The 144179-nt window shown below is 36.9% G+C and overlaps 1 protein-coding gene and 1 non-coding gene across 2 annotated transcripts; both read right to left on the bottom strand.

Annotated features, from left to right (window-relative positions):
- Nucleotides 1–56098: 56098 nt before the first annotated feature.
- On the bottom strand, nucleotides 56099–56205 carry LOC118253528 (U6 spliceosomal RNA). The gene has a single exon (XR_004780460.1). It is a non-coding gene; the product is annotated as a U6 spliceosomal RNA (small nuclear RNA).
- A 37611-nt stretch (nucleotides 56206–93816) lies between these two features.
- MTNR1A (melatonin receptor 1A) lies at nucleotides 93817–139431 on the bottom strand. Its single transcript, XM_035557900.2, is given in 3 exon segments — nucleotides 93817–93915; nucleotides 93917–94686; nucleotides 139131–139431. Coding segments are annotated over 3 exon segments (1062 nt in total). The 5' UTR covers nucleotides 139324–139431.
- Nucleotides 139432–144179: the final 4748 nt, after the last annotated feature.

Here is a 144179-nt window from a genome sequence, read left to right as displayed (position 1 = left end):
GGAAGTCAGGCGAAAATGCCATGACGCCTGTCCAGGCAACCTGTTGATTAAAATGTCACATTATGGACAAAATATTTTTCTATAGCGTTTGTTTTTGAATTTATCATGTGGGTATAGATGACAATGTGGCAAAAGTTTACTGCAGAAACTGTTGAAAAAGAAGTAGAAATGCCACCTAATTACCACCTCTTTACTCACAAGACACATTAATTCTGTAAGTGGTGCTAAAATATCAGATAAATTACATTAAGCTTTTAAGTTATATAAGCTATAAGTTTGGGGCGGGGAAGGGGGGTTAGTTTGGCTGTCTTTAGCAATGACTGCACTGCATTGCTCATATTTTCCATGACCTACTCATTCACTGATTTATAACATATTATTTGAGTTATCACATACTGAAAGGCACTGAAAATGGGAGTGATCAGAATGTATAAAAGCTTTTGTTGAAGCAGCTCTATTTATATGCTTCACATAAAGCTTAGCACTTCTAGCTATAGTAACAATTTCCCTCATTTTAAGCAATTTTCTTGTCTCGTTAGTTTTTGTACCTTTATCTACAGATAAAGATAATTATAGTTTCAGTAGCATCAGTATCTCCCATAAGTTAAACTACGCATATAGCTTAGATGCCATTTAAAGTTTAAGACCTTCATTGTGTTTCCCTCTCTCACTCCTTTCTTTTCTTCTAACTGACACAAATAATGGCTTCTGAAAGGAGGGGGAAAATAGGTTAACAATAACCTCCCAGGCAGGAATTCTAATGAGATTCAAACTTGTCCCTGTCTCATCCTCATTTCCTTTCCTGGCAGGTCTGATTGCTTATATGTTTGATGTCTTTCATGAAATGTTTCTTTGGAAATTATTTTTAAAGGGCATGACATACACAAGAGAGAAGATGGAGGGAAATCTTGATTAAAAAAATCCAGAGTTGTGTTGCATTTGTTCTTTACACATCTCAGAACTGATCTCTTCATGTAAATATCCTGCATAATTTTTCATCTTTCTGTGTTGTTTCAAGACTACTAGTTTTTAATTCAGAAAACACAACTAGTCTTTCTCAGCTTTGAATAAATTAATTCCCTTCTTATTGTCTCAATTTCCTGTTATAGTTTTGCTACTGTTCAAATACTAGCTTGTAGCTTGTACAGATTTTTTTCCCTCTTGTTTTCACTGTGTTGAGTATACAATATTCCATTATCTCTCTATATGTCACATAGTGGGAACTTTGTCAGCCAACATCATGCTTGTAATCTGTAAAAACACTGTTCAAGTCCTTGTTTTTAGCTATTGTAACAATCTGAAGTAAATGATACTAAGAAAAAATATTTATATTCCAAAAACAGTCATTACTTTATTGTTTTCATTTTTTTCATTTTTTTATTTTTTAGTGAAGATGTTCTCACAAGTCATTTTAATGTTTGATGATAATCTTCACCCCCCTTAGCCAACAGTTGCCTTCCCAGAAGCAGCCTTGTTGATCCTTACCAGTATAGGCTAGTTGAGACAATATTATGTCTCAACTAAAGGTGAGTAAGGTGATCTTTAAAAAAAGTGTTCATTGAAGAAGTAGGGTTCTTGAGGCATATGTACAGCTTCAGCTCACTGTATACAGCAAGACATCTCACGGTGGTATTGAGATCTTATCCTATCAATTGATGTGTGAGCCTTTAGGCAAGTACTTAGCCCTCAGCCTCCCAACTCCAAGTTATGTGTCATATGATGTTTGATGGCATTAATTTTAGCAGGCCAGGTCAGGTGTCCTATTTTCTTGTACAACATTGTTCTTGCTCAATTTTTTCTTATACGTTTTGTTTGTTGTGCCTAAGAAATTTTTACCCATTGCATTTCTTCAATGACTGGTAATTGACTATTAGTGGGTTACTTCTAGCCCTTGGCCCTTCAGTTTCAAGCTTGTGCTCTTTTATTTATTTATTTATATATATTTTGTATTTTTTCAGATATGATGAGTTTGAAATATAAAACCTTAGATCAGTCCTATTTATGAATATTTGCAGAGCTTTTCTAATGCTTAGTAATTTCCTTCCAGATTTTGAACAAAAAAAGGAAGAGTTCAATAAATATGTATGTTTTAGGTGAGGCAGGAAGGATTGGAGACATTGACTATTCTAATGAAGCAATGTGCCTGATCTGGGAACAGCTGGACCAAGCCAGTGCACCAATCTGCATAATAGTGGAGGGAGTTTCTTCAGGAAAAAAAATAACAGAAGTAACATTCCTACTCATTCTTTTTTTTTTTCTCCTGGATCTTCACTAGCAAGTTGTTTCGTACCTGAGGAAATTGTTTTCCTCTCACATAAATTTCAAGCACTGATTCTAATGGTTATATTAATATATTTTTTTTCAGTCTGAAGAATCTCAAAATGTTTTTGACTGAGAGGCACAGTCTTTATAATTTTATTATGTATAAGATGTGGATAAGGTAGAGACACCCACAAAATTCATTGGCTCATAGCACAGGTACAGGTAATAGAGATACTTGGCATGGGATTTAAATGGTCCCTTAACAGGTGAAGGGATAAAAAAGAATCATCAGGAGTGTCTCTGTGTATACATCCTCTCTCCTCTCTTCCTCTCACCTGTTTTCCCTATGGCAACTACATATTGTGGGTCTGGAGCCAGTGACTCACTTGGGAAGATTTGCTATTCAGTCACTCAGTAGTAGCATTAGGGAGATTAGTTAGTTTGGCTAAGCAAAGCTTGGTTAATCATGTACTGCTTCTGCGTGTAAATCCACAGAGACCCCTCGAAGCAAACTGATTTTAGGATTCATGATAAAACAGCTGTCAAAAGTAGAGAGAGATTTTTGTCAAAGAAATTGAAACATGCTCTTGCTTTTATAAAAAGGCATGAAGACAATTTTTAGTTGCTCTGTAAGTTAAGGTATTATCTTTCCAGTGTTTCTGCCTCATGGGGTTGAGCACACATAAATTGAATTCATAGCTCTGGAGCATGCCACATAACATGTCATACAGAGCTCAAGGACAGAGAGACACCCTCATGATATAACAGTACTTCAGTGTCCCAACACGGTCATGTGTGATAGCACCAGACCCCTGGATCTGTTCTTGTAATGAAAAGAGGTTCTAGTAGTTGGGCTTTGGGGTGAAAAAGAAGCCCCAATCTTCTTCAGTTATTCTTGGGATTAATTAAAGTCCTCATAGCCCTAGACTGTAAATCCATGCCATGAGCAATTTCTCAAGTAGTCCAACTGCTTTTGGAGAAAGTACAGCTCCTACTAATATGTCTTACATAGCTCATGAACCTGCAAAAATCCTATACACAATTTTTTAACTTTCATACAGTTTGACTGAGACTGATAGGAATACAGACTTTTTTTTATTTGTTTCTTCTTCCTTGACAGGTATTTGCACAGATGAGCACACATCTGTCTTATGCAAGTTCTTTGCAGTTTTATCCATTCTTATTATGACCATGACAAGTAAAGGAGGATTTCCTTAGCCTGTTGGCAGAAAACACTGATAATTCCATTCATGGGACCTACTTCCATGTCTCTTCTCCATTTGAACATTACTAACTTCAATTTCTAGCCTTTCATTTTTCATAGTACCTCAAATCTTTCAGGATCAGTTCCTTCTAGTAATAGCATTTTTTACTGCAGTGCTGTAAAAAATGGGGGATATAATACTTCCAGTCTCTTAACTGTGACAAGACAACTAACGACTCACTCAGAAAATGACTGTCTGTTGATTCAGTAACATTTTCCCTCATACATACTTTGAATATTTTGAAAAGAATATTTTTCTAGAAGAGAATCTTGGAGTGATGTATATGAAATATTTTCAGGAATCTTTCATGCTGATTCACAAAGTTATTTGCTTCCTATACAACAATTAGAAATCTTCCCCAGTTACAGCAAACAAAAAGAGGAAAGTGATACTGATTTGAGTGTATTACAAACTCTATCACTTTGAGGGACATACACAGAATACCAGGTAAAATATAGAAGTGAATCTTGCAAAATATTTTGTCTTTCACCATCATGTGCTAAAATCTATACTGCAGTTTGCAGTCAGGTCCTGTCCATATAGTCAGGACATACCATGATTTTGTATCACAACTGGAACAAGTGGCATGTCATATTCTCGTATGCTTGGATTTTTCTTGGAAGGATCCCTGAATACACAGGTGGAGAGGAAGCCACTGCACATCACACACATTCGAGGAAGTAGAACTGTGGGCTGCAACAAGAAAAAATTGGCTACTCTATAAGTAGACACATCCATTTCCTTCCATCCCAATTTGCAGATTATCAGCTAGACATCCGACTTACTCCACTAGAACTGTATTTGTATTATTTTCCCCTGTTACTCATTTCCTTATTTATACCCTTGTACTGCTAATCTTGGATTAATATTTTTTTTTTCGGGCTTTTACCTTGATAAAGATATTTTGTGATGTTTCCAGAATCTGGTGGAGTCTTAGGAGTTCTTTCTGTATAGTTGTTAGATCAAAAGATCTCCCAAATGTATCTTTGTGGATTGCTGTTACTTTTTCACAATTGGTCTTTTTAGCTGATAATATTTTAAAGTAACTTGCTCAAATTTTCCAGTTCTTGGTAATTCTTTAGACTGTATTTGAAGATGTTTGTGGCAGCTTCTAATGCACATGATATTTTAGCAGATTTTTACACCCAGAAAAATCCTCTGACACTAAGGGTTGCCTTTATATTTTGACATATTTTGTACTTAGATTGCACATCTCTTCACTTAGAGAAAATATTATTGGAAAATTACTGTTCCTTCTCTTCCTCTAGTCAATAATGAGAAATGTTGAACAAATACCTCAGTCCAGTCTTTCCATTCTGTTTAGATTTAGAAGAGGTAGACTTTCAGCTGTGCAAAACACTGAAAAACTGTTTGGAGTAATAGCCAAACATAACTCAAGAAAGGGGATTGAGCACTCTGTGATATGAAAAGCTTAAGTCAGAGTGGAGAGATTACAGAAAATATGGGACAAGTCTTACGCAAACGGCTTCAGAATAGATCTGAGATTTTTTTTTTTTTTTCAGAATGGAGACAGAAGAATATAAATGCAACTGAAATACTATACTGCTCATACTGCTGGATTTCCAACGGACTGTTCACATATTAAAAAAGATTAATATACCATGTGAAAAGATTTACAGGCTCAGATCCCAGATGCATAGCCTTTGGCTTCATATAGCAATTGCTTAACAAAACCTCTTAACTGTGCTTTCTAATGGAAGACAAAAGGAAATAATGTCAATGATGAAACAGATGACAGTGAGTGCAATGGGAAAATTAAATGTTATGCATTTAATATACATTATATTATATTCATTTCTCTAATGTATAACAGATATGTCTTGTTATATCTTGGCAATTCTGTCTTCAGTTTTTAATTTCACTGTCCACGTGTTACACACCAGTCTGTGAAGCACAGCTATGGCTACAAATTAATCAGATGAATTTTTGTTGTCCAGAAATTAGTCTTTGATTTTTTTTGAGAAATCATCACATTCCTTTCCCTTTTCTGTTCTCTTTATTGTAGTATATTTGTACATATTTATTTTATCTGTGTTTGCATGCACTTCTCCCAGCTATATAACTTTGCATCTTGCCATTTCTGTTCTGAGATTTTATTTTTCTTTTCCTACTCATCCATTAACAATAAAAATTGTCAGCAATCATCCCTTGCTCTTTTGCCTACAAAAACATGAAGACGAGAAGGTCAAAGGAAGAAGCAATCTGTTCTAGCTGAACAAAACATGAGCCAAATATGTGATCACACCATTTACTCATAACACACACACACAAAAAAAATCCACACAAGTTATGAGTTCTGAGTTCTTTTTGCTGTAGCACAAGAGGGCAGTGTTTCATTAATTCTAACTTGTTTTCTGCTCAGCATTACAATGAAGCCAGGATTGACATTAATCTAGGATCAGATTAACACCAAACGATCAGTGTTATAAGCAAATAGGTAGCTGGCAGAGAATACAATTTATATGAAGAAGAAAGGCTCTAGTAAATTAATCTATTATTCCAAAATTTGTAGAAATTTCTTAAAGACTGATAATATCACAGAAGGAAAAAAAATAACAGCAAGAATGAAAATTTCAATAAAAATAAATAAATTCAAAGCCCAAAGTATATATTTTTAATTTTCTAGTAATTAGAGAATATGGAAGGCTAAACTAGGAAAGACGACAGAGCCAGCCAAAGAAAATGGGTAATAATGTGAATCTTAAAAAAGACGTAACAAAAGGAGTTATTCATGCTGGCTTAATTTGGGCAGCCAATCTGTTTCTTTCCTTTTTGTATTTCTCTCAGCTAATTAATACAATTCCTCACTCAAATGTATTTTGGAGATTCCTGTCATGAGTGTCAGATGTTCTCCCTGCATTGTAATCATTTAAGGCTGTTCGTTGACATTGACTTTTTCAAGGACTGATGTCAGCCAATTTTGGGGCTCCAGTTCTAATCAGATGACCAATTATTCAAACTAGGAAAAAAAAAAAAAGATAATTATTGTAAGTCATGATGAATCCAACTCTGGATATTTGTGAGCCAAATCTGGAGCCAAAATTTTAATATGGATTCTTGAGATCTTGATGACTTTATAGTAGCACCTACCATGCAGACCTCCAGCTCCTGTTTAGAGGAGAACTGATGCCCCTGCTCTACACTTATTCTAATAAATGATTTCCTAAGTCACATCTTGACCTTGCAAAATGCAGCAGCTCTCTCAGTTTGTCCTAAAAGCACCTACTTGGCTTGAAACCATGCATTTGTTCTACACCAAAATAGATATTGGTCAACCTGTTTCATCATCCTATTTTACTCTTAACTCCAGGAGAGTAGCCTATGTACTGTTCTTGAAGTATTATTTTTTTTAAATGGAAGTATACATGTCTTTTTTACTAATCCATTAGTCTCTGTTTTGGCATAGATTTGCCACTTAGGATGCCATATATTTCCTAAAACAGGAATCAGCATCTTCAAGCTATATCTTAACAATCACTTATTCTGGACTAAAATTAGTCCAGTATTGTTTATTATAGCTTAAAATGTAATAATTCTTATGACTCAATAAAGCTGGCAATGTATTCTTCCTTTGCTGACCAGTTGTCTTTTCTTCAGCATTAGCTAGAGGCTAAAGTAATGTTTGTCTATAAATGACGTGAATTGTTTCCCAGGAAACCGTGGACCATTGCATGTGACAAGTTCCTAGATTTTCACACCATGCAAAAACATAGTCTTAAGGCTATTTATAACACTTGAGATAGGAAGGTCAGATATGTGTTCAATTTCTAAGTATTTGGAAAAGTTGCAAAGTGCATCCAAGTGCTTCTGTCTCTGCAGCTCACTTCTTTCCAGTGCCCAACTGAAAAATAAGAAGAGAATTCCTCTGGACAAGCAAGCAAATTTCTTGGCTAAACTCTGAATCTGTTATAAACATTTCGGTATCTTTCATTTTCTCAGACTACTAGGTAGGCATTCTTTTCAATGCTGAATTATTTTTACTGTACAAGTTTATGAGTAGTCTCCCTCTGCACACTGGCAGCTTCTGCAAAGTAGTGTACTCATGGATTCAGCAAGCCTACCTGTATGGAGAAAGGAAAAGTACTCTTCATAAATAAAGTAAGCTAAGTAATTTCCTGCTGAAGTTGTCAACTGTAAGCTAAGGAAGCATCTATATTTCCATACATGCCAGTAATTCTATAGATAATTTTACCCAAATGGAAACGAGGATGATTGACTAAAGCTGTCTACACATATTTAGAAATCCTTGGTTTCAAAGAACTGAGTTATAAAGGGAACCCCAAAACTAATACATATTGTTCATATGCTTTCATATTGTTTCATATTGTCTTTAATTAGTTCAAATAACTGCAGTGAAAAATGAGTGGGATTCCTCTCACCCAGCTCAACAATCTGTAAGTTAAAATTTGGCCCAAACTTGGGCAACCTCAACACTGAGGACAATACTACTTTTTCTAGAGTCAAAACTTAAAGACGAGGTGTATTGCTCATCCCTAACCTTGATGACAAAAGGAACCTAAGAGCTCCATTTCCTCTCTGCACCCAACTTTCAGAGATTTTATAAGCAGAAATAAATCCTACCTTAAAATTCATTGCAGTTAACTAAACAATTAAAGAGTTGATTCAGTAAGTTTGTATGATCTGCAATCCAAGTTAATTCGAGATTATAGACTAAAATAAATTCCATCCTAAAGCAGCAAAAAGTGCTGATTACCAGCCCAGTGATTTATTACTTTTTTTTTTTTTCCCCCCCAACTTACTCCAGGCTCTCTGGTTAACATGGTTACAAGTTAGTGTAAAGGTAAAGGGGCCTTATCCACTGCCCTGGGCTGAAGCAGCAGGACTGCTTATCACATTCAGCATGTGTCCCAAAGCTCTTCTATTTTGCTATTCTACAGTATTTTATTTTTCCACTGCTTCTGTCTTTGTCCAGTTTATCTGACAATCATGAAATCTAGGCTGAAGTTTTTAAACCAGTATTTTTAGGAGTTTTGTACTTGGGTATTCTTTGCCAAGAATATACCAGACAACTGTTCTCATCATTAGCTGCTTTTGTTTTGCCTTTTTTTTTTTTAATATGTAAAATAATTATAAACTAATGTTCCATGCAAGCTTGCTGGGAGATGTATATTGCTTTGAGAAGGAGTACCTTACCAGAGATGAGAAGATTCTGAAGAAACACAGTGTCTCAACAATTTTCAACTAAAATCTGAGAATTATTGGCACAAACTCAAGTGCAAAACTTTTCAAATATATATAGGTGATGGGTATGAATGCTGCCCATTTAATAAACACACACTGTCCTCCAAGGTAAGGTGATTCCCTTCTTTTAACAGTCTCTTACTAAGAGAAAGGTGAAGCGCTTTTTTTAGGCAAGTTGTTTTGGGGAGAACAGAATGTTTTCACTTAGTCCATACTTCCTTTTTTTATGTGTAACACAAACATCTATCATAAGGCTCACCACACAGAAGTGATGTTGTGGTTTCACCTTGGCAGGCAGCTCAGTGCCACCCAGGCAGTCTCTTACTCACTCTCCCCAGGTGGGATGGGGGAAAGAATCAGAAAGATACAAGTGCAAGAACTCATGGGTTAAGATAAGGACAGTTTACTAGGCAAAGCAAAAGCTGCATGCACAAGCAAAGCAGAACAACACTTTCTCTTGCTAGGACTTTCTCTTGCTAGGACTTATCAACAAGCAGGCATTCAGCCACTTCCAGGAAAGCAGGGCTTGCTCGTCACACATAATGGTTTCTTGGGAAGACAAACGCCATCACTCAGAATGTCCCACTCTTCCACTTCTTTACCCCAACTTTTATTGCTAAGCATGATACCATATGGTATGGAATATCTCTTTGGAAAGCCTGGGTCAGCTGTCCTGGTTCTGTCCCCTCCCAGCTTCTTGTGCATGCTGGCAGGGCAGCATAAGCTGAAAAGTGACATAGCTCACTTTCTTGCTGAAGACAAAAGTATCTTAAACATATATTTAAAAAATAATTTACATTGATTTCTGATATATGAGTATATAAGTTGCCAACTCTTGCTGCCATGTCTAAATAGGTAAACTGAAAGTAGAATGAGTTTTTGATGTACACAAGAAGAAGGAGGGAGAATAGAAGGAAGGAAGAAAGAAAGGAAGGATGGAAGGAAAGAAGGGAGGGAGAGAGGGAGAAAGAGGCAAAAGAGGGGGGAAAAAGAAAACAGAAGAGGAAGGGCTGGAAAGGGACAGAAAGAGAGTTAAAATTATGAGTACCTAATCAATGCTACAGTATCCCAGCCTAAGGCATTATCTATGGTTATTTCAGTGTTTCACTATGAACACTGTCATATTGGCCTTAATTAAATCAAAGTCAATCATTTTCATCATGGAAAAAAACAATATGTGAGAGACCTTCATGGTGGCTGAGAAAAGAATGTCTTTCAGTCCTGTTGCCTTTCAGTAATGATACAGTGTAGTAGAAAGGCAGTGATAAGTTCCAAGTTACAGACCAAATGTTTTTACATTATGATGAAAAGGTAACAAATAGATATGCTACATGCTGCTGGCAGATGCAACTAAGGGCTTGTGGGATAAGTGTATTCTTCTGAAGACCATGTCTGTAGGCCATGTGAGATACCCTGGGATATCTCAAATGCTACTACATACCTGTGTTTTGGCAGCTGAACCAAGTGCTTAAACATAAATAAAATCAAGCATATACAAAATCTTTAGCAGCCATATATATGAAAATGATGTTACAGTTTGTTTCCTTCAGCACCCCAGGAGTTAACTATTCATTTTCATTGTGTGTAACAATAAATCTCAGTTTAACACCTTTTTTTTTTTTTTTTTTTGCAGTGTTCCAATTTTTCCAGCTAGTCTGTCACGCAACACTACATCCCAGATGATTTTGAACTGTAAACTCTTTCTGATTGTGCATCTCTCTTTCATCTGTCCAGTGGAAATTGGACACATTGTTTTCCCAGCTGAGTACCCTTTACAGTTTTCTTTCCTCTTCAAACACAAACCAAATTTTCAAACTCATATAAGCTAATGGGTACCATCGGAAAAACAATTGAATTGACTTTTTGTTTCTTTGTTTTATAATATACAGCCTATTGTGAATGAAGTGAGGACCTCTGGAAAACTGATGTCAGTACTGAACAAAAGCTGAAGACTGCATATGCAACTTTAATATTTAAAAACCATGAAAAGAAACAGCTAGAGAGTTAGAGATCAATTCTCTATTTGGCCCTATTTAGTTTCTTTGTTAGCTGTTGAGAGAGTGATATCAAAAACTTCCGGGAGAAGCATCTGCAGATGGCATACAGACTATGAGTTATGGTACATAGTAGCTATATTACAGAGCCATGGAGTAATCTGAATTATTTGGTTAAATGATCATCAATGTGTTCACATACTAGCCAAAGACAAGGAAGCAAAGAAGACAGATTAAACCTACTGAAATTCCAGAATCTCTTCGAAGAGGGAGACATACAGAGTGCTGTAAATATAAATAATTGTCTAAGGCTAGGTTCTCAGCAGTTTTGTGGCAAAAAGGCTACAGTATTAATAAAAAGGAAAATATCACATAGCAGATGGACATTGAGTTTTACATCTGCACATTACACTGATGAACCAGCTGTTAAAATACTATGGCCCCTTCTGGTATCCATACTTGGAGAAGTGTTGAAATCATAAAGACATTTCAAATCAGTGCTCCAAAAATGATGCGACACTGAAAACCAAGCCTTTAAGGAGCTCATCTTACCAAGTTGAGTGAAGTGTTTCTTAATGCCCATGGAAACTTGCCTATGCACAGGAAAAAATAAATAAATCTGATAATGAAATACTTTCCAATTTTGCTGACCAAAGTGTAACAGGACCTAATAGTTGGAAGTTGATGTTAGACAAATTCAGCCTTGAAATTAGAAGCAATTTCCTGTCTGTAAGGGCAATTAAACAAGTTCCAGGGAAAATGGTAGACTAACCACTCCTTAATATCTTTTGGATGAGACCAGTTTTTCTTTTTCCCTAAATAGTATGGTAACATAGTTTCTGGGAGAAATTCAAGGCCCATAGGCATGTTTGAGTTAGTTAGCTAGGATCATTCTTTTAAAGCTTTAATTTGTGAATATATGAGTTGGCTTATTCGTCTACTTCTTTGCTGAACCTTGAATAAAAGAATATTGCCGCAACATTTCTACTACTCACCAGGGCGTTTTGGAAGAACATTATTCCTAGAGGCACAACTGATCAGATGTGTTCTTGATTGCAGTTGTTTTTCTCCTTCCTCTGAAATATCATTCAGTAGTATAGTCATGATTAAATGTAAGAGTAGGATTTTTCTTTTCTCAAAAAAAAAATGAGGAGAGAGGGAAGGAGAGTAGAAGGGAGGAACAGAGGGAAAGTTGACATTCTCTGAATCTTGGATGGGAAATTGACAATTTCATCTGCTTGGGCCACATATACGATTATACTAGCCAGTCATTTTCCTGCCATTGTAGATCCCTCCAGGCATTGTCAGTATTTTTATCTCTGCTATTCCTTTTCTATAGAATGGGTTTCATTTTATTCTGTAACTAGAGACTGCATACTTAACATGTGCATATCTGTATGCACATGGCTGTGTTACACCAGATGTCTGCATGGATGATATAATGAGCCTTTTGGCATTACTTATTTTTATTTTGTTCATTTTCGCACTTGTAGTTCATTATCAGTCCACCAAAAATACAGTCATGATAGTCATGTTATCTATGCCACTCCTTGAACCTAAGGACTCCTTACTGATTTATACTGGCTTTACTGGCACAATTTTGCATTAGCACTGAGATAATGTCAGAAGATGGCCCCTGTGTCCTTCTCATAGAAACTGAGTTAGTGCTTTGCCTAAAAATATAGGCACAGTGTTTTTGAAGTTCACTTATCAGTAAAGGCCTAAGATCTCAGAACAAAATGTGAGAAGCAGGTATCTTTATAACAATAAGCTGGCAGCAATTTTTGATAGAAAAGAAACCAGAGGAAACAGGGAAGGGAAGAAAAGAAAAAAAAAGAAAAAAAAAAGACTTTCTGTCTATGTTTCTTTCAAAAAGCTTTAATGTAAACACAATAGCAGAAGAATTTGAAAAGAGGCTCCAAGGAATGTCTGCCCTTACAGAAGTAGAAAGGGAAGGACAACTACAGTTTACCTATATTTAGGCATATGCAACCTGCACAGTTTTTCAGTTATTATGTCCTATCCTATTTCTATGGCAAATAACATCAAAGTTGCCTAAATGACTGTAAAGAAGCCAAATGTCATACACTGTCTGTGATTTGCACTTTGAGCATTCTGCTCCTCAAGGCCCTTATCAAAAGTAAAAGCTTTTCATCTTATGACCTAGCAGTCATCCCAATTCACTGGAATGGCTTCTGACAACAATGTTTATTTTTTATTTTTTCCTTTAAAAATATGAATCTTTGGCAGAAGTCAGATTTTTCACTTTTAAGCTGGAGAAATGTTCATTATAATAAGACTATGGTTTAAAAATAGAATAAAATATGTTGAATAGACCAAGAAAAAACACTTCAGAGAAGCTGTGGAAAATATACTAAAGGCGTTTACACAAATGATTGGCTGTAAATAAATCTCAGAAGTCTAAAAATAGACCAGTGGAATATAAATACCATTAGGAATACCTTGTCATTTTTGACTTCATATGAAGGACATTGGTAACAGTCAAAAAACTGTAACAGAAGCTAACAAATGATTCAGGTCACTGCAAGGAAATGTAAGAGAAGGCAAGTCACCAGCATACATAAGATATATAAGAACTTTTATATATATATATATATATATATCAGATACAAAAGGATCTCCTAGACGGGGGTTCCATTTTCTGCCTTTTCAACCGTTGGCTTTCTATTGTAGCTTTTGATTTCATAGTTTCAAAAATAGCCAGTACCGTCCCTCAGAACTGTTTATTAGTGTTGTTTCAAGGTCTCTTCCACTTTGAGGTATGGCAGAAGGGAGCTAGAATGGAAAAACAAACAGCTCTGTGAGACAGGAACTAATTGTTAAGCAAATATAATGGATTGAAACTGAGATTGTGTACCAGTAAAGAGGTAATTTGGGTAAATTGTTTCATAAGTGATGGACAGCATGTACCAAAGCATGCACCTGAACTACTATACTGCACAATACCTTCAGGATTAAGCTGAGGGTACATGAAAGAAAAAAAGAGAAAAAACACAGGAGAGCCACTTAGTAGGTCTTTCAGCATGAATGTAACATAGGCTGAGCAGGCTTGCAAAACCTAATTAAAGCAGAAGTAGAATGTTAATTTCTTCCTTCCTTCCTTACTGAGTTTCTGCCTTCCCACCCTCTCTCTTTTCATATCAAATGCTGTTAAAGTGAAAGTCTTGGAAAAAATTAAGGTGTTAGAAAATTTGGAATTGTTTTTCATGGGGAAAAGTGTTCACTCCTTTCTGCCACTCCCACTCAATTGCCTTTTGTGTAAAATTTAAATGTAGAGCTCCTTTGACACGGGAACCAGATATACCTGGTGTTCACAGGGGACTTCTCTTGCTCTTTTCCTGTTTCTCATTCATCTTGTAATTGTTGTTGTAACAAAACTAGGCTTTAGTATCAGACTTTAAAGGAGAACTGCACACACAAAGGGAATGCAAAACATAAGATTCCTAAGATAAGACCCTAATTCTAACAGATAATAAAAATAATTTACTACTCAAATTAAAGAAAGATGACATGAAGATGCTGTTAGACTAAGGATTGTTCTATTCTCTCATGTAATCAAAACTTCTGATTAATGGATGAGAAAAAATGGATGAGAAAGATTTCCTATTTTTGGCCAATCCAAATTCAGAAAAAGAAAAAAAAAAAGTTTCCCGTATTTCAATTCACTTTTTTTTTTAAAAAGCATTTGTTTGCTAGAGGCTATTTTTCTAGACCGTTTTCATTTCTTTTAAATGCTTGCTTCCCTGAAATGCTGAGCAATGATAAAACCCATTGATCTATCTGCCTTGTGTCTGGATCCTCCTAAGCATCTTAAGATGGGAGACTAAAACAGTGGGTACAATCACAGATAAATTTGATAGTAAAACTCTCTTTGACTATAATGGAATGAACTTTATTAGCATGAATGTTTATTTCAAACTGTCATATACAATGCTTTTTTTTCACTTAAGTTATTTTACCAGGCCTAAATGCATAGCTATATTAATGTAGCAGTTACCAGAGTAAGATCTTGCAGGGACTCATTGGCGCTAAGCTTTCACAGGCTGGCCTGGACATATGCTGTTACTGAACACTCATTGTTAGTTACTGGTTTGAAGAGTTTTTGTGAGTTCGTTTTGTTTTTTCTCCCCAAGGGAAATGGCATTTTTATGAAAGTTCTCTCTCTTCTGGAGACTACTAATCAAAGATTAACTCATGCATGCTCCAAATGCTTTTTTTTCCTTTTTTCTTTTTTTTTCTTTTTTTCTTCTCCAAATAGAAATGCTAAAGGAAGCTTTCTAAACAAGCATTTATAACTGATTTAAATAACTGCCAGACAATAAAATCTGCTCTTCCCTTCAGGCACAATAAAAACTGCAGCATGACACGGTTTAGAAGCCACTAATACCCATGTTTGTGAAATGAAAAGACATTATATATATGGACACTTCTATTGTAATAAATGAAAAAGCATTGTTTTAAACTTCAAGAAAGCATTGCGACCACCTTTGTTTTGCCACTCCTTTAAGTGAATTGAAGTTCGACAATTTTTTTAATCTTGTGGGGGCAAGAGGGAATGCTAAATGTTCTGCTAAATGCAGAAAGTTAAAGGCATTTTTTTGTACCTGTGCTTGCTTTACTTCGGCATTATCTGGGACACATGTTGTGCAGCTAACATAAAGAGTCCGTGGACATGTTTTATTCCATGACTGAAAGAATTTGCTAGATGATCTGCACTCTTCCTAATTCATTTTCTTGAATGCCCCTATAATTTTTTAGTTGTCTTCTACATCTGGTATTCATAAACAAAGTGGGTAATTATCATCTGACCCTATTTCATCATACCATGCTAAATGCTATGCTGTCAGGCTTGCTTTGAAATTCTGTAGGCTGTCTGAGAGAAGAGTTCTCAAGCTCTACATACAGCTTTTTTCCTGTTGTACCAACCTGCACACTAGTAAAGAATGTATGTAGAGCTTGGCCAGTTTAAGACAGTGCAACAAACAACAGCCCCTTGGATTATCAGGGCCTTGGGCACTGGGAGTTTATCTGTCACACTTTGGACAGGAAGCAACAGAAAGGAAGCAGACTGTTTATAGAAACAAGTAGTGCAAGCACACCCCAAGACTAAAGAAGAAGAAACCCCCAACAGGAGCACTGAACTCCCAGTGGAGAAGTAGGTATGCTGACCACCGGCTGTGATGCTCCACAACCTCTGTGTTGAAGGCTGACACAATCAACTGCATGACACAGAGGACTTTGAAAGGGTAAACAAAACTCTGGAGAAAAGGCACAGATATTAGTAATCTTACACAACAATTTTGAAGTTATTTTTATTAATGAGTCTTCTTGGTAATAATTTGAGGAAAACCTTTTAAATGGTATTGTAACTGGATGAATAACAACAGTTGCATTTTACATATGTTGTTAGGACTTTAACCTCAATAGGTTAATTGCTTTCCTATATACGGATCCAAAAATTTATCAATTCTTAGTTCCATCAATAGCATGTGTTGCCTTTTGCTCATGATAGTTTCAAAACGGAGGGAAGAGCAGGCAATGGCAAAACCACAAAGCATATTGCATGCTTCACTTTCTGGTGTTAAAGGAGAAGAAAGAGAATTTTAACTTTGCCTTCCTGCCCTTTGAAACCTGTGTCTAGAGAACATGGCAATTTTTCTTTTAAAGGGGTGGTATTTTCAATTTATCAAGCAGCTACATTTTATTAAGATTGCATAATGATGACAGCAATTTGTTTATGGCAATGTGCTATTAATAATGTAGTGTTAAAACTACCATCCCATTTTCTTGTTGGTGATATGAGTGGAAATACAGCCTCACATCATATTTCTGCAGCATTGAAATTAAGATTTAGGAGATTTAAAACTGACTACTGACTTCAGTGCTCCCAGGGTCAAACTTCTTGTCCAAATTAACCCACGTTTTCAAAGAAGCAGTGGCCATCTTCCAAGTTGTTTTTTTTTTTTTTTTCCACAGAGGATACTCAGTTTTGCAGTTTAACTATTGACACTATCTTCTCTTACAATGTAAGGGCCTGATTGTTACTTTACTTAATTGTAATTAACCCTTCTCCACCCAAACTCTTGACATTTTAATAAAAAAGATATAATAACAATTTTTGTTTAGAAGTGTTTATTTGACATTATTAAAATTATTCCAGATCTGGGGCACGTTAAGCAATTTAAAATTTCACTGAATTTAGCTATTAGATTTCATTTAGTGAACTGCTGTTAGGAAGGAGACTTTTCTGTCATCGTAACACTTGCAATGCTTCTCATACTTCTTTATCTGCAAATATGCATCACCCAATACCATGTACACAAGTAAGGTATTTAAAATTATGAAGCTGGGGTCACTCATGGCTTAGTAAATCCAAACCCTTGAAACTGCAGGAAAATATAATCAATCACCTTATAAATGCCCAAGCTGTGCCTTTCATAGCCTGGTAAGCATGACTTTTGCCATTACCAGGAGAAGGTGCCAGGCTCTGCACTGACCTGGAAATGCACAGTCTCTTCACTTGTCTCCATTCATATTGGCCTGAGTTGCTTTTAGCTTGGTTTAGCAGCTGTGCAGGAGTCAGTTCTAGCCTAAGCGCTGGGAATACCCTGTGTGGTGAAGACCCAGGGAACCACTGTGCAACAAACCAAAGCCCTTTGGGGTAACAGGAACTGGGGAAGGCTGTGGATGACTTTCAATCTTGGGACAGTAAGCAAAGGAAAGAAGCAAACTTTGCTAAGAAATCATAAAAAAAAACAAACACGGGTAGAAAAAGACGGAGAAGGAAGAAAAAATCTTCTGCTGAAGATCTCAGGATGCTGACAAAAAATCATAACTTTTCCTTGCTCTTCTGGGATAGACTAAAATTTTGAGTCTTAGGACCCAGGGGAATATTAATAGAGTGAGTACAACACCAGAGAAGAGGGGGAGATGCACAAAAGGTTACTTCATGTAATAATTTTAACTGTAATATCAATGAGCTTTTTCTGTATTAATTAGATAATTAATCCATTAATATATTCATTGGACTAAGTGTAAATTCTTAGCATATATGATATATTTATCTCAGGACATAAGGATATTTTGACTGTAGCTCTTGGAGGCCTTGTCCTCCTTTATACTTAGCTTGGAAAGTTATTCTGCAACTTCCTTATTCTCATGATTAGAAGGCTTTCCAAGGTTTCAAAGTACCATCATTGTTACTTTATATCCACATATTCTGATCTTCTGAGAGGTCAATAACAAAGCCATTCCAAGGCTTCACTTCAACTTTGTGACTTTCGGTGATTCCTTTTTCACATTGGGGCTGAAAGGATGGAAGAAGCTATTTGCTGTGGAGATAAGGAATTTACATTGTCACTGGTTGTGTCTTTGGTCCTTTCCCGTCCGAATACAAAATTACACTGGTCCTGCTTCAGCCTCTACGGCATTTTCTCATAAGGCTTGTGACAGCTGGCCAAAGGGGCTGTGGTTACCTCAGTAGAGTGGGATAGATATGTACGTGCATGTAGGTTCAGATCTGGTTCTGTCAATAAGTGTGCATCTGTAGGACAATATATTATCCTTGATATTCAAGTATTGCCAGTCCTCACTGATTAGAAAAGAGCAGGAAGGCACATATCAGTATGCACAACACTCTTAAGAAATAGGAGTAATTTACCAGAAGAAAAAACTTCATAGAGCCAAACTTTATCTATGACTTTAGACATTCTGAGAGGCTGCAACAAAAATTTGAGGTAGGACCATTCAAAACTTTTCCTGCCTTGCGTATATATTACCAATAGTCTCAACATTTCTCTGCACACTGTTGTCTAAATGGGGTTTTCTTTTTTAGGATTCAAACAAGCATTCAAACAAGCATTTCATGAACATATGGTCAATTAAAGAGCTACACAGAAGGCTCCTGTCTGACACTTTTTCAAGCAAGACACCTTTTTGTATTTGCAAGAGCTTTAGACTGAAATGGAATTTTTCATTTTCTTTGCTCTAATCACTGATATCTTTGTTCTATAAAGATTTACGTTTTGTTTTGTTTTCTTATTGGTTTCTCTGTAGGTCTAACATAAACACGGAATCTGACCTACTCACCCTGAAATCCCTCACTACGTCTCTCTCCTTCTCCTGAAGATTTTCAATGTGGTGTTCCCTGTGAAAATATCCAGTAAGAGAACTTAAGTCCTGTAGAGAATAAGAATAGGTACAAAAAATTCTTTATGAATATTTTCATCATGGTGACCTTGAAGTTTGGATTTGATCCACCAGTTCTAAAACTTAGACAGTCTGTCAGGCTGAAATTCACTGAAGATTACAGTAAAGCAAGGTGAATGACCACGTTTCATAAAATGAAAACTGATCATGCTAAACCAAAACACAGTCATGCTACATCAATGGGCCAAAGCATCATTCTGCAGTTATGCAAGAAAAAGTATCAAAACTCTTCTTAACAGATTCTCTCTGAAAGACTTCTGATTCACCAATAAATTACATTAAAAAATCTGCAAGCTTTTTTTTTTTTTTTGCACAACACAATCATAAGAAAAAAGCATCTTTTTTTATTCATAGAAAAAGAGATTAAGAAATATCAGCATGTGGATGACTTAGAGCTATAGAATAATCTTGTGTGAAAAAGAAAAAAAAATGAAGCAGAAGGATACAAGTATTGCCTCAGTCTAAAAAGCTGCTAGGAAGGAAAAATATGAAACTTATTAGAAGTGCAAACACAGTAATAAGGGTATGGCTACATGTCACATTGCAACACCCCCAGGCATCTGAAAGGGCAGAACTATGTCCTACAATTTTCATTGCAGTACCACAGAACTGAGTGCTACTTATTTTACCCATGGGATAAATTATTACAGGAAGGTGCTACTCAATTTACGATTAGCTCAAGAAGCTCTGCATCGTCCTGTAATGTAAAGTGCAAGCATGGAAGCAGAGGCTCTGGTTCAAAGCTGATAACCAAACTATGCTGTAGTGTCCTGCATGCACTCATTGTACTTGATTATCAGTGGGCCAAGATTTCAAATGAATTTTGGTGACTATCAGTTCACAGAGGGGTTGTTTATTCCCTTTAGAAATCAGAAAGTTAGCCTAGAAATTTCACAACATTCCATAAAAGCAAGACAAATTGAAATGTAGTTTAGACCCAGTGAAAATCAATCAGAAAAATAAAGTCTTGGTTCCTGGTGGACTTTCAAAATCCTTTCCTTGATATTGGTCAGGCACAGGTCCTATGTTTCCTTCCATATTGCATTATCATACAGTTCAATAGAACAATAACTGACATTCCAGATCTTCCCTGGTGTCAGTGACTGGGGAGTGAAGACAAATATTTAGAAATACGAGCAACAGTGTGGGAATTCACACATTAGTGTTCTCTTCAAAATTCCAGCTTACTATTTGTGCCCTTCCTGACCACACACATGGATGTCAGTATGAGGCCTGTCATGCTTAATGGGTTGAGCCAGGTACTTTGCTTCTCTACCCTGAAATATTCATTTATCAAAATTAACAGTGTTTATAGATGAGTTGTGTGTCTACTTGTCCATTTTTGGGGAAAGGAAAAAACACTTTTATTACAGTCAAAACTACTTTTTGCATAGGAATCCTTTAAAATCTGAGCCAAAAGAGGTGCAAAAAATAACATGAAGGTCAAAATAGGAGTGAAAGTAGCAAAATAAACCATGCTTTTGAAAACAAACATTTATGTGAAACTGAAGTAGTTCTAAGAACAAACTGAAGGGTTTGATTGAGGATGAATTTCATCCCCCTCAAAGGCTTATGATTCTCTTAAGATAGAATATTGAAGCATTCAATAAATAAGGAATAAAATGATTACCAATCACACGATTTGCACTTAGCAATTTCTTAGAAATAAAACTCAGTCATCCCAAATCAAGCAAAAATGAAAACCTTGGTTTCAGGAAAAAATAACAATGCTTTAAGTTAACCCAGTTCTCTAAGCAGTGTTTTTACTATGTCTTAAGAATCCAGGAGTTCTTATACATCTTTTACAAGCACATTTATCTTCTGTGAGTGTGCAGAGTATTCAATACCCCATGCATTATAAGGGTTCTGTGGGTTCATGCTTATGAAATCACAGTGCCAATCAGGCACTAATCCTGTAAAGTAAAGTAACATCCCACACAGTCTATCACTAAATTCACTCTAGCACTTTGAGTAATCAGACTGGCAAAACCGATGATACAAGGCTGAAAATAATAAAAACTAGTGCTGAACTGCTCATCAGCCTAGAAATTTTAGAGCAAATGCATTGACTGTAACAGCCAGAAACATTTTCATTACATCTCACATATTCTGTTTTGTAACTTTAGAAGGCTTTAAAAAATGTACATTGAACAAAAAGCCAAAGGTTTCTGAAAGTAGATGAACAATCTTACACTATAGGAGATATCACTGAAAGGAAGACTTTGGATAATAGTAGAATAATAACTTCAACTGGAAGAAAAAAAAAAAAAGTTTCATGGGATTTGAAATAACTAAGATAATAAATGGCTCTTTAGTTTACTGAAAGATAATGATGGCTGGCTGCCAGTGTAGTAAGAATTTAATTTCATGAAACATTTTGACCACTCTAGTATTGTAAAGCTTTTCAGAACTTCACTGCTCTAGTGCTTAGGACATTATTGATTGCTGTCAAACTGACATACCAGTTTGTATTTATATCTTTCTTAGGGTTTTTAGGTTTTCTAATCTTCAACATGGCTGAGGTTACTGATATCCACAGCTGCCCATTCACATTTTTTATTTCCGCTTTTGAATATATACTCTTTCTGTGGCATGTATACTTAAAGGATATGATTTAGTGCATGGTGACATTAAACTCTAAGGCTTTTGATTTTAAAGAAGTGATTTAAAGTATTTTACAAGCTACACATCTAAACCAGCTACTTCTTGACACGTCTGTCCTCAAGCAATGGTCCAACCTGGTGAACGTGTTCTGTCATCCTAAGAGATGGCCATTGGTCTAGACAGCTGAGGGACATGAATTCACATTCAAATGATGTGAATTCATTCATCTGGGTGTTAAGTGCATGATACACAGCCAAAAAATTCAAAACAGTTGTCTTGAGGCTTTGTGCCTTTAGTTAAGGAACTGAGAAGTTTTAATCTGTATCATTAGCAAAGCATTCATATATATGCATCTGTTGGTCTACAAGACTGTGCTCATACACTGACATATATAATGAAAGTAGCTTCATTAATGCTTATGCTATAACATCAGAGTGCATAAATTAAATCTCTTGGAATTCATTCATTTATGCCCACAGCAAAACTGACAAAATGTAGAACTCTTTGAAGTGATTCTGGTAGTTTCAGTCCAACACCAAACAGGTTTAGTTGCATATGATTTAGGATTTCCTTGTGCATAAAGTCTATCTATTTTCTGCTCTGACTGTAGCAAAAAAAAAATGAATGGGCTTTTCAAACTTACATACTGACAGTCTCCAATCATGACTATGGACTTGGATTCAAAAACATCTGTTCTACGTCCTAAAAAAACTTGTTGTAATATTCCTCTTGAGAATGATAGAAATTTCTTTTTGTAATAAGTAAAAGTATGTAACTGCACATCTGTTTACTGAAAGAAAATCTACTACTTTCAGAATGTTGAAACATGACAAATTCATTTTGTTTCAATCCAGAAGGACCATTGTGTCTTCCCTTCCGGCAGTCTACAGAACACAGGAATGAAGTTTTATGACAGTGTTTCTATATCAACGCAAAGAGCTATACTTGAAAGTCATACATAGAACCTGAAGGAAAAGTTATAAAAGTATCTGGCTTTCCTTCTTTCTGCATAAAAACATCAGCATTGTCTATGCTACCATACCAGGACGCATAAAATACATTGCAATTTCCATTACAGCTGGAGGTATAACTTCAAAAGGTAAAATGCAAGCTTACCAGAAACTGAATGTTCCAGGACATGGACACTGAAATGTTCTTTAAGTACATTTAACCCTCCAAATAGAATGTTTCAAAACAAAATAGTATTATAACAACATTTTTTGTAACAGATTAACTGAAATAATAGTTAAAAACAATAATAAAAAATGATGCAAAGAATTAAAAGCTTAGTTTTAAAAAATAAAATATTAAGTACAAAAGATTAGGCTTGGCTCAACCTCAAATTATTTACTCATTCTTTTCAGATTAAATATTTTTTTTCAGTTTGTCTCAGAATATTTCTTTCTTGGTTTTCCAGTTCAGTCATAGAACCAAAATGTCTAATTTTAAATATCACAGTTTACTATATTGCTACATTATAATTTGTCAGAAAAGTCTAATACTTCTAGCCAATTTCTGTAAAATAAAGACTGTATTTAAGGGTAGAATGCTGTTTTCTTAAATATTATGATATTTTTTCTTACACTGTTCATGTAATTTTTGATATATCCATTTCAGAAATGCATAAGAAAAAGTAGTTTTGAAGTAGAGTCTAAATGACTGAAATTTCATATTTTATTTAAATATGAAAATTATTTGATTTTCAATACAAAATATTGACCGGAATGATCAGTCTCGTTAATTTTAACTTGACTAGGAAGTAAAATTGGAAAAAAATAGACAACCTTTGGGCTAACAAGCCATCTTCATATTCCAGGTTTAGCTTATGTGGTGCTAATACTGTGTAGACAAACATGAGGTGTGGTCCCTTGCGTGCAAGGTTTGTAACTCAGAGCTCTGTCCGTGCAAACTGCTCTCTGTGGGCAGATTCCTCTCAGCCTCTGCAGTTTCACTGACTAAAGATGTCTGACTCTATGACAGTTTGTGGGCTAACAGGAGAAATATTTTCAGAATTATACTGCCCACAAAGAAAAACTACTTTAAATAGTTGTTTTATGCACTTAGCAGAAAATGAAGTTTTCTATTTTGAATACATCAGTGTTTTCCTGGATCAGTTCAGTGTTAGCAACTGTTCAGTTATGCCAAATAACAAAAAAGGAAGTGCATGTTGGTGTTTGTCTGCCACTGATTATAAATATTTTTCCCTTGGAAAATTCCCTTGACCAGAGAAGATTTATTTAAATTTATTGTATAAATAGACAAGAAACAATGTGTCAGCATAAACAATCCAAATGTTACATGATATTTAGAACTAGTGGAAGAAATATGATGTTGCTTGTATTTATTTTTTAATTTTGTTTTAATTTATGTTTTAATTCTACTTGTTTTTGTTGCATGTTAAGTTAAATATCAAATGAATCTTAAGTCTTCTGTAAGCACATTCATTCTTCCACTTTGTAAAAGACTTGAGTTAGTTCCTGTTGTACATCATGACACTGATGAGATTTCTAGCAATTCATATTAGATAAAAATTATCATTCAAGTCATGTATGCAATGCTTGTTTTTTTAAAATAAAAGACGTACTGAAGGCGATTCCCAGTCTGTATAAATTCTCATTAAGCAATTTGGCATTTGGTTTGCCAACAGAAAATCTGTACTAAAATACTGCAGATGAGGTCTTAATTAAATGTAAAATTCACACTGAAAGACAGTTATTCTGATGCTTTATCCATTGTGAATCTTTAATCCAAAAGTCACTTAGACTTTGCCATGTAATTTCAGACCAACTCTTAATTATAAATGATTGCACTGTGTTGTTATAGGAAAGCTATTCCCAACAACCGTCAGTGAAAGAAAACATCACATTTCTGTATAGTGTCACTAATACCAACCAAAAATGTAGTCAGAAAGAAATGCTGATGGCAGTGAGTTTACACAGTTGTGCTGGGCACGTATTTCAGGACTATTATCTCAGTTATCACCCTATTGCTACTGATCTGATTTGCAATCATTATCATTATAAATCAGTTCCAGAAATGACAGCAAGATAAAATAGTTTCTGATCTTCAGTAAAACCTGTGAGGAAATCTTGTAAATCCTGACACTCGAATCATGCTTTTTTTTTTTAAATTATTTTTTGGTCTTTTTTAACCTATATATAGCACCCCGATAGGTGTGCTAGCAGTAGAAAAGGTTTCAACAACTACTACTACTAAAGTCTAAAAATTGCAAAGATTTTATTTCTTTTTTCCCTTCAGTTTCCAAAAGTATTTCCAAAAGTATTCTGCTGGACTGCCACTGATCATTTAATGAATTTACACTGAACTAAAGTTTTAGAAATTCCTTGGGTCCAATTGAATGTAATGCATAATAATTTGGAAAACTATCAGCATATACTGCCACACTGTAGGCTGTCAGAACTCCCTCAGAGTGTATCTAAATCTTGATCAGTAACAATGATGTTTTCCCTTTTTCACTTTATCCAGGATGTGAAATAAATATTAATTGTCACAACATTTTTGTGAGATACAAATAAAGTTAAGAAAGGATTTTTTTTTGTTGTTGTTAAAGCACCTCCACTGATTTTCTTTCACTGGAAGATTAAGTCTGCACACAGCGCACTGTTATCTGCCTCAGATTTTTTACATTGATTATCTCACCATCCTCTTTCAGAAAAAGAACAAAAGAGGCAAAGGATAAGAATTGAAAAGTAGAATTGAGGAGTAAGGAAAGGATGTCTTGAAGTGGGTGATTTTGGTGACTTCATTTTTTCTTTTCTTTTCTTTTCTTTTCTTTTCTTTTCTTTTCTTTTCTTTTCTTTTCTTTTCTTTTCTTTTCTTTTCTTTTCTTTTCTTTTCTTTTTTTTGTGGTCTTAATAGAGAAATAAGCAGTCAATGGATTCAGTTCTGTGCAAGAGGAAATATCTTTTAATGACCTAATGGAAATCCACAATACTATATGAGGACTGGTTTCATCTTTAAATATCTAGGCAAGATCTCAAAAGACAAGGATTCAATTCATGGCTGTTCCACAGATTTATCTCTACTTTCCATTGTTAAACAGAACAATAATTCCTCTTTGATAATGCATTACTGATGGTTTTTCAATGCAAGTACTCTCTGCATACTTCTAAGCACCACAGCATTTCTAAACATCTAGTTCTGAGTTTCAAGATTTTTACTTCAGTGTATCTTAGCTATTCTTTTATGTTTCAGTATTCTTTCCTGACACTAATATTTGGTTGGCTGTTTCACTGAAGTGTTTTAATACTCCAAGTTATCTTTGCATTATAGTTCAAATAAGAACAGCCAAGTAAAATATAAAGGTCTATTTGCTACATCCAACTGATTACCTCAAACCTAAGAACAACTGTAGGCCATTTAGGTCAGAAAGTAGTTTCTAAAACATTTATAATGTAACATGTTCATTCTGACCTAGATAAAAGAAAATGCACAGACTACAGAGGAATGTGAGCTTTGTTATTGGTCACGTCAAGGCTAAACTGAAAATGAAATTCAGAGTACAAGTATAGTGTAGAAACTTGACCTTAGACAGCCCTTTTAAGAAAAGAAACAAGGAAATTAAAGCTTTAGAGTGAAATCTAGGATGAGAGGTTTTACTCATCCTAAAATTTGCAAAATCTTAGACCTTTATGTAAATCATTTTGTAAAACAGCAGATAAATCTGCTTTTTCATATTTCCCTATGTAAACACTTTATCACGTCTTTAGATTTTTCTCTGTGATATAAATTAAAGCTTTAGAAGTAAGTTAATTAGAGTGAATATAGCAGCCTGATGAATATACAGTTGTTATCTGCCTTCTAGGACTGTATCCTAACTTAAGCAAACTTTATCTTTGAATGTTCAGAAATAATGGTTAAGCATTTGCATAATCAGAACATGAAGTTCTGTTCTCTTGTGTAATATTAACTTTCCATCTGTCTGTTTCTCAAAAAGTCTCAGAACTTGGACTGTCCTAAACAATCATTTACACCTTTCAGATTTTTGTGAAGTTTGAAAATAGAGTCAGTGTACCAATCCCAAAGCAACAATATAACTGCTGTCTTGAGTATGAAATGGTTCTGTAAAGTACATATTCTTTAACTAATTCGTAGTCATCACTGGGTAGACCAGAAAATTAGGACATTATTTTCAAGGTGCATTATGAAGTTACTTACACTGCATTATAAAATGCAATTATTTTAGAGATAATTCAAAAGAAAAAAGGTTGCTCTCATAAAATAGGATTTTTTCCAGAGAAGATAAATATCAATAAAGTCTTAATATTTCATTTTAAAGCTGGAGGCATTGATTCTGTTACAATGCTTTCTTATAATTACTTTATTCTGATACAAGTGATAGATGGAAACATAGTTTTCTTGTCCCATAGACAATAATGGAGTAGCACAATGGGTCATTATTATAAAAACACAATTTAATTGCTCTACAGGGTGAATGGTAGTGAAATGCAAGTGTTTGAAAGACTCTCCATGCAAATTGATGGATATTTCTCTAAAATAAATGTCATACTATGTTGTGATGATGCTCTTAAAGAATTGACTCCTCAGCAATCTTATCCATCACCATCCCTCATAACCTTCATAGTCACTCTGAATAGTTAGAACACATTCCAGCTTTTTATCTAAATGTTCTTTGTAACTTTTTTAACAAGATGACCCCAAAGTGACAATATTAAAAAGTTACAGCTAGCAGTGCAAAGTTGCAATTCTCAGGGAACATCTTCATTTGTTATGGCTTGATTATTTGAGGGGAGAAAAGATTTCATTTAATGCTACATTCAAATAGCATTTGCTAGTTGCAAAAACCTGTTACATGATTCAACTATCTGCCTGTGCTGGTTCAGTGTTTGGGAAGGATACTTAGCCACATGCTGAGCAGATTGTGGTGTCATGATAATTACGTGACATGTAATTACATTACATGACATTTCATGCCTTTTTTTTTTTTTTTTTTTCATCCCTCAGGCAGTCAGACTAGGCAGTCTGTGACTTTTTCTCATGCACTTATGAGAAAAACCAGATGGGGTGACACAAACTTGAAAGTTATCAGAATTACATTACCTCAGAATTTTAAGTTAAAGGGGCTAATTTTTCAGCAAAGTGATGAGGACCACTCATACAATTTGTTCTCCTGGCCTTACTGAAAAAGTAATAGAACCATCCGGAGTGGGCATCATATCAATTCTTGTCTTTCCTGCGGAGATGCTGTTACATGGTGCTACATGCAACACATCTGGGGTGCTGAGTCAACACAGCTGTATAAGCCCTAATGTGAGCATTTGTTAACCCTGAATTAGAAGATGAATCAATTACTTTTTTTTTTTTTTAATGCTGTGAGGCAACAAAGTGGAAAACGCAGATAAAAAAGCTATCTGACCTTTTTTGTTACATATGCTTAATAATTTTTGATAGAAAATTGTAAGAATTTTGGATTATTACAGAAATATCAAACTACATTACATCAGACATGCTGTAGTGTGACATCATATAACTTGAAATAATGTAATGAAAATGAGTTCATTTATTACATCTCTTCAATTAAATCAATACTTATTAAAATACTGAGTTTTAATTACTGACAGACCATGAGAGATTAGAAGCTATGTAGATGGAAGATGGTTATTTTATTATGTCTAAGACAAACAATACTGAGCATGAGCACTCTTTTCAAACATTGCTTCTAGAACCGTACCTGATAAGGCAACCCTTGAATTAACTAAGAATAGTCATTTTCTGCACATTAAAAATGTTCAGCTAATTCAAATGTGAGCTGCTCCTCTTGACTGCGCTCTGACAAAAGTAACAGTACAAGGGACTTCAGGCTAGGTTTGCACAATGTGCCTTTGTGATTCAGTAAGCCTGGAATTTCTTATTTACTCCCTTTGTTGTTATCTTATCTCCACTGTTAGCCAGCCAGTAATTGCACAAATACAGATTCACTGGTGGTTAAACTGGTTAAATTTGATTTTCAGAGGTTATCAAGAATTAAAATTCCTTTGCTGTGGGTGTACTGTCTATATTCTTAATTATTTAACAGTGTGGTCTACTGTACAGAGATTAAATTCATCTGTTTGCCTCAGGAGTGCACAGATAATTCTAATTTTGGTTGTAAACAACTAATCTTCATGTTTAATTTTATATTCATGAAGAAGGAATTCTCTATCTGACTGGAATGTTCCTGATTATGGAAAACTTTAATAAGCACTCAAGATGTCCAGATATTTTGCTTGTTGCAGTTGTTCGAAAAGAAAATACAACTATTCTTTCCTGATTTAACTTCTCCCTTGTTTCCTTCATGTCTTTAATCCACGACTATAATATTATACATTAGGATACAAAAAAATAATAATAATAAAAATAAAAAAAGAAAAAAAATTGAACAGAATAAAAGTTTCAATGGAATAAAAGACCTCTTCTGTGAAGATGTTAAATAAATATTACTATGAGATTATTTTTTATAATCCCGCTAAACCCATTCCTGAGCTCTGGTACCATTAAATTCACTTTTACTTTATTCCACGAGTCATGTTACTGTGAAATAAGCTTCCTCAGTTATCTCATTAAATGTTCCATTAGACTGAAATTCAGATCTATAAAATTCTTTCATTTACAGAGCAATCACCTCTTTTCCTGCCATCAGTTCTAATTGATTTCTGTTGTATTGAATACCCTCCCTTTTCCCTTTGATTCTCTTTTCTGAACTAGACTGAAATTTCCAAAGTGGCTTACTCTTTGTTTTGTAATTTCATAGTAATAATAAATTCCTTGCATACTCCCCACCATGTTTGAATATTTCCTTGGTGTCTTGGTGTTTTCTCCAAAACCATCTTTTTGTGGATACTGGAATGAAAAAACTATTCTCCCATTATGAAGCATATAGGTAAACTATATGAATTTATGTTGAGTTTAAGCAAATATTTGTGGCTTTGTGTTGTTGGCTGCTTTACGAGACAAATGGTTTTATTGAATTCCTTGCCTATTGCCCTAATACCAGAAAAATAAATAAAGCACTACAATTTCTGTTAAAAAGTGACATTTACTTTAACATTATGGTGTTAGGTTCCATGTCTGATGCCAGCCAAGCTAAACCTATCTTGCTGCCAGAAACACAGTCTAGCCTTTTCACCCACCTTTTGGATGTCTTTGTCACCTACTTGTCCTGTCATGACTGTTTCTGTCGTTGCAGTGTCAGCTGCAGGGGGGAAGAAATCCCCATTAAAACCAGGAGTAAAAAAAAAAAAATTATTTTCAGACAGGAATGGTTCTAATCCTGCTGACTGTCACAAAGTGTTGCTAAACAAGCATCAAGAACTGACGAGGATGGTGACAAGTGAGAAACCGCCTCTTTGACAATAGCTTGCACTAAAATTGTCTTCTCTGATTATGAAATCATATTCTTGGGCCTACTTTGCAAGATTTTCATCCCCTGAGAGCTAGCTATATCTTGATAGGTAAACTTGGTAGAGGTCAAGGTGATGCACAGTCAGGTAAAAAACAATTTACACTGAAGACTACATAGCAGGCCCTAAAGTTAGTAAAGCACTGGAATATGTATGTAAGTCCATCTCTGGTTTGTATTTGGTATTTATTCGTATCTCCTCAAAATAACAGGAATTAAATGTGTTTTTCAGAACTGGGGCAGTATCCTGAATAATGGTTATATTATGCTTGTGTGTGCACTATTTTCTTCGTGTCTACCATGATTACTTTTACAACAGTGAATTGCATTTGTCCCCTGCAGAAGACCCCTAAAACAATTCAGCATAATACAAACTCCTCAGTTGGGTTTAAATAGATCTGTTTCATTCAGTATCTCCTGAACAACTCCAAAAAGCTTAATCAATAGCTAAAATTTCTGTTCCACTAAGATTTTTGCTACTAATTTCAATGGAATGAAGATGCTATTATTTGGGCTTCAAGCATTGTAATTTATATCAATGTTGTCTTATTGTTGTGTAATACTGTTATCTTGTTTTGTCTTACTATTGGTAAATAAGAATATTAGCATTTTTTTTCATTTTCAATCAAGGTTTAATATAACCTGTATTACTTTTGCTCGTTTAATCACCAAAAGTTGAATAATTGTCAATGCTCTCGTCCCCTCAGTAGATGACATCAGCTATATAATAGAGCAGACAACCACACTGTTAGGAGGCAAGTACCTCAGTCTTTTCTCAACCAAGATTACAAATAATCACAACCTTTTCATCCTTAAAACAGAGTGAACAAGTTAAGAAAAATAATTCTATTAAGAGAAGAGCCCAAAGAGTCATAGACTGTGCTCTGACAGATCTGAAAAGATTTCTTACAACAGTTGTGAACTGTTATAACTGAAATATTACAAGATTATGTTTTAAAATTTTTCCAGTTAAACTACTGGACAGAACTTAGTACACATGAAAACATCTTTCTTTTTTATTGTAAAAGAGGAACTGTTTAAAGCCTTCCCAAATTTACATTGAATCTCTACTTTATTTCCCACTAAAGTAACAGCAAAAAGATGTCTGTCTTTCTCTGGAGAGAGGGCCTTTTTTCCTAGTGAAGTCCATCATGAACAAAAGGAAGCAAAAGAAAATACCTTAAATTCCCCGATTAGGGAATGCATCTATTTATCCATAATTACTGGATAAAAATGCATGAACATAAACCTTGCTCGATCATAGTGTAAATAACATAGCTTACAATACAGGATGGAGAAAAGACTCCAGTAACAGGGCCTAGAGACATTCCAGCTGTTTATACACACCATTCTCTTTACAGGCTTAGTCAGGCGTTTCTGGAGAATGGAGATGCAGAGGAGAGCTGATCAAAGGTAATCAAGAGTGAGCTGAAGCAGAAAAGTATGCTTTCAGAAATAGAGAATGGGGGTGTGAACGTGAGCATACATACACAATCACAGACTAGCTTGAAGTGTGGGCTTTGCAGAAGGCAGGTTAAGCAAAAAGTCTATTAATATAAAGCTATAGATTGGGGAAAAAAATCACGATTTGTAGTAAGTGTCTGTTAAATTTTCCTCCTGTGCTTTTCCCTACTCTTCTACTAGTTTTGCTAGCTATTCTCTGGTGAAGCATCAAATTTTATGTCTCCATCTATCAGTCAATTGTCACTTACAAAAACATTGCCTTGAGTCAAAACCTGCAATTCTGTTCAGACAATGCTCCCAAAACAACTCAAAGGGAATAGTTTTGACAAAGAAGATAGAAGACTTGGTCCTTGGTTTACTGTCTTCATTCTCAATCGTTTTGTTGCCTTGACATCAGCATTGTTCTTATCACTACTTGTGATTAACATTATTTGGTTGAAAACAAGTTATATTTACAATTCAACAACACAAAATCCTTTGTAGTGCAGTGCTGTTCTTAACAATTAAGACCATTACAAAAGACTGACTGAAGCACTATTTCCATTTTGGTATATCTGGTTTTATTTTCGTCTTTCTTTGAAGTGTTTAAATTATGTTTTTCCTCTTCATTAATAATTAAAAAAAACTTCCTTAATTTGCTGTAGGCAAACTGAACTATATGAAAGAGTAATAACATGACCTAAGATTGAAAGTCTAATAAGATTTCTCTAGATAAGAGTGACATATGTCTCAAGTAAAACAAGAACATGAATGTAGTAATAAGATCTCAATGGAAACTTGATTTCCTTTAAGGCTTCTCTATGTTCAACCTTGACTAATAATTATTTTTTAAATTATTTTTTTACCATTTGCACACAGTTTACAGCTGTTGATCTGGCTATTACACAAAACAATTAACTGCTTTATTAATGGGTATCAAACATCCTGTCGCTTAATTTTATTGAGAAAAGCCTGCTGACAATTGCTCAGTCTGACTGTACAACTGCAATGTTCTGCATGATAATACAGAGGACTTGAATGAGGATCCTGATCTTCAGCTGGTAGGGACAGGGGAGTAAAAAAAAAAAGGCAAATCCAGAAAAGGAGGGTCTAAAATCCAATGATATTGCCAACCAAACATACGAACTACTAAGCCAGTAATCTGAGAATGACTGTCAAGTTACAGAGAAAAAGATACAGAGATGTAGAAATTCAAAAGATAATAAGGATGATAAAAATTGGAGAAGCATTTTCTGCTCCTTCACTTTAGACTAAGAAGGAAAAAAAATAACCAAAGTACTGGGCAACAGAACATTTACATACTTTTGGAACAGACACAACATCGTGTCATTGCTTATTATTTAGAAAGGCTGTCTGCACAAATTTGCCATAAAAAATGTTAATTGGTGTTTCTCTAAAATTTTTCAGGCAAGCTTCAGCCTTTGTTAGCAGAGGCAGAAGTAGATTACAGAAGAGCAAATATAAAAGTATTTCATATCAAAGCAGATATTTCCACTTCGTTTGGTGCTGGAGAAAGTTAAGATGTATAAGATCATCCAAATTGGAAATGTCCAGTCAGCTGGGAGTCAGTGTCTAGTTGGTAGCTGGTGCATTAACTGGTATTTACAGACCTTCCAAAGCTTTTAGTCAATGAAGAAAGTCTCTCTGCTACTGAAGCTGTTGCCAGTGGATGCCCTATCTGCACAAGAATGAGCTGATAGTGTCAGGAGAATGGTACAAAAGGTGTTGTTCTACCAAAAGGGAGGAAGAAAGGGAAATTTAATAAGTACCTTATGCAAAATATAAGGCATTATAGTGGGAATGAAATCTGAACATCCCGATCAGGACACCTATGGGATCTCATACACATTTACTTTGAAAACTGGAGAGAAAAGACTCCGAAACAGCACATTTTGTGTTGCGCTAGGAAATATGAAGCTAAATCCTAATGGTAACAGGAGTTAATGCCTCTTCAAAAGGAGCATGTTATAGCCCTGCAGGCTACAAACCCAAATGAGACTGTCATTGAGCTTGTGCTCAGTCTTTACAAGGCAAAATTAGCATTGGTGTTTCCAGACTGCAGCTACTCTGTCACTGATATATCTGGAGTTAAAACTCTAATACACATGTTATCAGAAGGCAATGGCTACAACTGCAAGTAACAGTCAACCGAAAAGTTTTTTTAAAAGTCACTTTTCTTGCAGAGAAAGCCTTGGCTTGGAAAATTTCTCATTTCAGGAAAAAACGTAAAAGATCTGGTTCAATACTTTGTATCTATCTTGGAGTAAAATAATTCTCAAAGTTTTAATTGTAGTAACTTCCATAAAGACAAAAAGATTCAAACTGTATCTTTTTTCTAATTTTTTTACGTTCTGACTGGGCAAGGGTAATATTAGCCATTGAAAATGCTGTGACTATGTCTCTATCCCACTTCAGAATAATGTACTTCAAAATCTCAATTGTTTTCCAACACAGGAAAATGATATATATCCTCCTTAAATACAAAAAGGTACAGTAAATTTGACAGATTATCTACACAAGTTGTTTCAATAACAGTAGCCACTGAAACTGATCATCACTGAATTAGGCTCGTTTGAACTAATTCCATCATTAGCAATTAAAGAATCAGACTGTCTCTATCCCCTGTTGCAGAGCAGAACAAGATTTTTTAATTTTGCATGGCATTCAATACAAGTTTAATATTGAAATAATAATATCAGTGATGGTATAAGATATATCAGGTATTTAGACTGTACTGAAGCTTATCAAGCTTCAGATAATGCCTTCAGTGACCAAAGTTAAAAACTATTTAGAAAACTGAGAAAAGGGATGAAAAGTGTCCAGTTATGTTTGGAGTTATTTTGATTAGCCAAGTCCAGAAGAGCTTTTGAGAAACTTCAGAGGGAACCCTTGGGACAGGTGAATACGGATGAAGACAGAGTATGCTGATAAATGTATACTGAAAAGTGAGAAAATGGCTTCACTTTATAGGGTTCTAAATTATTTGTATTAATTCAAGTGAAGGTCCTGAATATCTCTGTAGGCAGCTCAGTGAAAACTACAGCTCACTGTGTACTTTCAGACAAACAAATCATCAGGTTACGTGAATGCAGGATGTAGAATGCTTTCTGCCTTTTGAATAGCAGAGCCAAGAGGGGTCCATTCTCCTTGGAGTAGAGTGCTAGTGAGAAAATACAAGAGCATGCAGCAATCTCCTGTGAGACTGAAACTACTGGAATTGTTTACCTCAAAAAAAGGATAATAAAAGGGTATCTGTTGGAAGTTGTTAACATTTCACACACATTCTCTAGCAAAAGACTGTTAAGATGACAAAATAAACCACTTGGACGTTGGACTATGCCAAATCTAATACTTTAACAAATGTGTCCCAAAACAGAGAAAATAGTACCAAGAAAAACAGTTTACACAAAGTTGTTCTTTCAGAGAAAATGATTTCATAAGACAGATTTTTTTTTGGTCATTCTCTGTCATTTTAAATCTACTTTACAATGTTTAGATTAGAAGAACTCTTTCTAATGATGTTTATTTTTACACTTAAGATGAAGACTTACTTATGTTGTGTAATTGACAAATGGAATATAAACTGTCATGATAAGCCTCATTTTCTTTTAGAATACCATCAGATGGGAACATTTAATATCAGATGTAACACTAGAGTATTGCAAATGGAAATGCTTATTCTCAAAAAAGATCTGTAATAAAACAGTTTTCTTAGACTCTTTCTTAAACACTTCCATTTTTTTTTCTATTCTGAATGCAAATCAACAATTTTATTGATTCAGAATATTGTTATACATATATGGTTTGTGGCAGTGGGAGTTTTGTTTTGGAGTTTTATCGGCTTTTACCAGCTTCATTGGATTTAAAGCAAAAAACTGCAGAAATTCTTGGCAACAGTCAGTGGAAAGTGTATGACTAATATTAACTAGAAGAGAGCATGTCTCACCTCTCCGATGTGTTCAGAAGATTAAGTTTCAAAGAATCAGCCCAGAAGAAGAAATGTATCATTATTTCCAGAATACATCAGTATTTACAGAAAAAAAAAATCATCAACTTCAGAAAAACAATCACACAATACTAATGAAATCATCAAACAATGGAGGAGCATTGTCAGGATGGACAAGGACCTATGAAGTCCTACACTTCCTTAAATTTTGAAATCAAGTATGTCATAAAATCAAATACTTCATAAAATCCTATTTGTAACATTACAAGACAAGATACTCTCACTCAGGGACACTCTTCCACTATCCCAAGGCTCAGAAACAAATATTTGCATTATATTATATTCTCACGCTGAGAAATAGAAAGATTTCATTGAAACTATCCTCAGAAGTTAGTCTTCCCCAAGTCACAGGGGCATTATTCCAGAGACTACAAAATATAACAGCACTCATTCTTACTGCTAAGATTCTCACCAACCTGTAAATCAACATCATTTTTCTAGATACTGTGGTTGACACCAAAGTGACACAAAACATACAAAGTTTACATAAACCCCACCAATCAGTACTCATTTACCCAAACATGCCAAAAATGTTATTGCTGCAAACTTTTGGGGGAGAGCTGTCAGTCAGACCCTTCTTTTCTTCAATGCTTCCATTATTACAAGGACTTTTATTTGGAATTTTTTTTCCAAAAAGAAGAGAATTTTCCAACCATTTTTGTCACCACCTAATAAATCGGCAATGAGCTTTAATAAAAGTATCCTGATGCTTCCTGGGTGCCCTGCAAAGAATCTGCTTCAGTCATAGTTACTGACAGTCAAATGAAATTTCTGCCTCTAATTTCACAGATGTTCTGAAAAGACCAAATCTGTATGTTCTACCTTAAAAAGTACTTATTCAAGAGATTCCTGTGTTGGCTGCATACTCAATACTGACTTGTTTCATATGAATATTAAAGATAAGAAATGAAATCCTCATTCCTATTTGGCCTGAATTTTTCATACTGTTTGATGTGAAAGCATATAGACTCCTAAAAGAACTCATTTCAACTGCAGCAAGTAAATACCAAAATTAATCATAGGAAGATAAGAATTTCTTTCATTCCCTGAACAAAGATGATCTTAATTTGTTTCAGCTGATAAGCATAATTCCAGAAAGTTACTACTTTTCATGTACTGTAAAGCTAGCAAAAATAAGACACAAGCTCTAAGACTGCATATACCAAAATCCAGAATGGAGCAGAGCAACTTGATATCTATTTAGGTCTAGAGTTCTCCTCAAAATATAGCCTTTTGCATTTAAAATGAATATCACTGTCACCATTACAGAGGAATATCTACAATAAAAATATGAACTATTTGCTTTTTAACCACAAACAAATCAGAGCATCATTTCAGTTCAGTAAAGAAACAATATTCACTTGAAAAACCTTGAGGAAAGACTATGGACAAATGTGTGTTTCCAGTTTCAAACTAGATTCATAAATTTGGAAAACAGTTTCCTAAGAATCCTTCTTTAGTCAGTGAAGGAGTTTCAGAGCTTTAGCTTATCTAAATCAGTAAACAAGCTGGAATCAGTATCCAAAGGAACCTGTCATTCTCCACTTATTACAGACATGCGAGGTAGGTCCCTATAGTCTATGTTACACCTAAGGAAAAGTGGTATGGGGAATGGAAGAGGACAGACATTCTCACCTTGACTATGTGACAGATCACATTCCTAATGATGCAATTGGATCAGCTGAGGTTGGTTCAGGTTCAATACCACAACTATTAGTAGCTACCACTTCTGAGTCCATTTGTGGATACCAACTGGTTTCACCTGAGTATGACAGTCCTCTCTGTCCTACATTTCTTTGTCTTTTGTTTGTTTCACTGAATGACGCCATGTTTCCCAGAGCCACCTCATCCTGTCACATCTTGCTGGAAGCCTATTACCAACAACATTCTGCCATCTTGTACCCTTTCAACATCATCTTTTCTTCATCCCTTGCTGCAGCAATAAAATTCCCCATTCCCATTTCCAAATAAACTCAAGATTCTTCCATGCTCCTCCTTCATTTTTGCTGAGACATCTCTCCTTCTTCCATCAAATGCCCTTACCATTCTTGCACTTTGCATGTCACAACATTTACTCCTTTCTCTTCCACTCAAGCTGGGTCTTCTCCAAATTAAAGCAACGTAGAATTTTTCATTAAGGTACGTCTTCTTAAAATACAGTTTGAAATGAACAACAGCCGACAATTTTCTGTAGCTCCCCCAAGTTCTTTTGCCAACCTTTTCACCTATGAATGTTCAGGTATCTAAGTTTCATGTCAATGAAACCTATATATCATGGAAAGAAGGACTGTCATGATCTTCCATGAGAAAGCACACACAAGTGAAAATAGCAGAAGAAGGACAAATTTATTTTTGTGGTTCAGCAGCACAGGGTAGAACTCTGTGGTGGTATGTTAAAAAGTATACCTTCAATATTTGGTGTCTGTACAACAGATTAGATCTTCTACGGAAAATATAAACCACACAGATCACCCACAATACCTCATGCATATCCAGCTGATGTTCTGAAGCAAGTTTAGAAAAGTGGAAGAGTGGCATGGATTCCAGCAATGTAAGAAAATTAAAATAAATTCATTATTATTGAAGAAAGTACAGTACCAAAAACCTGCACCAAGCTAAGCAGTATTTCTGATTGTTTGAAAAACTTGAAAGACATCTATTCTGCTATTCATCTATATCATCTATAGTAGAACAGAACATAATAGAAGCTTTTTAAATGGTTTCAATATTCTTTATATATATATTTTTTTTCAAATACCCATGTCATGTTAAGCATAAATGCAATTCAGAAAATATATTCCTATTACAAAATCAGCAGTATGCCAGTTTCTATTATCTCAGTTATGGTCATGTACAAAGGCTTTAATCACAGATAAATGTCCCATTCCTTGAAGCGCTATAGACCCATCATAGTAAAAAGTCAGCTACTTATTGAATGAAGTATCTGTAGGCATAACTACTGGTAAAGTTGAAGTAAATTAATATGTGATGTTGTAATCATAATTAAATTTAGTTGTGCAAACACACAAATCATCGTTATTTTTCCAAAATGCACAGAGATTCAGCTCCCAGTCACTATTGATGCAAGCTGATATATCTAATATCTTTGTATCTGTATGTCTGTTTTTATGTGTCTGTGAAAAATAGCATCAAGTAAGAGCCATAGGTAATCCCCTATCAAACAGTCAAATCTACAAAGATGCTAATAGATTTATGAACGCTTGCATACAAAAGATACAACAGACAGTGACAACCACTAGGCAAGATTTAGAAAATATACATTAGACGGAACAGAGGTTACATTTAGCCTGGTGGGGAAAAGTATATGGGAAAAAAGACTGGAAAACAAGTCCAATAAGGAAAGACCACTGAATATAGTTAGGGTAGAGGAAGTAAAACAGATTCTAGAGCAATGACCAGGGATGGCTAAAACTTCTGAAAAAGAAATACATGAAACTCAATAAGAGTTTAAAAAGCCATTTCAAGTTGTTAAATTGATTTTAGATAGACAATGGGGCGATATTGGAAGCCCAATGCCTTCTGTGGGGTTTCCATCCACCTGACTGATGAGCAAAGCTGAGCTTATACAGAGCTTTTGTTTGTGTGTGTGGTTTATATGGAGATCGTGCCACCTCTGCCTGTCAGATGGAAAAATGTGAATCTATAAATATATACCACATATGATTTCTTTTGTCTGAATATTCTGAATATGAACACAATACTATGAATATGAGTTTGGCACATACAATAGTTATGGAACAAAATCTGACACAGAGCATTGTAACCCTTCTACATCAAGCGAGTTAACAAGCATAAAATCTAATCAATTTAATGAAATCAAATGAATCTTTCTGCAACCTGAATCATGACATGTGGAGTACTCTTATTGCATTATTGTATTTTAAAGATGTCAGGAATTAAGCATAATTGCTACCTAAATTAAATTTAAACATATGTATCAAAAAGCAGTGACACACATGCTTAACAAAAACCTTCACGTATGAGAAAAATAAAGTGGACAAAATGTACTGAATAAACAGGAATCAGACTTAATTCATTTAGTATATTGACTTGTTGATAGAGATGTTCTGACTCATCTGTAAAAGATATTGTATATGGTGACAGCATATGTAGGCTGGATTTCTATTTTAAGGAAGCAGATAGTCATTATTAGTTGTTTTCTGCAATTCAGATAAAAACTGAAGAATGTTCATTACACAGAATGATAACCATGATTTTTCTTATCTCTTGGAAACACCGAAGACTTGGGTGCTCATACGTGCTCAAATGCACAAGCTCTATATATCTGCCTTTTGAATATTTGGGGTTACACCATGGGAATATGAAAGGAATGGCAAAGAGGGATACCTGAAAGGCTCTGCACACGTCAGCTTAGTACCCCCATTTTTCACTCATGAAGTAAATGATTTGGTGAATTCAGAAGCAGTAAAATTTACTGATGACAGAAAATAGGAAAAGAAAGAAACTTCTGCAAATGCACAGGAAAAAGCAGACAAACTAATTTGCATAGATTGGTCTCAAGTGGCTCATCCATCTCAGCAGAGAGAAGTGCAAAGTAATTAGACTAGGGATTCATATAATCAGGCACCACCAGGCAGGAGTCACAATATTGAGTAACTGTGTGCTTTGAACACAGGCAATAGTAGGTCTGAGAGCAAATTAATTTATGAAGCTCCAGAGTACTTTTCATCATTGAGTGATGGGAGATATATGGATTGAACTTTTGCACAACTGCAAACTTACTTGATTTTATTTTTGCAGCTTATGTGAATTCATAAATTCTCGTGACTATAAAATCCCTTATCTGCTGTGTATTGAAAATACTCTGTAAAATCATATAAACAATCTGAAGATCCCAACAGGGAGAGAAAATCAGCAGTTTAGATTCTGAAATCTCGATACTGACATCTCGGGATAATATGACTAGAAATTTTGAGATTGTACTTAGTTTATCAGCATGGCTAGAAAAAAAAAAAAAGGCATTGAATGCTTCCATCCGACACATATGGCTACAGTGGCCATGCATCAGGACAAACTGCATAACAGAATAGTGGTTGATTTGGTTAAAAAAGGGAAAAGGGAAGAAAGGTTCCTAGATGTGATTTCTCCTATTTTTTGTAATGGGAAAATTATATTGTTAAGAGCCAGATTATTGTTTGGTCTGCAGTCTTTGGGTGGTTCTGTGGAATTTATGATTACAAGAATACAAATTTGACCATAGTTCTGGCAGTTCCTGCTATATTTAAGACGTGGTATGTTATTACATTTACAAATTAATGCAGCTATAAACTCCTGAAGGGACCATGATTTTAATGCTAACTATTATAAAATAAGCACCATAGATTTCACAGGAAATAACTAACCTGAGGAACGGCTTTGCATATATGTAATCTTATAGCTCGTGAAATTATTCTTTGCTCTTTCCAAAAAAAACAAGTCAGTAAACAACTACTATAACAATGGTGCCTACTAAACAGACATGGTTCATGCTGTTGTGAATGTAATTAAACACACAGCAAAGCAGCTGTACATCTGTGACATGATGAATAACACAATATTTGAACAGATTTGTCTGAATAGTACAAAAAGTAATTTGCATAGATTTTCAAGGTTTTTCTTTCTCAATTATATTTTATTGTTATTTGTTAATATTAATATAGTCATTGTCTTGTACCTGAAAGTGTTCACATAGAACAGAACAGAACAGAATAGAATAGAATAGAATAGTTCAGTCAGAAGGGACCTACAAAGATCGAGTCCAATTGCTAAGATGCCTCTAATATGCCTAATTCTAGCATAAATGGAAGCTTGTCAGAGCACTCTTAATTAAGTGCATCTTTTCTAAAACTATTTTTTTGTCCTTCATTCATTAATCAGGGAGCAGAAACAATACAACGTTGGATGATAAATTAGAAATCAGAGAATGAGAAATGCATGAGAGATAACAAGTAGGTTATGATCAATTCATTATTTTACATTTACACACATTGTGCATTTAACTCCAATTTGCAGAAAATGCTTGAAAAAAAGCAGGATTCGTTCATGAACAAAGAGTTAAGTATGAATTATTTGATGGCTGAATTACGAATTACTTGATGGCTGAAAAAACATACAAATATATTAAGTGATGGAATACTATGCCACTACAACCAAATGTGTCCTATGACTCTAGTACAGCATTAACCTTAGCTAATTGATCTGACAGTAGGAAGTAAAAAAGCTCAGCATGTTGCTCAAATTGTCAGTGTATGTAGTGTGGGATAGGTCTGTGAGATCTAAGGAGAAACAGCATAGCTGCATCATCAGTTCAGAAGTGCTTTTCAAGCTTCTGATAGTAAAATGAGAGCCAAAGCCAAAGCTTAAATAAAATTTGACTTTGTGCCACATTTTCTATATGACAAATACTCACAGTCCTTGGAAGCAATGTGATATTGCAGGAATATAAGGCAATGTCACAAGTCATGTAGAAAAACACGAACTGTAATCTTAGGAGACCTGTGTCTGTAAAGAAAAGGAACTCTACTAAATCCATGAAAATAATATTATGGTTTTCTTACTTTAAAGATTTATGAGAAATTCAGCAGAGTTTCCTTACAACTCTGTCACAAAATACCATATACTTCTTTATCAGATTCCATTTCAATTTTTTGTCTGAAAGTTTTGCAATATTCCTGATGTTCATAATTTGCAAAGTAACTTCTATTTTTTTCTAATGAAGCTGAAATATGCAAGTTGTTATTCTAACTCTTATGTACATGTTCTAAAATAAGGCTGATTTTTTTAGTTGCTAACATATTTCTTAGCCTTTGCAAAGCTTAAATAATAAAAAACTCTTAAAGCTACTAAACCATTCTGATTCTAGTTCATGTTTTGAATTGGAAAAAGAAAAATAAGAAAAAAATAAGAAAGAAAATTAGAAATAAAATAAGAAATAAGGAAATAAGGAGTATAAATCTATTTTGATTCAGAGCTCTCAAAATGTTTAATTCTGCATAATTTCAATATGCCACTTTAAAATCTTTAGGATATGATATATTATATATCATTAAGATGAAGTTGGCAAAAGCTAGTTGAAATAAAATGAAGATAAATACATCTAATCAAAATAGCAGTGACTATGGCTATTATTTAAACTTTACTTTTTTATATACTTTATAATTTAAATTGCATGTTTTAACTATATTTATAATATTTCATTTAAAATGTGTTAGGTTATGTGATAAAAAACTAATCACAGGTAACCCAGCAATGATCATGGGAACAAGACAGGCAGGGGAGCTCTGGTGACCTGAGCACTGAAAATGAAGCTCACAGAACTGACTTCTCTAAAGCCCATCAGAGGAGATACTGTTTGGGATGTTTATAAAGGACATTAAATAAGATTTAGCCTATATGATCATGAGGCATATACAGTTTATTTCTTCTTCTCTTGTTATGAAACATTTAAAAAACAATGGAGTCAAAAAAAACCTGAATCTTAACTATCTATTGGCTTCAACAGTTTGAGTCTGAATAAATATAGAGGGGAGAAGGGGAAGTTAAATGACATATTTAAAGACAGGAAGATGTCCATTTATATATTGAAAATGCTTTGGACAGAAGAAAATAAATTATGTTAATATAAACTATTAAATATAATAAAAGATGCTGCAAAACAACTTACATTTTAAAGGAGAAATAGATATGAATATTCATGTCTTTACTCCTCTACAACTCCCTTGAAGTCATTCATCTACCAGTGGGCACCTCCCTTTGGTACTCCAGAGCACCACTGCAGACTTAGGCAGCAACAAAGATTCCCACTAGATGGTAGTGCCACCACTAATTGTTGACCCTTCTCCTTCACATTTCTTTTTACTTACTTTGACATGTATGCCTTCCAGGATATGACTAAACACATTATTTTTTAACCAATTATAACCTTACAAAACTTACTACTAAAATTTAACAAATACTGAAATTTCCATCCTGTGGGAAAGTATTTTACTAGCACCTCATTTAGGGCTAAATAGATCCTAAAATAAAATCTGGGAACATTTGCATGACTGAAAAACACTAGGTACTTTAGAAATCATGACAGTAAATAAATATATGCAAATATAATCTTTCACTTTCAGTCAAATCAAAACTACACTTTCCTGCAATGGCCTGAGAGTTGTCACGTAGGAATTTGGCATTCTGTTCTTTGGAAATGTCTTCACTCCTTGGCTAAATTTTACTGTTCGAGACTCACCATGCTGCCTTATCAAGAAAAAATGATTCACTGTAATTTAGAAAAAAAGTAATCCAAAAAGCTCATAAGAAAAAATGGTTCAAGCCATAATTTTCAAGAGACACTTTGCCATAAGAAGGTGGCATTGTTTATTATGGTTTGAAACAGAATATTATTCTCAGTTCTGTAAATGGAAGTATCTCAGTTCACATCCAGCTGGTTCCAGACACAATGAATTAGTTTTACTTTCCAAGCAATCAGAGTATCAGCTCTTTTAAGTACACAAAACAATGTTTTCTGTTATGGAATCATTTCAAGATACAGTCTCCGCATGCTCTAGTGGCTATCAGTTATAAGTTAGGTACTTTGGCTTGTTTTAATTTTTGTTTGTTTGTTTGTTTGTTTTCCATTTCCATTATACTACCATATATATATAATAATATATAATATATATAATATGCAATACCATATTTTTATTTTTTTTTCAAACAATCCATATTATTCTGTAATGTCATACGATCATATTAATCTCCACATACTACAGAAGCTTTCAATAACTCTAGGTTACTGCTTCTAGATTTTCTGATGCTTGATAACGTGGAAGCTGAGGAAGTCAGAAGTAACAGCAACAAGCTAGGAGATAATACCAAGAATGAAACCAAATCAAATTAAATGTATTGTGTCCAAGCCTTGGGCACAGTGGAAAGACCCTAAGCCAAATAAAATTCCATTCACAAGTAACCATACACTAATTATTTCTTTTGGGAGGAAAATTATGTACATGCAAGCTGTTATGTCTATGAGCAGATGTCTTCTTCCATGGGAGAGACTTCAAGGATAGAATTCTCTTTTTTGTGGCTGTAGCTATTGTAGATCCCCAAAATGTAATTATGGGAAACTATCCTGCCAATTTCTGCTTTAAATAATGCAGTCTGACTCATGCATGTTTTCTGACTGGCATGAGTCTGACTCGTGCATTTATTATTTCTCAGGGGTCAGTACTGGGACTGGCACTGTTTAACATCTTCGTCAGTGACATGGAGAGTGAAACTGAGTGTACCCTCAGCAAGTTTGCCAATGACACCAAGCTGTGTGGTGCGGTCGACATGACACGCTGGAGGGAATAAAACGAGTCCTGAGGAAGGCCACAAAGATGATCAGGGGGCTGGAGCACCTCTCCTATGAAGACAGGCTGAGGGAGTTGAGGTTGTTCAGCCTGGAGAAGAGAAGGCTCTAGGGACACCTTATAGCAGCCTCCCAGTACCTAAAAGGGGCCTACAGGAAAGCTGTGGAGGGACTCTTTGTCAGGAAGTGTAGTGAGAGGACAAGGGGGCTTTATACTAAAAGGGGGTAGGCTTATATTAGATATAAGGAAGAAATTCTTTACTCTGAGGATGGTGAGGCACTGGCACAGGTTGCCCAGAGAAACTGCGGATGCCCCATCCCTAGAAGTGTTTAAGGCCAGGCTGGATGGGGTTTGAGACCCCTGATCTAGTGGGAGGTGTCCCTGTCTATGTCAGGGGGGTTGGAATTAGGTGATCCTTAAGATCTCTTCCAACCCAAGCCATACTATAATTCTGTGATATTTCCAGGTTACAACACAGGTGGTAAAACCATGCACAAGGTGAATTCTCAGCTGTTCATTTAAGACAGCTTCATAGGGCTTTTGGCGTATGAAGGAACATAAGCATGGCCAGGAGGAGATGCACTACTTGTAGATCTTTGCTAAAATACCTGCAGTCTGTAGCTTGTGAAACATTTTGGCTCCCCTGAAACACTGAGAAATGTGGAGAGTTCTCTGCAGCTGAGCAGTGCACTCTGCTCAGTTTCTTTTTCTGAGAATAGAAAAAACTAGCATTAATGAAGCTTTCAATTTATTTATTTTTTTTTCTGATTCCTCTTGTCTTGCTGTGATTTATATTGTCAGAGGATGCCACATATGGTGGACTTCAGGACCCGGGTGGACCCCTCTCGTCCCAGCTTCAGAGATGAGGCTGTTGTGCCTCCATGTCCCCAGGTCCAGGCAGTAGCAAGGCTGAGGATGTATCCCTGATAGCATGCACACACGCACAAACACACACATACTGCTAGCACAGCTGGCCACATGTTATAGACTCATTAACTGATTAGAAGCCACACCGTGAGGAGAATAATCAGCTGGATCTTTGGGCCTTTCATTTTGACCATAGGTTATGACAACTGTACTAAAGGAATGAAGGAGAACACCACACCAAAATTAGACTATTGCCAGAAGGTTTATGTGCAAATGAAACAGATCACATCTGTCATTAGAACACTGAATATTCTTCTCTTTTATATACTATTTGTGATACTTTTATGGATAGGTCCAAAGAAATGTATGGCCATTTTCTACTGTACTCAAAATACACAGCTAAGAGAATGATCCATTAGGGCTACTCATATGGGCCTACAGATTAATCTGTCATCTCACTTATTTGAAGAAAAATAAACATGCAACTAGATTGCGTGTTTCTGAAGAATAAGGATGGCAGGGAAAGTTTGAAAAAGAAAAAGATGACCACAAGAACATATTCCTGCAGCTTGCAAGTGAAGGGTACAAACATAGAAAATGGGTTTGTAAACTTTAATGGTCTTACAGCATTACTGGACAAGAGGAGAAGAGAAGGCAGAGCAGTGGGCCTGGCTGGTTTATAGACAGGGTGGCAGATGTACCTTCAATAAAAGTTAAGCCTATGGAAGAAAAGACTGACAGCTTCTTTAAGGTCTTAAAGCACTGTGACATGTTGTATTCTGCACATGTATTCTGCATTTACTAAAATGCCTTACTTTTAGCACAGAAATGTGACAAGTATATCATATGACTTAAAACATATTTGCAGATTGTGTATGTATTTTAGAATCGAAGATGATTTAGGACTTGGAGAAATGTCTAAATTTTGAACTATGATTCTTTATTCCCTCCTTAATTCCCCAATAATCCTTGAGGTCTATAAACTCAAATAATGCCTTAGTTTCCATTGGCATTTAACAGTCCATTTGTGAGAATGACCCTAATATTTCAGGCCTGTCTCTGTGGGGCAGCTGTTTGCCTGTATGGTACCTAAACCCAATCCACATCTGCGCATTAAATGGGGCAATGCTTCTCTTCCAAAGGACAGTAGAACCAATAGAGGCAGAATAGAATACAGCTTACATGGAAGAGAAAGGATTTATTTTAAACTACTGGCATCGCAGTGACTACAGCTCTCACAGCACCAGAGGCTTCAGTTTTCACCTTTCTCTGGGGTGATGTGAATTCAAATCTCTTGCCTTCTCTCTGAACTATGACAACCATGATGCCATTTGGAAGTAGACTCATCCTGTTGAAGCCAAGTAATTGTGAAGAAAAGCCACCTGGGTGAGAAGAAAAACTGGTATGTGTCTCTGTAGTTTAGTAGTTACAGCAGTCTCCTGGAGTGTGATATTTAACACAATGAAAGGAGCTCAAACCACACCTGCTCTAGCATGGTACAAGTTTTTCTACAGCCTTTTCTGTCCTTTGAATATGTCCTGAAAGGAAAGAATGACAGTTGTTTCATTTTTCAGAGAAAAATCATAGGCCTTTGTCTTACAAAGAGGTTTCTGCACTGACAGCCCTGCAAGAAAGTACACACCTTGTTGAAATAATTCACGCTAGTTCTACTACGAAAAGTCAAATAAATTTATCTCAGTATTTCCATCTCTAGGTGCTCAATAACTACCTTGTCAAATATTTAACTTTCTTTAGCACCATGCTGAGGGTCTTGACCCTTAACTCAGTAGGACACAGTTTTTTCTCCATTAAATGTCAAAGAATATTTCTGTCTTGCAATCACTCTTATTTGTAAACAAGGAAAAATAATAGGCAAATATGACAGACATTTACCTAACTTGCTGACTATAAATAGTACAGAAATTTATACTGAATAGCATGGAAGTATAACTCGCTGAAGAGAAATAGGCTGTGTCTTCTTAATGTTTTTGTTTATTTTATTTATTATTTTTTTCTTGCAAAGGAATTCTTCTTTCATATACAGCCAGGGATGTGGAGGGTATGTTCTTGTATGAAATGGAAGATTTTTACAATGAATATTACTTATTTTCTATATTTCAATATTTTTAATGGAAAAAAAATTACAAGTTTGAAATCTTTAGCATCCAAAGTTTTACCAAGTGTAAGATTAGATAAAGTACTTATATATAAACCCATCTTTTGCTTAAAGATAGGAAAGTGAATCCCCCACACCCTTCCCAGATATATCCAAAGATTTTTACTTATCATTGACATTAGGGTAGGTGCCAATAACAGTTTTCCAGATGGCTGTCATTTTAAAGTGCAACAAAAACACAGATCCTTGAAGCTACTAACAGCCTCCATAATTATTATTTTAAGTCTTCTGTGAGAACATTATAAACATTTAAAGTGGATACTCAAAGGGGGTTCTGAGTGACCTTGGGGAATCCTCAGTAGCTTTCTGACTTGTGATGGCTTATGCAAATATTTATTAACAGCTCTCTCTTATTGTCATACAGAATCTATGCTCTTCTCCTTTCCTATCATAGAGTACTGGAGCTCTGGGAAAATAATGTGTAATACAGTACTGTAAAATTTCATTATTTTATGAAGGTCTTAAAATACTTTGTGTTTTGTATTGCTTGTTGCTTTGTTTCTGGAAATGTTTAATATGGTAAAATGTGTTCAAGTTAAAAATATTTTTAGCCTGATGAATCAGCCAAAAAGGTGGAAAATTATTCCATTTTCAGGAAAAAGGATGGAAAACGTGATCTAAAGTATTTCTAAGCACCACAAAACAAAAAAAGTGAAAGAAAACTCACAGTTTACAATTTCGTCAATAATTCATGCATTGCTGCAGGTTTCCTTAATTTTGAATAGTTATTTCATGATTTCTGAGCATTTTGAGGTAGAAATACTAAGGATTTATAAGATACAGTGTATCAACAGTAAATATTTTAATATTTATTTTGAATATATTATTTTGAATATTCCAACCTCCCTGCCCATGGGGAGGTTGGAATATTCAACCATGCCAGGGGGTTGGAATTAGAAAATCTTTAGGGTCCCTTCCAACCCAAACCATCCTATGATTCTACAATCCTATGATTTGTTTGTTTCCAAACAAAAAATGCAAAATAACAAGTAAGATCCTAGAAATTCAAAGGTTAAGTCTGATTAATTTTGCATTTCTCCTCATACTTATTCAACCTCGAGGATTTTCCATAAGTCTTCAGACTGCGAGTAACTTGAAAAGCTGTGAAAGAAAGATGATGTTACTTGCACGGTTTTCACCCCCCTCGCTGATATCAAGAATCGAGGAAGGACTATCACCATCAAATATCATAGAATAATAGAATCATTAAGGTTGGAAAAGACCTTCAAGATCATCTGGTCCAACCATACCCCTACCACCAATATCACCCACTAAATATAACTGACTACCTCAATATTGAGTCAGGTTTGTAGTTGGGGAGTGTCAAAGTTGGTCATTCCCCTTTATGTGGGAATAATGTCAAGAATATTTTAATAGTTGGCAGTGTTAACTACAATATTTAAAGAGAAGTGTGAGAAGAGGGAGAAAAAAGGAGATTTAAGAAACAGAAACACTGAGAGGGGAATTAGTGAGATGGAATAACAGAGATAAATGCAGAGTATACACACAGTCTATTTGATGGTACCTCATTCCACATCTGAATTCAGAAAGGAGGCTACTAAGGACCTCATCTCCTCCAGTTGAGTCTAATAAAATGTTAGCAGACATTCTTTCCTTCATCTTCACTAGGTGAGCATTTAAGCGTAGAGCAGGCTGATAAAAGAGATCCATAGTGATTGAGAGAAAAGGTATATTGGCCTATGCAAGAACATTATTTGTCTATGCCTCTTGCCAGCACTTTATTTAAAGAAAAGAAAACTAAATTTCTTCTGGTATATCACTAGAGAGTCAGTTAAACAATCTCAAATGTCCTTAAATGCTAATTGGCAGAGCTGCCTGGAAGTGAGCTTGGTTGTTTTAATTGCATCATGCGTCTTCTAAGCTCATTTCTCTGAGCATGGGATAAATTTTTTGTAGCTGATCTGCACTTTGTTTTGTTGGTAGTGTGTGTGTATTAAAAATCCAATTCTGTACCTACATTCCACATGTTTATATATCCATAGCTGCTCTTTATTTAATAACATCCCTGACATTTAAGGAGGAAATTATTCTTAAAAAAAAAAAAAGAGAGAGAGAGAATGCTCTAAATTCACAATGTATGCCTGGAAAAATTATGTGGCATTTTAAGTAGAGAGGAATACTTAACTAATTATGAAACTCTTGGGAATGTTCAGCCAATGAAATCCAGTGATTGACTGCATGTTGCTAACCTCCTAGATTTAAATAGACATTGACTCACTGCAAAAGTGGTCATAGCAACAGATTGTTCAATGTGGAGTGGAGAAGGAGGACGTAGAGAAACTCTGCACCTGAAATACATTTATATAAGCACAGACAGACACAGTGATATACATACAAACACAAATGTGCTTTCCAAAAACCATATAATATCTTTACAACCTGTTAAGAGCTTTGCACCTGGCAGTACTGGGAGTCTACGCAATCAAGATATAAAAATAAGATACAACTGTTTGGTTTTGCTGCATCATCTCATACCTTGACTTTGTTCTGCTCAGCAAACAATCTTTAAATCAATTGTAGATTAATCATCAAATTACATAACCAAAATTGTATGAGAGCAGGTTAATATAGTTTGTATGTATTTTTATATATATATATATATAAATGAAATCTGAACTTGTAAAGAGAAAATTACTTCTGATTTACTTTTACTCCACGTTTTCTTTAATCAGAAGGGCTTGGGTTGTAAAAAGTCACATGCCAACCCATCACCCACACAGTGATATTTTAAATGCTCAGTACCACAGCAACACGATGCGCTCATCACTGATGAGTTCCTGAGGTAAATTGATTTTGAAGGCTTCATTTATGAGCCAAAATATAAAAAAAATAAAAATAAAAAATGTTACGGTGACAGTTTGGAACCAAGCAGTCCCATTTTGAGTGTGCATACCAATAAATGATAATTAACATACGTACATACCACCCTGTGAAAGAAAAATATATTGATTCAAAAACCAAAATACTTGAGCAGATGACATAGTAGTGGAACCAGGTTCATGTTACCAGAATAATCCTACAGGAAACTTTTATGCCACGTGTACTTAGGGTACTTCCATAGTCTCCTTTAGCATCTGAATAGCTTAGTGTTGTTATGATTCTTGTGATAATAATATTAAAAATAATAATCAACAATAACACCATTGTACACCTAGTGATCTAAGAGTATGGAAAAATGAATTGGCCAAAGATGCAGTAAGCATGGCAAGAAAAAGAAAACTTTTCCCATTACAGTTATGCTCTTGAAAAGTTGGACTATTTTTCCTCTGAACTGTTGCTGTGATACATGGATGCAAAATTATTACAAGAATGTAGAGTCTTAACCTGCTCACTGAACACGTTTTTCTTTAGTTGGGTGCTCATAGCAATCTTTAAAAATGCTGCAGTGAATCCTCAGTTCTCCTCATAGAAGAGCTGTCTCACCTCATCAAGATGAAGAAAAAAACTCTATTGAATATATGCCTAGAATATTTGTGTTTTCAGCCAAAAAATGCATGGTAATGCACGCTAAACTTTGATCCTATGAAAGCAAATCACTCACTGATTTAATTTGTTTTCAAAACAAACATACAAGTCTACTGATCTTTTCAGAATATGGAAAAGCTGGATCTAGCTTTGAATTAAAAATTTCCTAATAATGGACTGATTAAAAACACTGCCAATCAATTCTTGTGACTTTGAAATTTCTTTGCTAGAGCAATTCATTAATTTAATACGTACAATGGCTCACAAGCTTGGCAGACCAGAAGATACATGCACGTATGTTTTTCTTTTATCTTCCCTATAAAGTATTTATAGATAGTGTGAGAACATGATAGGAGAAAAAAAGAAACAAAAAACATAACCTGTGAATCTCTCTGTAGAGTTTTCTTAGTAGTTATTCAGTATTGATAAGAACAGTTAACTGCTGGTGTTGTGGCATTCCCATATGATGACAATTACAGTGGTATTCTTATCATATTCATAGCCTGAGAAAGATACTTCCCCTCAAATCCTGTGAATCAGTCTATCACAGAGTTCATTTACCCAGAGACAGAGTGCAGAAATTCCCCCAGAGGGAAAATGTCTGCTGAGTAAAAAGGTGTCACTTCTCACACTGGTTGCTTTAATGATTCTAATAAACTTTGAGACTGTAGCTAGTCACATAATGTTTATATATATACATATATGTATAACACTACAATATATAGCCTATATAATATATAGAATTACAATATAGTGTACATATATAATAAAGTTTAAATATTTTTTACTAATAACTAGTGCTAGAAGATTCATTTTGCTTTACACATTTTTAGTATACATTCTTATATATTTTATATCTGAAGCCACCCTAGTGTAATCTGTAAAATCTTCAGCAGTGAATTCTTATTAGTTAAGATTTAAAAAGTTTTTGGAAATGTGCCTACAAATCTGAGAACAATTTTAAGTCCTTAGCTCACAAAGGAGGAGCTTGCAAACTCTAATGGCATTACCAACAATAATCTCTAGTCCCCTTGGCATTCAGACCAATAGCTTCCGGGGTTTTCTCAGAGAGCCTATACACAGTGCTCCCGTGCAATAGTTGAAAGTATCTCTTACTCCTTGTACAGGTCCTATTCTTTTACAGGCAAATTCCAAATCAACTGTCTTGGAATCATCTGCACTATTACTTTCAACACAGTTTAACCTTTTTTCCTTCACTGGTAGTGCTGGAAGGAAGCTCTGACACTGTCAGTCATTGTATTGTGCTTAGGGAATGAGAGCAGCGTGGTGGTGCTTAGCTGCCCCTCACTGTGAAACCACTCCAGCCACTCCAGCCATACTGAGAACAACCCCTGCAGTGCTACATACCCAGCAGTGCAACTGGACCATTCAGCCACAAAGGACAATACGGGGTGCAGTACTGGGTGTACAGTCTCAGTAACAAGCCAAAGCACTTATTCCAGTTAAACTCTTTCAGGCACTCCAATGTAACAATAACTTACTACTATTAGCAAACGTCATTACATCATTTATGAAGCAAGGCATGTGTATACATAGTAATATGAAGCACTAATCTGTGGTGGTATGATGATCTATATCTGATCAAATTCATACCAAACTTGACATAAAAAGGTCTCAATCCAAACTCCATCTAAGCACTTGTTTGTCGTAGATCCAAAAATAATCTAGACACAGTCAAAGTATATAATTAGTTTCCTGGTCTGGATGTTATAGAAACTGCAGTACAATTCCAAATATAACCAACCATACTTTATTCAAAACAAACTAAAAATCCCTCAGATTTTATCCCTAGATTTTAAATATTATTTTCACATTTTTAGAAAAATTATAACATATTCAGAACTCAGAGATGAGTAGTAGATAAAGCTTTTGTAAATTTCAAACAGATTAGGTATACATGAACCTAAACACTGATGCCTGATTATTTTTCCTTTAAGAGATCAATTTAGAGATAAGAGTTAATAATAACTTCAATAATAATAACAGTAATAACAACTTTTAAAGAACTAATCAGCATCAGTTAAAGTTGATGGAAAGAAATGCTTATGTCCGAAGCTGCCAGAACACGGCTAATCTTTTAGTACAGAGAGGGATTTCTCCATTCTCACCTTTTAAATGGGATAGATGCCTTAACCCATGTATTCCAAGGCTCAGGCTCAATGAGGTGAGGCAGCAGCAGGCACGGCCCCTGCCCAGCTGCAAAACCAAGCTGCAGTCAGCTCAGGTGGAGGTAAGCGCTGCTAAGCACCGAGGCCCTGCGCTGCCAGGTCTACGCAAAGCCTGCTGCCATCTTCTGTCAATGGCAAACATTGTGTTTAATGGGCTATGGAAGGCACAGCTTGAGCATTTACAAGACCCACGTGGGGAGATGTTAAATATGTTAAGGGCTAAGATGTATTTATGATCACTTTTTAGGGAAATCCTATGAGAAGAATAGATTCAAACAGCTCATGGTTTTGCTTACAGCTACTTTCACAAAAGTGCAAACATCACTCTTCTGATTTACCTATGGCTCAGTCTCATACAACTTGTCTTCAAAAACACTTTTCTAGAGATGCTCAAAGAAAAGCCCAAGACCTGAGGTACTAAGGTAGCATTACTCTGCAAATTCAAACAGAATAACCAAGTAGCAATGTATAGATTTTCATGGTTCTCCACATAATTGCATTATGCGTGGTGCCTTGTGACATATGCAGGCTTGGCAGAGCACACATTGCCTAGTCACTTTTCAGCAATGAAACTACAAACACGAAGTGTCACTTATGATTCAAGTGGTTCATAATGTACCAGTGCTTCAAGCAGATGAAATAATCACACATTATCAAAGTCAGCTATCAAGAAATCATGGTATTGTCTCGTTTTTTGCTGGATTGAGGTGACGGCAACTAATTGATTTATTAACCAATGTAAGTCAATGGTTTATTCTTTTTTCCAGAGCAGCTGCCACCTGAAATTCCCTTTAAAAAGCAAATATAACAAAGGCTCGGTGAACTTCTGGTGTGTTTTTTTTTGTTTGTTTTGTTTTGTTTTTTGAGATTGTTGTATTTTTGGAACAGCATATGCATTTACTTAAATGAAATCTCAGTCTCTGGCCTCCCTCCAGGTTCTTAGGCATATCATAAATTTAGAAATGACAATTAAAGCATTTCATGATTTTAACTAATAATTTCTCTAAATGCAAAAGCATTAAAAGCAAATAAAAATAGAGATCTACCAAAATCTACCAAAGCAGAGTCATAGAAACTGCTTTTTAGTCCTCAGGTTAGTTCGCATACAAAGCCTGTAGTCTCTTTCAAAGCCTGCAAAAACAAAAACAAAAATTCTTTCCATTCAATTCAGGAGGATGAAAATACAACTAGGCTTTTCTGATTTCTAGAAGTATTGTAAGTTCTTAATTCTGGAAAGTACCTACTTCTAAGCCCTTATCATCTGATTTTGTTGATGATAACCAGAAATATTACCACCAACATTTCAGAACTTTATAATAAAAGACTAATACATTAAAAGTCTACCTAAACCCTCTACCTAAATCAAATATGCACATGCCATCTCTGCATGTCCACAAGTTGCTCCCTGTAAGTGAAAATATCACCCAAAGGATTGATATATTTTTTAGTAAAAAAAGAGAATTCCTTGGATTATTGTTACTAATAATTCTTTTGTCTACACTCTCAGATTAAAGCTTGTCTATTAGCAGATAAAAGATGCAGCAGATATTTGCTGAGTATATTTCCTTAAGCTACCTGCATGTTTTTAGAAAAAAATCACCAGTAAAGCTAGAATTTGTGGGCAGTACAAGACAGGATGAAAGAAATGACAGTGAACCTAATGTTCAGGGTACACAGCATGGGGCAACTGCAGCCAGGAACCAGGCAGCACAAGAATTTGCTTGCTGACTGTAACTGCTCTAATACATTTTGTATACATTACTACACGAATAGGTATAGGCATCCCACAAATTTCTAGGGGCAATTCTAGACACAGGCTGGACACAACAACCCAGGAGGTGTTTTGCTGGATCTGCCACATGCAATCTAGAATAAACTGGTCAGATGTGCACTAACTGATGGAGGTATTTGCTGCAGTGACCAGGAAGCAGCAGAAGTTCACAGAATCACACAGAATCACAGAATCATCTAGGTTAGAAGAGACCTCCAAGATCACCGAGTCCAACCTCTGACCTAACACTAACAAGTCCTCCACTAAACCATATCACTAAGCTCTATATCTAAACGTCTCTTAAAGACATCCAGGGATGGTGACTCAACCACTTCCCTGGGCAGCCTATTCCAATGCCTAACAACCCTTTCCATAAAGAAGTTCTTCCTAATATCCAACCTAAACCTCCCCTGGCGCAACTTTAGCCCATTCCCCCTCGTCCTGTCACCAGGCACGTGGGAAAATAGACTAATCCCCACCTCCTACAGCCTCCTTTAAGGCAGCTGTAGAGTGCGATAAGGTCGCCCTTGAGCCTCCTCTTCTCCAGGCTGAACAATCCCAGCTCCCTCAGCCACTCCTCATAAGACTTGTTCTCCAGACCCCTCACCAGCTTTGTTGCCCTTCTCTGGACTTGCTCGAGCACCTCGATGTCCTTCTTGTAGCGAGGGGCCCAAAACTGAAAAAAATGGGCACCCGCATCCCTGTGTGGGCTCGAACCACCAGACTTTCATTTAACAGCTGAACGCGGTGACCAATTGCACCACAGAGACTTGTGACATCCCTCAAAAATATGGAACACTTCACGAATTTGCGTGTCATCCTTGCTCAGGGGCCATGCTAATCTTCTCTGTATTGTTCAAATTTTAGTGTATGTGCTGCTGAAGCGAGCACAAGGGAGGTAGGTGAGCAGCAAGACATCAGGCTCAGGATGGCAGATTTCAGCATGCTCAGGGAAGTGGTAGGCAGGATCCCATGGGATGGTGCCTGGCAGGAGAAAGGGGTCCAGGACAGCTAGTTGTTCTTCTAGGACAGCCTTCACAAAGCACTCTTTAACAGTACATTCCAATGTGCAAGAAGCTGAACAGGCACAGTAGATGGTCAGAGTGGTTGAATAAGGAATTGCTGACAAACACAAAAAGGAGATGCATGGAAGGTAGAAAAGGGGAGAGGCTACCAATGTGAAATGCAAAAGTATCAGCTAAATTTGAAGCACTGAACTTGAAAATGGCAAGTATGTGAAAGGCAGCAGGATGCAAGAGTTTTTATAGGTACCTCTGCAGCAAAAAGAAGACTTAATTTTGATGAAATGTCATTGATAGTTAAAGTACAAATTGCTATAGGTTATAGTTCCATCCAGCTATTAAACAGCCCCTACAAATTTGAATAGAATGGCAATCAATTATTCATTTAGGGACTGGTTATTGTGAGTGAGTTGTGGGAGGCTTAACTTTTTAAAAGCTTTAACCTTTAGCCTTTCACTTGAATTTTGAAAGCACTGCATTTACTTGAGTTTAAGTTTGATATGAGTTTTGACAGGTTTTTTTAATTATTTACAGATTTATATCATTATTTTAAAAAATCCTATAAAATACAATGTTCACAAATTCATGACATCCATATAATTTAAAAAGACAAATAATTAATGAAAAAATAGGCAGGGAAATAAGTTACATCTAGCTTTCTTTTTAAAAAATCTTTATAACCTAATTACTCAAAATTCTCCATTCCAAAAAAAAACAACAAACCAAACAACAACAACAACAACAAAAAAACATGGGATGAATTTTCCACTATGCCCACTGCATATCACCATGTATCCACATGCTCAGCTTCTTTCCACTTATTTAGAAGGATTTCCTTACACTGCAAGCATTCTCATATATCCAATGGTTCTGTCTGAGATTCAGTTGTGCCCCCAAAATCTTTTCTCTAAATGCCAGGAAGCATTGTTAAAATTGGCACTAAGACTAATTTGGCACACGTCAACACCAAATGTCATAGCTGCACATAGCTGGCCTGTAAATAGTTCCTCAAATGGCACCAGTGTAACCATGGTAATAAAACAAATAGGCTGCCATTAAATATCAAATAAACAGTCCGGAAAAAATGAAATATGCTGCATCAAAAAATGCATTTACACTGTTTTGGGTGGGTGTGTGACTTCACAATTTCTAAAAGAAACCCCTCATCACATTCACAGTAACACATCATACAAAGATATGCCACTAGCTTAAACTATAATCACAATTTTTACTTTTTAAAAAAGAGGTTTTGCTGGCAAGTAGTAGTTATTTTGAGTTGGTGAAGTCCATTGAACTCAGAAAATATGATGTGCTGTCACATCAATAAACAAAAGGTGGTTAGGATTTGATAAAAGTGTTGTCCTGAAGTAAGATCACAAATGAGATATGAAATTTAAATGACTTTGATGACAGTTTCTTAGAGGCTTGGCTTTCTATATTAAAACACTGATTTTACAATGGGATGTTGAATGATTTTTATTTTGAGTATTTTTATCTGTCTTAAATAGATAAATAAGAAATCTTTTCTTAAATAACTGGAAGGATGGATATAGGTGTCCACTTTATTTAAAATCAATTTCTTTTTAATGTGAGGTCACTTTCATTGGGTCAGGTTCTAGAGGTTCACCTAGAAAAATAAAGATTAATTATCACTCTAAGATTTGATGTCTTTTCCCACAAGGAAATATGCATAAAATTACGAGCATAAACTTTGGAAGATAAATTTGACATTCAGCATCTAATGAACATCCTGAGGGCAGAGTGTGTGTGGAGGGAACCAGATTTGGATCAACATAGTCAAAGGCACATGCCTCTAGAGCCAAGTCAATTTTGTTTGTTTCACTTCCTAGAAAGTAAAATGGGAAAACAAATATATATTGTGATCAAATGAATTCAAGTTGCTGAATCCCCTCATAGGATTTAGAGAGATCAAGTGAATTTTTATATAACAAAGCACTCACCGTTTTTGACGTAGGCAAAGATCAGATGTCAATCTAGCTAACACAAAGCCAAAGTTTGGGAAAGTTGCAGCTGAAACCACTAATGAGAAAGGAAAATTTATAATTTGACAGACAATCTCTGATAGATTAATCTTTTGTAAAGTGTGTTAGGACAGTACTACCCTAACCTACGCCAAAGCCATTTCTGACAAACAGTGGTGTCCTGTAGAGAGAGCAGAGAATAGGCTGTGTGTTCTTACAGTTGCTTTAGTTCTGACAGTATCACAGTCTGGCTGTGAGCATCCAGCTCTTAATAAAGTTAAGTTTTTACTAATATGTCAAAGTGTGGCAGCTGAAAAACACACTATTCTGCTGTAACTATTGAAATGGTGGTGATCTCTGTCAAAAGGGCAAGGTAACCGCTTTAGATAAATCCACACCAGTGCATCTGATAGAATGTTAAATTAGTATTTCCCCTCTTTGACTGGACAAAGATTGTATTCTCCTCTGTTCTAACTGTGCTGTAAGCCCTTTTTAAACATTTGTCTGCACCCACATTTAAAGGGAAAGTGAGATATAACTGAAGAAATAATTTTAACTACTCCTGGAATTAAATATATTTTCAACCTAATTGTTTGTGCCTGCCTTCTCATACTTACATAATGTTAAACTCACTGTCCTTTTAATGTTTCATTTCCAAAGTTGTTGCTACAGGCATTAAAATATCAGTTAACTGCATTTTGGAATGTAGATGAGCTGTGACCTATTTTTTTTTTTCCTCAGTGCCAAAAGCACTGCTTTTCAAAACAAGCTGTATCAAATCAAAGATTTGCTGAAATTTATTAATGAAAAGCATTCAGTTCTAACCCATCAATACAAGCACAGTCCTGTAGTTCATGGAAGTGAATACACCACAGTTCATCAGTGAATTTGATGGGTGTTTTGCTCATGTAAATAATCAACTTTATAGTATGTAAGATTATCACACTGATGTTTCTGTTAAAAGATTTCTCAGCTACTATGGAGAAGTGCTGTCCTTGTCACACAAATGTAGGTTCTGTGGGTACTATTCAGAGATAAAAATAGAATTTTTGTCCATTCATTTAAAGCAATAAAAATCCATCAGTGACATTTGTAAGAAATAATTTCTAATCAAGGTCTGCCTTTCAGGCTGAATAATCCAGTAACAGTGATGAATTTACATATCCATGCAGATTAGCAGACTTTACTGACTATTTTGAAATAGTAGTTTCGTGGCTGCGTTGGCCCACAGAATGAATAAACTTAACAGCTGAAAGGAAGGTAGTTAAGCACGATGGTATCCAGGAGATCAAGTTTTTCCTCAGGCTTCCTACTGGCAATTTCTGGTAGCAACTCTCTATGCATCAGTTTAGTAATTATAAACATGAGATAAGTATTATTTTATTCTGTTATCCTGTCTTCTCTGTTCAGATTGTAAACTCTTCAGGACAGAAATGTGTTCATATCTATCCATACACTGTTAGATCTATATATATCTGTACACCATGTCCAAGAACTATGAATAACTCAGCAAGCATGCTTTACTTACACTTGCACTTTAAGAAAAAAGGGAAGAAATAAATTAATTAAAATCCTCAAAAAGTGTAGGGATTTGATGTATTAAGTGCAACTGCAATGCATTAATAACTTTGAAGTAGAGTTATAAACATTTCCTGGATGGATTCAGTATTTTTTTTCTTTATTTCAGAAAGAAAAGAAAAAAAAAAAAGTACCTCAGTGAAGTAGTTGGAAACACTCTGGAAATCAGTTTTTCCAGAGACAAGATATTCCTTCCTGCAAAGGTACTATAGTCTTCACCGTAGTTTTCTGAGTTTTGTGTAAAAGTGACATTTGCCACTGTACTCTTAGGAGGTAATCTAATCCACAAAAAGTGATACTGCACACTAATATTAAGATACCACAGTATACTGTTGTCTGGATTTCAGCCTGATTGATCTTAGGCTGCTAAACTTTTGTAATGAGATATAAGCAAAAACATTCAGAGGAAAGATATCTGTAAGAAATTTGACTCCTCAATGCTAGAAAACACCACCAGTCATCTAGGGCAAAAAGAAAAAGACATACCCTTTCCCTCTTCGTATGAGTAATGATGGTACCAGTCATCTCATTTATTATACTTCCAAATGTTTATAAGTTATCATAACTGTGAGATATTGAGATGAGCTGTAGAATTTTTGTATTGATTAGGAGAAAAATAGTAATCCTAGACAAAGTACAACCATCCAGAATCAATGGTGATGTGGAATTCCATAGCCAATCTTCATAAAATTTGTGATGTATCATAATGGTTCCATTATATATTGGTATACTTGTATCAGACTTGCTTTCAGCCAAGAATTATGTTTTGTCTTATGTATACAGATAATTTACATAATATTACCACATATGACACCCAATTTGCCATTTCTCATTAAATATATAATATATATATATTACATAAATATATATAGTATATAATTGGAGAGCTGGACAATTGCCAAATATATGAAATTTAACAAGATCAAGTGTTGGATTCTGTACCTGGGAAGAGGCAACCCTGGCTGTACATACAGACTGGGGGATGAGAGTTAAACATGAGCCAGCAGTGTGCCCTGGCAGCCAGGAGGGCCAACCATACCCTGGGGTGCATCAGGCCCAGCACTGCCAGCTAGGAAAGGGAAGGGATTGTCCTGCTCTGCTCTGCGCTGGTGCAGCGTCACCTCGAGTATGGTGTGCACCACAATATAAGAAGGACGTAAAGCTATCAGAGAGTTTCTAAAGGAGGGCTACGAAGATGGTGAAGGTTCTGGAGGGCAAGATGTATGAGGAGCGGCTGAGGCCCCTTGGTTTGTTCAGCCCAGAGCAGAGCAGGCTGAGGGGAGGCTTGAGGGTGGCCTGCAGCTCCCTCACGAGGGGAGCGGAGGGGCGGCCCCTGAGCTCTGCTTTCTGGGGACAGCGACAGGACCCGAGGGAACGGCATGGAGCTGGGACAGGGGAGGGTCAGGCTGGGTGTTAGGGAAAGGTTCTGCACCCGGAGGGTGGTCGGGCACTGGGACAGACTCCCCAGGGCAGTGGTCACGGCACCGAGCCTGTTGGAGTTAAAGAAGCATTTGGACAACGCTCTCAGACACAGGGTCTGATTTTTGGGTGTTCCTGTGTGGAGCCAGGAGTTGGACTGCACGAACTTAGTGGATCCCTTTCAACTCAAGATATTTTATGATTCTATGAACAATCCTTTGAGAACAACTACCTGTTACATATACCATAAAAACAGTTAAACGTGACAGCTTCTACAATCATTTTCACATTATACTTGAGTTCAGTAGTTTGTAGTAAAAATGGTTAAAATACAGTTATGATCATTCAGAATCAAAACAAGTTCATCAAAAGAATTTTCTTTGGAATTCGGAGAATTATAATAAGCGGTTTTGTATCTGTCTCCAGCCCCTACACATTCTATTCAACCTGCAGCTATTTTTCTGTTCAGTAGTAGTAAACAAAGAATAAAAATATCTGTCAAAAATGGTTCTCTTAAAGACCTGTCATTACAGGAGATTCTGCTGAAATCCCATATAACTCAGAACAGGCCCTCAAAGATCAGAATTTTAATAAGGGAACTGTAAATAAAATTTCAGTTAACTTAGTATTATACCTTGTTTTGTTCTGTCCATACTCCGTCTTGCTTCTAAAACCTTTTCCAACATTGTATACCCAATTTTTTCTGCCTTCTGGACATATTACTTCCAGACACATCTGGTAATATGAGACTCGAAGATACTGTGCATGTGCTTTGCATATTAAGCCATGATTGTTCTACTTATCAGTATTTCTAGAGGCTTGAACAAATATATGTCATGTGAACAAGCCCCTATTAAATCTTGTTTAAACCTGGCATGAAGTTCGGTATCAATATCATTCAGGTTATTCTTAGAATTTGTGTATCAAAATGATTGCAAAATTGAACAGATCCTTCTTAGCCGGCTCAAAAGCAGTCTGTAAAATGAAAGCTCTAGTGGGCAAATCTTCCAAACAGAGGCACAGGCAAGAATGAAGTACTACAATCACCATAATAAAAGGAACAAAGATTCCATTACAGTACCACAGAAAGATACAAGGAAGAGAGCCAGAGGGCAGCTAGATGGAAATTTTAACATAAATTTTAACACAAGGTGGGAATATCTGCCAAGAGAGGCAAGACAAGGCAAGATTATGATCTAGCCTTGCAAAAGGCAAATGCCTTTTTGCCTTGCAAAATTATGATCTTACCTCGCAAGGTAAAAAGGTAAAATATGTAGCCAATGCAATTAGTCAGAAATTCATAAGTAAAGAACGGTGGAACTACAGCTGAACGGAAATGTTGCTGTTTACCAACACATGCAGAAATGAATAACTTCTGAGGGTCTGAACAAGCTGCTGAGAAGAACAGGGAACATAATGATAAGCACTGATGTAAAAGGAAATTGATAAATTCAGATATTTGAAGAAATGTCATTAGCCTAAAATATTTACTTGTTATTTGAATTAAAACACTAATATAATTGTGATCTAGACATCTAGTCTTTGTGTAGGGTTAGGGTCCCTAATATGTGACTGCTTATTGCAGAAAGTATAAGATGTTCTCCTTTAATTCCTTTTATATCACCAATATGCAGTGATTCTTTTAACTGAAAAATGAAAACTGTCTTAGCATCTTTTCAGCTTATAAAAACACAGCAATAAATGTGAATTTGTCCAAGACAGTGAAGCAAAACAATTATTATCTACCTAACAGTAACTAGCCCTGGTTGTAATTGGGATTGAGGGTTCTTCCGAAACTAGAGATATTGTAATCATACTATTTAAATCAGCCTTAGAGAAACTTAATATCTACTACAAAAAACAAAACAAACAAACAAAAACTTTTAAAAAAAGATACAATATTTTCATCTGAATGAATAATTCATAATGAATACTATAATTAGCTAACTTGCTTATTTCTTTTTTCTGCTCAAGGTTTGTCCAGGAACAGATTGTCACTTTCACACATTTGGTTTTTATTTAGAATGATTTTTCTTAATTAATCCTTGGGTGAGTAGTTGTTTGTGAAAAGTTATCATGAATATACATTTCTCATGAATTCAAATTACTTTTCTTTAGTGTTTTTTGTGTGTGTGTGTGTGTGTGTGTGTGTGTATGTGTGGTAAAAGCATTTGGTTTCTTTTTGGGAGAGTAATTTTGTGGGGTTTATATTGATAAGGATTTTAGGAAAAGTTTTAGGTACCTGTTTCAACACTATATGTATTGCACATACTTATAATTAGCATAATAATATTGTATTGCTATATTAATAATTATTAATAACAAACAATAACAAATGTATGATTATACTTATTTCACATAGTTATAATACAGTAACTGCATAGGAATAGATGCTTAAATAACTAGACATCAGTGATGAAAAATAAGAAATCTGAGTCAAAGAAAGTTGCTTTGATCACAATTACATTGCAAATAAAGAAAGATGCCTTCTGATTTTGATTATTACAGTTTCTGACCTGCATCCACCATTTTAAACACAGTTTGTTCTCTATAAATAGATGGGATGGGTGGATAGATAGATAGAGGCATCCCCCCTGCAATCACAGCTGACCTGTGATTTTCTAACACCTTCCCAACCCTACTGCCTTGTTTATGTATTAATGTGAGATTACAAGACTTCACAGGCAGATTAGAGATTAATATTTTGTGGGCATGTAGATACAGATTCACCATATGAACTGCCCAGTATCTACATCAGTGTTTTGTAACTAGTCATCCAGACCTTTTCTTGCTATTGGAAATTCCATGCTAAACTGGGGTGTACCATTGTCACAAAACACTCAACACCGCAGAATCAATGTTAACTACGTTGCAGTACATGACTGCAGCACACTCTGGGTGATTCAGAGGCCTGCATTTACATAAAAGTAAGTCAATGAAGTTGTCATGAATGTTAGTGTAGGCAATGTTAGATGTATATAAATATATATGCAGGATGAGAAACATATCCTGGAAAACTGCTTAGTTTGGTGAAAAGTCCTGGAAATCATGTAACTACAATGCGGACCACTTCCATCTTCATCAGCAGTAATCTTACACTGAGCTCACTAAATAAGGTTGGACCTTTGCATGTAAATTTAACATAGGATTACTTCATTATTTTTACATAGGGGAATATATTTTTCCAGAAATACAAACTCAAAAGAAGTGGAAACAGTTCCATGACTACAAATGAGTGAATGAAAGTTTTTGTAAACCATGACATTTTAGCCTGTCGCTTCTTGTTTGTCCTTCCCTTCCCTTTTTTATTTTTAAATTCTTATTTACAAAGGTGTTCAGGGTCCTGCTAGCTGTGAGAACAAGACAGGCTGGCAGATCATTATGCTTTTGAAAGCTGTAAGTACTAAATATGCTCTCATAAGTCTAGAAAATCAATTTATATGTGATTCCAAATGAAAGCATAAGAGTTGGTAGATTTAACTAACAGAGCTATCAGAAATAAAACATTCACTTTTTAAATGTACTTGATTTAAGAGATAAAGCCTGTGTTTACTTTGTAACAGCAATTAAAATAAGCCTTAAAATAAGACTGCAAACAATTTTCCAATAGATCTAACTTTTTTTCTATGTGTAATCATGAAGTCAGTAGATATTATATTTTTCTACTGTGCTGCAATGTTTTCTTACACAGTACAAGAGAGACCAAAAGTAAATGTGTAGCTTTAAACCCTGAACTATGTCTGGTAGAAACAGTGAAACAGTGGAAATACCATGTATTTCTTCAGTAAAATAGCACTTTTTTAAGCTTCACGTTATATAAATCACCGGGGATGCTTCTGCAGTGCAAAAACACCATATGCCATTAATTCATCTCAAAAAAAAAAAACAAACCTCAGGAGCATTTAGATTACAATGTGGAATTAAGTTACCTTGGATGTAGCATCCAGCTGGAAGACAAAACTGAGACTGAAGCTTCAGAAAGTGACGTCCCACCTACACGGTCTGACAAAGGCCTCCCTGGTTCAGCATCTAGGCTGTAATAAGGGCTACATCAAACAGTTCCTGGTACTGAAAGTTCCTGACTGATCCCAATGTGCACTCTGATGGCCAGAGAACTGAATGTGGTGGACTGGAAAAGAAACAACTGCTAAAACACAGCTATACAATGATGGCACTGAGATGACAGCTCCAATTAAGACTGCTGCCAAAATAGTCCTCCGGAGGTTGGATAATTTGCTAGAACTGTTGCTACCCTGCTAGCAAGATCAGTTCAATCTTCTTTTACAATACTGAAACAAAGGCATATTAACATATGGTGCAGATCCGTATTATCTGTGCAATTCTCAGCTTTAAAAAAAAAATTAAGTGAACTGGCTTCTGCAATGACTGGGAAATAATGACCTTCATGGATGAGCTTCCCTTTACTGCAAGATTACCTGGTTTAGGTCTGAGACACTCTTCAGAACTACAATAATCAAAAGCCACATCTAAAATACTTCTTTTTCTTCTCTGGAAGAAAACCTTCTCATTCTCATTTGCTAGTACAGGCACAGCTAAGCAGGCTAGTATATAAAGCAGTTGAAGAAACAAACAGAAAACCTTCAAAAATCTAAAAGAACACACTCTCACTTTATCCCCCCCAACAACAGCATGTCTAAATACCACAGATGTAAGGAGCTTCTCCTTAATTGGCGTAACTTAAGACCCATAAAAAATTTGCTAGTAGTCTTTCCTTCTTTCCGTTTTTTTTTAGTAGCTGCACAAATTAATTAAAACCCATCCTGATTGGCATTGACTTTAACTCCTCAGGTTAAAAGAAGTCTGTGGCCACCCCTCCCTCACAATCTTTTATCTAGCTGAAGTTTTGCTGTGCATGGCTAATAACTTCCTCCAATGTTACGAAGACAGCTTTATGCTGTCTCTTTTTGTGAAAGAAGGAACAATTTCTTTATTTAAAATAGTCCCCATAAGCAACATCCTATACCTTCAGAAATTTTCATGTTTACACAATCCCAAGGCTAGCAAGACGACTTGTGAGGGCTGTGGCTGTATGTCTTTATAAATGCAAGCAACATATCAGACTCTGTGGGTTCCAAAATATCTCAAAATTTTAGAAATTACTTTGCAGCAGCACTTTTTACTTTAATATTAATTTCAGAGCTGTGAAAACCACGTTCCTTAACAAGGGGCCTGGTGACTGGTTCAAAAAATTTATCCAAGTGAGTTGGCATTGTTTGTATTACTTTTTCTTCAGTAAAAATACTTGTCAGGGAACATCCTCTCCCATTTAGTCTTTTATACTTAAGGCTTGGGCAAATTTGGCTAGAATTGGTATCATTATAAGGATATCCTTAAATCCACACATACATCTGGAGAACTATTCTACATTCACCAACCTACTGTGAATAGGATAGCTGAAAGTTTTGTTTCTTTGGAAAGTTATTTGCACTTATTTCTCCAGATATCATATGTTAACACCTGTCACATTATCAAGTTTGTTTGGTTTTTGCAGCCTCCTAAAAGACTCAGAAAGCAAACAATATTCTTTTGATTGCAGAGGCTGCACAGACATTTTTCCATCTCTCAGCTTTGTGCACAATCTCAGTATACCCCAATTTCTTTCTGATAGTAAGGGTATGAAGAGCAGATGGCAGCCTGCCCTTTTCTCATGGCACCGGACCTGCACATCTGAAAACTAGCTGTGTGTGTGCAGAACATCGTGACAAATTCTGTTCATATCTCCCCTCTGTACAGGGGATGCTATATATGGACAGCATTTGTTTAGTTGACTCCTGCTGACCTGTATAGCACTGCAGGCAAGAAACGCTTTTGCCAGCTTGTGGTGAGATAGTAAATTCCCAGTGTGAACATATCTCCTTAAAAACTCTATAATTGTTTGGGGGCAGTAGCTGAACCTTAGTGCAATTATAAGAAGGCATCTGCCCCCTAAGGCATGAGAGACTGACTACCGTTTCTCACTCCCAGTAAGAGTGTCATGTTTGAAGAGTTCTCTGACCCCCAATTCAGGACTCATGTTAGAGGAGCAATGTACATCACAACTGCCAGCCTTGGGATTTTGATTGACATTTCCATTTTAACACTATTAATACACTGAGCTTCAAAAGTCTAGGAGCAGGCCTGCGATCCAGACTGCAACCTAGCCCTTTTCTGAGACTGGCACAAGGATTATGTTTTGCAGCACTAATTAAGAATATCTTGGGTGGTTAACTCAAAGCACTGCTACGCAACAAAAATATCAGTGTAAGAAATATCTTTCGTTATATTTGAAACTAGCATGTTGTGCATCGTAGCATGTTAACAAAACCAGCTGTACTGACACCCCCCTGGTGTCTGTAACAGCCATGCCAATACAAAAGTGTGGTGTGTAGGGGAGGTTGTGTTGCTGTGGCAGCTGGAAAGGTTCTCCTGGCAGCCTATGCTGCATCTCCAGCAGGAGCTATGCCAGCGTGGCTATACTAGGAGCAGCTTTGTAATGCAGATGTGTTCTGAAGTATCAATGGGGCATAATACCTGGAAATGGAAAACCTTCTGAAGTTGGTACTGTTGCTGGCAGAAGAGGGATGCTTTATGTTTTAAATAATATTAATTCTTTGCCAGAAAATGTGGAGCCATGGAAATGACATTGCAGGGCATGCTGGTACAAGCCTCTTGGGCGTTGTGCAATTCCATCCAGATACCATACCTACTGGACAAGTTCACTTTGCAGGGTATGTATGGGGGTGTATATTTGTTTAGGTGCCTTCTGTTTTGAACCCAAGGCAGGGATATTTGTACCATATGGTCTTCTGAAGTCCTCAATAAGACTACAGTTTGGCAGCTGTCCCTTTCTCATTTCCAGAGCTCTTTAAAAACTTTAAAGGAACCTGATACTATATTTCAGATGGTGACAAGGAAAAAAAAAAAAAAAAAAAAGAGTAAGGAAAGAGTTCATCATATTTCATCATAAACATGGGGAAACCATGTCTGAATGCTGTTCGCCAGAAGGCTGAAAAGCAGATTAGCAAATCTGCAAATTAGCACTGATGTTGAAAACACTGATAAAAAAATCAATCAGAAAATTATCTACCAATATGGATCAAAGACTTAAAACCTTTACAGCCACAATATGAAACATATGCATGCCAAAAAGATATATTTGAAATGACAGTACTTATGAAGTTCCTGCCTCAGTCCTAAGACACAGACCTGGAAGATGGGCAAACGCAGGTAACAATGCAAAGCCTTTAGCTTCTTTTCAAAAGGGGTAATCTGCAGTTTCATCTGAAGATTAATTTACAACAAATAAACACCACAATTTCTGAGACAAGATGGGAGGATAGGAAAAATTATTTTCTTTCATCCAGGCTTCTTTCCCATCTTCAGCACGCAGGGCAAATCCCCAACAATCTACGTAACATAGTTCACACTACTAAGAGCCAGTTAAATTTTTACAGGGTATACGAAGAGCATGGAAAACTGGAGGCCTATTTCAGACTAAAGGCATTGAAAGGTTGAGAGCTGACAGCCACCTTGCGTGGTGTACTTGTGCTGAAGTGGAGCAGGTGCATGGCCTAGCCTCAGCTCAGACATAAGGAATGAAGTAGCAATGTTCCACATACAGGAAGGAAAACCACCTCAGCTGAGTGTACACTAGGGAATATACTCTGTTATCATTTGACATAATTTACTGTCTCCAAATAGAGAAATCCCTCTGCTCTTCCAAATCCCACCTCTTAGCTCATATACAGAACAGATTCAATATGGGAAACAATATGGGGTCATAGAAAAGATGTTGCAACTTGCCCGCTTTACCTTGTATATAACATACAGGCTGGAAGAGCAAATTAAATTATTGTTATGAGATTTCTTACCACTGTGCATAGTTTGATTGGCTTTATTGCATCCTCCATTATGTTTCTGTATGTCTTGCTTTGCTACAGTGTATTGTACGTTCCTAACATACAGGCGAGGCAATTTATTTGGGGAGGGCCAGGACATGGACATGTCAGATGGGACATTGTCAGCTAGGAGTACCAAGATTTATGGGGTCCACAGACACAGCAACTGAAACTAAATGCCATTCAGATCCCTGACTAGTAAAATACCCATTTCTTTCAGCTAATTACATAGTGTATATAAATACAAGAGACTTGATTAAAAAGAAAATTGTACTCCCACTTCTACTTACAGATGTGAAATAAAAATAAATTATTTTAGTCATTTCTCCATGAGTGCCCAAGACACCACACTTCTAATGAGCATATGTAACTTGCAAGCCACATATTGCCACTAAGATCCTTTTCTTCGTACCTGCTGTTATAGCTGTAGAAGCCCAAGAGGACAACGGACACCATAGAATATGGCTGTCTGAAGATAAGCATTTCTAAAACTGTTTAGGAAGTTTAAGATATTCTTCTATCGGGTGTTTTTTTAAGTTAGTGAATGAATACACAGTATTTACCACTTTATAGACTACACATACATTAACAATCTATTTGATACAAGGCTATTATTTCTACGCATCAGAATTACATGCTGAAGAAACAGGCTGTGAAATATTGTCAAGGATTTTGTTGTTTGGGTTTTCAGATGAAAAACAGAAGTACATAGTCTTTTTCTCGACTATGGCTTTTTTGCACCAGTATCTAGCTGAAAAATCTAGAACAGCATTTTTCCAACTGCTGCATGTGATTTTCTAGAGCTGCTTTGGTCCACATTTTGACATCCAGAGTCTTAAGAGGAGGATGAGTGTGAGCGTAGGTCTCAGCAATACTGGAAATTGGTGCCAGTCTTGCCACAGATCACTTGCAAAAAAAATCCAGTTTGGACAGAAGCATGATATTGGAGTTCAAGTGTTGGTGAGGGTGAAAGCATGTACAAAAAACATTGTCATAATCTCAAAAATAAGCATTTGAAAAACAGTGAAAGAAATGTAAATTATTTTCCAAAGAATGAGATGTCATGATTTTAGAACAGCAGGTTACCAATAACCTCTGACTGACAAAGTAATATTCTAATCTGTACATACCTAGGAAGAATAATAAATCTATTCTGCCTGTTCATGCTTGTCTGGAGTAGTTCTCAGCAGCCCCAACAAAAGGGATAATGTTCTCTAATGATTTCTGGATCCCTGTCTTCATCTTTGCAGAGGTGCTTCACTGTTTTGCTGTAGGAACCCACACTTTGGCTTCTGCTAGTAACTCAATGCCTGACCTGTGTTTTATTAAAAAAAAAAAAAAAAGTGTTAAAAACCTGTATGTTTGTTTTAGAAAAAAAATGTTTTATTAAAAAAAAAAAAAAAGAGTCAAATCAGATCCTGTGAGGCAAAGTCTTGGCAAGATTTATTAAATTATCTTGTCACCTCATTCTTCACTGTTAAGAAAGTTCCAGGTGGAAGACCTGGAGGGTCTTCAAGCCTTTGCAAGGGATTTCTATTCACTGTGTAAACTCAATATATGTAACTGGTTTCTCAGTCTGCCTATAGAGCAATTGGTAGCACTTCACAACTTCTGATCTTGTAGGCAAAGGAGAGAGTAAAAGGATGAGGTAACACTGCTGTCCTGTTCGGCCCTGTCTGTGCACAAGGACAGCATGTTTTGCTCTCTATTCATATCAAGCCTAATGATCATGTCTAATTATAAAGAAAAATAACTGTGTAACTGTCCTTAGACCACAGCTAATCTTTGCTTCTGTATGATTCAGTATAACAACAATTTAGCTTTAGTAGTCATTGCCAAATCTGCAATCCTATGTATTCTAGCTGTCAGTCTTTGAGCGAGTCTTGCCCTTTGGGCACTAACAACACTTTATGGTCTGCTGCTACTAGGCAGTCATTTCTTATCTTAGCCAGACTGTATAACAGCCTGAAAAAGTTATCAGATCAGATAAATAAGAAAGTTCAAAAGCAGTTGAAAACTACATGAAATACAGCACACAAAGGCACTGGTAATGCCAATGTTCTTTGTGCATTTATAGATGACTTAATGCTAAATCTGCTGAAATGAAATATTGAAGTTCTTGTGTACCGAGAGAAAAACTACAAGACCCCAGGGGAAGGAGAAAAAAGCCAAGCAATTCCATTATTGTCTGACATGTGGGACAAGATCTTAATAGAGTTGGAGAAACTACAAAGAAATCCTGCTTTTTGTTGTTGTTTTCCTTTATTTTTCTAAAAAAAGACCTGTGATCAAGGCAAGGAAATACTTTGTTTCTCTTAGAAAGGGCTTTTATGCAGAGAAGTACAGAAGTCATATAATGTAAACCAAGACTGCATTTTACCTGTAGGAAATATAAATTAAGCTAAATCCATGTTATAAAAACAAAAATCTCAGAAAAAAATCTCTGGGTGAAACCTTGCAACACTGAAGATGATGATGAATAAGTGCTGATGTTTCCGTGGAGGTGATAATGTCTTTCTAGTTCTTCAGTGTTGTTTTGTTTTGCTTTGTGTTTTTGCTATTTCCCTGTTGGATACATTAAATTGGTATAAAACAGTATATTGTGAAGAACAAAATTACCATCTTTATCAAATGAGATGCTCTTTATGCAGAATTAGCAATATGCATAATTTATGTTCTTTCCTTCTTGTGTTTCTTTTTTTTTTTTTTTTCCCAATGCTGAAAAAGTACTATTTAGTTGTGATAAAAGATTTAAAGCTAAATGTTCCAGATTTACTTTGTTTTTCTGGTTTCCTATATGGAATTCCCTCTCCCCCTAAATTTCTAGATGAACTTTATTTAGGATAAGTTATTCAGTAGGAAGACGACCTATTCTCCTTAATCACCAGTGATAGGACCCATGGGAATGGCGTCAAGCTGAGGCAGGGGAGGTTTAGGGAAGTGATTGTCCCCCTGTACTCGGCTCTGGTGAGGCCACACCTCGAGTACTATGTTCAGTTTTGGGCCCCTTGCTACAAGAAGGACATCGAGGTGCTCGAGCAAGTCCAGAGAAGGGCAACGAAGCTGGTGAGGGGTCTGGAGATCAAGTCTTACGAGAAGCGGCTGAGGGAGCTGGGATTGTTCAGCCTGGAGAAGAAGAGGCTCAGGGGCGACCTTATCGCACTCTACAGCTGCCTTAAAGGAGGCTGTAGGAGGTGGGGACTGGTCTATTCTCCCACATGCCTGGTGACAGGACGAGGGGGAATGGGCTAAAGTTGCGCCAGGGGAGGTTTAGGTTGGATATTAGGAAGAACTTCTTTATGGAAAGAGTTGTTAGGCATTGGAATAGGCTGCCCAGGGAAGTGGTTGAGTCACCATCCCTGGAGGTCTTTAAAAGACGTTTAGATATGGAGCTTAGTGATATGGTTTAGTGGAGGACTTGTTAGTGTTAGGTCAGAGGTTGGACTCGGTGATCTTGGAGGTCTCTTCCAACCTAGATGATTCTGTGATTCTGTGATTGCTGTTTCCTGGCAGGTCATGGGAAGAAGATTGGCTGGCTTGGGGGAGCTTATGTACACACGGCTTTTAGGCTGCAGCCAAAATGTTCCTCTAGATCTGGAAGTTTAAAGAGGGTTGCAGTCTCCAAGCTCAGATACAACTACATATTAGTCTGGCGCAACTGATTGTTGTGTTCCTTGCACTAGCTGTTCCTTCACCTCCTCTTCAGAGACAAGGACATGCATCTCTTTCATGCTCCTTCGTTAGTAAACAAACCAGGATAGATTAAAGCCTCTTTCTTCAAGTCAGTAAGATACTGGGCTACAAAGATAGTGAAGAGCCTAGAGGGGAAGACGTATGAGGAGCGGCTGAGGTCACTTGGCCTGTTCAGCCTGGAAAAGAGGAGGATGAGGGGAGACCTCATCGCGGTCTATAGCTTCCTCATGAGGGGGAGAGGAGGGGCAGGCGCCAATCTATTCTCTTTAGTCACCAGTGATAGGACCCACGCGAACGGTGTAAAGCTGAGGCAGGGGAGGTTTAGGCTAGACATCAGGAAGAGGTTCTTCGCTGAGAGGGTGGTCGCACACTGGAACAGGCTCCCCAGTGAAGCAGTCACTACACTAAGCCTGTCTGAATTTAAGAAGTGTTTGGACTGTGCACTTAGTCACATGGTCTGAATTTTTGGGTACACCTGTGTGGTGCCAGGAGTTGGACTTGATGATCCTTATGGGTCCCTTCCAACTTGGGATATTCTATGATTCTAAGACTTGAATGTGAGGAATTAGTTCACCTATGTTCCACTTCTAGATGTGCATATGAATATTTGTTACTTTGAGCCATTCTTGACTGGACATTTTTTGTAATACTTAGGTTATATGATTTTTTGCTAATAGCAGCAGCTTTAGGGAATACCTATTTGCTAAAAACTGGCTGTATGATTTAATGAGTACTTGTTCAGTTGATTAATTTTACATTTTTAAAGTGAAAGAGAAAAGATGGCATAGATAGAAATTATTACTATAGCATTTATTTACTGCATTTAAGCTGTTTCCATCTGCAGTGCGTTGCAGGGTTTCTCACCTCCCAGTATGAATAATTACGAGAAGACAGAAGTTGAAAAATAAAATGAAATCATGCCAGGTTGCAGGCTACAGCTCTTACCAGTGCTAGAGGGAACTAGGATCTTAGGGCTGGGACTGAGCCTCAGGAAGAGGAGATGAAGAGCTACTCAACAGTAATGAGCCACTTTAAGTATTATGATTCGAACACATCTTCTGGAAGGATTCAGAACATCATTTTATACTATCTTTGATGTGCGTGCACATGGTTAAGCCACACGAGAATTGTCCATCAGAAGATGGAGACATACACTCAGCACCACTGTCACTGTCAGCGAAACCAAAGTCTATGGAAGAAAGGAATCGTGTCAAAAGCCCTGAGATCCTCAAGCACAAAAAGGATCTTTTACACTGCTGTAATGGATGAAAGATTTATGTCATACCTCAGATAACATACCTGCCTCTCAGCATAGTAAAGTGCATTATTCCTAGGCCATAGGAGAAAACTGTAAGGTATGACTACTTTGTGGGCCCCTTTTTTTCTTCATAACGTACATGGTAATACAAGAAATGTTAAATGTAAACTTCAACTTCTCAGAAAGTAGTAAATTATTATTTTTCTTTTTAAGAAGGCCATGGTACATACCACTGATATGCATGAGCTTTACACTATCAACTACTTGTATCTAGACTGTACTCAAATACTTAAGGACATCTAAGATACTCCAGTTGTGGAATTCCTGTGAAAGCCCATCCTTGGCATTGCAGTTTAGCCTCTGTCTCAAAACCAGGTAGGCAAGTTTGAGAAGCACATTTTCATTCTGAATGTCCTGATCCAAATAAAAAGAAATTAATAGTAAATTTTAAACAACACTAAAAATGGGGTCTACAATGATAGTGTTAACTCTAGACACCAAATATAGAAAACAAATTTTAAGAGCAAGCATTTGTTACAGTGATAATGTCTGGAAAGTATGCTAGATATTTCAAATAAATGCCATCATGCAAACTCTAAATACAAATCTCCTTATACAATAATAATTCCTGTTTTTATGTAACTTTAGTCTAAATATACATGCACATTTTCAAGTGTTTTCTAATTTTGAACATTTGTAAGGAACCTAATACGTTGATACTAAAGGATATGCAGGCAGGCTCATCACGATCCCTTATCCAAGGAGGCCAAATATTCATAATGAACACTGGACCTTTAACTTCTATTAGCCTTAAAATATCCAGTCAGAGTTGGGATTTTTGACAGTTGGAGTGCACTTTCTTTTTGGATTAAAATTGGCAGTACAAAGGTGATCTTCCCAAGGAGATTTTAGGGGTGCTCAATTCCTCAGGCTTTTAAGATCTGATGCCAAAAAACAAATGGCAGAGCACAGAGGGCGCTATATACCACAGCACACAATTTAAGAATCACTGGTACTGGGGCTACATTTACCTTTTGAAATTTAGCAATGCCACAGCTTTGAGGAGGTGCACTAGAAGCTATGAAATTTTAAACATAAAACAATCATAAAATCATAGAATCCTTCAGGTTGGAAAAGACCTCTAAGATCATCTGTTCTACCCTTTAACCTAGGACTGCCAAGTCCACCACTAAACCATAAATCATAACAGACTAAATATTACAGACTAAATTTGTGTATACACATCTGCAATATTCTCACAAATGGAAGCTGACATAATTTAATGTCTGAAGGTCTATGAAAAAAAGAGAATCAACAGCACATCTGAATCAAATTGCAATATTGATTTTTCTGAACACGGCCACACATCTATTCTCTTAGTATGACATCAGATAAAGACATGACACTTGCACTTAAAGTTTATATTTGATACTCTCCATACTGAAAACATTTTGCAGAAAACATTTTGAAAAAATACCATGTGGCCTTCAAAATGCTGATACTTTTTCCACTGATCCTTTTTTTTCTTCACTAAATACAAAGTGTTTGGATTAAAAAGATGACTTGGCAGTCCTTTCTTCAAGAGATTGTTGGTTATATACTTTTGTCTATTTTGGTCAAGGTAACCGTTCAGAAAGTGCAGATGCTCAAAGAGTGATTAATAGAAAATCTGGTATTCTGGTCACATTCTCAGTAAATGATATGGCACAACTGAGATCCCATGAATTCAGGCTTCATCTTGCATCTAGATTTTGAGAGACCTAACTTGAGCAAACCAGAAACTCATAAAATGGGGCAAGACAGCTCCGCTGAACCAGACTTTTCAGCTTAGAAGTCAAGTGGAAAAAACTCTATTAGGTCAACACATAGCAGCTGCGTTTGTAAAGTAGGACAACTGATAAAGCTGTAGGCAAAAGCAAAACTAAGAGAGCTGAGACTCTCAGAGACTCTCTCTCTTTTCAAAACTGAGAAAAAGTGTGGTATGTCTGTTAGCACAAACTGTGAACTAGGAAGACCTGGACTGATAGAATTACTAAGAATCAAATTTAGATGTGCTGAACTTGAGATGGAGAAATGGTGCCTTTTCTACATTACAATTTTCTCCTTCTGTTACGTTTCATATCTTTGACAGCATTCCTATTTTTATGTGGATATATGTGATTCTGGACTTTGATCACTCTAATTAAACTCAGACTTTGAATTTCAAGGATTTATGTGCTATTTTCAGGCACCACTGGTATTCATCAGAAACCATGCAGCAACCAAAGAACTTTTGCTCAAAACATAAATAACAAACCTATATTCAGTTCTACCTAAAGAGGCAACAGTTTGCCTTTCTCTCAAAGAGTGCTGTAGTAATCATCTGACCTCCAAAAACTAAACCTGGGCTGATTTTTTGAGATTAAATGCAGAACCTCCAGAAGCATAAGTGGCCATTTTGCAATATTTGGGAAAGCTCAGTTTGGCTGCTTTGGGACGTTTGGCTAGTTTGAGAAGTGGACTAGGAAGGTAGAGACTAAATGTCTTAACTCTTATGACAGTGCAGGGTTAGAGAAGGTTAGTCTGAGAGTAATGGAGAGGATAGAAGAGGCAAGATGAAAATGACCCCTTGGAGTTTAAGAGGGAAGCTGTACTCTTTTGAAGATGAGGAGAACAGGAAAATAAAATTCTGCTTTAGGGTTTTTGAGTGAAATGGAAGAAAATTTAACACTATAAAATCTGTATGTTTTTGGTTCCTGCTGTCTGATTCATAAGACATTTGCAGTATGATTCTCCCTCTTTTGGTGGAGAATACAAAGACTCTTTCAGAACTACAGAACAGAAACACTGTCAGACGCAGTGCTGGAAGCTGTCCAAAAAACCTGTGATAACACTCTGTAACAAAGACATGACTGAATCACTAAATATAACAAAGAGCAAGAGGAAACCTAGCATTCCTGGAAACAAATGGCCTTTTTTTTTTTTTTTTTTTTTTAGTATTTCTGTTATTCATTAACTTTCAGTACATTGATAGATAACTACCTTTGCAGTTCCTTTAAGACAAAAAATCTACTATAAGTAGTGTTATATTTCTAAACTATAGCAAGCAGAAAGCATCCAGCTGAGTATTGATTTTATTGGACGTCAGGACTAAGACCTGCTTTCAGATGGAAGTAAGGAATGTGAGCTTGGAGTCACATGCATGGGCTGTTTGACAGAATGACGCGATAGATACGTCCTTCAGTTGCTATGGTGATGGCTCATCTGCTTATATGTCCAAGAAATAGGGCTTTTCATTATTTTTTCTAAGAAGAAGTACTGCTAGCTCATAACACCAACGTGATTTGTTTTTGCACTACAGCATAGCTACTGCAAACACCATTGCTTGGTTTTAATTTGGGCATGAAATTAATATCCTAAAGCAAATATATGAACAAATAACTTTTTTTATCCTCTGCTATTTACTCCTGTAGTGCTTTTCACCACAGCAACTGTTTATCTCTTCAGTGAACCTGCAATAAATTGGATTTCTGGAATAACTGGCACAAGGTCCCAGTGTACTATGGTAACTTTAATAAATTTTATTTCAAAGTGGGATCTATTTTTTTTTCTAACTCAAATAATCCAGATATTAGAGCTGAACAGATTTTAGCAGGGTTTTCTATTTACAGTTTCTATTTATATAGTTCCCTGAATATTTAAGTGAATTCAGTTGTGGTCTATTCTATATCTATCTATTTTCTTCAAGTGCTCTGTGACAAGCCTCTATTAGTGGCAATGTTTACAAGAAGCTCATATGAAAAATGTACATTTGAAGTTCCTGAAAATAGCATTTTTTTTAGCGTACACAGGGAATATTTTCATTAGAAATGCTGCATTTATAATCCAGGACCAGCAATACCAACATGTGACTAATCAGATCAATTTCACGTTCAGAAACAACTGTTTGGTAGCACTTGATATATTAAATATTCTATTTGAAATGCAATACTATGTTTACTTAAGAAGTAGCAAAAGCAGTGGAAGAATTTTAAACAATAAAGCCAGAGGAAATTGTGTTCTCTCTGCATGTGTTCCAGAAATTAAAAAATATATATATTAAAAAATCCTCAGTTAAAATTCTTTGTAGATATGTCATACATACTGTAATTAAATTAGGAGTCATATCATTTTAATACTCCTCATACTGTTTCAGAAATCAAAATAAAACAAATAGCATGAACAACATGATATGGAAAGTGCTACAGAAATTACAGACATATCTGTGGGGCATTGGAGCCATGCTCTCATTCAACTCATTCAAAATCAGAATGCATGACCATGTAATTGTATAAAATTCAGTAAAGGACTCCATAAACTCCAAAAGGTAATTTTGTAGATTAGGATATCAATAATTGCATTATGACACTTATTTCTAGATGTCCCCTTGATAGGTATACCAGATAGAAAAACTAAGATATCTGAAAATACCTGCAAGCCAGCAAGCAGCCCCCCACTGGAGGTACCTGATGTAGGATAAGCCTGTTTGCTTTGTATTAATTATGATATTTGTTTTGAATGATTAGTCCCCCAACTATATTGCATTATAAAGCATGCTATAAATGGTCTTTGTTACAATAATGCATAGCTACATGCTTTAAATAGCAAAATTATTCCTTGATATCAGAAGATTTATTTTTTTTTAATGAAAAGTGAATGCATGAATTCTTGCAAAGGCCTGTGAACATGAATCTCCTAGTCTCATCTTAAATGCTGAGATACTTCCTCATGTGATTTCTACAGACAGTCCATTTTATTATAATGATGGTTCTGAGGTAGCAGAAGATACAACAGCTTCTTGAAAATAGTAATGGTAATGTCACACAGAATAAAGCAATCACTAGGATTTTTAAGAGCAACTAAGGATATTCTCCCAGAGCCATTCCCACAGCAATGCATCTGTGCAAATTCTATAATGTGGTAGGCTGTCCTAGGCGTTGGATAACTTCTTAGTCTTACTTCCTAGTTTATCAGTTATGTTTAAGATAAATTAGTCTGTTGATAAATTTGTGCTTTGCTTTCCTTTTCACCCCAGATTTCTAAGTGCTGGCATAAGGTTTATAATATAAGACTGCTAAGAGCATGCTCTTTCTGCAGAATCTAAATTAACCACAGGTGAATTAATCATCTACTGAATACTTAAAGCAACCATGTCCCACACTACAGTTCCTACCAACTCACTCATCTTCACATCACACTAACTTCACATCTAAATTTACGTGAGCAAATTTAGCTGCTTAAATGTCCCTTGCCATTTAAACTGTCTATCTCATGCAGAACAAGGACTCTGCCAATATAGACGTCTAGTCTGAGTTGAACCATCTTTTGTGTCATCACTGTCTAAATTTCACCTGGTAGTCTAGAAGCAAAGTTTACAATCTGACAGGCAGGCTCTCCTAAGCGAACAAAATATCAACACACTCACCTTGTTTGCTGATGTAGCAGATGTTGCTGATGCTTCAGGTACCTGAGGGTCATCTACAGTATTGCTTGCCAGTGCTCAGAGGATTCATGCCTGATTCCCAGTGGTGACATTTTGGTTTCTAATCTCACCTTGCTTCCTGCTTTAGCTGAGGTGAAGTCAGTCACTGCTGCCTCATCGCAGTGCCTCTGGGCTGCAGCAGGAGCAGGTGTGCTGCTTGGCCTGACATGTTTTGCCTGAAAGAAAATGCTGGACTTTAATTGAAAATTGCCTTCCTATTTGTCTTCCATAACAGACTGGTCTTATCCACTTTTTTTGTGATCCACATGCTTGTCAAGCAGCAGCCCTCCCCTCAGACCTCACAGAAAATTTCAGTAAATAAGCCACTGCCAAGCCTGTGGTTTGATCATGCTTACGCACTTCTCCATGGGCTGCTCTCCTTACTTACCACTTCTCTTCAGCAGATGCTCGTGAATGCACGCCACACTTTCCTGCTCCAGCACTCTGGAAAACAACCTTAGCCTTCATTTTTAACATGTCCTGATATTTTTCTGTTTTGTGCAAACAGCGGCTCTACCGGAAACCGCCTGGGAACATTTCTGCAACCATCTTAGTCAAGGTAAAAGGTAACAGCTCAGAAAAATGGCAGAGCCATCTGAAGTGCAAATGTATGGGACAATAGTGGAACCAGGCATCTGGACAGAGGGCACTGAATTCCTCTTAAAAGACAGAGAGTGTTGAATTAGTGTTAAAAGATAGTCATCTGGCAGGGGGCTATCAAGGTAGGTCTGGGCCCAAGCCCCTGAGGTCAGCCATTTTGTTGGCCATAGTGACAGAGGCTCCTGGCTGCAGAGGCTGAGCTGTTTATCCCTTCCAGGAACTCCGGTTAGGTAAAGCCGGCCCTCCTGAATACCCTCAAACTTTCAGGACTTTCTGAGGGCCTGAAGTAGCTTGTACACTCGCCATGTGTGGCTGGCATGGGTTGTGGTTGGAGCTCGTGCCATGTAGCTGAGGCACCAGTTGTCATCCAGAAACGTGGTGAGAGACTTCCAGGGGTGGAGGTCTGCACCCAGAGCTTGCTCAGAGCACACAGGGTTAAAACACCCAGGTCAGTCATCCCCTGGGGGGTTGCAAAAGTGAAAACAGCCTTCATAATGCTAAATACGTTTACTGGTTCCTGTGTTCTGCTCTATACATACTTATATTGTCATAGCGTGCATGTGCTGGAGTAGGTAACTATATTTATCTAGTGGTTCACTCCACAAAAGTAAAGAGACCTTAATATAGTGGTGGGAAAGCTTAGTTAGATAAAGACCAAAATTTCATTCTCTGCTGGGTGCAAAGAGCTATGAATACCTACAAAATGGCTGCATTTAGACTTCGAGTCCGTTTCATCATTCTCTTGCCTCAATGTTGTGTTGAAGTAAAAGCAGGGGATGGTTCAAGATAGGATGCTTGAAAAGCAGTCCTTCATACTGTATTGTATTACAGTCCTTCCTCAGGTTTTTTTGTGTGCTTCACCTTATGAATGAAATAAATAAGCTTCCATGAGTTCTTACCAAATTCTGGTTTCCTTGAGGGGGATGAAGCCCATGAAACATTATAGTCATGTGCATTTCAGTTCCTGAAGCAAATTTGCACAGTGTAGGCAAACTGACAATGGCAACATGTTCAGTGGTCTTTGAGACCTTCTGTGAGAAGGTATACTGATTTTGGTTTTGTTTTTAATTCTTTCTTTAGTTCTAACATGCTTCTATATTTTTAAAGCCACTTATTTTACGTGTGTATGGAAATGTATATTTTTTAGGTTTGCAAAAGTTTAGCTAGCAAGCTAACAATTGTTATGCATATTTTAAATTATTTTCCTGGGCTGCTTTGGTTTTAATTTCAAATCTATAATTTGGAGACAATGTAAAGGCAGTGATAATACAATCCAAATTAAAACTGATAGTTTTAAAACATACTGAAGCTTTCAGAGATGGTTCCTAATCCTGGGACTCTTATGTAAGGAGAGTACAGATAAACTTTGTCAGAGTTATAGACTGTTGTAAAATCCTGAATAATATTACAAAAGCAAATTGACAAGATTCTCTTGTTGTACTGGCAAACAGGCCTTCTCTACTAGTTGCTACCCAGGGCTGTCCCCATGAGTCTTCTTGAAGCATGCTCATGCTTCCAATAGTAGTAAATACTTCCTGAAAGGAAATTTCACCACCTCTGTCTAGCAGCTGCTCTGTATTTTGTACTAAAGGCTGTACAGAGCTGTATAGAAGGGGTGTTTCCTCACTATTTTGCCCATCCAGATTTGCACATGCCTAGTCATGTGCTGGAAGTGATGTATGAGCTGAACTTAAGTCTTTTCTCCAGGCCTTCCAATTGGCATGTGCTCATGATGACCTGTATGCCTTTTAGGATCTATAGGATCCATGATCAAAACCTGTCAATTCTGTTGTACAATCCTATCAATTTTAATATTACAGATATCCCAGGTGAAAAAACAAACAAACAAAAAACAGGATTTGAAATTATCTAAGGGTTAAAAAAAAAAAAAAAAAAAGTTGTTGGGATAACATCCTGGGTTTGTTTTTTTATGAGAAGATAAATATATTTCTATAACTAATATAGCTGATTTAGGTGAATATTTTAGTAATAATGTTAGTTTTATTGTGTTACTATTTTATTTTAAATGCATTTTATTATTCAAATTTCACTTAGTACTGGATAGCAATAAAATTCTCAGTAAAGTTGGTAAACATAGCATGCAGTTCATTCCTCAAACTGCTTTATCCTCCCTAGGATTATTTGCAAATGCTAGGTGAAAGGAATGACCAAGTGGATGTGTTAAAAGATAGAGGGATAGATTCATCCACCTGACTGTTCACAAGCTATTTTACATTCAGATAATAAAGCAACAGTGTAGTTTAGTGAAGCTCATCATTGTGTTGAGTATGGGGGAAGTAGATGGAGGGTGCTTTTTCCTGGTTTTCAAATATTTATCTCAGTATATGTCTTCTAATTTCAGTAGGATTGTGATACGTTTGTTTGTTTTAACAAACAAACCATTACAGAAGAATATCACTCAAGAAAATGTAAATGTCTAGTCGTAAGGGTTTTAAGGAAAGATTGAATATATGAGCATAATTGCATCTTAAAGACCTAAAAATGGAAGTCAAATAAAACTACTCTGAAGTCATATGTGTTTTTAATGACGTTCTCAGGCTTCTGTATGCTGTTTCATGGTTTGTGAAGAATTAGGCTAGCAATCACGACTTTCCATGACCCAGGAGACAAGTTGCAGTCTATTACTTTGAACTCTGATTAAGTCTCATTGTTTTTTCCAGAAAGAAATTAAATTCATGGAGTGGGTTTGATTAGGGAGAATTTATCCTACAACATTTTAATGTAAAAGCATATTGTATTTGATGACTGGTAAGAGGAACAATTTGTGCTGGTTGTGCCATTTGCTACTGAAGTATAGCCATCCTGGGACTGTAATGCAGCAGTAATGCATATCAACATTAAACAAATTTGAAAGTACATGAAAGAAAAGATATACTGGGTTAGCCCTAAAACAGACGAGGAACTTTTGATCAGGGAAAATCTATTTTCTCAGTCTTGAATTAGCACATAACTTACCTATTCCTTCATGATGTATCCTTTAAGAAGGAAGGCAAATGGTGGTGTTCTGATGATACATTCCATCTGAATGAGACCACACAAAGCCCTCTACTCTTCCAAAATAAAATTAGCCTAGTATTGACTATTGTGACTGGAAGAAAATCATTTAGTAACTCTTGACAAGTTTTCATTGCTTTCATTTGCTTCTTCTGCAAGATCTGCTGACATGAGAGGTAGTATATTTAAAGAAAAGTAATGGTGCTGTTTGGTATAATTTACTTGCATTATATTTCAGTTTATCTCTAATGTTAAAGTACTTCCTTTTTAAAGCAGAAAAACAGAAAATTCTAAATTTCCACCTCTGAAGTTAGATTCACTCTACATTGGTGTAAGCCTTGAAAATAAGAAAAATTTTACAGAATCTACTGTCATGACTCAGTTGAAATCTATTAATACCTTGATCCCTGGTATTAGCAGTTTAAATTTGCATTCTCTGTTACCTAGGAAAGAAAATGATTAGGACTACCAGTAAAATGAAACAGGGATGGCTTTTACTAGGGAGGTAGTGTACTCCATGCTCACCAGAAATAATCAGAAAAAATAAAGACCATAAAAATCCTTCTGAGTAATCTTCGTTGCCCTAAGTGTAGATGGTGCTTCTGCTAGCACCCAGCCCAGCACAACAAGGTGCCAGAACAGGCAGTATTATACCCTGGAGCAGGAGTCTGCTGGGTCTGCAGAGTAGCCACAGCTGTGGTTACTCAAGCTGGCAGGGACGAGCGTGTAGAAAATCAGGCTGAGAGAGAAGTGAAACCCACTGCAGGGTGATTTTCAAGGTAGCAGCCATTCTCTTCTGTTTTTCTACATAGAGCAGCATGTTGTCTTTGGGGTAACAATGAGTAACATTACTGGTTTAGTTTGTAAGTACTGTTCTCTCCCACATCCATAGAGCACACATGTACATACACACATGCAAAATCCAATGCAAAATTTTCCATTAAGATTTCCACCAGCTAGAAAACATTAGTGCTGCCCATGAAATGAAAATTAGGATAATATGGGAAATGCAAGTCAAATACTTCAGTGTAGTCCAGTTTATTGTTTGGTGTTGACAAAACAAATATAATTCATATGCTTTTCAAATGCCTTCATCGTTCCCTGTGGCTGTTACTTACTCTTTACTGAAAGCAAACTTTTATAGCTGCCTTCAATTATATATACCCAGTTGTATCCAAACATACTTGGAATGTATTATCAGGGTTCTCTTTGAACATTTTATTCTGTCAAAGTAGAAGGAAGAATTGAAATCAAGACTGTCACAGACATATGCTAAATTGTATTTTTCATTGTCATGGAACTTTGTCCAAAGGTTGTGTATGAGGTGAGTATGAACAACAACAACAACAACAAATAGAAGAGAAGAGAATAGTTCAGTTGGAAGAGACCTATAAAGATCATTGAGTCCAACTGCCTGATCTCTTCAGATCTAAGCAGAAGTTAAAGCATATTCATGAGGGTGTTGTCCAAATGTCTTTTGAACACTGACAGGTGTGGGGCATCAACTACCTCTCTAGGAAGCCTGTCCCAGTATCTGACCACCTTCACAGAAGAGAAATGTTTCCTAGTGTCCAGTGTGAACCTCCCCTTGCCTAGCTTTGTGCCGTTCCTGCACATCCTGTCATCAGTTCCTAGGGAGCAGAGGCTGGCACCTCCCTCTCCTCTTCCCCTCCTCAGGAAGTTGCAGAGAGCAATGAGTTGCCTCTCAGCCTTCCTTTCTCCAGACTGGACAACCCAAATGTCCTCAGCCTCTCCTCACAGGACATGCCTTCCAGCCCTTTTTCCAGCTTTGTTGCCCTTTTTATATTGTGGAGCGCAGAACTGCACACAGTATTCAAGGTGAGGCTGCACCAATGTGAAATGTAGTTGGATAATCACACCTTTTGACTGGCTGGCTAGGCTGAGTTTAATGCACTCCAAAATGCAGTTTGCCCTCTTGGCTGCCAGGTGAGGCTGAAATACAACTCTTTCAAGTGGCTACAGATGCTGCTCTGAATCCCCTTATCTTCCCATGCTATCATCATTCTGCCCTTAACTATGCTTACATGATCAGTTTGTAGTAACTAATATTTATCTTCAGATGTGACCCAATGACACTCTAATTTAGAGTTATTTATGAGAACGCTCAATAGTCTCTTGGCTTGCCTTCATAAACATACATACCCATCTGTGAAAAACAGTGACAGTTGGTTTCTTTGATGAGTGTGTTGCTGTTTATATGCAAGCTAGGCCCTAAGTAAGAAAAGTGTGATAAATTACTCTCATTATTTGAAAGTTATTCTGGAGATTTGATCATATTTTATTTCAAGTTTCAATGCAAGTGTGACTCAACTGTTACTTTGACAACCAGTTGATTTTTTTTTTTATTTTGAATTCTGCTAGTTGATGAGAAATAATTCATTTGATAGTATTAGCTGTATTATGAAAACATTTCTTTGACATTAAGAAAACATTCTGAGAAGGAAAATTAGGGAAAAAAAAAAAGAATTGCTGCTTTTCTGTATTACTAAGGAAACTTCCTAATTAGCTAATTCCTTTAGGATGCTGTACTAATTACTCTGAAAACACTTAATTTGTAACGGCAGTGAAATTATTGTGTGAGATAGATTCTGTCTTTTGATTACTGTTTTCCCAGACAACAGTTTTCTAACAATATGTGAATCGAATGCAAGATCTGTCCTGAAGACATAAAACAGAAACAATAAAAGAAAAAAAATAGGAGAACCCTATTTAGTACCAGACTCAGTGCCTTGCCCTTAGCTTCCCCACTAAGAGCAGATACCTGTGTCATATACCTCTAAATCCATTTGGGATTACAAAATACCTCCTCTGTATCTTCATTGTTCCCTTGGCTTCCCATGACAAAAGATGTCCCAATAACATAGGATGTTTCACTACGGGCTATTACTGTTGTGTTTCAGATGCTTTCTCCTGCAGAATGAGGTAGTGACTATTCCACTACTTCCATCAGACATGCTGTTAAATATGAAAACAAAAGAGGGTTATAAACAAATTTACACAAACAGAAGCAGCACCCATTGTGGTCTTTTCCTTCAGGTTTGGAGGTTTCAGTGGCTTTAAGGGTTGCAACAAAACTTTATAACCTCTTCTTCATCCCAACAGAGAGGAGCGTAGAAACAACCCGGAGGTGCTTTGGAAGGATGGGCACAATAACAAGAAAAAGGGTAGATAGTAGGAAGATTTATGTATAATGACTTGAATCATAGTGTCAGTGAGGCTTTTCTACAATACTTAGTTGATCTGGACTTGGAGTTAGTGTGGTTGCAACTGGACTAAGAATGACTGTGGCAGTTTTTATTAGACCATTAAAACATTAATTAGACTAGCAATAAAATCTCAGTTTCATATATAAAATGGGCTCCCTTTTTCTCATAAAAAGCTTTTGATGGTAACATAAGGGATGCTTCCTTACTAACTTAACTATTCCTTTTTTTTTCTGAGCTTTTCCTGAAACAAGGTCTAATTTCTTTCCTTAAAAACTTAGGTAACAGATACTTATCTTCTGTCAAATGATTCAATATTCAGTGGAATATTTAGTGAATTTTATTTCTCTTCCTGTCACAGATCACATGAGACTTCAAATGCTCCCCTTCTTCTAGTGACTATTTATTTTCTCAGTACAATAGCTTGGTTCCTGATGTGGAGTTAAAAATGGGGGCAATAATGGGATCCATGAGGATTTCAAAGAAATAAAATTATTTTGAAGATTGTACACGAAGGCTTATATTTAGTGAAGAGAGCCTAGTGGGGTTTTATTCATTTTATAAATTAAAATGCATGTATAAATTATTGATTCCTGAGGGTGTCTATTACTGAAACTGTCGTATTTAGTTTGTCTACAAGAGGGTCTTCAATTGATATCAAACTCCTTGTAAAAGCACAAGTGGACATAATGGATCCTTATGGGGCAGGGACATTCTGGAGTCAAGAATTATGGCATACGTTCGCTGGTACAGACAGATGGTATAGGGACGGCTATATGGACATCTAAGCTGTTAGTGCATTCAGAACTGAGGAATGAATGCCCAAGGTCTGAGATAGAAAAGGAGGACAGGCTAATTTTTGAAGGCAGTGAATTGCCAGGAGCTGTCCTGGAATATTGCATTAACATCAAAATTGGCTGCAAAAGATGATCTGTGTGAACATAAATATGAAGGAAACTGTTCATATCCTGTAATATCTCTATCTGTCAGGCTAGGCAAAATTTATGATGAGAGAGACATTGCATGTTATTAAACTACTGGGAAAGTCTAGAAGATAGTGGAAAAAATATTGGCATACTAGCCTTTCATCCAGTCTGAAACAGAATTTTGGGCTTCTAAGGGCATTAGAGTTGGTTTAATGTACCTGTAGCTGCTACGTTTCTGTATGTTGGATGTGAACATCTACTTGCATACAGTATCTGTGGGACGTGTCTTTTTACTTGAAGGTGGTAAGGCACGCATGTGTTATCCATAGATCTACATAAAATTTTTATTTAACTTTTTCAAAGTAATGACAGAGGGCTTAACGGAGTTTTTTCCATTTTCACACTTTCCACTGTGAATTTTTAAGCCTCCAATACTGTCTTATTAAAAAGTGATCAAAAGTATCTTTTCTCTTAGTGGAAGTTAATTATGATACTTTGATTTTCTTCTGCCCCACGTTTTTTCTGTTGTTATTAAGCCTACTCAGGTTTAGTAATTTGCTATTTGAGTGGCTGTCCTGTCCTACTCTACCCTATCCTACTTTCCTAGGATCTGACCATACCATGTTTTTAAAACAGAATTTTTATTGTATTAATAGTTACTGGTTAGTAGCAAACATTATGAGCAGGCATTTTGTCAAAGTGCACTATGTTCGATTAGTTTTGTTGTTCATAGATCATGCATATTAAATCAGATCAAAGGTCCATCTACCTCAGTATCTTTACTGAGGAAGAGTATGTGGACTGAGGAAGAACAGGGCAATACCACAGTGATGCTTCCTCCAGATAGCATTCCAGTAGTCCTTGCTTTAGGGATTTCCTGGTGCTGACATTGTATTTTGGTGCTTGATAACTCTATTGAGTCTTCTTCCTGCAAATCAGTGCAATTGTTTTTTTGTATGTCTGCTTAGGGATCATATAGGTAGTGCTTTGTGCAAAACATTCCACAGCCTAAGTTGTGAGCAAAACCAGTTTGGTTTGAACCATAAACTCGATAATCTCATTGTATCACCCAGACTTCAGTATACATTATGAAAACTGAATATTTGTACATACTGAGTGAGTGAAGAGTATGTATTTGAGTAAAACCTTTTTTAGAATCTGGAAGCAGACATGCAAAGTAAAATTCGTGTTGCTATTAAATGAAACTGTTGTGCATATATATACAGTGTAAGCAAAGAATACTTGCAGGTAGACCTCCTGTGTCTGTACTGAACATGTCTCTTGTATTGGTGCAATTTTCTAGGTATCTGCTAAATAGATACTATTAATAGAATTAACAGTGAAGCAGAATAAAAGACTGCTGACTTTATATATTTACTTAGAAAATGACAAATAATGAGGAGAGTTCCGCTGGATGAGGAGGTTAATTTTACAGATATTTAGTAGGCAAATTCATATTCTTCCACAACCTGTGCAGCCAACAATAATGGGTTCCTTAGAAATGAAACAAATGCTGCTTGTGTAATACTGTAAAATAGCTATTCTCCATATTAATGAAATCTAATATGCCAAAATCCCCAGCTGACACAAATCAGAGAAGCTGTGCTGGTTTATGTGAGCTGAAAATGAGACCTGTTCATCGTCCCATGCCACTGTTTGGTAGTATCTTCTGGAATACCTGGTTTATATATCCATTAATAACATGCTTCTCAAAATATGTATATTTTGGTCAGTGTTTGGTAATAGGGATTGTTTGGTGACTAGTATGTTAGTGATTTTGGAAAATATATTTGGTGATCACCATTATTAATATGTGTATTTCTTTGCTGAATTTATTTTTCTTTTTATTAAAAAATAATAATAATCTAAAGGCTGTTGACTTGTACTCTGAGTCTTTTCCACCTTACTCTTCACTGTAATGTGTTAGACATATCTGAGGTAGGAATAACATTTTTAATGAGTAAATTCATAAAACTACGTAATGGAATTCTTACAGGCAAAAATTGGAGGTTCAGTTTATGGGTTATGAGCTAGGCCACTACTTGATTTTCATTTTATTTTTTCAAGAAATTTGGCTTTTGCACTTGCAATTTCCCAAGCCTCAATGACAAGACGACAGACATTTGTAGTTCTTAATCATTTGTAAACCGTATTAATGATACTTAGAAAGTGCAGTCATTGGAAAAGAATTGAAGAATAACAGTCCATCTGTATTACTCCAGTTTGTGAACAAGATGTTTATCTGAGTTTCTATTTTAAATTTGATTACCACATATACTTGTGTGCTTGTGTATTATATTTTAAGGAGTTTTTTAATGATTGTTTTTTAAAGTGCAGTTTAAGGTAAGTAACAGTTCCCTTCAACATGTCAAAATTTATCAGATTTAATATTGTATTGTTTCGAAAGTGGTCCAAAAGAAGAAAAAGGTGTGATATTAACTGATTATAGAATGGTGTGTTATACAGTGCAGTAGAGATTGATTACGATAGTATGTTTATTATGGATGATTCAAAGACTTAATTAGCTTCTAAAATATATAAGAAGAAAAAGAAAAATAGTAAAATCATTGCTGTATCTTATGCCTATTAAAATTACATGTATTTGGTTCATATCTATGTGCTTCCATTAGCTCAGTGGAAGAAGAAAATGTGCAAAGCACTCATGTGAGCTATCCCAAATGAAATAACATTGTTGCACACACTCACAGTTTAACTACAATAAATACCCTGTTAAATAATATTAATATATTCATTAATATTCTCTCTGCTGATGAAAATGAAATAATGCTTCCTTGTCTATAGGAAGTTTGCAATGAAGATGACGACCAATAAAACCATCTGTCTGTAAGGGTTCAGTTTGTGGTGATATAAGATGACATACGGACTGCCAACTTAGTCAAGGTTGTGATTTAAGAAAAATTCTTGTAGGATAAGCCAAGGTCAATCAGGCTGTAAGTCTTCAGTGTCTTGCATACAGGGGGCTCAAAGATCCTTCACAGAGGTCCTTTGGCTTCACTGGTGCTCAGAACAGGGGTGGATAGGAAGCAGTGAAACGATGGGTCCCTGTGTGCATGGCAGACTGCCAGGACTTGTGGTTTAGGTTTAAATCCCTCCAGGGCTTATGGCTGCAATGGGACAACTACGCTCTCTACCAGACAGAGCTCTAAACATTGCACGTGTGCTATGCTAGCCTTACATACAGGGGAAAATTTTGTGACTTGGAATGTAAAAAAACACGTCATGGCTCATTCACTTGCACAGAAGCAACTAAATTTGGATAAATTTCTAGCTCCGTCTCGTGATAGTGGAAGGAAAACACAATTATCTTCATCAGTCATTTTTATGTTGATCTTAGGGTCTGATCTGGTGAGGGGCTGACTTACACTGCCTTGTACGACAATGACCTGGCAAGGCTGCTCACCATCTTACATGAATCACATTGACCCCTTTGAGGGAATAGAAGCCGACTGAAAGAAATTATTGCTACATCAGTATTCCTTCTCTTTTGCAGTGAGTAATTTTGCATACGCTGACTGAACCGTATTTCAGAATGGCAGTAAATGAAGAATTAATCTGAAGATGGCATCAGGTATTTCCTTTTTTTTCATTCAGTTTTATTAATTTAAACTACTTTCTAAAGACTAACCCGCTTCCCTCACCCAAAGAAGAACAAGAGATTAATTTCTTAAAATTATTGCTATATTTAGCAGCGCATAACATCACTAACATGCACATTTCTGTGATTTAGATTAAATACAAATATTTCAAAATGTCAGATCTGAAAAAAATCTCTCCATTTTTATTACAGGTCTATTCAATAAAATATATACCTTTGGTATAATAGGTTTTATTGCATATAGCAAACCATTTTCATTATCATCAAAAATATACTTTAGCACTTGTGAATTACAGGGGACTTTAATTCCTCAGATAACCCACAATGTTGGATACAGTATATGAATTGGCTCATACATATGTAGACATGATAAGCATGTACATTTTTCTGTTGCCAATGGCAAGTGGAAAATCTTTGAGAATTCTAAATTTACTGATGATTAAGCTACTTTAACTATCTGTATGCTACTTTATTAGATGCGTCATAAGACATTATTTTCATTGAAAATATGCTTTAAATAAGGCAAGTTTTGTAAGAATTTAGTGTTTTTTCTTACATGAAGAATGTCTTTTCTTATAAGGTGGTCATGCCTCCCTTCCTATTCTGAAATCAGTTCACACAAAGCGATAAAATTACAGAGCTAAGCATCCTCTGAGGATGAAATCACAGTGAAGAAAGCTGTGATATAATTTATGCTGTTAATCAAGTTGTATCATACCACATCATATGATGATACCACGATAGAAGAGAGCTGGTTATTTACACAGTGGTTCTGACTGGCAAATGTAAACAAAGATGTGTCAAACACCTGGGCAATGCACTGACTGGCGAGTTCAGCTCCAGGTTTTTATGATGTTGTTTGCTAGTTCCATTGTCAACTTGACACGACCGTGTGAGAACATGAGGCACCTATTTTTAAGGTAAGAAGCTGGTCATTGACAAAGTGTCAGTGGGGTTTTCAAGTAAATACGAAAGTGTTCCTTTCTAGTTCATTATTAAGTCACAGGGATGCAAATCTATGATCAAAGAAAGAAGAGATACTGTGAGATCTGTAGAGTGTTTAAGGAATTAAATAATAGAATGACTGTTGGTTTCTAAGCCATATAAGATCAGGAAAATCTCCAGTACAGCAAGTAATAATTCCAATGAATTACTTAGTCCACTTTTAAATATAGATTAACAGACGTATGACAGGCTATACAGAAACTCTAAGTCCAGTTGAAGTGATTGGAATTGGCATGGAAAAGCTCAAGCATAATTGAACATCAGTGCAGGTATGAACACGAGCACTAAAAGGTAGGACAGTTGACTGTTGGAGCGTTTATCCAGAGCTAAATGCTCCTTCTCTTTAAAGTCAGTTCGAAGGTGAATCCTATTGTTGTCAATTGCTTTCCTCCCCCAGAGGACTTTGTTATAAACAGAGATTCATTGTTGCAAGAGTCAGCCTGTCTAGCTGTGCTTCCTCCTTTCACAGTGTGCTTCCCCTCACTGAAAAGGCCCCTGCTGTCTGTGGAAAGTCCACGTAGCAGGTCCTGTCCTGGGAGTCATGTGTTCCTCCTTGTTCCAGTGCCATGAGTATCATCTTCTATTATTGAAATGTGTCCAATTGTTCTAGGTTATTAGACTATTTTCATGATTGTGGTAAACACCTAATGATTATTTTGAAAAGCGTATCTATGGCAGATAACATAATAATGTACATGTCTCAGGCTATGCTCACGAGATTGAGTTGAGAAATATGTCACATGCTTGTTCTGTAAATATTTGTCATTTCCCAGTGTTTAATGAGATTAAGATTCCACTAACCAGACAAACTGTCATCCTCACCCACAGTCCCTCTTAAAAACATTGATCTTCTTGCAGAGATTCAGATATTCCGTACTGTACATAAGTGAGAAACAATGGCCCTTCCTTGCTTATGTTTCTAGGAGGTGTGTCCCCAGAATCCCTTCTGGGGAACTTCCCAGTTTTGTGAATTTCTGTCTCTTCAGAAAGAATGGTATTTTGTATTTCCCTCTCCACTCCTCCTACACCTTTTTTCTTCCCCAAATGGCTTAAGCTGACAAATCATGTCTCTTTTCTTTCCTTCCTGTTTAGCCTCCTGCCTCTGTAGCTTTGAAGACAGTGAGTCAGTCATATTTCTCCACCTAAAAACTGTTTTAAAATTGAGAAGTCAATTGGGAATGCCATTCCAAGGAGGGCTGATGAGGTTTAGCCTCCACAAAATGTATAATCATGTCCATTTTAGGAGCAAAGCAATATAGGTAGAGGTACTTATAAAAAATCCTGATGACTTTTCAACTAGCTTGATTTCTTACTGCACATTTCCTAATACGCTTCCTAATGGCCTGATTTCATCTTTCAAAATAAGTTCTCAGTGGTTTTAGAATCAGGACCATAGCTTGGCCAGAAGAAGCAAGCAGAGAGCAGTGGGAATAGTTTTGTGGTTTCTTTTATAGAGCCAGGCAATGTGGATATTTCTGTTTCAATCTGTCTAGTTCTTTGTCTCCATTTACGAAGAGAAAGAAGTATCCATGCATAATTTGTAATGCCATTAAGGATGTCACTGTGTTATATGAAAGATACAGCAATGTAGAATCGGGTCTGCATGTCACGGCTCTGTAACTTGGGTTCCCAGATACCATGCAAAGGATTCAATAAAAGTGTCTTCAGTGTAGAATAGATACTTCACTATGATGTTTAACAGTAGTTCCACTAAAACAGATACTTTATTTGGATGCTCTGGAGGGACAATAACAGGGTTCCAGTTTTCACACAGAGTCCACCTTCACTTGATTGTTGTTTGTAAGCAGCGGAGAAGGTTTACTTTTCACCCTGTCTGCTGCATCATTAGAACTGTCCTGGAAAAAAAACTTTTGCTGTACAAAAACTGACAATAATTCTCTTGTATTCTCTTCTGAAGTTCTGATTCAGGAGTCCGTATATGATAGCGTTAAGGCAGCTGTTGAAGTATGCCATGTAATAGCTCGACACGAACAACCACTCTGGAATCCTAGGGATTACAGTTTCTGGGCTGACCGCCACAGCAAGGCCTATAAAGTTCAAGGGAGCCCAGCAGACTGCAAACAGTACAAATACCACAAACATGGTTAGAAAGTTTCTGAAGTCGTGTGGTTTCAGTCTGGGGTTGTTGTCTGGTTTAACCCTTCGTCTCACCTGAATAACAAGGATCCATATTCTCAAGTAACAGAAAGTAACTATGGCCATGGGAAGCAGGAAGTGGAAAAACACGACTGCTATTGTATATGCAGAGCTCACTGACTGTGCAAACGTGCATGAGTAAATCCTAGGGTCATACTGGAGAGACCCCACAAACAGGTTGGGCACGATAGCAACAACTGTTAGGATCCAGATAAGAACAACGTAGCACAAAGAATTCTTGTCACTGTACAGCTTGTCATATCTGAGGCTGTGGCAGATATAGCAGTATCGATTGATAGCAATGCCAGTAATATTGAAAATTGATCCAATGACACTTAGACCCATCAAGAAGCCACTAATCTGGCAGTGAAGGTATCCCAGGTTCCATCCATTGTGAAACACAGATGTGAGGACCAGTGGATATGGATAGATTGCTACGACCAAGTCTGCAATTGCCAGGCTTACCACAAATATATTTCCTGCAAAATAAATATAAAAAGAGAAGTGTTAGCTTCTCATTTGCTCTCTTCCATCACTTCTGCTCTCAAAACATTAACAACCACCCTTAGTGGAACACTTTAATTAATTTCTAGTTTCCAGGTTGAAGTTAATTTTTGCATATCAGAAATGACACTCATTTTTAATCTAAAGAAGATGCTGAATTTAAACATGCACCATCTAAAAGAGAACTGTCTATGGGTTTAATTACCATGACCTACTATTTTTATCATCTAATTTATTTGGATTCTCCTAATCACAGAGACCCAGAATTCAGATCATATTAAAATATTCATAACTTTAAGACTTGGTTTGGCTTTAAATAGATAGTCTCTCTTGAAAAATCAGCATAAATAAAATGATTGCTAATACATTTCAAGACTCACATTTACCTTCCATATTTAACTTAATTCCTTTTCCTTACATTATCTCTTAGTTTTTCCAGTTCTGAAGTATTGTATTTCAAACTTCCACTAAAGTGACATCTTCTTTTTGTATCTGCTGGATAGCACTTAACTAAACCATTGCAATTCATACTTTGGGAAGTAGCGTCATAGGAATTTAAAGTAAGAATTTCTAAGTGTCTTGCTGGACACAAACTAAGTTGTCTTTCCTAAATTGAGAGACATACTCTTCAGTAAAACAACTTATGCCAGGCAATGACCAACACAGTTCCCACAGACTGCCACATTCTTCTTTGTCTCCTAACTGAAAAATTAAGCAATCATCCATTCTCTTAGTTCATTTGTGAATTAAAGCAAAGGGAAATTATTTTAGGTTTTCGTATTTTTTTAGACGCCTCTCTGTTCTTCAAAGACAACAGAACCCATCATAATTACATTCAGTCTGAATAGATTTTTTGAGCATAGATAATATATATATATTTAAAAAAAAATACTTTAACAATAATCCACCTGAATACCTCCCAACCATTCTAGTTTCTAAGGAGAAAGTCACAAGATACACTGATACAGCTTTTCTTCATTTTTTTAAAAAATAACTACTACATGTATATGTCTATTTATTTGATTCCATATCAACAGAAAGCTATAAATGTGTAAATATATATATATAGGTATAGGTATACAAATGTATATATGTGTGTATATAAGTATGCTTGTGTTTGGAATCGTATTTTGGAGCTCTGAGATTATTCACTAAAGATGAAATATAAGCTCCTATTGCAACCTCTAAGAAAATATATTGCTAGCTTTAGATGACACAGAATTTCATTAATAATCCAAATTAGCTTTGGTGAACTGTGTTATACATTTATCTTAAGCAGACACAATACAAATAAATTAGAATAGACTTTTAAAAAAGGCAAAAATACTTATGAACTAATAGTGCATTTTAGCTGCTATAATTCTCAAAAATAGTTTTTTGCATTTTATCTGGAAATTTAATTTTTTAAATATATATTCTCTCACTATACTTATACTGTACATGGTCAGGGAGGAATATTAAATCTGCAAACACCTTCAGACAAAAATATAGCAATTATTTGTCTCAGGATGATAGTTGTCCCCTCCCCTCCCCCCCCCCCCCTTTTTTTTTTTTTAAAGTTTTGATACAAGCATGAAATACCATGTATGACATTTATACTTGTGGCAGTTGGGATAAATGGCCTCAGCTAAAAGACTGCTACACTAGTTTTCATAGATTTTGTATCTGGATTTATAAATCTCTCTCTATGGTGTCTGTAGTTGTTTCTTCTTTTTTCCTGCAAATTCACTGCCAGACTGAAATATGCTTATCCTAAAGGCTTTGGCAGAATTCCAGATCATTTCAGCACAAACATCAGAGCTCCTTTAAGCAGAAGAGGACAAGGAAAAAAAACGTTGCTTTCAGAATTTACCCTTGACATACTGGCAAGTGATACAAGGATGAATCAAGAGACTAGATGAAACTCAAGAGCTCTGTGTTTAGCTTGTGAACTGAGAAGTGAAAAGTGAATGAAAAGTTGCTGTTGGTGAGTTTCCTAAAATCCCTCTCCTCTGCCTCAAATGCTGCAGATTTCAAGAAATGACACCGTATAAACTCTAGATGAGACCCTTATTAAAGAATACTTGAAGAATCCAGTTTACGTTTGCTTTTAGATTTTCCACTTAGCTGGAAATTTACCACACCAGGCTTTTCTCTGTGACATTCCCTGCAAATTCTGTTGGTGCTCTTCATTAATATTGCCATTATTATCATTATTAATACACTTGAGACAAAAAGTTCAGCTACTGATAAGCAAAAAGATAAAAAGTGTGTGGTTTTTTTTCCCCCTCTGTTAAAAGAAGAAAGGTGTCGCGCTCTTCTCTGAATTGTTTAAGCTACCCTATGCTTTGGCAAACAACTGAGTCTCAGAATAGGCACTCTACCTCTGAAACAGCCAAATTTTAGGCTTCTACAAAGCAGGGATCCCAGATTATCTTTTCAGTAGGCTGCCAGAGAGCCTCAAACCCTCAAGGCCTTGGAAATTCAAGCTGTTTCATAAGGAAGTTGCAGGCTATGCTGGGAGCCTGTCTTAAAAAATCATGAGCAGGGAGACCAAACTCCCTGGCTGTCAGCTCATGGTTAACATGTCAGGTGGATGACCAAAGCGTTGGGCTAAAAGTCTGGCTGGAAACCAGATACCTGCTTGCAGAGAGGGCTTTTAACTTGCCTTTCAGGAAAGGTTATCTTCAAATTTGAGTTCTGATACATTTTCCTTGTGAACATGGAAACTTTGCCATTAAGACAGAACAGAAAATTCAAGTAAAAATTATTTGGGTTTCATATGTTTGCTGTGTGTTTTGAAGTTTGTTGTTTCAGACTCTGAAGTCAGATCTAAAATAGTGTTGAGCTTTCACATGTTTTCTAGTACGGGCTCTAAAATGTGATTCCAGATTTAGGTATCCACTATTAATGGTAAATATTGATATTATATTAAATTCCCATATACTTAATGGCATATTGTGAAAATACAATAATCTCTTATGTTTGTGGAGCACTTGGCATTGTAGTGGTAAATACCGTAAAAAAGATTTAGGAATAAATTAGCTTTTATCCTCGGAGTTGGGCTTGAACAGAATGCTATAAATGAAGGCTGAAGCTCCATATTGAACTTTTCCAAAAAAAAAAAAAAATCCCAAACCACCAAAATCTTCAATAACTCTTCCTGGAACAAAAAGTATTCATCCTCTACAGAGAATGAGATTATGTTGCTATGAGAAAATGTGATTTATGTAACTAGAATGCATTACAGTGCATTAACACCAGTTGGCTGAACTGTGAAGGTAGAGGTTGAATTTCTCTACTTTGCCATTTAATAAACTTAAGCAGCTGCTGTGATATGGATGTGTGGGGGAAGAAAGGTAATCTCATGGTTACCAGCTGTAGCAGGCTCTGCTTTTGGATGCAATCTAAAGCAATGTTCCATTAAATATTTTCACCGCTGTTACTGAAAAGACACCTTCCTGCTCAGCAAACACGTAGCAACATCAGACCCGTCTGCTGAATAAAAAACAGCTTTAAAACAGAAGAAAACAAACAAGTGCTCTCCCAGACAACTCAACTTTTCCAAGAGCAAAAAACAACACAAATTGAATATAAAAACTGTGACCATGGCAGATTATAAAAAAATACATTTGGCTTTAATCGTCAGAATGTCAAAATGAAAATAGCGACATGAAATGAGAACTACATGATGTTTTATCACTGACAACTAGTATCTGTGTAACATATACAATTTACTATGCAGGTTGTTATTCCCTAGGTATAATGTTAAATAGGTCTTTGTGAATGGGAATTCAAACTTTTCCAGAAATTTCCAGAAACTAAAATAAGTGCAGAATATTAATGGGAAAAAAATATAATTACTTAGTCTAAATGACGCTATGTGCCTCCCATAGACTTAGACTGGAAGGCTGAGCACATTGCCAGATTAAAAAGAAGGACAAAGTTTTTCTTCAATTTCAGGAGCAGAACTGAGGGAAATGAGGTCTGCAGAGCTATTTCCTAAAGTGTTGAGGCTGTGAAGTATTTTGACTCTCAACATTTTTAGCCTGGAGAAAAGTGTATTGTGGAAAAGGAACAAAATAGGATATTTACCTAAGGAACAAAATAGCAACATTGTAAAGCCATTAGTAACTTCAGCCAGAATTTCTTGGTACTAAGTAAATCTGAATGAATTGTAGAGATGTCATTTTGCTGGCAACAATGGTAAAGCTATTATTTCTCCTCCTTTTTTTCAAAGATATTTCTGTACCTTTAAATTTTGGTTGCTAGGTCATTATTTCTGTTTACCTATTTTAAATTATTTCCCATAATAAATAATGTATTGGCTTCTTATTACAAATGCTTTCCAGACATAGACATCATGTTTTCAATTTGCAGTTACATTTTGTGGTATAAATGTTACATTCCTGTTCATGCATTAGTTCCTCCCATTGTACCATTGTACCAAGTGTAGCTAAGAGATATAGAGTCTTTTTACATACTGGGAATGCTTTTGCTTTTAGGCAAAACTAAACAGTACATGTATCTGTCATTGAAGTCATGTATGTACAACACTTTTGTTTCAGTGGCCATTGACTCAGCTCTCTAATGTTTACTTGTTAAGTGTATCTTTATATAATGAGGATAGTAAAAACATTTGCAATGATGGACCACCTATGAGATCAAACTTAATTTCCAACTACCAGTTCCATACCATTCTTAATGACTGTCTTTTTTATTAGCTATGAGATACTGCCAGATGTGCTAAGTCACCTCCAATTGTTCCATAACTAGGCTTGATTAACAGGATGCTTAGCTATAAATTTAGATCAGGTTTACTAGAAGTTGCAATTTGTTCAAATATCGTGTTGCCAAGAGTTTTATGTCTGTAGTTTCTATATATTTAATGGTACCAAGCTTTAATTTTCATCTTAAAGCACCCACTGGTCACTCTAATACTTTTACTGATTTTCTTCAAGGATAGCTTACAGATTTCACAGCATTTTGAAATGTTTCTCATTAATCCAACCCTGGCTAAGAATGTGAAGCTGAGGCTGTGTGCTGCTAGGTGAACACAAGACTAACAGTAGGTGCATGCCAATGAATACATAGAGCAGGAAGGAGGAAATTCAAACATGGTACCTCACAGCCATGACTGAACAGAGCACCATTCTGACAAGTTTACATCTAGCAAAAGTGACAGCACTGATAAAAAGCTGGCAAAATACCTAGCTCAGGAAACTTGTAGCTCCCTTACACCACAGGATGGTAGAAGGCGGTGATTCTAGAATACAAGGCATCACAGGAAGTGAGGCAACAGGCTGGTTTATGAAGAAAGCAAAATCAGATGTCTAAGTGTAATATTCAGTGCAATTTGCCATGTTTTGCTCCTAAGAGCTGGATTTTCTTCCCTGGAAAGGCATTTTGTTAGGCATATCTGTTGCTCATGCCTCTGCTTCTCTTACATGGTTGTTTCCATGCACAAAATGGTGTCACAATGTCAGATGTCAACACTAGATTTGTCTCATAATCTGTGAACATTTTTGCCCTGAACGTTGTTCCATTAGCACTAGTGTTTCACTTTTAAAGACATTAGAGCCAAATACAAAATCAAGGAGTGAAAGCTGTTCTTGTGAGTACCTAATGCAAATTTAATAAAATACTCGTGTTCACTTATCTGGAGACAGAACTTAGTTCTACAGGCACAGCAATGCTTCTCCTTGCGATCTTAACCAGTCATGACCTTAACCAATCATATGGTTTCAAGAAAAGAAAGATCTGTCCAGAATATTTCTAGGATCAATTCAATATCAGAAATTTGCTGTACCTGGCAACACAGTTTGGGATTTCACAAAGGTCATGTGCAATAAAGCTATCAAGTAAAAATATCTGTAAGTGGGCCAGTGACCCTTCTTTGGCATAATCTCAAAGCCAAGTAAGGTTACCTAGGCAAGCAAGTGTGCAGACAGTCCCAGCTTCACTGGATTTTAAAGGTTTGAGAAACTAAGAGTCCTTGCAGCTCAGCATCAAAATGGCACAAAACAGCTGAACAGAAATGTAGGAATAAATATTACATAAGCTCCAGTTACTCCTGGGAGCTTCATTCACTTTACAGATCATAATATCAACTCCCTTAGATCTGAAAAGCCTATTTTTAAACTAAAGATGCTATTTATAAACTTGCTCTAAATCAAGAAGTCCACGTGTACATTAAATTTAAATAGCGTGATGGGCCTGTGGGTTTTTGCTTCTGATTAGCAACTTAACCCACATGCTGCAGGTGGCGATGCAATGAAATATGAATGGCTTAAAGCCCACAATGCACGTTTTAGCTTTAAATGCAGGGAGGAAAACCTCCCTTTCTCTTTCCTTTTAAACTGAAAAAAGACCCTGTGTTATTTAGCAATTTTCGTAAATCCTCTTTCAAAAGTCTCTCATAATGGAAGGGATTTTCAGACCCACTGTAATCTAGTTGGAATACTAATGAAGCCAATTGTGTAATTATAGACAGGACAATTGCCTATAGCTGTAATGATATTGGGGTGGTAGCTTGATAGCACTGAGGTGAAAGAATTAAATATTTACAGTTCAGACTCATTAACAATCTTGCTAAGGTAGAGATTCTGAGTGTCACAGAACTTCAGATGCTGCAAGGACCTAAGTAGCCTCAACTTTTTAGCTGATAGAAATGCAGGGTGCTGAATGTTACAGGTCTGAACAGCTGGCAAACTGTGTAACAGTATGTTTGAAAGCTAGGATTTAATTATTATTTTTATTCCATGTTATCAGAATTACCTGTAATACTTTATTCCAATGTGCTGTAGGTTGAAGAAAATCTGACATAATCAGCACAGCATGAATGAAAGATCACACTGATGCACTCTGAAAAGAGAATGTTATACTGTATTTAGATTATACTAATTACCATACAGAAACTTCCAAGGAAGCTACAGCAGCTATTTAATTTGAAATGCCTATGCCATCTTCTGGCCAAGAAAATTAGATGCATGGAAGAGTAATTGGCAGAAAATGGCAGTGAGGAATTACATAATACTCAGCATAAAGGAATGGAGGATTTGGGTGTCAGGTCTGTACTGGCTGTAGCCAAACAGTATGTAGATGTGATTACGTAGTTCTGCAGATATGCAGATGACACAGAGTTTTCTGTGACTTTATCACCTGCTATCACACCTTTTTCTGTGGTTCCATGGCCCACGTGTGAGTGAGATAGCTACTACACTCCTTCTTGCAGTCTAAAAGCATTTGTCAGTGCTATTCTTGGTGCTTCAGTCATGAGAGAAAAATGATGTGAGTTTTACTGTCAGGCAGAGAAAGGAATTGAGTACATATGCTGGGTGAGTGCTACAGACTTGGGGATGTACCTTGCCTCTGGCAGTTCTGTGTGACATGTCAGGGCTGCTTGGAAAATGTCTCTTGTATTGGACCTCTCATAGGATAGGAGTGCTTAGCTTGTACTAAGCAGATTTAGTAGGTGCATGGGACATTGAACACAGCAGTGGCGACACTGAGGTATTGCTGGGTGTGCTGAGAAGGGCAATGTTAGCCACTGGATGAATTCGTGTGCCATGAAATATAAAGCACCCAAGAAAAGAAAAGCAGCAGTAAAGAAAAGCCTGGGCTACCATTGTACATTTAAGCACCTCATGCAGCAGTAGACGGGACTTGACTGAAGTCCTCTTGTGGGTCTAATCTTAAAGATCTAGTGGTGGTCAGGGTTTGGGTCTTTTGAAGAATTTTTAAGAAGTGCAGGCTGAAAAAGGATTTTAAATACTAGCAGTCTGAGCTAATACTGAACCTTAAGATACACTCGTCATTCAGTTAAATTATGCAGTGCCATGAAATATTTTGCCTTGGGAGTCTACATAGTACATTCATATCCAAGATACTTTGCTTTAGAAGCAGCAGCAAACTGAACATGACTTTCTGTTCTTATATCTATTCTATCAGAATAACATCTAGCTAATATGCATTTTCTTTGGTATGAAGATTGCATTACACTGCCATTGTCATACACATTTTTACTTTTATAATCTAGAAGTAACAGTTGAAAGTGACTCTTGTTTTTAGTTTTTTAAACACTTCATTGACAAATCTCCAGTAGATGTTGGTAAAATAAACACAGTTTAATTGCTATTTGACATAAGTTTGAAGTGCTGTATGCATATTTCCTGATACTCAGATATCACTGTAGTTCTGTGCTCCATTCAGTGAGTAAATGTATACTTTGCCAGTTCTAAGGGTGTTCTTCACCTAAATGCATAACTCATGACAATTAATCCAGTCAGATGCAATTCTGTTTAAATCATTCTTAACATAAATTTTGTTCTGCCTACCCAAGCTAGGGAAGAGGATGAGCATAACAAAATATCCAGAAGGCTGGTACAGACATTTAAGAGAATCAACAAACCCTTCTATCTCACAGGTGGAAGTGAGAAACCAGGGCAAGAAGACATAGTGGTGGAGGTCTCAAGTTCTTCAACCCTGGTTTTGTCACTGTTATCTTCCTGGACTATTTCTTCTGCACTTCATTGGGCTGGTGTGATTTCAGGGTCATGGCATCTATTCCCTTTGAACATGAGCCCCCTTCCCATGATGACAGTATTTCAGAAACCAAATAGATTTGCCTGAGTAACTTATCCACTTTTACAGAAGGGATATTACTGCTTCAGATCTGATCTTTTCTCTCTCTCATTTTTATGATTCATTTGGGAGGAAAAAATATCCGACAGAACAGCCTGTTTTCCAACAATGTATTGCCTAGATGTTACAGAACACTGAGGCTGTCATCCCAGTTCAGCGAGCTGTATGAAGCCGATTACAATAACAATACTGTTGATGTCAGAGGATCACACTACTGAACAGCATTGCAGCACTGTAAGGACAGGAGTACATCTTCCCCCTTCAGTTCTATTTGCACTGAAGACTGGAAATAAATGGAAGGACAATAAAATGGTGCTATCACAGCTTAGATAACCAAAACTAATAACGCATTTCAGAGACTAAAACAAAGGGAAAGGAAGAAGCAGAAAATGGCAGAGATGGATGCATGTGAAATATAGTGATGGTTTTTATTTGTACAAAATCTCATAGATCTGTCAGGATAATTGCTAGAAAATGGAACGACACAGCCTTTTCCCATACAAGTTCATATTTTGAGAAAGTAAGTAGGAAAAAACAACGTGAAGACAGCCACACAGCTGACAGCAGGCTTACATACTGTAAATATGAAATCGCTTTCCTGAGTCACTTTTGAAAGTCACAGTCTTATGCAACAGGGTTTTATAGCTGAATTTATCAAAAAAAAAAAAAAAAAAACAACCAAACAAAAAACAACTATTCATGGGAAGAAAAAGAAGTTAAAAAACTCTGAAGAGTACAAAATAATCCATCTTCTTTCTGTTATGACTAATAACAGTATAGGTGGTCATTCAATCAATCCCATGTTTAACTGAGAGTCCACAGTAGAGAGCAATGCCTATTAAATGAGGTCATAAAACAGTCTTCCCAGTTCTTTCTCCAAAAATCAGCAATGGTGGGACATCTGTCAGGAAACTGGAAAATAGCGTGGAAAATTTGACTTAGACATAGACTTATGTGTATTTACTCTCACGTCCTCTATCCCTTCCCTTTTTCTCCATTGTTTTTCTTCCTTCTCTTATTTATTTCATCTCCACATCTTCTCTCCTTACCTCCTTAACACAAAATGTACATTCCCAACATAAATCTTTTTCCTCTCTTCTTTCCCCTCCCTTCTTCGTTTTCTCAAGTTTCTTAGAAAAGTTGAGAAGACACAAAATTCCTGTATTACTCTAGGCTTAGTGGTTCTAGGCAAGTGGTTTTGGTGTAATTACCGAATGACACAATTACAATGCAAATACAAATTAAAATGCAAAAATGCAGCTGCCTCCAGCTCTTCCTGCCTCCCTTTCATATCTTCTTTCTGTACTGTGCTACAGTAAAAAGCCAGGAGTGGAATGGTCCCAGACTACATGGTGCAAGTGCAATGGTGTCAGGTATCATTGGAAATTCACTAGAATTAGAATAACTGCTATTTTAATTGCAACAGTAGTGGGGTTTGTTGGTGAAAGTAATTCACAGTAGCAAGAGGATAACTCTTGTATAGCATGGGAGATGCATTTAGCACTGGAAACTGAAAGAAAGACCGTGAAGTGGAACTTAGACATGCATGGCAGCAAGGCCAAGGCTATTAACATCTGTCTTCTCTATTGCTTGTCCATTCCTCTTTATGAAAACGAAATGGGAAAACGACAACTCTAGGTTATGGGAGAGTGAAGACACCATGATGAGTAGTTCCTTTCCTCTGTAAAGACTTATCACCCTGAGAAATGTACTCTATAGACCAGCTAGTAGACTGTTCTAATCCAGCACTGAAATACCTACACTATCCTCCTGTGTATGGCCATAGCTTGCCAGAAGAATCCCTTTCTTAGCTTGTGCCTTTGTAATCTGGTGACCACCCACACCCACTGTAGGGCTCTGCACCTGCCACACTGCGGTAAAAATAGGGTGAGAAATACAAATTAAACCTTAAGTATTTAAACTGAGTGTCAATCAAATTCAAAATATGACAAGGCAACAATTCAGGTTTCAGACAGCTTTCTTAGAAAAAACATATTGGTGGGAGAAATCTGTGCAGGATTGCTGCAGCAAGCAATTAAAATGATAGCCCTGACAATTTAAGTGTGTCAAAAGCTTATAAGCAGGGGTATATTTTAGCCCTTTGTATAATTTAAAATACCATGGATTTAAATATATGATACAGGATAGGCTTATGAGAAATTGATGGCAGTAGGTAGTTTATTCACTATTGCCCTTATTTGTACAGGTGATTAATTATCAGATTTTAGCACCCCTATAGTATAATTGACTCAGAAACAATGTTTGTTTGCCTATATGAGATGTATTTTTTAAAATAGCTTGTTGATAAAACCTCAGGCAATAGTTGATATTTTATATTGGAGGAGGGGGAATGAAGGCATTGCACTATTTGAAGTAAAATATATTTTAAAAAAATAGGGCAAATAGGAAATTTCTCTGCACCTAAACTTTATTTATTTATTTAGTTTTTGCTAAATATCTAATTTCTAGGGCTCTTAGAGAACAAAAATTGATTAAAAGAAAACTTTTTCTCAGTATTCTAATACTATCCCCTGTACTTTTGGTATTAGTCTGCTGAATTTGACAGTTAAGCATCATAAAAGACTTCAGGTCTTTCCACAACATAGCATGATGAGCTTATATAATTGAGGTCTGCCTCTTAAAGGGACTTTCCTTCTCTTTGGTAAATACTGCCATACAACTCTAAAATTTTTCAATAACCTCTTGGTTAGTTAATTAGAAAATACATGACTTTAATGCATATTAGAAATGAATGGAATTAGAATTTATGCCATTTAACCCATGAGTATTAAATGAAATTCTTTACTAAGTGCTCACTTACATGGGGGCAAGTAGGTTGGTGTGATGATGAATTTGCCAAAAATTATATCCTTAGAAGTAAGCTTATGACTAGATACAATTAGCTAAAATGATTTAGCAACTTCTTGTACTGACTTCAGACAAGTTGAACTAGTGTGACTGAGGAAAAAGATGGTTCTGGTTACTGAATATATCTCATAATTTGATTATTGAATTATTATTCCTCTCCAACTTGTTTTAGTTACTCCCATGTTGTACAGGTTGTTGTATAGGTTTTTTCCTTTTTTATTTTTTCTCTCTGTTGGTTTCATGAATAATAGTGTGGATTCATGAATAATAGTGTGGATTTTTTCAAAAAGCATTTTATTTTTCTGTTGTTTAAGTCTAAACCATCTCTTTATCAAGGGATGTAGTCAAAGGACAATGCGGCCAGGACACAGCTAATAGGAGAGAAATATATAAATACTTCTGGGTGTACCTGTGTATGTCTTTAGAATGTATCACTCAGGATTCCTGCTTAACCTGTAGCACCTGTCAAGTACAATGAAACACATAGCTGAAACTAATACTTGCTGTCAAAAGTACTGGATTTTGTATTATGGTAATTTCGGTACAGCAGCATATAAAAGCTGTGCTATGATACGTCATCTGAAGTACTGGTACCCTGTGATTATTATCATGACTCAGAAATATCTGCACTTTAGAGAGTCCAAACACAATTTTTAACTGCAATGTAAAAAATATGAACCCTTCCTCTGTGGGAAAATAAAATATATTGGTGGTATAGTTTTCCAAAGCTAATCTTAGTGTCATAATACTATAGGTATAACAACTTGGCTGTTGGAGCTCCTTTGCTTTGTTAATGCCTATTTGTTCTCTTCTAAGCCTTCCTATCTTTGTTTAACTATGTTAGAGAGAATCTTACAAAAAAAGCTTTTAAGCAAACCGAGCAGCTAAATATAGACAGCTAAAGATAGTATATTTTAATTATTCAGTAAAAACTGAACATGTTCTCTCTCTGAACCTTACTCCTGAGTTCTCCGTCTTTTTTTAGGTACAGGTTTTTAGTGTGCCAACATACTTCATTATTTAACAAAATTTTAAAAAGCAGAAGCCAACATTGTTACTTAGGAAGCTTAAAAAAAAAAAAAAAAAAGGAACACAAGAAGGGTGGGATAATTATTTCAATTTATACTAAAAAAAATAATAATAAGGTTCTGTACAATCTGGATGTCAATGATACAATCTATTTATACTATGTTACAAAACTGACAGGAAGCTTAGTATGAATAGAATAATAAAAGTAGTGAACAAGTGGTAAGGCAGCCTTAGCTTCAGGCAACACTGAATGGTCTCCTTTTCTTTTTTCTTTTTTTTTTTCTTTTTTCTTTTTTTTTTTCTTTTTTCTTTTTTTTCCTTTCCTTTCCTTTCCTTTCCTTTCCTTTCCTTTCCTTTCCTTTCCTTTCCTTTCCTTTCCTTTCCTTTCCTTTCCTTTCCTTTCCTTTCCTTCCCTTCCCTTCCCTTCCCTTCCCTTCCCTTCCCTTCCCTTCCCTTCCCTTCCCTTCCCTTCCCTTCCCTTCCCTTCCCTTCCCTTCCCTTCCCTTCCCTTCCCTTCCCTTCTTCTTTTTTCTCTTCTCTTCTCTTCTCTTCTCTTCTCCTTTCCTTTCCTTTCCTTTCCTTTCCTTTCCTTTCCTTTCCTTTCCTTTCCTTTCCTTTCCTTTCCTTTCCTTTCCTTTCCTTTCCTTTCCTTTCCTTTCCTTTCCTTTCCTTTCCTTTCCTTCCTTCCCTTCCCTTCCCTTCCCTTCCCTTCCCTTCCCTTCCCTTCCCTTCCCTTCCCTTCCCTTCCCTTCCCTTCCCTTCCCTTCCCTTCCCTTCCCTTCCCTTCCCTTCCCTTCCCTTCCCTTCCCTTCCCTTCCCTTCCCTTTTTCTTTTTCTCTTCTCCTTTCCTTTCCTTTCCTTTCCTTTCCTTTCCTTTCCTTTCCTTTCCTTTCCTTTCCTTTCCTTTCCTTTCCTTTCCTTTCCTTTCCTTTCCTTTCCTTTCCTTTCCTTTCCTTTCCTTTCCTTTCCTTTCCTTTCATTCCTTTCCTTTCCTTTCCTTTCCTTTCCTTTCCTTTCCTTTCCTTTCCTTTCCTTTCCTTTCCTTTCCTTTCCTTTCCTTTCCTTTCCTTTCCTTTCCTTTCCTTTCCTTTCCTTTCCTTTCCTTTCCTTTCCTTTCCTTTCCCTTCCCTTCCCTTCCCTTCCCTTCCCTTCCCTTCCCTTCCCTTCCCTTCCCTTCCCTTCCTTTCCCTTCCTTTCCTTTCCTTTCCTTTCCTTTCCTTTCCTTTCCTTTCCTTTCCTTTCCTTTCCTTTCCTTTCCTTTCCTTTCCTTTCCTTTCCTTTCCTTTCCTTTCCTTTCCTTTCCTTTCCTTTCCTTTCCTTTCCTTTCCTTTCCTTTCCTTTCCTTTCCTTTCCTTTCCCTTCCCTTCCCTTCCCTTCCCTTCCCTTCCCTTCCCTTCCCTTCCCTTCCCTTCCCTTCCCTTCCCTTCCCTTCCCTTCCCTTCCCTTCCCTTCCCTTCCCTTCCCTTCCCTTCCCTTCCCTTCCCTTCCCTTCCCTTCCCTTCCCTTTCCTTTCCTTTCCTTTCCTCTATTAAGGAATAATCACCTCATTTTTTAAAGATTATCCCTGTAAAATATTTTACAAGTGGCTGAATGCAAAAAGACGTCAGCAATCAAATTTAAATAAGAGACAGCGAGCATTAAAAAGAAAAAAAAAAAAAGTCTATCTTCCACATCTCATCTAAAGCCTCCTAGATTTTCTTCCTTTATTTTCAGAAACATCTGTATTTAGCCTTGTAGGTGAAAAGATTGGAAAGTGAAAGACAGCTTGAGCTCCCCAAAGCACCACTACAGACGTTTCCATGTATGAGCACAAAAATGGGTGCATTATCGGATAAATGTATTTTTGGAAGGCAGAAAGGCTTCCCCAGAAGATTCTTCACTCTTTCAAAAATTATGTATACCAAGACTAACAGTCTTCATTTGTGTGAAGGAAAACTGGTCAGTGCACGATGCAGGAGGAAATATTTTAGTACCTTTTGAAAAATCCCCTTACAAACTCTTTTATCGAACTTCTGCATGTCAGCTACAACCACTGATGAGAAATAATAATACTTGCTGTCATTATATTCATTTCCTAATAGACTTGAATTCATATTTTAGGAAAGGCCTGGGGGATTTTTTATAGGAATTCCAATACCTGAAATACTCAGGACAATGTGAGTTCTTTATGATATTTTAATCATATTTTATTAACAAGATCGACCTTTCTGTAAACCCGGTAAGGCGGGATGTTGAGCTGGTCAGAGATTAAAAATCTATTTACCTTCTCCTTACAGTGAGCTCAATAAAGAAAACAATTTAAGACAAGGAAGGATAAAAAGAAACCAGGTTCTCTCTGCTTTTTTTCATACTTTCAAGGTGGATCTCTCCTTCCAGGACTGATTTCAGTCAGAACGTTTTAACGTAATAACGCTATTGTTCATACATAAAATGGTTTCACTGAAAAGACCAGTTGCTATTTTATAATCTTTTAGCACTTTCTATATCACCTTGCTCACTGAGACTGTTAATGTTCATAAAAATGAGAGAGAATCCCAATAACCAAAAAGGCAATGGCAGAAGCCTAGTGAAATTCTCAACCAACAATGAACACATCCCATATTTTGTATTTCTCACATTCGTTATTGCACACAATTTCTACACAAGACACCTGCAAATTTCCATTAGCAACACTTGCTTCATTTTTTATTTTAGTCACTTCATCCCAAGAAAAAACAACCAGACTAATGATTTCAAAGCAATGCTTTTACAGAAGATATTCCTGAGAGGCAACAGAACTAAAATATTAGCTGTTGCCTACTTAAAACTTTCAATTCTATAACCTGAACAGATGTTCCTTTTATGAAACATTGAGCTTTTAGAGGTTTACTTATTTTAGGTACTCATAAATCCTATGCTACTGGGAGTTGCAGCAGTTCAACAGCTATGAAATTTCTGGCCAATTGTTTTAGCTGCATGTCTGTGAAGTAATCATTTTTATTTATTTGCTATGCACATAAAAATACTCTAGTATTTGGGAATGTATTTAAGTTCTATCAAGAGTTGGAATCCTGTTTGTTAGCAGCATTTTATATTGGCCCAGGTCTTATTCTGTATATTAAAAAAAAAAAAAAAAAGAGATCCTTTATATAATAATTTAGGAAAAATTCTTTATTTTCTTAGCTATTACTGCTAGTTTGGAAGAATTTTACTTTAGCTTCTAAACACTTTCTTTTCATTAAGCTAGAAATGATACAGATAAAAGCTTTGGTTTGGGTCCAGATCTGGATCATATCTAGATACATCGAGGTGTGAAATGTGTCTCTAGAATTAATCACACCAAAGGAAGACTCACAGAATCTTCAGGATTTGCAGTCAGTTTTAAGTTTTTCTGAGACAAAATCATCAAATCAGTCTGAATTTGCATATCTGACAGCAGAGTTATGCCCACTGGTGTGGGCTACTTTTTCACTGCTTGTGAAGAGTTCTGCAAAGAGCCAGCCAGAACCATCATTAGAAATCTGTTTGGTTTAATTCAAGGATGTCATTAATTCAGTACATCATTTTGCCATATGGAAGATATCCGTTGCTTCACAAAATTTAATGTAAGAAAACATTTTCTTACTGTAAAAGTGATCAGCCACTGGCACAGGTTGCCCAGAGTTGTGGAGACAACCAAAACATGGCTGGACACAGTACAGCAACCTACTCTTGCTGACCTTGCTCATGCCGGGGGCGGGGGGGGGGGGTCGGGACGACTAATGTAAATAAAAAAATTATAGAAAGGAACTGAATTTTTCTGTTTCACAATCTTAATTGTTATAAAATTCATGTCATGCCTTACCTGAGATGGCTTAAAGAATTATGGTCCCAAAATAATGAAAAGATTTTGAAATGAAATGAGCATATGAATATATGCTGAAATATAATGAATCTTTTCATATAGTGAAAAGAGCATAAAGTTCTAGGATCTTGGTAACCAAGTGGGTTTGTGCCATATCTATTCACAAGTGAGACATTCTTGAAAAATGAGATTGACTAGACTCAAAATAAACTTCCTGAAAATATCAAGAACCCGCCTTCCTTATAGAAGTACTTCTTTGTAGGAAGTGTTTAAAACAAAGAGAAATAGATTATTTCTATATAAATAGAAAGTGTATGTGACACATTGCTGATTCAGAAAAGAAAGGAATACTGTAGTAGCAATATGAAGAAACTAACATTATGCCAGATCTTTCATTAATACTTCTGTACTGATCCTCAGCAACAGTACTACCAATTCTCTCAGTAATATTTTGTGCCATTAGGGATTAGCAGCAGTAGTGTGAAACAGAAGGCCTAACCCTGAGTCTAGCAGAGTTCAATTTTGTGGAATGCAGGTTAATCCAGCTTGAATTGCACTTAATCTTTGTTAGCAGATTAACAAAATATATTTTCGTGTTTCTTCTAGATTACATAGAAATGTTTGTAGAGATTAAGAATTGACATGGCTTAGAGCTCAATAACAAAAGCTTTATTGGTTATGACTTCAGCAAAGGGAAAAACACTAATTGCAACTGACAAACTGTCTAGGAAATAGGAGGACACAGCAAATTAGAAGTTACAGAAAAAAAGAAAAAAGGAGGTTTTCCTGAATGTGTACATTTTTCCATAGGGACTTCCCTTTGTTCCCTTCTAGGTCAATGATTTTACAATTTCTCTATATAATGATGCAGCTGCAGGAGAAAAACTTTACGTATATGTAGTCATGCTTACATACAAATATATAGTAAAATATATAGGTACATGATGCCAAATTGACCCTGGTATAAATATAGCAGCAAGAAATAAACTGCAGGTGGCTGTGATAAAGACCTCTATGAATATTAGAGAAGTGTATGTCCATATCAAGTTTATGTCAGAAGCCTGTTTCTATTATAGACCATCAAACTCTGGTAACTTTTTGAGGTGCATTTATATGACTATAACTTATAGTGTGGCCAAAGTTGTTGAATAATGTTAGAAGACAAAGTGAAAGGATAGTACAAAATTAAGCTATTTAACATATTCAAAATCTTAGTGACAAATCTCATGCATTAGGGATGCTTTTTGCCCTTGTTGAGCACACATCAGCTTCATTAATATTAACTGGAGTGATTTATGTGTGTTTAAAACTGAAGATGACATTTAATAACTGCATCAGCAATTGCATGGATATGCATTCAGATAACTCTACTACTCATTTCTAGAAATCATTGTCTGGAACATTTTAGTCTTGCTAAGTAGTCATGTTTTCTTTATATTATGTGTATTAAATATCTGTCCAAAACATATTAAATGCCCCCTTTTATTCAGCATTCCATGGTAACTAAATTACTTTCACATATGTGGTACTTTGGTTCCTCTAATTACTTACACAAGTTGATTAATAGTCAAACCCTTATTTTGTGAGAGGTACTGGAATTTTATTGCCAAGAGAATTGTCAGAAAAATATCTATAAAGTCATGTTTGTAAAAGGTTAAATAAATAAAAAATAAATCTTCCAAATTATTTATAGTAGCTTTATAGAATCCTCTATTAACTCTTTATTTGTCTCTCTATATACAACATGATCTACTTCCAGATGACTAAACCAACTGATTGATCTGTTTGTAGTGCTCTTCTCCTTCATGTTCAGACATATTTACACTTTAGAATATAACCTCATCAAGAATTTCGAGACTTCTGAAATGTTTGCTGTTCTTTTCTTTATTAAAAAAAAAAATGTCAGTCTTCTGCTTGTTATGGTTGTGACATCTTTTTCTCCCCCCCCAACTCCAAATGTAGTTGCATCCTTGTCTTCTCACCTACAAAATGAGTATCAAACAGAAGTTCATATTCTACTTATTAATTCATCTTTCATTGAGTCACCTAGTAGAACCAGCACAGCATCACCTCTCACTGTACAGTAGCACTCAGGCAAGTGGTAACCAATTATGTTAAATAATTCTCCTGGTGAACATTTCTATTTATCTATCTTCCCTTTTACTCTGTTGCTTGCATTTGTCAAAAAACAAATTAACATGCATCTCTGCCCTACACAGAGCATTCCTGTATCTTTTTCTGAAACTAATTCACCAAGATTCTGTCAACTGAAGCAAAGAAATCAAAGTAATAAGGTAGCAGATGTCTTCATAGCTTGGACTGAGGTTTTAAAATGGGCCTCAGGGACCTGGATGCCCAGATCTCACTGAAGTTCATTAGGAACCAGAAATCTAGTTTCCTTGGTCTTCTTTGGAAATCTCAGTCACATTTTTCAGCAGTGCAAGCAGCAGGTTGTATAAAGCAGTTATGATAGAAGAAAAATATAAAAGTGGCTTTTAATACTGTAGCAATTATAATGAACGAGCAAAGAAATAACTAGCTAATATGATTAAACATGCATGGTTCTGAAAACTGGAGATAACTGAACTTAAACTTACAATACCTAGAGACAGAAAGCAGATAACATCCCACTGTTTTTACCACTGTCCTAAAATGCCGTATGTCTTTTAGTGTTGGAGACATTCCAACATCTGTGTTAGAATGGGTTTTTGGCATAGTTTCAGGAGTACACTTTCACATCGGTTGTGCTCCCTGTTATCCATGAATACACACATTTGCTTTTTGTAGCTGTCTAGGAGAAAATACCATTGGAATTTTTAAAATCTTCCTATTATTTCAAGTAAATATGTGGATTCTGCAAGGGTCTAATTTTGGCAAATTTCCTTTTTTTCTTCTTTTTTTGAAGGAGGTGGGGGAGCAGAATATAAGGAGTATGTTGTTTGTGAAAAAAGCTGGAGAGCTTGCTGGGAAAAAGGCAATCACACACTTAAAAGAATACTTTGAGCTCATGAAAATTAAGCTATGTTTCCTAGCAAAGATGAACTGCAGTTTCTGTGAATGAATATGTACCTATAAAACATTCATAAGAATTCCATGCATTGAAGAGAATGAAATGAACCATCAGTCATTACCTGGACAAAATTATTACTGTATTTTAATGGATTTCAGCTTTTGTAAGGATTACAAAATGAGCCTTTATCACACTTTAATACCAGCTGACTGCTCAGTAAAGAATGCTGTTAAAATCCCATGTTCTCTCAGAGCTGAGCTCTAATTCAGTGACTCTACAACAGTACAATCAGTATGTTGATTCTGACAAGGGATGCATAAAATGGAATGCATTACAGTTGGGTTTGCATCTTAATCGTCTAAAAACATGGAACATTTTTTCCCTCTAGTGTCTGGTAGTAGAAATAACAGCTAGTTGAATGGATTTTTGAACAATTACAATATTTTATTTAATTTATAAATAATTTTCTTTAAATTAAAAGCACGTTAAAGTCTTAGTTAGACCTAATGGGATATTTTGAAATTATTTCCTAGTGAAGAATTAATATAAAGCCCAATTCTTATACTGAAATTAAGGAAAGTTTTCTTGTTGAGGTCAATGGGCCTTGAATTTATTTAAATGAGAAATGGTGGAAATGACATATCTCAAGACAAATTTTGGATGAGTTAACATTACACAACTGAGTTAGAGTGGTTATAGCAAATGTAGACTGGAACTCATTGCAAATGTGGTTATTTAGTAGAAGATAATCTATACATTTAGGTGTATCAGTAACATCTACACTATAAAGCAGTTGTTTCGGGGAATGGCCAGCATCTGTTAACTTGCAGTCAGGGCCTCATCTGCTCCATCTGAGCTTGTCTCTGTAGGCTCTATAATCTTAATACAGGGGAGCCAGAGGTTGATACCGGCACACATTAGAGCAGCTAAATTCAAGAGACTGAAGAGCAATCCAGAGTGCCTGCCATCTGTATCTGTCGTCTGTCCTTTCTCCAGCAGAGAAAAGCAGGCATGTAAGGTAGGAACTTCCACATTTCGCATATGGCGCTATCCAGTCTGTGTAGGGCACTTTGGAGAATGGATGATCAGAAGCTTAATTGCTGCTTTGAATGTCACCACTGCGACCTGATTTTGTCATTCAGTCCGCTCTCTAAATACACCCAGTAAGTAACAAAAAAGAAATCAGACTAAACAATAGCATGTTTCTAGTCATCTACATGAAGCATATACATTCCCACAGAATTTACAATCTATTATATAATTACATTAAACTACAACTTACTGTGTGTAAATTGGACTTAGCTTGGATTTTGCTGCTGCTTGTGAGATTTGGTGAGAAGAGTCTAGTGTTGAACATCTGACCAGTTTTTCCAGGCACTGCTTTAGTGAAATTTATTATATCTTTCCTTTTAATAAAGATAGAACAGGCTCATATAGAAAGTAACAATGATGAAATTCTGCTATATTTTCACTTGGTATCAAATCAGAAATGTGTTGACAGAAAAATACACTATACAATAACTAGAAGTCAAAGAGGACTAATATGTGGTAAATTCTGTAGTCCTAATTAAAAAAAAAAAAAGGCTTGGTGTTGCAACAAAGTGGTCAAACTTGATGTGAGTAATTTGAAAGAAAGTCATCAGTCATTTAAAAATTTAAAGTCTGACTAGAGAATAAGATAGCTATGATGTTGCTTTATGGTAATGAATTACTTCAAAAAAGTCTGCAGTAATGGAAAATGACTGTCTGTTTGGAGATGCCAGCCCCCCTGTAGCTGCTAAGAGTAAGAGTGGAAGGAACGTACTCCAGTTCCAGTTACCTAAGAGCTGGGGGATCTGGGTGGAGGTCCCAAAATAATTTTAAGGAGATCATAAATAAATAAATAAATAAAAATCACAAATGGAAAAAGAAGAAAGAAAACTACAGGTTCTACCTAGCTGCTGAAAAATGCATGGCCTACCAAAAATGCTCACAAGTTACTGGAGAAAAAAAAAAAAAAAAAGGAACCTTTACTCGTAAGTAGTTTAGGTATTTTTAAGTGTTATCCATTGTGCTTTCATCTTGTAGATATTCATTTGCAGGTGTACACTATTTCACAAATAGACTGGAGTTTCATTTTGAATGTTTTACAGTCTGGTCTTTTGTCCAGGTCTTTTACATCTCTACTGAACTAATCAGTTACTTGGACATTATCATTCCATAAATCTGGCATTCTGTTCCTGATGAGAAGAGCACATGCACAGCACTAATGTAATACCTGCCTATGGAAGAGAAAAGGCTTTCCACATATACTTCTGCAAGTTAAGTTTATTTTAAACTACATGTTTGCTGAAAATATCATTGTACACAGAAATCAAACCAGGGGAGGATGATTTACCATACTTGTGAAATTCATGTACACATTTTATATGGTCAATTTGATCAAAAGCTAATATATCATCTATGAGATTCACAGTACTTCATCGTGAGATGAATAAAGCACTTCTTTTACAGCAGTTAAATATTTGGCCATGGATCACTCAAATTTCATTGTGTGCTTATACCTCTGAAATAAATATAGTGAACTATACTCCCATTCACATTCACATTCTTATGTACTTTAGATGGAGAAAGTAATGTCTGTGAATCTGAGGCATACTGACAACAATCTGGGGACAGTCTTGGTTTTGCTATGGTTAACACATGAACTGTTAGAAGCCCTCTTATCTTTACATAGAAGAAAAAAAAAAACAACAAGGGAAGTGTAACAGATATCTTTGGAAGACTGAAGTTGGAAGTAAAGGACACTACCTTTATCATGTGTCTGCTAAGTACATTCAAACCATTGTTAAAGCTATTTCAAAACTGAAGGATTATTTCAGAGATTCTACAAGCCCAGATTCAATTTATCATATAGTATAAAAGTGACAGGAAAAAAACATCAAGGAAAAGTCCCATGAAATAAATATCCTCATTTATTCCTTAATAGTTTGCATTAACACTGTAGACTTTCAAGCAATGGCAAGAGCAGCAGGAGATACAATTTTCCACGTGAATAAACACTAGGATATTAAAAAAAAAAAGCTAATTACCAAGAAACATACAGTTATCTCCTATTACTCATCTCCTTTTACTTTTCTGCTTTTATTTGCAATATAAAATGTAATCAATTATCAGTAAAGAGCACACAATTGTGTTCACCCTATTTATGAACTATTTGTTGCATGTGATGTGAGAAGAACATCATCAAAAATGATGATTAATTTAAAATGCATATTCTACGGCCAGAAACATTTCTTTATAAACTAGAAGCTCTGAAAAGTCTGAAAGCCTGTAAAGTTTGCACACAGGATTCTAGAGGTGAAAAATAAGAGAGTGCCAGCTTCAAATTTTTTTTTTTGATCATAGCAAATTATGTCGATTTCCTAAGTTTCTGTCACATCTTCATTCTGCTTTGAATGAAGCAAGCAATTACTCTTCTGGAGTTTATTTTATTTTATTTCATTGTTATTAACCTGTTTTTCTCTGTCTTTCATGACTGTCTTTCAACTAGCGCTTTAGTCTCTTTCTACATTTTGTTACAGGTCATGTCTTTGAGAAGAAATAAACGATCTCCTAAAAGTTCCTTATTTTCTTTTTCCAGATCTAGTTTTATTCTTCTTAACTCCATATTCTTCTCTGAGGTTTACTTTCCAGGTTGCAAACCTTTCCATTGCTTCCTACCTGTTGAAGAGAAAGTGCTGATATCTTCTTTTAAAAGAAATATTTTCTTTAGCTGCATCCATTGATTTTATAGAGGCCTCTGATAGCGTACTCCTGTACTCCTAACTGAAGTAGTTTGGCTGGTACCCTACAGCAGAAGACTGTGTGGAATGACATTCCAAAAATGTATAACATATCTATGACATAAATCATAGATACAAGAAGATAAGTGCCAAATGCTATCCATTCTTAGTTAAAAAGCAGAGATAGTAGAGTTTGAAGTTGAAAACAAAACAAAAATGCCAGTAAATAGAATGTAAGATTAAGATTTTTACCCTGATGTTCAATCTCCCCAACATATTACTCATGTTCCAAATGCGTGTAGCTGCCACAGTTTTGGTGCCTATTCCCTTGATGCAATTCTCTATTTCCTCTGTTCACACAACTGCCTAAGTATTTGTGGCCTGAAAACATTTGTGAAAGAGGATATAGTCAGGAGAAGGAACTCCTACATATGACAGATTAATTTTATAGTGACTCTTCTATGTAGGCAACAAGAAAAAGTGTACAATTTGTACAGCCATTGTATAACTAAACTTAAATACAATTCTGAAGATTATTATTGTTTAAAATGTGTGGTGTTGCAGTATAAAGATGAAATCAAATAGCACTTTTCAGTTGAAGAGGATATTGGTCATCCCGGCAGAGGCAGTCTAACAAAAAAACAATCAGGCTTAACAAAAATGAAGAAATTATATTCCAAGAGAAGGTTTCAATGCCCTGTAGCAATTTCAGAAAAATATGCTGTACATACATCAAGGAATGTCTGTTACTGAACTTGTAAACTGAAAGATGCTCCATCATATTATTTTTAGTGTGTTTTAATAAAGATAATTGCCCTAAAAGGAAAAAAGTACTAAACAGTGTTCGATGCAGTAATCACAAAAGATTTTTATCGTGGTATTTACCCACTGCCAAAATCACTGTGAACGGATTACTTTCAAAATCCCGAGAAGCATGAAATCTTAGCAACCTTGGGTGAGCTGTAAAAATCTGACGTTCGTTGAACCTTTGGCTAAATGGTGCCAAAGGAAGTATAAATCAAATACTTTGCTTAAAATGGCTCTTTAACAAAATCCCTCAGAGTTTGCTGAAGATGAATTAACAAGCAATTGGTTGGAGAGGGAGTTCTCTGTAGATGGCAAGCTAATGAATTCTGACAGGTTGAATGGTGCAAGGATAATGGGCTGAGCTGTCCACTGACTGTAAAGCAGAAGCTGATTAAGGTTAAGACTTCAGGAAAACACCCCAACTAAACTGGATCAAAAAGAATGATTTAATTGATTTAGGGGTTGAATTGCAGTGGTTCTGTTTCTTTTCTAAACCTAAATATGTTATTTCAGTTCAAACATTTGAAGTTTAACACTGATATCACGACTTGCTGCTACATAATTAGTGGTTGTTCTAATATTACCACTCACTCCTCTTTTCCAAATATGAAGGGTCACACATACAATTTATGTCCTCATCTCAATAGCACCTTTGAAATAATTTCAGATTCAATTAGATATTAAGAGTTAATATTGTATAATTTGATAGAAAACTTTTTAAAAACATTGTGCCTACAATCAGACTTAAGAAAATGAATCACAGGATGGTTTGAGTTGGAAGGGACCTTAAAGACCACCTAGTTCCAACCCCCCTGCCATGGGTGGTGATGCCACCCACTAGACCAGGTTGGCCAGGGCCCCATGCTACTTGACAGTGAACACCTCCAGGGATGGGGCATGCACAACTTCTCTGGGCAACCTGTTCCAGTGCCTCACCACCCTCTGAGTAAAGAACTTCTTCCTAACATCCAATCAAAATCTCCCCTCTTTCAGTTTAAAACAATTCGCCTTTGCCCTATCATTATCTACACAAGTAAAGAGTCCCTCTCCATCCTTTTTATAAGAACCCTTTAAGTACTGAAAGGCTGCAATGAGGTCTCCCTGGAGCCTTCTCTTCTCCAGGCTGAACATCCCCAGCACTCTTAGCCTTCCTTCATACGAGAAGTTCTCCAGCCCTCTTGGTCATGTTTGTGGCCCTCCTCTGGACCTGTTCCAACAGGCCCATGTCCTTCCTCTGCTGAGGCGTCAGAGCTGGATGGAGTACCCCAGGTGGGGTCACACAAGAGTGGAATAGAGATGGAGAATCACCTTCCACAACAAAATAGCACTCCTGGAGATGCCAGGGATCAAACCCAGGCCCTCCTGCATTTAAAGCAGGCACTCTTCCACAGTGCTACACCCCTTGCCATTAGAAGTGCCATGGGAAACAACACTTCCTGAAGAGAATGAGTAGTTACTGCACGCATAGATGAAGAGTTGGTCTTTACTCCACAACTTTGTGCACAGCTGCAAGCAAGCAGATTCTGAAATACAGTAATGAATTCACCAGGGAGATACTTTTTCAGGGTCACTTTGATGGAGCTGATCCTATGGTATGTAGGAAGAGACAGACTTCCTGAAATTCCTAGCACAGGTTCATATCCCACTAGAATTTGATGCCTCCAGTATGTTGAGAGCTATTAACACTTTATTCTGAAGGCATAAGAGACTAAGAAGTTGAAGGAAAATAAAGGTGGAACAGATCAAAATTTCCAACTAGAAACAAAGTCTCTATATATTTTAAGTTCCTAATCACTTTAAATTATTCGTCTTAAGGTCATTTTCATGTGTCCCATTCAGAGTTCAAGTGGCACCATAATGTAGGAGATCATTTCTCAGCCACTGCAATCTGACAGGTAAAAAGATCAAACAGCAATCACTGTGCCTACATACTTCCCAAACTGAAAAAACAGATAGGAGATGTTTAGCCATTCTGGATAATCTGGATAACTGCAACATAGCTGCAATATTAGCTAAATAAGCTGCAATATTATCTAAAAAGGCTTTCTGCTTCATGCAGGTGTTAATGGTAATCATTGGCAAAGCATACCTGTCAAGCAGATTTGATGTGACCATCCAACAAGTAATAACCCCATCTCTTTTCTGAAAAGAGATTATGTTCTCTTCTGAAAGTCATGCTCCTGAAAATTACAGGAGGAAAAAAATCTGCAAAAATTGCCACTTAGCTTAAAAGACACTATAAGGAAAGGAATCACTGGCACAAAACAGTGAAGCCATTTGTTTGCTGGAAATGGTCAAATTTGACTTTTGCAAACCTTCCCTTTGCCTTTAGGAAACAAATCTATGGCTGATTAATAACATCAATAAGAACTCTCATATGAAAAATACTCAAAAATGGAGCAAAACATATACTATCATCATGTAGAAAGATCATCTGGAAACTTTGAAACAAATAAACCTCAGAAAATTTAGCAATGAAGGGTTCTTCACAACTTTGATTGAGGTTGCTTTGCACAGCTTTGGCTTGTCAGTACTCAAAGAACAGCATCACAAACTTTATTTTGATGAAATGCAACTGCCTCTATTAATATGACTTCTCTGTGACAACTCAAGCAGTTAAAGATAAGCCAAAGGAGAATTCAATGTGTTGGAACTGATTTTTATTTTAGATAAAAACTATGGATTTGAGTGACTGGAATACAGACATACTAGGCATGACGATACAGTGACACAAGAAATCTTCCAGTTACCATTGCTAAAAACATGTGTCTAAGGAACTTCATTTTGAGTAGTTTGTTTATCAGAAGAAGAGTCATTTGAACAGAAAGTGCCTTCAGCATTCGGATAGAAAATAAAATTTGTCTCTTCTTCTCAAGTGTAACTGGCACTGAAGCTAATTTTTTTTCTTTCTCTAGATGTTTAATACATCAATCATGCTCTGCTTTTGTGGAGGTGTTGCAACAAGATCAAGACAAAACTATCTGAAGTAACCAAAGTATTTTGGGGACTTCTAAACTTGTGAGAGCATTTTGAGTTTCCTGGATATCTTCCACTCTCAAAAAATTTGACTTCTAAGTTCAGTGGAGACAGGAAAAAAGAAGGGAGACAAAAAAAATCTGTATAATGGCTTTTAGTTCCAAACATTCCAACATTGACATTCACAGCTGAGCCCCAGATCTGCAGAGCATTTAAAAATAAGCCAGCTGCAGGGGTAAGTACTATATTCTGAGTGAGGCATCCACATCTTTAAAATGTGACATTTCACCATTTTCATGTTGAAATGGAACAGCACCAAAACCAAACCAAACAAAAAAAAACAACAAAAAACCTGTCAAAAACAAACAAGCAAAAAGCAGCAGTGGAAACTTCATTTGGGTCCCCTGTGAGGTGACTATATTTGAAAGACAAAGGAACCTAACTTCAAAAAAGTCTTTGGCAAAGTGTGGGTAACACTTTCAAAGCTCCAGCTCTTGGTACATGCCTTTGCCTCTTCCATTTAGCACTATCACCTGCATATCTTACTGTGGGTGATTCTTGTTTAGAGCTTGCAGCTCTAAACAAAGTTGTCTAGAGAACTGCTTGGCCAAATCTACTGTCCTTTCTGAAGCCTCTGCAATGATCTGAAGTATATTGAAAGTGTGTGAGGAGTTTAAAATTGCATGCTATGCAAATGCTTGAAATACGTCTAGAAGGGAGGCCTATCTCCTGATAGTTTCCAATCAATTTCTGTTTTGGCTTGAGTCAGCAGATGTCTTATTTAAGAAAATATCATAGCTTCTTATGTCTTGACCTTGAATTTCAATAGTCAAAGAACATTACACAGGTGTATGGGGGGTATGTAACATCAGCTACAGCTATCACAGCTGTAGAAGCTGAAAACACTTGCATCAGTTAAAGGTTTGCATATTTAAAAGAGGTTAAGGAGGAAATGACCAAACTCTGCAAGTGGCACAGACACTCTGATGTCAACAACATGTGGGCAAAATCTAACCAGAGGCTATCAGTTCAGTATAAAAATTCAGCATAACTGAATTCAATGGGACAAATGACTCTGGATTTTCACCTGATGAAATATGACACTGAATTGGAAAGAACAGACTAAGATACCTAGGCTGTTTGAGACTGGGTTTGAAGACAAATATATTGGGAGATGTATTCTCACACAGAAGGAAGAAAAACAGCAGCCTAAGGTAATGCGGGTGTTAATAAAAAATGAAATGATTGTTGTAAGTGTGCTGCTCCAGGCAATGAGATGTTGCATAACAGAGATATATACTTTACGTAGTATGATATGTATACATACTATGCATATGTATGTACACAAAACAGGCTTTCAGTCTGCTACCTCTCTTACACAACTCTCATACAATTTATAGCTGTGACATCTGAAATCAACGACCAGCAGAGAATTCAAGAATACTGCTGTGATCAGACCTCAAATAATAAATAACCTAATGCATGAACCCGATTCCTGATTACTTGATTGCAATCCTGTTAATAAGGACCACATGTGTGTTTTTGCAATGCTTACTACATAGAAGCCCAGTCCATGACAGGGGCAGTATAAATAAGTATGAAATTAGTAAATATTCTTATTACTATGTAATTTCATTTCTGTTGTCACAAACATGCCTTCTCATTTTTTTTTTCCTATGGTTTAGAAAGCATTTTTTCAAATTAGTAGATTAGATTCATGGGAATGAAAACAAGACTCATCCTTTATACTGGCTTCCCCCTTACACTGGTCATGATAGCTTCAATATTGAAACCACTGCATATCAGAGGGACTACCCCTATGATTTTTAGAAAATCTCAGTTTAAAGTTTACAGCTCTATTAACAAACATCTGAGTCAGGCTAGCAGCTTGATTTGTGGTTCACTCTGTGTGACTTCAGCTTTGTTCTTTGTTAAGAATTTTCAGGATTTCTGATTTGCTGTTAGTTTTAAGAGAGTATTTGGCTGCTAATCAGAGATTGATATTTTAATGCAAAAAGTTAATTCTGTGATGATTACTTTTAAGCCAAAGTCAGCAGAAAAACTCCAGAAGGTTTTGATGTCTGCAGTTTGTGGCAAGACCAAAACTAGCAAGCATCACTAGCTGTTGCTGTAGTGATTTTAACAAGCTATGCCATGCCCTTGTTTTATGACTACTCTAGAGCTGTCAGTAGAATTTTCACACATACATAGTTACAATTGACTGGTATTTCAACCTGCTTAAAAGGACAATTTTATTAGAAGTTTAAAAATTCATAAGCTAGAGGAGACAAGTATCTTACTATAAATGCAGTCATTCTGATGTATCCGTTCACAAATAACCTGCAGTCAGTCATCTGAATGTGGTCATTAGACATGCTGGTCTTACCAGAAAAGAGATAAAGCTGTATGTAAATAAGCAGCACTATGGACTTTCCCACCAAGTACAGCAATGAGTTTTTTTTTGCTAAACTGAGGGGCTAATCATTACTTTAAAATGTACATATTTGAAATCAATGTTAAGCTCCTTGGTATAAACAGTCTTGGCAAGGAGAAAAATACAGCTTAACGCTACCTCCTACTTTCATTAGCATCCAGTACCAGTAAAGTTTCTGATTTCAACAATATGGAAATAAAGTGGAAGACACGGCAACATTTATTTCACCTAGTAAAACAGAATTTAGGGCAAGCCTTGCAAGTAACCTCAAACTTCAGACACTGGCACAAGGAATGAGAGAAGATGCATTCTAGTGAATATTAGACATTATTTGAACTATCATTTGCAACAAATAATGGAAATATCCAAAAGCTACTTTTATTGATGCTAGGCAATGTAAGGCAAGGAAAGTAAATTAGACATTGTTTTTTGTTTTGCTTTTTTTTGGGGGGGGGGGGGGTGACCCTTTGGGAACCCAAGGGTTGGACTTGATGATCTTCATGGGTCCCTTCCAACTCAGCTTTTCTATGATTGTGGTTAAAGGGACTGACAGATCTAAAAGAATTCACATGAGCATTTGAACTTCGCTTCACTAGTGATTAACTGATATTTCATTCAATGATTTCCATGATGTACCTACATTAAAAGAGAAGTAAATGGAGATAAGATCTTTAAAGAACTGAAAGGTCCCCAGAGCTATTATGCCATTCATTTTCTTAATTTTCTTAACTATTCCTAATCATTTTCCAGTCTCATGAACTCTATTAGCTTTCCCACTTAATTGTTGCCTCTCAAAATGCTATGCTTTGAAACAATTCCAGAAAAAATAAACCCAACATATTCTATTGTTTATCTTCATTGTATCATCTCATCCAAAAACAGCTGTGCAAACTTAAGTAGGAAATTACCTCAGTACATGATCATGAAGAAACATCTAATTACACAGTTCATTTTCTTTCAAGCCAATTTTTTGAAGGATTATTGGACATGTTATCTGAATAACTTTTGTGAACAAATGGCATTTATAAGGAAGGTTATTTGGAGAAAGCTTCAAGTGCTTTGTTTTAAAATTATCATTCTTGCAACGTATGAGGTACATTTTCAGAATTTTACAGGCTACACAAAATAATTCAAAAAATGTGCAGGAAGATCAAGACGATCATACAGTGACAGACTCAAAGACCACTCACAAAAAAGCAGGGAGACTATCAATTTTGAAAGTCAGAAATGAATATATATATATCTACTGAATATATACAACAATCCATACAAACAAGTCTCTGTACAGACACGGGATTTGAAGTAACAGGCCACAAATGTGAAAAGCAAAATCACAATTTGCCATGTTCAGAATAAGTGACTCGTCCAAAAGATAAATTCATAAATTTCTGCCTCAACTCTAGAGTGCTACAGAATAAAAAGAAGTCACATATGATGCTTGGAGTTCAGAGAGACTTAGTATTCTACAGTGTATTTAGGGAATGTATTTCTCAAGCTTTATAAAGGGACTGAAGCTAATATATTGTATTATTTTAGATACTCATTTAACAGAGACAACAGTTCTCCCTCAGATAGAGTAGTCTGACATTATGCATATCATATGTAATGTTTTCACATACTGCATGTGAATATTTCATAGTATGTGGATCAAAAAAGCCCAAAGTGAGATGACCTTAGTGGAAGCAACAGTCTAGAATAAGGAAAATTCTTAATACTTTTTCTTACACAGTTCTACAATACCACCAAAGCTGAAAAGCTTCCTTTTTGCAAAGCCCAAATATGCTAAACTAAGCATGTTCTGCACAAATGCATCCATCACTGAAATAAATCTAACTGTGCAGTGTCTGAAATTCTTTGAGGGGCTAAGGGCATTCAAAAAGCATAGTACATTTGTAATGATTCATATCCTCCTTTAAAATACGTAAGTTTCAGAACTACTGCTGCTCAAAGGAATTTATGGGGTATCAGGCAAAAAAAAACAGTTTAGACCCAAACAGTAGCTGGCTGTATAAGTCATTGGTAACAGAGGAAACCTGTGATATTTACAATTTGATCACAAAACTAACAAATGGGAATTTCATGTGCCTATGTGTTGCAGGTTCAAAATTATTCCACCATTTGCTCCACTGAGACTAATTTCAAGGCTCTTATTAATCGCTTTTTCCTACAGCCCCTCCTCACAGAACAGTGCCAGGAAACCATGAAAACTTGAAGGCAAAGCTGAGTCATTAAAATAAGTAATCTGTCTGGACAATTAACAAAGCATTAGGTACTGCTTTAAACAGCTTAGCTTAAGCAGATTTGTTTCAGGACTATAATCCAAACAAGAACTTGAAAAAGCAAGAAGCAAAGAACACTGAACAGTAAGTCTTTAAGAAACTTGCAGAGTAATACTGTATTTAAGATAGTTCAAATTTGTTTCTTTCTATATACCATAAAAAGATATTTTGATTTTCTTTGACTGAAGTTATGTTCTTGCTGCACTTTTTCAGAGATTTATTAATTGAAATGCTATCAAGCTTATCTATTTAGAAAAGAATTCCCTGAATAGCTGAACATTCCTGGTATTTCAGTGATTTCTAAACTGAAAGGATTTGATTTAGAGACAGAATAAATGAAGTGCTAAACTGTAGTTTTAAAAGTTGTTTCCTAACTGTAGCTAGGGTTTAAAATGTAGTGTTTGATGTGGAAAATGTAGGAAAAGATGCCTAGGGACTGCAAAAAGCAATAGAAGCCAATGGATTTAGCTATTTTCTACACTGACTGCTTGAAAACCATGACGTAAGTAGACAAGCAAGATATATGAGGGAGTCTAGAGAAATGTAATGAATTATAAGCTTTGACTAGGAATAAACATGGAAGGAATGACATGACAGGTAGAAGGACCAAATAAGAAAACAGTGCTAAGAGCAAAAGTCCAGAGAACAAGAAATATAGGTCACATGTCCACATGCGCTCAGAAATTTACTATTCAACACATTGACAGACTGTGAAAGACAAAAGTCATTTCTGAACTTTGAAGATGGATATGGAATCAACGAAGTCTACAGAGAATTGGAAAGATGGTTCTGGAAGACAAGAAAAGGGCAACTGATGCCCTTTTGATAGAACTTCAATAGAAGATTTAAGTCTGATCTTCTGAAGGAACACATAAAACATTGGAGAGCTTGCTGCCATTTATTGTTGAAGAGATGGAAAACAACCTAAAGATGGTCAAAAACTCCAAATAGATAAAGGCTAAGAAAGTGACAAAATAATCTATGTCCAGTTGCATTTATTGTTCAGTACATTAGAGCATACTGGATAATGGGCAGTTTTGTTTTAGGTATGACATGCAAAACATTTCAGTATCCTTGTCAGATAGGGAAGATTCCCTTAATACTGTGATCTAAAATGGTTGGAGTGCTGCAACAGAAGCCTGGTGGAATCATGATGCCCTGGACAAAAAAGCAGGTCCTTCAGAAAGCTTCCTTATGACAAGGATTGTGATGGGCTGTAGCACCATGCATATTCAGTCACAGAGGTAGCCCTGAAGTAGCCATACTGTTCTGCATGGTGGCTGAACTCCAAATTGGAGCTAAACCTAAAGCTGAATAATTATTATAGGCAGTAAATTAATTTCAGAGCAAGTGAGTCAGGCTACTTATCAAAATTAGGGTACTTATCAAACAACACCAGCTGCAAAAAATTCAACCCAAAATGTTCTGTGCTCTCAAAGGTCCAATTTCTCTTCTAGGAAGCAAGAGGAATCAAAAACATGAGAAAATGATAGAAAAGCACTATTTTGATGCTGCTAGCTGAACAACGCTCTGTGAGCTAAAACCACCTTAAACAACTGGAAGTTCGCAGTGATGCCCCTTCTATCCACTGTGAGTACTTCAATCACTGGGGGGGTGTGGAGTTATAATCCTGAGAACCATCTTCTTTAGGAGGACAGACACCAGCCCAAAGTAACCACAAAGTTACACATGCAAAGAGTCATAGCTAACTTCTAATAACTCTCCAGAGTTAAACCTTTGAGTGAAGGTTGGGTTTAGGCTTATTGCTTAATTATTGCCCTGCTACAATTGACATTAACTTTGAGTTATACTACTTTCCTTACTTGTCAAGTCATCTGTCTTCCTATCTCTGTATTCAAAAACTAAGATGCTACTGAAGGTATCATTCTTTCAGTTTACAGATAGGTAATTATTAGATGGTTCTTTATTTCTAGTAACATTCTGATGTACTAAAAATATCTTTTTTTTTTAGTATTTCTACAAGTGATTGGTCACATACTACATTTCTACTTCTCATATGAATATGTAGAAATGCTACCACAAAATAAATTCTTAAAGTCATATCAATACATCTTCAGAATGGGTTTCAGCTTAACTTAAGCATATACTGATGCTGCCATACAGTGTTACTACTGGAAATTCTGTTTCTTTGGTTTGAGGAGACAAAGAAACATGAACACATTCATGATTTGGAGATTTGTTTGCAAGGCAAACAAGTTTCTTGTTTTTGAGTAAAGTATGCAAACATTGAATTGTTGACCATTCCTTGTGATGACTAGACAAAATACAGAAAGTGTGACTCATCTTTGTGAGACTTGAATCTGATCTGAAGTTTTCTGAATAAATATGGATACAGAAGATAACATGAATCTCTGAATATAAGCAGATCTTAGAAATCAGTTAACTTCATAGACTACCATCAAAGCAGTGATCTTTGCACAAGAAAGAAGTGCTCAGGCAGCCTGCTGCTAGTCAGCATTCTGGTAGCAAAGCTCTGCCACTGTAAAAGCTTGAGGAAAGTATAGGGAAGACCTGCTATAAAAGCTTACAATGATGGGGTGGGTTACTGCTGTGACAATTGGGATACCCCAGTACAAACACTATCAACAGACTGCAAATTGTCTCCACTGGAATGGTTTCACGTAGCTTATTTGCCTTTCTTATGCATTCGTACCCCTGCACTTACATGTGTCAGAGTTAGCCATATCTTCAGGGCATGATCTAGATCACTGCTAGCAGTATTAACAGGGATCAAGTGCAAGCTTCGCACAACTGTATTAGATTGTCATGAAGTATTCATTAGAAATTCTTACCAGGAATAATTGCAAAGGAAGTACTCAACGCCCTTTTAGAGTGCTAATATTCTTAAGTGCAAACATACAATGAACAGAAGCAAAACAAATTCCTAGGTGCATCCAAAAATAACAGAACAAAAGTGGGTATGCTAGGCAGACAAAATGCTGTTGAGGAGGGCATCTATGAACAAGATATTTATACCACACAAACAAGGAAAACCGAGGCAGGTTTCCAGCAACCAACAAAATGTTCATAATTGACATTATTAGGCACTGCAGAAATTCCTTGTAGCAGGGTACACTGAATGGGCAGGAGAAAAGGGTACAAGAAAAAGTGCTGAGAAAAACAGAAGTAGTATAAACAGTTTTCTAGGAGAAACTGCAAAAAAAAATCTCCATTAATTTGCCCAAGTAATTCAAGACATGTTTGAAAACCTTTGCTGCAAGGAAGTAGAAGAAAATATGACTGCATTTTGAACTCTACTTTAGGTATTTCACTAAAACTATTTTAAACAAATTTGCATTTAAGACAAATTTGGTTCTACTGTCTTCTGTATACAGAGACAAAAATCCAGTGTACCCTGACAGATGGGGATCACTGTGTTAACTATTATCCATAATGGTTACATGCAGAATAGTTAGAATAAGCTTGGCCAGTGAAAACTGTATTCAAGTGGCACTCAGCAATATAAAAAATCCCTGTGGACCCATTTCAGTAAGCATGAATTACAGAAACATTGAAATTGTTCTAATTTATACTATTTATAGTCACCACCTGTGTCTAGGTGAAGGAAAGAAAGGAAAACAGTGCTGTCTTCCTGTCAGACATGCTGAATATTAGCCTCCTGTATATGAGATCCATATTTGTAGAGACAGTGTATATATTCACAAGCAATAAACAAATGAGTTATATGCCGGGGATACTACAGCACTAGAAAAAGGAAAATGAAAATGTAACTTCTGTAAAAATACAAGTAATTAGAGGAAATGCTGCTAAATACATTTCTGCAAATGCATGAAACAAGTATACCATAAAATGGAACTATCTTTTGTACAAGTACCTTGTGCAGCATGGTAAAGAACCATAGGACTTACGTAAGCTTTATATAACAATTCTATATATCCCCAGTAGAAAAAGCCAATCCCAAGAAATTATCAACAGGTGCTGAAACATGCTTCAGCATCAGGAAGGGAGAATAAGGTGGGTTTATGATACACTGCAGAGGTTCTCAACAGTGGGGTTCCTTAAATTAGGATAAAAGGAAAGGGGAGAACTGAAAAGGTACTGGTTAGAGATAGTCACAATGATAAGAAACTTCCAAAGGAATATCAAGTATTGATATAAACAGCAACAGAACCACCAATCTGTACAATAAGGCAAAGCCCAAATTTTAAAGTGTATTCTGCTTAATGAATGTGTTAAAGAATGATGAGTATTTAGAAAGCAGGGGACAAAATATCAAGAATAGAATGATGTGATCTGACCAGACAACTCTAGTACAAGCAAACTGTCCTTGACCTCAGTAACAAAATCCATTTGAGGAAAATAGGAGAGTACAGTATTGTGGTAGTAGATAGCCTTTTGTGTTTTCTTTATTCCCAGAGGGCTTCTTGAAGTACCAATTATCAGACTCCATAGCCTACATACCAACTATACATGAAATTGCAACTAGCTTCACATCATGCACCCACGTCAGGCTATACAAAAGTCAGGCACTTAAGAGTACAGTGACCCTGATTTGTAATCACCTTTATCACAAGGAAATTGGCAACCAAACAAAAATCCCCTTCTGACCCCATGGTTCTTAAAACATTTAACGAATCTCTGTATTAAGAATTTCACTAGAGAACATACCTAAAGGTAACATTTAAAAAAATTAAAGGTAGTCAGCTTACCACAGAGAACAGAGGTGAACATGCATCTTCGGCTTTTGGTTTGAGGCCAGGTATAGGAAGGGAAGTTATGCAAAAGACTTCACTGCTTACAGCACTTCAGGTTTAAGACTTAACAGTATTGCAGCCTTCTTATCCCTTGGCAAGTATTGCAGCCAAAGTAGTGAGAGGAGGCTGGTAATGACCATGGTAAAAGGTTTGCTAGTTGATTTCAGTACAACAAGCATTTTGCTTTTAGGGAAGGTATATTCTGGAGATGAGACGCATGCCTGGGGGCAGTGCTCTCACAGAAGGGGAGAGGTTACTTTGCCAAGAGACAAATAGAATTTGATATTTGACTTGGGCTAGAAAGTTAAAGAGTCAAGAGCTGTTTTTCTCACCCTTTATTACTGGAAGAGATGTTAAATATTAAGCACAGTACATTTAGTAAGCATGATACATTTACACAAAAAAAAACATTTCAGTTATTGAAAGCACCCTTCTTGCAAGGGAATAAAAAAGCTATAACTTAAGGTGAGAACTGACTCTGAAAGAGTTTATATGAATGTCTAGTACACCTAGAAATTGGACTTGATAGTCTAGAAGTTCCCTTTTAATCCCTTGTTCTAAGTAAGAACTGATTCAATAACCTGAATTTGGGAAAGGTTTGGAGATTTAATATGGCACAGAAATGAGGAAAAACTTTAATCTCGTAAGAAATTAAAATTATGCAAACCTGCATGTCAGATAAATACTCAAACTACAGAAGGTAGACCCCAGAATTATACAGCCAGAGATATCTGGAGACAATTAGTAATTATTTACATTAAAAAAGACAACATATGAATGCAAAATACACAAACCATTAATAAAAAATGATTTTATTTATAGGCCATTAGTTCTTCATCCAAAATGAAATAAACCACTGAAATATCCAGTTCATTCACATATATGGAGACATTAATTCTTCATAAAATGTACCTCCCAAATTTTCAACAATATCCAGTCCTTCAAGATAACTTCAAAATAAGTCTGTGGATGCTGTTACTCAAGAAACAAATTATTCTCCTTCAGCACTCATAGAAAAGGCACTAATTCTTCACAAGTGGCTTTGTGATACTAATAAAGTGAGGGAAATTCATGCAAAAAGGTACCTTGCTTTCAAGGGCTCTAAAATGAAGTTGTCCATACCATGCCTGTATTGAGCTAAGAGCACTTTCATACCCAAGAATGAAATCCCTTCTTCGCTCCCCAACACAGGAAGAACAAGTCCTTAAGAATCAAGGCTAAGGAGCAGAAAACTCACTCTGGTGAGGAGGTATACATCAAATGAAATCCATAGCTACTGATATGGGGAGAAAGATCATGATGCTTCCCCCAGTAGATATTGCACGCTTCTAGAACTTCTCTGGGCTGTGACTGGATACCAGTTTTCAAGGATAATCCCTGTACTTGTGCCCATTCGTGCCTTTGGCCAATGGCTACAGAATTGGCTGTCTTCCCTAGGCAACTAACATAGTACTGACTGTTGCACTAAGCTGATACTCAGGTTCAGCTGAAGTGGCCTAACAAAAACAATGTTATCACTTGACCTCACAATACCAAGCAACAAGGGAGGAGCTGACCACTGTCAGCACAGGGGCAGGCTGCCTCTCCTTCAAAGAGAATTAGTTTTGCTAGCCTTGTATCTGCACATCAAAAAACAAAGTTAAGGTGATAAGACAGAGCTTGTATTTCAGCATCACATTGGAGGAAAATGATCCATGTGAAGCGTACATCACACAGAATGGGGTTTCTGTAGGCCTAAATGGAAAGGTATATATCCTTCCCAAACAACACAAAAGGTAGCTAAAAGGCTATCTAAGGGTGTAGACAAAAATAGAAGCCATCCACATACCTTTCCCACTACTTAGCATTTGAATTGAAAATTTCAATACTTACTTATGCACAGCAGGGTTTGAAATTATTCTGTTTTAGACGTGGGACCTTAGGAGTCAGGGGAGAGTAAAGAACAAGCAAAGTGTTAAAGGAGTTTTTTACAACTGTAGCAATGGAAGAGATCAAGTTCTCCATACGAGAAAATGCCTAATTCAAGTATGGTACTATAATGGGACTATAAGATAATTTCATTACAAGTTTGATCATCAATAAAGTAATAAATATCTTCTAGAATTAGATACATGACCTGGTATATTATTAGGTCATTTATAAAGTGAAGCAAATGAGCTAGGAATATTTTACTTCTTGTGCAAGGTGTTTCTTCAAGGAAGGGATACAAGTTGGCCTTCTCTTTACGGATATCAGTGAATACTGTTTAAAAATATAGGACAAGCCTTTGTACACTTATTGGTCATGACTACAAAGCTAGTTAGAAGTAACAGAAGTCACTGTTTAAAGAGTTAAACAGACTTGCTGATTACACCTTAGTTTCTGATCAACTTGAAAAGTACAAGGTTAAAACATGCAACATTCTTACCATCTGAATTTAAGGTTATCATTAAGGTTTTGTTCTTTTATATCATATCGATCCTCAAAACTATGGGAGGAACAGATAGGTGTGACCTTTATTTTGACATGTAAGGTAGGAACCTGGATTATCCTACTCAGCTGCAATACTGCCTCTGACTTTGAGGGATAGATTTTGAAAGAGCACTTCTAATAGCAGCATTTATTACAATCTTGAGCATTTTTAACTACACATTAAATACTTGCTCATTAAATAAGACATTAAAACATTAGCAATGTTCTCTTAACCTGAAGAATTCTTAGTAACTCATCCTCCTGAAACAGAGCTTGGCAATCATTACTCAGGAGTGCAAAATTAATGTGGAATTTGAAGCAGCTCACTGATATGACAAGAAAAACTGCCAAGAGCAAGGGTGGCAAGGTTCTTGAGGTTGTGAAATTAGACTAATGCACAGCACTGAGTTAACCCTGCTATAGCAATTGTTATTGCCCTAGGAAAGCAAGCATTATACAAATGGGTTGGACATTGTCCTATACCATTGGATGCCCACTGTTGGTAGTACTTGTCACTAAACTAGACTTGCTGCTTATGTCATTTGCTAGAAACACAAGAAGCATCCACAGCAGGATAGGAAAGTAATGTAAAAAGAAATAGAAAAAGGATGAGAGTAGAAGCAGATCAGAAATTGCTAAAAGATTAAAGATGAAAAACCATCTTAATGAGAAAAGGGAGAACCACTCCAAGAACAACCAAAAGAGACAGCAAACAGTATAATATGTAGATACTGTTCTCTGCTGGCAGCAAACTAGAAGCACTGCTGTGAAAAACTTCAAGAGGCAGAAACTTGCAGAAGGCATAAATAGCTGAATTTGGCAGACATATTAGTAAGAATGGAATGTTATTTGAAATACTTATCTATTGTTGTTCACTGACAGGACAATGTCATTTAAGTAGTTTTCAGAAAAACCCTCAATTCAGTAAATTATTCATCAAAACCAGTCTTTGGAACAGCTTTATTTAAACCAAGTTTTTATACTCAGTTCTGTTCAGTTGTCCAAGTTCAGCATCTCCTCTAGACATTTTCCCCTCTCCCAATCAGCTTACCATTTTTAATACCTGAAGTTATGTCTGAAATAATGCCATCAACATCTCAGCTTTCATCAGAGCCCTGAATTTGTGCTACAACTTGATCTTCTGTTAGTTATCTCCCTTGAGTCAAGTATTTGTCAGGCTACCCATTCTCTCTGGACACAAAAAGAAGTCCAAGGATCACCTGTAACAAGAACAATGATTACATTAGTCTGGATTTACAACAGGAATTTCATTTATTAAATACCATTACTCTACTAAAATTGTCTGAACACTAAAAACATCAAGAACAGTCATTCTGAAAAGTTCAATGAGATCTCCAATGTGATTATCAAAAGTTGGTTCCAAGTGTAAGCAGAAAAATCATACTTGAGAAAATGCACTGAGAAAACTCTTCAGGCAGATTCTTACACTGCTCAGAGTACATACATTTAAAACAAAGCCAATTTGGAAAGCCTCCAAAATATTCTTACTGATGGATCGCACTCCCCAGTTCTGGGATGGCTGTACTATTTAGCAATTACTGTTTTTTGAAAAATAGTACAAAGCAGCTGTGTTCCTTAGTTCTTCCACCAGTGACTCAGTCATAGATAATTCAAGCTCATAATTTCTTTGAGCACTCAGCTTCCTTTACAGACCTGTTTGGACCTAATGCATGCTAAATCTGCCTCAGGTGCAAACATTGGTTTCTTCCTTTTCATTTGGCCAAGTAGTTAACACTTCAGATTAAGCATGTGTGCAGTCCTAGTGAGTTAGCTACATATCGGTTTTCTAGGGCCCTGGGGCCTCAGCAACATCAGACTTGCTCTGTCTTCTTCAACAGTACCAGAAGCTAGAGTTTTAGCAACAAAATATTTGTGCCAATAACATAGAAAACTGGGAAAAGCCAGCTACATCTAGCACAGAACAGGGATGGCTGAGAAGGAGGGTGGGGTGTGAATGCAGCTTTTGCCCGATGCAGTAGGTGCTAGTTATCAGCTTGGCACCAATCCCTGTAATATCCAGCTTTTGTCAAGTGTTAGCCAACAAGACAGACACAGAAGAGTCAGGGTGAAACTACTGGAGCTAGCTTCTTGCCTGCTGGAGGCTCCCTTCTGTCACAGAACTTTGCTGGAGGGGTAATCAGGGCACAGTTGGACCTTAGTACAAAAATACCCAGGAAAAGGCAACCCACTGGACCAAGAGACCAGTTTCAAAAGGAATAGAAAGAAGAACAAGAGGGACAGTAGCACTTGAACTTTCTTCATTGACCTTAAGAATGACCCAGTCCTTTAATTACTGCATACCCAAGCCCCCCATGGCGAAAACATTGACATTTTAACATACTAAGCTTTACACTAATCTTCAGAGTCAAAGACTTAGAACTGCTCCTTCACCTTATTCTTGATGCATTGTTTTTCTTGGTATGGTTAACATCAAAGGCATAAGGATACTAGCAGTCACTGATAGGAATCTGTACAATCCTATATAAACCACTTGGAATAATCTCTTCTCATTTTTCTGAGTCGTTTAACTCCAGTGCTGAGAGTTTCAAATAAAAATTTCACTTATCGCAAAAACTACTAGTATTTCTTTAATCTACCTTTCCTAAAGCTGGCTATTCCATATCTCAGGGTAGAATTTGTTGAATGACCTTATTTCTTATCTATGAATGTTTCATTTTACATTGCTAATATTAAGATGATTTACAGCAAACTTGCAAATGAGCTATCCTCATTCTTTTCCAAATGAATTATTAAAGAAAGCACATAATTTTAAAGTTCCATGAACATACTGCCAAGATATGGGCACTAGAATCCTTATGCCTTGAATGTTCCTCTTGAAATTTCTTTCAAAGTTAAGAGATCAGACATAATAAACCAAATTCAGTCCAGCATTAAATCACAACTGTTCCCATCAGGACTGAATTGGTGTCAGGTGCTTGTTAGATTACAAAGTTACAATTAAAGAAACAGACCAGAACTGTGAAACTTATAAGTCAAGTACATTAAATAAAAGAGGATCCTACCAGTTGCATCATCAGCTTCTGTGTCTAGAAGAGCATCTACTGAAGCCATGCTTGTGACTATGAAGGAGTCTGTAGTATCAGAAACTCCTCGCTTGCTGAGACAAACTTCTTTGATACTGACTCCTCTGTTTTGATCAGTGTCTTTTACTAACCTTCTGACTGTCAAGAAGGTTGCACTTGTTGAGCAGGTTTTTCTAGGCCTTCCTACTATTCCCCAGTGCATTTTTTTAATCATAAGTCCACTGGTTCAATTTGTAGTAATCTTCCAAAATATGTATATAATAGAGTGGGACAGAGATGCAAGATGTATTCCCCCACCAAATCCACCTTTTTGGCAAAGTATAAGTATTCCTCATTTCTGTTAGTCCTTTCTTGCAAAAGGAAAAGTCTTCAATGACATTTTCTTCAGGAGGTATCTTCTGTTCCTCCCTGACCTTTTTCCAGTGGAATTTTCATCCTGTGTCCTTTTTTCCTCAGTAAGTGTGCCAGCAAAAGACTTAACATAGGCTGTTGTAAAAATCAGAAGTTTCTATTATAGCTCTGTAAAAAGCTGTAACTGTCTTTATAACCAGCAAGATATGTAAATCTGATTTAAACAATTTGTATTTGCAATGTTCTCTCTTGCTGAATAACCTGAATTAGTATGAAAAGTTAGGAAACTCTTCCTATTCAATAAATATTAGGCCAGTGTTTTCTAACTAGTTAGACTTAGTCTTAAGTTTACTCACCTGAGTAAGCCTTCCTTAATTCAATGCCAAGTTAATAGTAGTGTTCACATAGGTGTAGTTATGCCCAGATATGGGGTTTTACCAGATTAGTCATGAACAGCCTGCACACCTTTTTGAGGCTTATTTTCTTCCCAGAGTTTCATTTTATCTATGTACTATGAATCTTTCCTTTGAGGAAAAGAATTTTTAATCTGCCTCATCAGGAAGCTTAAAACTTACTTTTCCTACTTATTTTTCCCCTATAGTAGGCTATAAACAATTTCCTATCATATACCAAGTATCTAGTTGTTTCCTATAATCCTTCATTTCAAATTGTAGAAAAGTATCTAGTTCATATTCCAGGCTAAAATAACATGTTCAGGAAAATGTTCTGTTCCCCTAGCTGTAGGAGATAACTGTTGCCGGTTTGCTGCAGTTCACTGTGACAGAAAAGGCAAGAATGAGAAATACAGTAGGAGTGAACAAGCAAGCATGTGTCTTGATTCAAGAGGGATATTGTGAAATGTACAGTACTGAATATGCACACAAGAGTGTTACATTTCCAGAAAATAGGCACCGTACTTATTTCAGGCTCATTACCAGAAGTGTCTGCAGTGCAACCCCCCCCCCCACCCCCCGAAGCACTGACATATGTCTGTATTGTCTGTATTAAGGGGGAGGAGAATATTACCCCTTTTCCCTGGAATAACCTCAGTAACATGGCCATCTCAACCCTCTCTCCATTAGAGCATCTCACAAGAAACAAAGTTAGTCAAGTGCTGCCTTGATGTTTTAGAGGCCGATTCTCATCTCGACCATATAGTATTGCACACTGTAGTACTGCCAGCTCTAGTGAAAGTAACTTCTGTCAATGAAAGCAAGAAGACACAGCTTTAGGGATTTAGATCAATGGCATCAGGAAAAGTCCGACCGTCTTCATTTTGATACTGTGCTCTGGTATTCCACGATGGCTGAATAAAACTGTCTACCATCTACTTGAATTACCTGACTTAACCTCAGAAAGCATGCCACTGGTTGCCAGAGTCCAACATCAGCTACCTTCACTGTGCCAGCTTACAGCAAAGCCAGGGATCAAGTTCCCCCTCAGACGAATTTTAAACCACTAGCTACTAAATTTAGCAAAGTTATAACAAAGAACCTGGCAGCTAGTCATAAAAAAAAGCAAAACTAGTATCTCAATTGCTACGGAGTGAGATTCTGCTTTCATTAACAGCACAGCTCCCCTCACATACTCCTGTGTCCTCTCAATGAAAGACGCACAGGGCTGACTGCACAGATTCGGTACACGTGCACAGCAGCTGGCCTGCCGTGATAAAGCTGAATGAATCTGAGGAAGTTACTGCCTGTCAGAGCAATAGCACATGAGCTAAAAGGGATTTACTCAACACAGACCATTGCAGAATTTATCCCATCAAAACTACAGATTAAGGATGTACCCCAAGCTGTCTCCAGGTCCCAAAAGAAATAGCAAGGAGGAGATGAACAAAGCAAGTGAAACAAGTATCTTTTTATTCTGAATCCTGCAGCATCTATAATTTAACATGCGGCTGGCTCTGAAGCTCTCACCGCAGGTATTCATCACCTGAGACCTTTCTCTACCTGAGAGCAGCTCACCCAAAAGCCCAGCACCCATCACGCGGAGTCGCACCGTGCCCCAGCAGCACCCCTAACACCGCTCTAAATGCCACCCTCGGAGACTCCCTTCTTCCTCCCTCCCGAGGTGGGAGCTAAGAATAGCACCACGAGGCGGCGGCGGGCGCTAAAAATACCCACAGCCACTCCGCCACCGCAGCGCGGGGGGAGCCCGAGGAGCTCCCGGAGCCAGCTCGTCGCCCCGGCGACGCTTACCTGCGTTCCGCAGCTTCTTGTTGCGGTACACGGAGAGGACGACCAGCAGGTTCCCCAGCAGGTCCACCACGATGGTGAAGATGAGGATGGCGGCCAAGGTGGAGGTGACCCAGGGCGGGCGGCGCGGGACGTCCTCGGCCGGCGGGTCCCGCGGCAGGACGGAGCCGTTCAGGACGGAGCCGTTCGCTCGCATCCTGCCCCGGGGCCGGGCCGGGCCGCGCGGGGTCGGCTCCCTCCCGCCGGGGGCTCCGCGCAGATCGCGGGAACGGTGGTGGCGGGAAACTGCCGCTAAACAGCCGCGTACCCCGGCGGGAAGCTTTCAGAGCGCCAGCCCCGCCCGGCCCCGCCCCGCCCCGCCCGGCCCCGCCCACTCACACACGTGCGCGGCCGGGGGCTGCCGGGCGGCGTCGTCACAGCGCCCCCCCGCGGCGCCCGGCCCTCCCGCCCCCGTTCATTCATTCAGTGGTTCCTCGTCATTCATCGGCCGTCGTTCCCACGGCGCGCGTCCCGCCCGGCCCCGCTCCATTCAGCCCGGCGGCGCGGCGGGGACGGGGTTCGGGGTGCTGCCCGCGGCTCGCAGCGCCTGCGGCAGTTCGGAGCCTGGGGGGCGGCCGGGGAGCAGCAGCCCCCGTCCCGGCAACCCCCGTCCCGGCAGCCCCCGCTGGCCGGGCTCAGCCGTTCCCCAAGAGCAGCGCAGAGGAACGGGGGAGCCAGCGCCCAGCCGTGAGGAGGACCCGTGCCAAATATCTGAGCCAGCCGGCCGTGGGAATTACGCTCCCATTCAGGGCAGCAGCGGAGCTGGCTTCACGTCGTGCTCTGCCAAGGGCGGGTTGTGCGAGCGGCTCTGGCGGCCGCGGGGCATCAACGGGTATCGAAACCCTGCTCCAAACATTTATCGGGCGGCTGGGGGCACCTGAAAACTCGGGGAGGGGGCTGGGGAGCCCGCAGTGGGGGCCCGGCTCCCGGGGCGGAGGGGGCTCCCCGGGGAGCCGAGGCGCTGCCGGGCTCAGGGAGCAGCTCTGCGGGGGTCCCCGGGGCTCTGCGGTGATCCGCGGGGCTCTGCGCGGCTGCTGCCACCGCTGCCGACTCGGGTACCACGACCTGCGCTTAACCGCCCGGCTTTTACAATTTCATAGCTCTAACGGCAGTTCTAGGTGGTGGGTAATTAAAGCCATCATCATGAGCGGTTAAAAAGCTCCATTGCGGGTTTTTCACCCCTCGGCCCTGCCCCTGTCCAGGAGACCTCGGCAGAAATAGCATCGGCTGGCGCAGCTCACGCCTCGGGGTTGCCGGCGGCCGCGCTTCCCACCCCAGGACAGACCCCTGCGTGCAGGGCCCGGAGCCCATCAGCTTCTGCGTGAGAGCATTTTGTTGCCGTGGGGGAGCGCTGATTTACTTTATCACTTTCTGACTTAAAATTCCCAATATTCCGGCATCCCCCGACCCCTCACGAACAGCAGACGCAGAGGGACATGTGGGCACTGCAGGCAGTCCCTCCAGTTGCTCCCAGGAGAACAAAACCCATCACTGGAAACAGAGAGCAGCCCTTGGCTGGGGGAGTGAGCACACACTGTGCCCCCCACCCCCTGCAGGTGTTCCAGCAGACAATGAAAAGTGAGTCTGTGTGTCCTTGTAGGCACAAGAAAATAGGTTATCAAGCTGGGGGAGAAGATTAAAATTAGGGGGAGCCAGTAGCAGGGGCCGTCAGGTCGAGGGCAGGCACACGTGGAAGCAGACAAAGCTGCCTGGTTCTCAGCAGACCTCAATGGGTGTTTCACAGGGCAGGGAGGGACAGCCCAGAGAGAGCTGGGAAGTTTCACAAGGTCAGATATTTTTAACCAGAAGGTAGAGTGAAGGTGAGGACCAGCCCAGGATTTAGCTACAAAAAAAAGGGGAATCTGGACCACGAGGGGGCTGCTGTCCTTTGTCTCGTTGCTGGGATGCTCGGCCACGTGTCTGCAGCTGAGACCCCCAGGAAGGCAGAGTCATTGCTCCCACTGGCTTGTGCCAGAAGAGCACACAGGGCCCAAGGGCCGCTTGTGCTGGTGAGAGTAGTGCTTAGGGAAGGTGGCACCCGAAAGGGAGCTGGGGAGGTCCTGTCAGAAAACTGTGTGGGAGCTAAGGGTGATACAAAGACACCTTGGGGACCCTTGTGCTGTTTATCCCATTTGGGGGCTATAGATCCCTCTGTGTGCTCACTTTGCTTCCAGAAGAGTGGGAACCGAGCATCAGCGGCTCACACTCCAGCAAAGCTTCCCACTCCTCCTGGGCTGGCCTTCTCTCACCTTGACAGAGACATCTCATCCTAGAAACTGTGCTGCTCCTTGAGGTTTTACAGGTGTTTACTCGCACTTTAGAGAGTTAGACACTTTAAGGTGCCACCCAAGTGCTCAGGCTCTGAAAACTGCAGAGGAACAGATCTAGCACCATAAGGCTAGTTCACACCAATCACTATTTCAGCCAGTCTTGGAGGCCATTGGTCTGGTACTGTCTGTGATATCCTCTGGGGCTAGTCTCTCTTTTCTTACATTTTCTACACTTTTTTTTTTTTTTGTCCAATATGCATTTTTAATGTGTAAGTAAGTTAAATTATGTTTTACATGAACACAGCGTGGAAATGATCAATGCATGAGAACAGGCAAGTTACTAGGACAGTCACTCCCTATTATAATTGTTTAAATCAGGATTAACTTCACTGTAAACAGCAAAGCAAACAACGATCAGAACCAGATTTTAGTGAATCAACCTTTTTCCCCCCTGCAGCAGCTTTAAGTCAGCATGACATAATAAAAGGAGGCCAAACACCATTCACCATATATTTACTTATTTGTTGCTTATAGTGGCTAGAAATGGCAAGAAGCTCTGAGGCAGCAGCAACCGTTCTCAGATTATTCATCTGGAATGGATGTGTTGGGAGAGTGGCACATGTTTGTGTTGCTCTCAAAGCAGGCACGTATGGGCATGGCAGAGCATCACTGAGTCTGGGTCATTGACCAAAAGATATAATATCTAGACATAAATAACCTTCCAAAATTTTGTTTAACCTCCTAAAAATCTTCACTGCTATCTTCCAGAGACTCATGGAACTTGAGCAACATAAGCTTGTGCTGAGAATTGTACAGCCTGTTGAGGACACACTCAGGGAGAAGTGAAAACGAGTTTGGAAGATGGATACAGTAGAAACATGGGGATCTGGTGAGTACAGTCTCTGCAAACATGCTGCAAACAGACAGGGCCAAAGGCTACCAGAATGAGATGGATGAAGAAAGGCACGAAAAAAACAAATGAAATCAGGAAGTAAGTTTGGTATTAGGATACAGCCAGTGCTTGGAAGAAGGGAGAGTTGGCGTACGGTGTGAAGCAAATTTAAGTAGAGGATTGGGAGACTGTGGGCAGTTATTGCCTGACAAGGAATGTCAGGGCCCTGAGGGCACCCTGAGCCTCCACCTACACTCCCTGCCTATGGGCCAAGGAGCTCCAGCCTAGGCCCTTGGTATCTGCCTGAATTATGGGTTAGGTGTGCCTGCTGCCAGCCCTGCCTCTGGCCTTGTTTCCTGGCTAACCTTGGGATTGCGTTGTAGTCTTGATTTTGCCCTGTCTCCTGTTGATCCTATCTGATCCCTAACAACTGCTTTTGAGAGTTGATCAACTTAGATTGTTCCAAAATGTTAACAGCCCAGTGAGTAACAATCAGGACTGCTAGGCACAGAGCAGTCTGTATCAGTGTGCACTTGTGTGCCGAGGAAACAGAGCTGTTTTATCATTTCTGACTGCCTTCTGCCTCCTGCAGTTCTTCATTTTAAATGTTAATAGGGATTTCCATAACATTTTATAGTGTCATGACAACGTGTCACTCCGTTGCCTTGCCTTCTGGGCACAGTTCCAGACACATCCTGGTACGTACCATTTACTTTTGTTAACTGTAGAAGTTGAAATACTCCTGTAATGCAGTTAAAGTTCTACCAAAAGCCCGAGCACACCTGCACATTCAGATTGTAAACTGGTACTCTTGTACTTCAAGGCTGTTGTCTGCTTATATATTTTGTATCAATGCTTCATTACTTAGCCAACTCTGAAATTCATGCTGATTCCAATCACCCATTTCTCTGGTGTTCGCACTGTGCTGACCAAAATGCCAGCTGCAAACACTTACATTGTTTTGTTTTGTTTTGTATTGTTTTCCCACGCAGAAGTCATATTTCCTGTAACAAGGAGGGAGATAGCAGATTCCCTTTAGTGGATCATGCAAAATAGTTTAAAATGGAAATAAAATTCTTTCCAATTGCATATTTTTATACCTAGCTTTGAATATTCTACTGTTGTGTTTGTTGTTTTTCCTTCTCAGCAGCAATTTTATCATCCATTTCCTTTAAGTCTCTGTGACTCTTTTCTCAGCCTGAGTCAACGGTTTCTTTGGCTTTACTTTTGTTTAAAGTATGGCGAAGAGAGGATACATTGACTGACTTGAATTCACTGAACTGGAAAGGGACTGCAAAAAGCATTGACTGCAATAAAACTTCATGTATCAAAATCCAGCCAGTGCAGTTACCACCCAGTAACAGAAAGGCAGGAAGATACATTCAAGCTCAAGGAAATCATTAAAAGTGAATGGGAAGAAAAGAAGGGACTGATAGTCTCTGCAATGAAGCTAGATGAGAATGAGCTGGCTGGGCAGGCTGCTGAGTGCAGGGAAAAGGAGGAGGTTAAAATACAGTGGAAAAACATGTGATTGTATGTGTGTAGTCAATATGCAGCATTAGGCTGTTAATACTCTACTGAACTCGGTGGAATAAAACTTGATAAAACAGTGGTAACAATTCCATGATGGAATGCTATGGAGAGCTTGGCAACAGGCCCTTGAAGAAACATGGAAACACATGTGATTAGAATTGATGGAAAAACGCTAAGACAGTTTGATTTGAAATCATCAGAGGCTGTACTAAGTATTGAATGTTCTTGATAATACAGAACTTCACAAGAAAGGAATCAGCATGGTTGCAAATACAGCAAATACAGGCTGAGCTGTTTTCTTGAATTAGAGTGTCATCA

Source organism: Cygnus atratus, chromosome 4, assembly GCF_013377495.2.
Source record: "Cygnus atratus isolate AKBS03 ecotype Queensland, Australia chromosome 4, CAtr_DNAZoo_HiC_assembly, whole genome shotgun sequence".
NCBI classification, from domain to species: Eukaryota; Metazoa; Chordata; class Aves; order Anseriformes; family Anatidae; genus Cygnus; species Cygnus atratus.
Note: the sequence above shows the minus strand (reverse complement) of the source record. Positions and strands in the feature narration are given on the sequence as shown.